Source organism: Triticum urartu, chromosome 7, assembly GCF_003073215.2.
Source record: "Triticum urartu cultivar G1812 chromosome 7, Tu2.1, whole genome shotgun sequence".
Taxonomy (NCBI): Eukaryota; Viridiplantae; Streptophyta; class Magnoliopsida; order Poales; family Poaceae; genus Triticum; species Triticum urartu.
Window position 1 is genome coordinate 542708244 of NC_053028.1, and position 144179 is coordinate 542852422.

Below are 144179 nucleotides of genomic sequence, written 5' to 3' on the forward strand. Positions count from 1 at the left end.
CAACTCCACAATCTTGTCGGAGTCTCCCAAGTGACACCTAGCCAATCTAGGAGACACCACTCTCCAAGAAGTAACAAATGGTGTGTTGATGATGAACTCCTTGCTCTTGTGCTTCAAATGATAGTCTCCCCAGCACTCAACTCTCTCTCATAGGATTTGGATTTTGTGGAAAGAAGATTTGAGTGGAAAGCAACTTGGGGAAGGCTAGAGATCAAGATTCATATGGTAGGAATGGAATATCTTGGTCTCAACACATGAGTAGGTGGTTCTCTCTCAGAACATATGAGTTGGAATTGTGTATGTGTTCTGATGGCTCTCTCCTCGAATGAAGAGGAGCTGGAGGCGTATATATAGCATCCACACAAAATCCAACCGTTACACACAGTTTTCCAATCTCGGTGGGACCGAATCAACAAACTCGGTCGGACCGAAAATGTAAACCTAGTGACCGTTAGAGATTTTCGGTGGGACTGACATGCAACTCGGTAGGACCGATATGGTTAGGGTTTGGGCATAACGTAATCTCGGTGAGACCGATTACACAAACTCGGTGAGACCGAATTTGGTAATTAGCTAACCAGAGAGTTGGTCAGGCAAACTCGGTGGGACCGATTTGCTCTTTCGGTGAGACCGAAAAGTTACAAAAAGGAAACACTGAATTTACATTGCAATCTCGGTGGGACCGATTCGCTCTTTCGGTGAGACCGAAAAGTTACGAAAGGGAAACAGAGAGTTTGCAATCCCATCTCGGTGAGACCGAGATCCCTATCGGTAGAACCGAATTGCTAGGGTTTGGCAGTGGCTTATGAACAAGTGAAACTCGGTGGCGCCGGATAGAAAGAATCGGTAGGACCGAGTTTGGCTTAGGGTTTAGGTCATATGTGGATATGGGAAATTAGTTGAGGGTTTTGGAGCATATCATTAAGCACATGAAGCAAGAGGCTCATTAAGCAACACCTCATCCCTCCTTGATAGTATTGGCTTTTCCTAAAGACTCAATGTGATCTTGGATCACTAAAATATAAAATGAAGAGTCTTGAGCTTTTGAGCTTGAGCCAATCCTTTGTCCTTAGCATTTTGAGGGTTCCACTTTCACATCCATGCCATGCCAATCATTGAGCTTTCCTGAAATAGTCATCTTGGAATAGCATTAGCTCAATGAGCTATATGTTGTTATGAATTACCAAAACCACCTAGGGATAGTTGCACTTTCAATCTCCCCCTTTTTGGTAATTGATGACAACATATAGATCAAAGCTTCGACAAATGATAATAAGCATGAAATATATCGTCGCTTTGAGAAGTATGTGACAAGTAAGAGCTCCCCCTAAATTTGTGCATATTTAAAATTTGCTTTGGACTGCAAATGCACAAAGAGTTAGAGTCATGGGTTACTCTTACATGTCACATACATCTTGGTGGAGCGCTTAAAATGATAAGAATGAAATACATGCACTCATCACCAAGAATAGTGAATGATCACATAAGATAGATAAGATGATAATATTAAGCAAACATTAAGTGTAGCTTATGATCAAACACATGATCATCAATGTCTCACGAGCAATGACATGGTATCTCACACAAAAGCAAACAAAGTTTGAAAAACCACCAAATAAAACAAGAGAGAATAAAAGCAACACTCTCTCTCGAAGCCTATGATCTATACATTTTCTCCCCCTTTGGCAACAAGTTACCAAAAAGTTCCTAGAAAATGCATAGTGCTAAGTCGACACTCAGGCTTGATCTTCAGGTGGTGGTGGAGTCCGGAGCACTCCAAGGACGAAGCCTTCTGTAGACGTGGTCGGAGTCGAGGCTGAAATGGACGCTGGAGCTGGTGGAACTGAGGCTGTAGCTGGTGCAGACGTGGTGGCTCTGGGGTCAGCAACTGGCACTGCAGATGACCTCGGACCTCGTGGCACTCTGGCAAAGGCATCAGTTGTAGTCTTGCCTCTCCTCTCCTGCATGTCATCCTGGAGCTGCTCCACTGCAGTCTGAATCTCTGTCACTTTGACATCCAAGTCATAGAACTTTTGTTCCATGATCCTCTCTAAGCTTGCCTGGTTCTGTGTTAGGGTGGCTAGTCCTTGCTCAATCCGCAGGGTGGATGCAATCAAGTAACCAAGCTGCTCTTGTTTGGTTTTCAGGAAATATTCAGATGCCTCCTCTTGAGTAGGCATCTTGGCAGCTTTCTCCTTCCTCGCCTTCTCCTTCTTGGCTTGTGCTTGGGCAGATGATGGCTCATTCTCAGTCATGACCACTTGATTATCTTCAAAGTCTGGACGGATGGGCAGGTGTTCCTTGTCCAATAAGTATATGCCCGTGCCCATCTTAGAGTTGATGAGCTCCTGAATCTGTGGGGCATATCCACAGCTCCTCTTCTGGTCTACTGCTGTCCTCTTGATTGTTTCAATCATAAGGCTCATGACTTTGAATTTTTGTGGCACGTCAAAGATATGAAGCAAGTTGATCGCGTGGCCCCTGATCATCTTGTGATCTCCAGACTTGGGCAATAGGGTGTGCCTAAGAATCCAGTTGATGGTTGGCAGCCCTGACAGAAGATAGTGTACTGAGCCAAACTTGAACGTATCAAGTGCTTCATTTGGAATCTCCTTGTACATGTTTGACATTGAGTTGTGGTCCATCTTCTTCTTGGCATAAATGTCCAAGTCATCGTCATGCTCTTCTGGGGCATTAATCAGCTGAGCCCATTCAGCAACTGTAGACTGGTACCTCGTACCCTCTGACATCCATACAATCCTGCCATCTGGATAGAAATGGGCTGTGGAGTAGAACTGCATGATGAGTTCCTCGTTCCACTTTGTGAGCTTCTGCCCAACAAAGTCCTCTACTCCACATGCCTTGAAGCTGTCCTGCACTCCAGGGTAGTACTCTTCGTTGTCCTTGATGTATTGCCAATCAACCCATCTCATATCACAGACAATTGGCTTCTTGTCTAGCAGCACTGTCTCATAAAAGTCTTGCTGCTCCTTGGTGTGAAACCTGTAGTCAACTGCAGTCCTTCTCCTTGAAGCATACGGGTCTGCTTCTCTCCACTTCCGGAGCCCTGAATCTCTCCTGAGTTTCATATCCTCAGCCACAGGATGAGCATCGTTGTGGTCTGGGATCTTGGGCTTGAGCTTTCTAAGAACATTCTCTTCTTCTTCTTCTGCAGCTTCAGGCACTGGGGCCTTGTTCTTCTCAGTTATGCTTCTTGTGTTCCTCTTTGGCTTTGGCTTTGGAGCTGGCTTGGCCTTGGAAGCAGCTGCCCCTGTTCTTATGGCATCACCCATCAGCTTGGGTGCCTTAGGTGCTGGTGCAGCTACCTCTTCTTCTTCCTCCTCATCTTCCATGATGGAAGCCTTGCCAAGCACTCTGGCTACAGTTTTCTTCACCCTTTCTTTCCTCTTCTTGCCTTCAGCAGCAACTGGCTCAATGGGAGTGGGCTTCTCAGTTGAAGCTCTGGCCTTTGACATAGGCTGCCTGCCTGCTGGCCTTTTGATCTTCATCCCTGGTTTTATGCCCTGTGCTGGCTCAACTCTCTTGGAAGTTGCTTCCTCTTCTGCCACATAATCCTCATCTTCTGAGTCTGAGGTTCTCTTCTTTCTCTGTCTTGTGGCAGCTTTAGGCAGATTGCTAGGGGTGCTCCTGCTGCCATCATCTGAGGAACTTGAGGGACTAGTGCCCTCACTCATCTGCACTTGCTGCTCTGACAAGTTCTGGCTATCACTTTGGTCTGACATGATGCAAACTCTGACTGCTGACCCTGTGAATAGGTTATAGATGAGATAGAGTGGATAAGCATCACAAAATGCAGAGATTTTTGCAAAAGAATAATTCAAAAACTTAGTTTTAGTTTCCCACTGAAAGCATCTCGGATCTACCGATTTCTAAACTCGGTGATACCGAAGCAGTTTTTGGCACCTAAACTAGTGAACTCGGTCAGACCGAGTCATAGTTCGGTGGCACCGAGACTGCTAGGGTTTCACAGAGTTCCAAAATCGGTCACACCGATAAGTAATTCTCGGTCAGACCGAGTCTCACTTGTGCAATGGCATAAGCCAAATCGGTGGGACCGAGTTTTTTCAACTCGGTGGGTCCGAGATGGTTTCGGCGGAAACCTAACCCTAAAATTTTCGAATTAAACCTAATCTACGAGTTCATTGACTGGATAGAAGGAGTAACGCCCCGAGACCGATGTGCCAGGTGTCGTTCAGTTATTCGTTGTTGTTGCCTTGTCATTGCTTGCATGTCATGCATTGCATATCATGTCATCATGTGCATTTCATTTGCATACGTGTTCGTCTCACGCATCCGAGCATTTTCCCCGTTGTCCGTTTTGCAATCCGGCGTTCCGTTCTTCTCCGGTGGTCCTTTCTACCTTTCTTTCATGTGTGGGGATTAAACATTTCCGGATTGGACCGAGTCTTGCCAAGCGGCCTTGGTTTACTACCGGTAGACCGCCTGTCAAGTTTCGTACCATTTGGACTTCGTTTGATACTCCAACGGTTAACCGAGGGACCGAAAAGGCCTCGTGTGTGTTGCAGCCCAACACCCTTCCCAATTTGGCCCAAAACCCACCTAACTCTGCTCCATCATCTCGGTCGTTCGATCACGATCGCGTGGCCGAAAACCGCACCTCATTTGGACTCTCCTAGCTCCCTCTATGCCTATATATACAACCCCCCCTGAAATTCGGTTCATTCGTCCCCTAACCCTAAAAATTCTCAGATCCGCGCCGCCGGACGAAATCCCCACCTTCACCGGACATGTCCGCCCCCTCCACGCCGCTCCAGCCAACCAGAGGCTGCCACGTCACCTCGCCGCCGCCGCCAGCCTATCCCGAGCGCCACCTCACCTCCCCTGCGCCCACTTCGCCGCACCACGCCGCAGAGCCCGCGAGGCCCGCCGCAGGCCCTCCCGGGCCCGAGGCTCCCCGCCGCGCCTCTCCTTCGACCCCGCCGCCTCGGGCGCTTCGCGCCGCCACCGACCCTCGCCGGAACGCCGCCGCAGTGGCAGCGCCGGACTTGGCTCTCGGTCACAGATCACCGACCCTCGCTGGAGTCCGCCCCCGTCGCCCCTTCGCTTCCCGCCGCCGTCCGGAGCGCGCGGCCTCCATCCGACTCCGCAGGAGATAGGGATGCGGCCTGGCTGCTGCCCGCCCCAAGATCCGCCGCCGCCGACCTCGGTTGGCCCTTTGGCTTGCCTGGCGCTCGGGCTTCGTCGCCTGCCGTCAGGGCCCTGTCGCCGGAGTTCCCAGCGACGGCGCGGACACTTTCCGCGCTGACGGGGGATTTCGTCCCGGCCGGCCGATCTGGAAAATTTTAGGGTTTAGGGACCGATGACCCGGTGAGAATTTCGAACGGGAGGGAAGGGTATCAAAGTATTCACTTAGCATAGAGGATAGGAAGGGAGGAAACGAGCACCAGGATGTTCCGTTCTGCGTTTGACCGCGTCCCCGTCTCTTTGGTCCCGCCGTGGGCCTCTCCAGGGTTGTCCTGCAGTCGTGCTCGTCCCGCTCTTCGGGCCCTCAGATCTTCGTCGGCCAGCATCGCGCGGGCCTGGCTCTCTAGTCGCTCCCGTCGGGGCCTAAGCAATGAGGCCCGGTTCGACGCCACGCCGCGGCCCAGATCGTTCCGAATAGCCGAGATGATGAAGCAGAAGTGGTTAACCCAGCTCCGAAGCGGGTGGGAGTTGTCGGCCCAGCTTCGCCTCGGGCTCCTTCTCGCTCTGCCGGGCCATGAGCCAGGGTGAGCCGCCCCAGTGCCCCCTCCTCTTGTTATATTTTTCCCTGCCGTTGGGCTTGCCCAGTCACGTCAGCCCGCACTGTTCAGATGCGGCCCGTGCCATGTTTTTTTCCCAGTTCTACGAATTTAGCTATTATTCCTGAGACTGCTGTTTTACAGATTAGTCCCCCTAGTTCATGCATTTAATAACTCACTAACCGTGCATCGGATTAAAATGATTTATATATGAAACTTGCTCAGAATTTTGTGTAGATTAATAATATCAAACTTTCATCTATGTTTAAAATATTTAAAATGTTGTTTGCATTAATTTGCTCCTATGCCATGCTAAAATGATTTAATTCATAACTAATTAACCGTAACTCCGATTTTAATAATCTTTATATGTAAATGGGGTAGAATTTTGCCTAGTTTAACATGGTGGCATCATCTTGCATGTTTAACAACTCTAAAATTGTGTTTAGGGCAGAACAGTACCAAATCTATAACATGCTCATGGGGAGTTTCCGGAATTGTTGTTCGTTGTTTCCGGCCTCATTTAAATTTGCCTAGATAGGTAGTTTTCATTTGTTTCACCCCTTGCCATGTTAATCAACATTTAATATTGTTGGGTACATAAACGAGATCGAACTAAATAATTGATGTGGTGTTTTGTCAATATGCATCCCGATGCATATTGAGCTCCACTTAATTTGTAGGATTGCTTGTGCACTTTGCCATGCCATGTTCATTAAACCGGACATGCATCATACTTGATTGTGCATCATGCCATGTTATTGATGGTGGTTGTTTACTATGTTGTTTGCTTCTTTCCGGTGTTGCTTCTTCGGGTTGGTTCCGATAACGTCGCGTTTGTGAGGACCCGTTCGTCTACGTCCGTTTCTTCTTCATGGACTCTTCTTCTTCCTTGCGGGATTTCAGGCAAGATGACCACACCCTTGAAATCACTACTATCTTTGCTATGCTAGTTTGCTCGCTCTTTTGCTATGCCAATGCTACGATGCCTACCATTGCTTGTCAGCCTCCCAAATTGCCATGTCAAACCCTCTAACCCCCCCATTCCTAGCAAACCGTTGATTGGCTATGTTACCGCTTTGCTCAGCCCCTCTTATAGCGTTGTTAGTTGCAGGTGAAGATTGAAGTTGTTCCTTGTGAACATGGAGTTCGTTCCTTGTTGGAACATATTTACTTGTTGGGATATCACTTATTTATTTAATTAATGCATCTATATACTTGGTAAAGGGTGGAAGGCTCGGCCTTATGCCTGGTGTTTTGTTCCACTCTTGCCGCCCTAGTTTCCGTCATATCGGTATGTTCCCGGATTTTGCGTTCCTTACGCGTTGGGTATAATGGGAACCCCTTGACAGTTCGCCTTGAATAAAACTCCTCCAGCAATGCCAACATTGGTTTTACCATTCGCCACCTAGCCTTTTCCCTTGGGGTCGCGAGCCCGAGGGTCATCTTATTTTACCCCCCCCCGCCCGGGCTAGTGCTTGTGCTACGGTGTTGGTCCAAACTAGAGCCACTTGCAGGCCACCTTCTCTCTATCTTCGAGGGCTAATGAGGTTGATTGATTTTTTTTACGTATTGGTTATCCCAGTGTTTTTTGCCCGTGATTTTCAGAGATATGGTTTTCTTTCCTATCAGAAGATGTCGCGCTCGATTCAAGTTTTATATTTTCTGGCTTTTTTTTTTTTTTGATTTGTTCTTTTTTTATGCGTCCGTTCCTTTATTTTTTTTTCGTTATAAGTGTCTTGGATTTTTAGATTTATACATCGTTTGGCTCCGTGATGTGTACTTTCCGTGTTCTTGTATCTTGTTTTCGTGTGTGTGATCTTTTCCTTCGTTGACCGTGAGAGCTTTGTGATTCTAATTGGGACACCCCTGAGGGATTGACTCTTTAGCCGCGAGAAACGTGCCCGCGGTTATGGGCAGATGGGAATTTGTTAACGTCCGGTTGTAGAAAACCTAAACTTGACCTTAATTAAAATGAATCAACAGCGTGTGTAACCGTGATGGTCTCTTTCCGACGGAGTCCGGGAAGTGAACACGGTTGTTGGAGTTATGCTTGACGTAGGTAGTCTCAGGATCACTTCTTGATCATACTTTTATCGACCGTGCTTTGCCTTCTCTTCTCGCTCTCATTTGCGTATGTTAGCCACCATATATGCTAGTCGCTTGCTGCAGCTCCACCTCATACCTTTACCTTACCCATAAGCTTAAATAGTCTTGATCGCGAGGGTGCGAGATTGCTGAGCCAATTGTCCCCGTGGCTCACAGATACTTCCAAAACCAGCTTGCAGGTGCCGATGAGTCCGTGCAGATGACGCAACCAAGCTCAGGAGGAGCTCGATGAAGATCTTGTCCTTTGTGTTTCGTTCTAGTTGATCAGTAGTGGAGCCCAGTTGGGGTCGATCGGGGACCTTTTGTCGCATTTGGGGTTCTTCTTTTATTTTGGCTCCGTAGTCGGGCCTTGAGTGTATCTGATTGATGTAATGCTTTATTCATGTAATTGGTGAAGTGGCGATTGTAAGCCAACTATGTATCTCTTTCCCTTATTATATTACATGGGTTGTGTGAAGATTACCTCACTTGCGACATATGCCTTCAATGCGATTATGCCTCTAAGTCGTGCCTCGACACGTGGGAGATATAGTCGCATCGAGGGTGTTACAAGAGTTTAAGGTAACGTTTTAGGAGCCCCCACTGATTGATCGTTCAGACGGCTAGTCTGTGTCTAGACACCGACCCCTTAGTTCCGTCGCTTACCAACAGACGAGTATGTAGAACAGAGTGTCGAAATCCAGGTATATGAGTTATAAGGGGCAGAGTATAATAAGCCGAATTCGCTGCAGTGCATTCCGGCTTGTAAAGAAAAGGAATGAAGTAATAATTGAAAGTGATAGAACTTGATAGAAAGTGGCAGTCGTCTCATGCACGGTTAATGGAAAAAATGAGCTCTATGAGTATCAAAGCATGTATTTAGGAGATAGATCAAACGAGTAATATGATCTAGAGAGGAGAGTTGTAAGTACCGAATTCTCTTTGTAATATTGGACCTCCAGGAGATCATCATGCATAGTATATCGCATTAGACAAGGATATAGTATATAGAAGGAAAACAGCCACTTCGCTGACGATGAGCTTGAAAAGCTCTTAAGGGAAGGGGATGCCTGACGAGTGAGATGGTTGTGACGTCTTCGACGTGCATGTTTACTGCGAGCCAAACAAACGAAGAAAAATCTGATGTCTTCTACTTTATAGAGGTTTTCGTTTAGTGCCATTATGCGAGGTATGGTTACTCAATAGAATCTGCCCTCACGCTTGAAACGCTATGGTTTATTATGAACCAAAGCCAAGAAAGATATTCGCACCGTAATAGTATAAGAAGACAAATCTGTCTTACGGTCGATTCGACTTAACACCATGGCGCATGTTCGCCATCATTGAAACGGAACGTGTTTAGTTGAATCTTAACCTCCAACGAACCCTGTATACGACATCCCAGAGTGAGTATAGATCTCTGAAACTACCTATATGATCTTTGAATCATTCTGTACCACTGAAACTAATATTTATATCCATATGCTACAAGCTCTCCCATAGATGAAAAATAACCTGAGAATTTAGCCGACCTCGACGGCTCAAGTCGAAGAAATCCATTGTTATCCAGCCGTTTCGTAGAGATGAGGGATCTCAATGAAAATGTTAGAAGCCTCAGACCCATTGCCCTCAGTTACATGTGGGCAGGCGACAGAGCGAATGAAAGATTCGCGGGTCCGTAACGTAATTGCACAGATATTCAAACACAAGGTAAAACTTGTTGGAAAACCACAGGTGTATCCTATATTAATACGTGATGAGCTTATGAACAGTTACTGGGTGAGGATGAATTATGAGATTAAGAATTTCAGCGCCAGGGTTAATCTTGGTATGTTGAGGATGATACAGCTGGCATGTAAGGATTGCTAGTTAAAGTGTGATGAATATTTAATGATGCGCTTCCCCGGTTTGTATCGCCCAACACTCTGCTCTCGGATAACCGTGAAGATTCTGGTATTTCTATAGATGTGGAGATATTCAAGATGAACTAACTACGGATATCTTATGCGACCAGATTTCCTTCACCATTTAAATTTTATGAAAACACGTTCCACTATTGTATCATTTATATGTGAAATTGCTTTCAGAAGCGATTTATCTAGTGGTTCCAGCGACTTATAGCAGTAAAACTCAATGATCTACCCACGTGGTACGGTCGGTGATTTTTAGCAGTGGTTCTATGTTACGTAACCAACCTTAGCGCGTATGCCGACTCCATTGAAGTATGAACGAATGACGGCGTTCACGTATGGTCCTTGTATCAACTGCCTTGCTATACGATGTTGGTGCTTGTACCCGAATAGCGATCAATGCCTCGAGTAGCCCCACACGGATAACGAAAACATATTCGGGGAATGGAATCTCTGTAGGGTGTTCTGAATTGGGGAGTGTTGGGTAGGGTGTGATGTAAGCCGAGGAGGGGCAGAACCTGTTGAGGACTGTGTTGTGAGAATATCATGATGTTGTTACCAGGCCAACTCCGTATTCTTGCGAGCCCATCCTTTTGTTTTGTTTTGCATTTGTGGATATTCGAGTAGTAGTTTCAAATAGTCATGAGGTGATATGGATTCAGACATACCTTTTTTCAAAACGGTTCTCATACTTCGATGTGAATGAACTATTCTGATACTTTGGATCATCGGAGATGTCATTGTTCGATTTGTCTATCCCTGTTTTCAACCGATGATTTTGACCGATGTGCTCCTCCCCTCAATGGATCCAGATCATTTCAACAACCGCAAGATCAAGTATCAGTTCTTCTTAACGGTGTTTGTTTCATCCGTCTCCAAATTGTCTTTGTTTTTCCCACCCTCCCTCCCTTTGTTTTTCTCCAAGGATTCAGATCTCTTAATCGAGTATCCATCGTATTAATGTGAAGTCTCTCCATTCTTCTCCTTCAATATTCTTATCCGGTGATTCTCATCAAGATGCTAACGAAGCTTCAAATTCGTCTCGCGTCACTCATTTTCTTCTCTGGCGGAACCAATTCAAGCTTTCGGTGTTGATCATATCTTTTCCTCGTTTCAAATACCTTCTCATGCCGGTGCACCTCATATTCATTCACTTCTCGTTATTTAATTGATCCGGAGTGCCCAAGATATCTCGAAGATTCGTGTTTCCACTCTGCTTTCGTTCAAGCTCTTTCAAGGATGTTATCTCATTCAAGCCATTTAAATTCAACCGGTGCAATCTCTCTTTGAAATCGTTCTACGGTGTATCTTTTCAGTGGGCCCTAACCCACAGGTCTTTTCCCAGGATCTTACCTGACTCTTCTAATTCTCCCGGAGCTATCCTCAAAAATTCTTTTCGAAGTTTCAACGTAAGAATGAATTGCCATCAGTCAAATGTCCTCCTCTAAAACCTTTCAAATTCTTTTCATCGTTGGCTAAACCTTTCCATTATTCATTCCGGAGTGCCTCAACAATTCACGGTGGTGTTTCTCGTTGTCATTTGAAGACCGAAGAAGAGTTTCTCCTTAATCTTGCTCTTTTCTCTTCAAGATTCGTGGTTCTAGTTCGAGGCCATCCTCTCATAATTGTTCTGATTGTGGGAATTCTTTTCACCCATCTGGAGTAATTCAAGAGTCTTCTCAGTTTGATTATCCGGAGTTTGTCAAATAAGATTTATTCATTCTCAGCTTTCAGCTCTCGTTCTCCAATTTTACCGGTGCTTTGTTCAAGTGATCTTTAATCGGCTCGTGATCTCTTCGTTCTCATGGATCTAAATTCTCTCAAGCATCTTCGTTTATTTTCTAATTCTTCCCGATATTTCTTTATCTTTACTTCGTTCATTTAAATTCTTACGGTGGTTCATTCAAGAGCTCTCGTCATTCGTTATCATATCAATGCATTCTTTTGTTCTTCCAAATCCTACCGGTGGTCCATTGAGTTTATGCTATATCTATCTTAATCCTCTTCAAAGAGAATAAGTAATATGTGGAAGCCGTTGTTTGTCATCAATTTAATTGGTGAAGGATACGCATAATGTAATTCTTATTCTTGTTTCATCCTAATGATTAATTCCCTATTCCGGAGGCTCATCAAAATTCTTGATCTTATTTGTTCATCTTATCTTTTCCCGGAGTTCCTACCTCTCGCAATTATATCACCACGGAGGTTCATCTAAATCATTACAAGGTTTCACCTTGTGTTTTCAACTTCTCTTTCCTTTTGTTTGATCATCCTTTTGTTACCGGAGTTCTTCTTGAAGGCTCTACATGTCGGTTCATCAAAGATTTAATTCCTTCTCCAAATTTTTCATTGAGATTCTCTTCTAAGAAGTTCTAGTATTCTTCTTCTTGCTATCCGGAGTGCAATTCTTTCTTCCATATTATCGGAGGTGGTATTATGTCATTTTGATAATTTGAGTTCATGTTTCATGATTCACAAGTTATCAAGAATGAGGTAGTTTAAATCCATCAATCTCGTCATTGGAGTTGTCTTGGGTTATATTTCACCTAAAGCTTTCCTTTAAGGATTGTCGCTCTCATGGTGTTTATCAATGATCCAATTTCTTCATTTATCCTTTCCGGTGCGATATACTTTCTCGTCTCTTTGTTCATATCAATACAATTCTTTTCCCGCGAGTGGCAGGTTGTCACCTCATAATTTGAGATGTACTCCATAAGACCATATCAAGTTTATTCTTTCGTTGTTGGCTTTCCAATAACTCCGTTCGACCATTCTCCTTAAGATGCCTTTTCAAGCTCTTTTGTAGCAGAAGTTGGCTTTTCTTCTACATTCTTTTGTCTCAATTATCCTTATCCTATTCTTTCTCCTGGAGGTCTATTGATGTTGCTCCTCTCAACCCATCATCTCGTTTGTCTAAGATCATGCTCTTTTCATGATTTCCCATTTAACCGGAGTGTCGTGCCCTCTTTTCAAGTTCTATCACCTTATCAAGTTATTATTCAATTCCTTTTCTTTTCAACCGGAGTGCTGCCCGAATTTTGGTTTTCCTTGATCCCCTTCCTTAACCGGAGCATTTTTTTTCAATATATATCTTGCCCTTCAACCTCAAGGTTTTTCGCAATGTTCTTTATTCCTCTCTTCTAACGGAGTGTTTTCAACTTCGTTCATCTCAGTTGTATTCTTTCTCTCAAAATGGCTTAACCTTTTCAAGGTTCGTGGTTTCACTCGTTTGTCAAAGAAGCAACTTAGTTTTACCTATTCTCTTTCTCCTCCGTTTTCCCTCCGGTGCCATTCTAGATCTCGGGACGAGATCCTCTCGTAGTGGTGGAGTGTTGTAACGCCCCGAGACCGATGTGCCAGGTGTCGTTCAGTTATTCGTTGTTGTTTCCTTGTCATTGCTTGCGTGTCATGCATTGCATATCATGTCATCATGTGCATTTCATTTGCATACGTGTTCGTCTCACGCATCCGAGCATTTTCCCCGTTGTCCGTTTTGCAATCCGGCGTTCCGTTCCTCTCCGGTGGTCCTTTTTACCTTTCTTTCATGTGTGGGGATTAAACATTTCCGGATTGGACCGAGTCTTGCCAAGCGGCCTTGGTTTACTACCGGTAGACCGCCTGTCAAGTTTCGTACCATTTGGACTTCGTTTGATACTCCAACGGTTAACCGAGGGACCGAAAAGGCCTCATGTGTGTTGCAGCCCAACACCCTTCCAATTTGGCCCAAAACCCACCTAACTCTGCTCCATCATCTCGGTCGTTCGATCAAGATCGCGTGGCCGAAAACCGCACCTCATTTGGACTCTCCTAGCTCCCTCTATGCCTATATATACAACCCCCCTCCGAAATTCACGGTTCATTCTTCCCCTAACCCTAAAAATTCTCAGATCCGCGCCGCCGGACGAAATCCCCACCTTCACCGGACATGTCCGCGCCCCTCCACGCCGCTCCAGCCAACCAGAGGCTGCCACGTCACCTCGCCGCCGCCGCTAGCCAACCAGCGCGCGCCATCTGTCCGCTCGGTGCCCACTTCGCCGCACCACGCCGCAGAGCCCGCGAGGCCCGCCGCAGGCCCTCCTGGGCCCGAGGCTCCCCGCCGCGCCTCTCCTTCGTCCCCGCCGCCTCGGCGCTTCGCGCCGCCAACGACCCTCGCCGGAACGCCGCCGCAGTGCAGCGCCGGACTTAGCTCCGGTCATCACCGACCCTCGCTGGAGTCCGCCCCCGTCGCCCCTTCGTTTCCCAGCCGCCGTCCAGCTCGCCTCTGCCTCGATCCGGCCCCGGGGAGCCGAGCCCCGCCGGATCCGGTGCTCCTTGGCCTCCCTACCTCGCCGCACCCTGCCGGAATCCTCCATCGCCGCCATCGCCATGGATCGGGAGGAACTGATCCAGCTGGTTCCTCTCGTCGCCGTCGACCTTCCGCGTGGGCCGCGCCCTCCCGAAGGCCCAGCTCGCCCGCGCCCCCGCATCCAGCCCAGCTCCCTCCATTGACCGCGCCCGCGTGGGCCGGCCCAATCGTCCTCCCCGCGGTCCAGCCTCGCTCGGCCTCCTCCCCAGCTTCCTTCGCCAGATCCGCCGGCCTCTCTCTGTAGATGGGCCAAGGCCCAGGGTGAGCCGACCCCCAGCGCCCCCTCCTCTATTTTTTTTCTCTGTTGGGCTTGCCCAGTTTCAGCCTGATCATGTTTTTTTTCTCGTCCTGCGATTTTGTCTAATATTCCAGAGATTGCTGTTTTACAGATTAGTCCCCCTAGTTCATGCATTTAATAACTCACTAACCGTGCATCGGATTAAAATGATTTATATATGAAACTTGCTCAGAATTTTGTGTAGATTAATAATATCCAACTTTCATCTATGTTTGAAATATTTAAAATGTTGTTTGCATTAATTTGCTCCTATGCCATGCTAAAATGATTTAATTCATAACTAAATAACCGTAGCTCCGTTTTTAGTAATCTTTATATGTAAATGGGGTAGAAAAATGCCTAGTTTAACGTGGTGGCATCTTCTTGCATGTTTAACAACTCTAAAATATTGTTTAGGGCAGAACAGTACCAAACATAATTTATGCTCATGAGGAGTTTCCGGAATTGTTGTTCGTTGCTTCCGGCCTCATTTAAACTTGCCTAGATAGGTAGTTTTGTTGTGCTTCACCTCTTGCCATGTTAATCAACATTTAATATTATTGGGGTTCATAAATGAGAGAGAACTAAATAATGGTTGTGGTGTTCCGTCAATATGCATCCCGATGCATATTGAGCTCCACTTAATTTGTAGGATTGTTTGTGCACTTTGCCATGCCATGCTTCATTAAACCAGACATGCATCATACTCGATTGTGCATCATGCCATGTTGATGTGTTGGTTGTTTACTATGTTGTGTGCTTCTTTTCCGGTGTTGCTTCTTCGGGTTGGTTCCGATAACGTCGTGTTTGTGAGGATCCGTTCAACTTCGTCCGTTTGTCTTCTTCATGGACTCGTTCTTCTTCCTTGCGGGATTTCAGGCAAGATGATCATACCCTCGAAATCACTACTATATTTGCTATGCTAGTTTGCTCGCTCTTTTGCTATGCCAATGCTACGATGCCTACCATTTGCTTGTCAGCCTCCCAAATTGCCATGTCAAACCTCTAACCCACCATGTCCTAGCAAACCGTTGATTGGCTATGTTACCGCTTTGCTCAGCCCTTCTTATAGCGTTGCTAGTTGCAGGTGAAGATTGGAGGTCGTTCCTTGTTGGAACATTTACTTACTTGTTGGGATATCACTATATATCTTATTTAATTAATGCATCTATATACTTGGTAAAGGGTGGAAGGCTCGGCCTTATGCCTGGTGTTTTGTTCCACTCTTGCCACCCTAGTTTCCGTCATATCGGTGTTATGTTCCTGGATTTTGCGTCCCTTACGCGGTTGGGCTATTATGGGAACCCCTTGACAGTTCGCCTTAAGTAAAGCTTTTCCAGCAATGCCCAACATTGGTTTTACCTTTTGCCACCTAGCCTTTTCTTTTCCCTTGGGGGTCGCGCGCCCAAGGGTCATCATTATTTTACCCCCCGGGCCAGTGCTCCTCTGAGTGTTGGTCCAACTGAGCGATGTCCGAGGCTACCAGGGGCAACTCTGGGCTGGCTTACCCGACGTCTTGCTCATCTGAGTGTGCCCTGAGAAAGAGATATGTGTAGCTCCTATCGGGATTTGTCGGCACATTCGGGCGGTGTTGCTGGTCTTGTTTTACCCTGTCGAAATGTCTTGTTGTACCGGGATACCGAGTCTGATCGGAATGTCTCGGGTGGAGGTTTATTCCTTCGTTGACCGTGAGAGCTTGTGATGGGCTAAGTTGGGACACCCTGCAGGGATTTGAACTTTCGAAAGCCGTGCCCGCGGTTATGGGCAGATGGGAATTTGTTAACGTCCGGTTGTAGAAAACCTGAACTTGACCTTATTTTAAAATGAATCAACAGCGTGTGTAACCGTGATGGTCTCTTTCCGGTGGAGTCTGGGAAGTGAACACGGTTGTTGGAGTTATGCTTGACGTAGGTAGTCCAGGATCACTTCTTGATCATACTTTTATCGACCGTGCTTTGCCTTCTCTTCTCGCTCTCTTTTGCGAATAGGTTAGCCACCATATATGCTAGTCGCTTGCTGCAGCTCCACCTCATACCTTTACCTTACCCATAAGCTTAAATAGTCTTGATCGCGAGGGTGCGAGATTGCTGAGTCCCTGTGGCTCACAGATACTTCAAAAACCAGTTTGCAGGTGCCGATGAGTCCGTGCAGATGACGCAACCAAGCTCAGGAGGAGCTCGATGAAGATCGTGTCCTTTGTGTTGTTTCGTTCTAGTTGATCAGTAGTGGAGCCCAGTTGGGGTCGATCGTGGACCTTTGTCGCATTTGGGGTTCTTCTTTTATTTTGGTTCCGTAGTCGGACCATGAGTGTATTTGATTGATGTAATGTTTATTCATGTAATTGTGTGAAGTGGCGATTGTAAGCCAACTATGTATCTCTTTCCCTTATGTATTACATGGGTTGTGTGAAGATTACCTCACTTGCGACATATGCCTTCAATGCGATTATGCCTCTAAGTCGTGCCTCGACACGTGGGAGATATAGTCGCATCGAGGGTGTTACACCCATTGCTTGATCGTTTTAGCAGCCGAGTTGTGTCTAGAAAAATGTTTTGAGTCATTTAGGAATTATATATCGGAGAGTTTAGGAATTCTTTTTACTTCCCAGTCTCCTCATCGCTCTGGTAAGGCATCCTGACGTAGAGTTTTGCCTCTTCTCTTCTCAAATTTCACTAAATTTTTTTTAGGATCACGCTGGTATCTTGGAATCGTTCCGATGGTTTTATGATGAGAACATTGTCTTGGTGCCTCCTGTCAGGGGTTTTGTGGAAGTGTCCCGGGGAGTTGAGCTCTGAGGTGTTGTCGTCATAATTTTATTGTTGCAGTTCTGGAATACCTGAGTTTAGTACGCCGACATCGAAAATCTCTTTTATGCAGTTCGTTGGTGAGATAACCTCGACGCCACCCAGTACTGGGGCGGGAGTTCGGGAGTATCGCCATAACTTGTATAACGGATGCTTTTCGAAGGTTGAGGTAGATGGTTTCCGAAGTTTTTCTCGGTTATGTGTTGAAGGATGGATACAACTGGATGTAGGATTTGCTAGATTTGGGTGAGATATTAATCTTCCCCTATATCCCCAACACCTGATTGCATAACCGGAAAGGTTCGGGAGTTTCATAGGTGGGAATTCTTGTAGCTCTAGTTCTTCTTCCACGGATATTTGGTTTGAGATTGGGATTTCTTACCGAATATTCGTTCTTGATCCGTACCTTGTTGATTTATTTCTCTACCTAAATTCTAAATGGCTTCTCAATTTATGGATATGTGACCATTTCAAGAGGAATGCATTCGTTCATTTTGTTCGGATGTGAAGACTTTATGTTGCAATTTTCATTCCGTTGGATTCAGCTTCAATATTTATCTGTCAATGTGCTAATGGTGGTCAACCTCTTCAGGATGGCTCCCGCTAAGAGCACCAATCAGAATCAGAATCAAGATCCACCACCACCTCCACCTCCTCCGGAGGCATGGCAAGCTAAGATGGCCGCAACCAATGCAAACACACAGTTGATCATGCAAATTCTTCAAGAGCGCAATCAAGGCAACCAAGGGAACCAAGGCAACAATCAGAATCACTTTGCTCCACTCAACCAGTTCCTTGCTAACGGGCCAAAGACTTTCAGCAATTGTGTTGAGGCAACTGATGCTGACGATTGGCTCGTGGATCTGTGCAAGCATTTCGAGTGCAGTAACGTCAGGCCTGAGGACTTTGTCAAGTTCGCTTCCTTCCAACTCAAAGATCAAGCTGCAGAATGGTTCCAGCCGTACAAGGACTCCAGAGGTGGACGTGCGATTACCTGGGATGAATTCCGTCAACACTTCAAAGCTCATCATATTCCCCAGAGTGTGGTTGAAAGCAAGCGTGAGGAATTCCGCAACCTGAAGCAAGGCTCTTTGTCTGTCTATGACTACAACAAGTTGTTCCAGAAGCTCGCCCGCTTTGCCAAGCAGGACGTCCCTGATGAGAAGAGCATGATATACCAGTTCAGGGGTGGTCTTAGAGAAGAAATCCAGCTAGCTCTTGTCCTCTTTGAGCCCTTGAGGTACGATGAGTTCTACAACATGGCACTGAAGCAAGAGGCCGCTCAACTGAGATGTGATGCTTCCAAGAAGCGAGTCAGAGACACTACTCCTTCTTCCTCTACTCAAGTGGCCAAGCAGCAGAAGTATTGGCTTCCTCCTCCTCCGTTCCGTCAGCCGTATCAGCAGAAGAGCAAAGGTGGCAGTGGATCTTCCCACCCACCCAACCCTGGCTTTCAGAACAAGACTTCGTCTCAAGCTCCAAGATCGAGTGCTCCGTATCACCGTCCGCTTTCAGAGGTCACGTGCAACAAGTGCCAACAGAAGGGTCACTATGCCAACAAATGCTTCAATCAGAGGCGCCTTCCTCCTCCTCCTGTCAGATCAGCAAGTACAGCTGTGGTCAAGCATAACCCCAAGCACGCCAAGGTCAACTTGCTGAATACAGCCCAGGCAGAGGACTCATCAGATGTCATCATGGGTAAGCTTCATGTTAACGATATTCCTGCAAGAGTTCTTTTTAACACTGGTGCATCGCATTGTTTCATGTCAAAGCCATTTTTTACCAAGCATGAGTTCGTTTCTTCTCATTTGGGTAAACAAATGGATATCGTTTCTCCTGGCAAACGTTTGAGGGCAAGTCTGGAGGTGCCAGATGTTACTATCACTTTGGGTGACTACAAGTTCCTTTCTTCCCCAATGGTTCTTGGTAACTCGGATATTGATCTTATTCTCGGGATGGATTGGCTTTCTGAGCACAAGGCGCATCTTGATTGTGCTGCAAGGCTAATTCAATTGACTCATTCGTCTGAGGATGTAATTGTCTTTGCCACTCGTGATGATACCATCCGTCTATTTTCTCTCAATGAGAAGGGTGAACTGGATGCTATCTCGCAAATTCCAGTCGTTTGCGAATATCAAGACATCTTTCCAGAAGAGCTTCCAGGAATGCCTCCGCACCGGCCAGTTGAATTCGTCATCGATCTTGAGCCTGGCATGGAATCTGTGTGCAAGCGTCCTTACAAGCTCGGTCCTGAAGAGTTGAAGGAGCTGAAGAAGCAACTCGATATTCAAGAGAGAATGGGTCTCATCCGGCCTAGTTCTTCTTCGTGGGGTTGTGGTGTTCTTTTTGTGAAGAAGAAGGATGGAACGGACCGACTTTGTGGTGATTACCGTCCATTGAACAAGAAGACCATCAATAACAAATACCCACTTCCCAACATCAACGAGCTGTTCGAACAACTCAAAGGTGCCGAAGTATTCTCCAAGCTTGATCTCCGTATGGGTTATCATCAGATTCGAATCCGTGAGCAAGATATTCCCAAGACGGCTTTCAGAACAAGCTATGGGTCATATGAATACACCGTCATGTATTTTGGCCTCGTTAACGCTCCTCCGACTTTCTCTCGCATGATGAACTTCATCTTCAATGCCTACACCAATGACTTCGTTTTGGTCTATCTCGACGACATTCTGGTTTTCTCGAAGAACAAGGAAGATCATGCCAAGCACTTGCGTTTGGTACTCGATAAGCTGAGGGAACACCAGTTCTACGCCAAGTTCTCCAAGTGCGAATTTTGGCTCGATGAGGTTCTTTATCTTGGTCATATCATCTCTACCAAGGGCATTACGGTGAATCCTAAGAAGGTGTCTGCAATTGTGAATTGGGAACCTCCTTAGAACGTGAAGCAACTCCGTAGCTTCCTCGGTCTCACAAGCTATTGCCGAAGATTCGTTGAAAACTTTTCTAAGATCGCGAAGCCTGTCTCAAATCTTCTCCAGAAGCACGTCAAGTACGTTTGGTCTCCGGAGTGTGACATTGCTTTCAACACTTTGAAAGAGAAATTGATCACTGCTCCAGTTCTGACTCCGCCTGATGAATCCAAGCCATTCGAGGTCTTTTGCGATGCCTCTCTCCAAGGTCTTGGCGCAGTGTTGATGCAAGAGAAGAAAGTTGTTGCTTATACCTCTCGCCAGTTGAAGCCCAACGAGAAGAACTACCCCACTCATGACCTCGAGTTGGCGGCAGTTGTGCATGCTCTTTTGACTTGGAGACATCTCTTATTGGGAAGAAAAGTGGACATTTTCACTGATCACAAGAGTCTCAAGTACATCTTCACTCAGCCTAATCTCAACCTCAGGAAAACTCGATGGGTCGAAATGATTCAAGAGTATAATTTGAGTATCGAGTATACTCCAGGCAAGGCCAATGTGATTGCTGATGCACTGAGCAGGAAGGCTTATTGCAACAGTCTGATTCTCAAGCCTTATCAACCCAAGCTATGTGAAGCTTTCCGCAAACTTAATCTGCAAGTTGTTCCTCAAGGTTTCCTCGCCAACCTTCAAGTCTCTCCTACCTTGGAAGACCAGATTCGTCAAGCTCAACTTCTTGATGCTATGGTGAAGAAGGTGAAGATTGGGATTGCCAAGAGTCAACCCAAGTACAAGTGCTACCGCCTTGATGACAAGGATACTCTCTTCTTCGAGGATCGTATTGTTGTACCCAAAGGTGATCTTCGTAAAGTGATCATGAACGAGGCTCACAATTCTCTCCTCTCCATCCACCCTGGGAGCACGAAGATGTATCAGGACCTCAAGCAGGCTTATTGGTGGACTCGAATGAAGTGAGAGATTGCTCAATTCGTGAATGAGTGTGATGTCTGCAGAAGAGTGAAGGCAGAACACCAAAGGCCAGCTGGTCTCCTCCAACCTCTTGCCATTCCAAAATGGAAGTTTGACCACATTGAAATGGACTTCTTGACTGGGTTTCCAAAGTCCAAGCATGGAAATGATGCTATATTTGTTGTCATCGACAAACTCACTAAAGTGGCTCACTTTCTGCCTATCAAAGAGTCAATCACTGCAGCTCAATTGGCGGAACTCTATACCTCTCGAATTGTCTCTTTGCACGGTATTCCACAAGTGATCTCTTCAGACCATGGCAGCATCTTTACCTCCAAATTTTGGGATTCTTTTCAGAAGGCCATGGGCACCAACATCCGTTTTAGTACAGCTTTCCATCCTCAAACTAGCGGTCAAGTCGAGCGTGTCAACCAGATTCTTGAAGATATGCTCAGGGCTTGTGTGATCTCCTTCGGCATGAAGTGGGAGGATTGTCTTCCATATGCTGAATTCTCCTACAACAACAGTTTTCAAGCAAGTTCGGGCAAGGCCCCATTTTAAATTCTGTATGGCAGGAAGTGCCGTACCCCTCTCAACTGGTCTGAAACCGGTGAACGTCAGCTTTTGGGTAATGACTTAATCACAGAGGCAGAGGAAATGTGCAAAGTCATTCAACAGAACCTCAAAGCAGCCCAATCCCGTCAGAAGAGCTACTATGATAGTAAGCACCATGATTTGGCTTTCGAGATCGGAGATCATGTTTACCTCCGCGTCTCTCCTATGAAAGGTACTCGTCGCTTCGGTATCAAAGGGAAGCTTGCCCCTAGATACGTGGGACCTTTCAAGATCGTCAGCAAGAGAGGCGATCTCGCCTATCAACTCGAGCTTCCTTCAAACTTTGCAAATGTTCATGATGTGCTCCATGTCTCTCAGCTTCGAAAGTGCTTCAAGACTCCTGACCGCACCGTCAACTTTGAGGACATTGAGCTCCAAGAAGATCTTTCTTATCGTGAGCACCCAGTGGCTATTCTTGAAGAGACTGAACGCAAGACTCGCAACAAGTCAATCAAATTCCTCAAAGTCAAGTGGTCACACCATTCCGACCATGAAGCTACCTGGGAATGCGAGGATCACCTCCGTTCTGAGTACCCGGCGTTCTTTCAGTCCTAGATCTCGGGACGAGATCCTTTCGTAGTGGTGGAGTGTTGTAACACCCTGGATATAATTTACCCAATTTGTACTCCAACTCTTGCCGTTTCCGGCCTTAAGTTATTTTATTTTCTTGGGTTCGGATTTTTGTCTCCCTGTGTTGTTGTCGTTGTCATGCATCTCATATCATGTCATCATGTGCATTGCATTTGCATACGTGTTCATCTTATGCATTCGAGCATTTTGCCCGTTGTCCGTTTTGCATTCCGGCGCTTCGTTCTCCTCCGGTGGTCATTTCTACCTTTCTTTTGTGTGGGGGGATTAAACATTTCCGGATTGGACCGAGACTTGCCAAGTGGCCTTGGTTTACTACCGGTAGACCGCCTGTCAAGTTTCGTACCATTTGGACTTCGTTTGATGCTCCAACGGTTAACCGAGGGACCAAAAAGGCCTCGTATGTGTTGCAGCCCAACACCCCTCCAAGTTGGCCCAAAACCCACCATAACCTTCTCCATCATCTAGAGCATTCGATCACGATCGCGTGGCCGAAAACCGCACCTGATTTGGACTCTCCTAGCTCCCTCTACCTATATATATGTGACCCCCTTCGAAATTTTCGCGAATGAAACCCTAGCCATCTTCCTCCTCGCGCGAGGACGCACCTCCACGCCGCGCCGGACATGCCCTTCGCCCCGCAGCCACCTCACTCCGGCCAATAGCCGCCCGACACGTCACCCCGCCGCCGATCTCCACCAACCAGGCGCCGCCACCTCATCCGCGTGGCCCTCCTCTCTCCTCCGCTGCCGCGGGCCCGCGCGGCCCAGATCCGGCCCGCGAGGCCCGAACCGCTGCCGCCCCGCGCCGCCGCCTGGGGAGCCACCCCGTCGCCTCGCCTCCCTTCCGCCCGAGGCTAGCGCCTCTCCTCCCCGCATCGGCGAGATTCGCCACCGGCCCGGCGTAGCTCCGGTGACCTGGCCCCGAGCCGCCGCGCGAACCATCGCTGCCTCGCCGCGGCAACCATCGCCGCCCGCCGCCGGTCGGCTCCGGCCCGTGCCTCCTCCCCTCGTCACCGGCCTCCTCCACGCCAACTCCGGCCGCCTCCCTCGCGAACTCCGGTGATCGACGAACTCCGGCGAGCGCATCGGTTTCCGTGCACGATCTGGATCCAGATCTAGATCCAAACGACCCGGTTGACTTTTTTCCTGAACCCTAATTTTTTGCCCATGTTCATCGTGCCGTAACTCCTTATTTGTAGCTCCGTTTTGGGCATATAGCATATCAAAATGTTCATCTCAGAGAGTACATCATTTCATCTCATTGCATCATTTTCATTTGAGTTCATCTTGATGCCCGAAATGCTGTTAGAAGAGGGCTACTTGAGATAATTGTCAGATTTGCTGCTCCATTTAGATATTTATCCTTTTTGCCATGATTATTGTGTGCGTGATATGACCATGAGCTCTACATATGTTTTGTTAAGGGTTTTGCCATCTTTCCAGAGGTGCAATCCATGTATTTTTGTGATGTGTGTGGTGACTAGCACAAGCTTGCAAAGTGAGGCACTTGGTAATGCTGATTTCAGGAACTTAAAATTTCTACCAAGTCCTTGACCTGTGTATCTCATATGGCCATATGTTCATGTTGTTTCCTAGTGATCCGTGCCTCTTTTGACGATGATCAGTAAGGATGTTTTGTTAATCTTGTAGTGCTCTATCCATCCATGTCTTTGTTTGCAATTATGGAGCACCCTAGCTTGAGTCAATCGAGCTCTACTTTTGTCATTTTGTGAATCTGGGCAGATTGTCTACTTGTTAGCGATTTTGCCGATGATGTTGTAGTTGATCCGTGCATGCCATGATATTGTTCTTGTTATGTCTAGCTTGTATTTTGTGTATTCTTGATGGGTGTATGCCTAGTTTGTCATGACTTGCTCTGTAGTGAGTGCATCGAGCTCGTAAACATGCCTACTTGACATCTGTTTCAGCATGCTCCAGTTTTCACTAAGTCTGTGATCTGATTATGTTTTTGCCATGTTCACATGCTTGTAATTGTATTTTCTGATCCCTTTTGGCTCAAGGTCACTAAGGGACTTTTGTTAAGCTCTGTGAGTAGCTCCATGCCATGCTTTACTTTGCCATGTTCAGTTCCTGTAGCATGTAGTTTTGTTGCTCCGAAGTGTGCTATCTGAGCTGAAATTCCAGACAAGTGTTAATTTCACTAAGTCTGAAATCTGTTTGTCAAATGCATTTTTGCCATGCTTGTTTGAACCTGTTAATGTATGATTTGGCCGTAGCTCAGTGCTAGAATTTTGTTAAGCATCTTGAATGGATTCCTGCCATATATTTTGTTGTCATGTTTGAGTGTTGTAGCATGTTCATCTCATTGCATTTAGATGGCTACTTGCTGTAAATCGCAGAACGTGGTCATATTTGAATTGCTTGCCATTTCCAAACCGTAACTCCGATTCCAGCTTTCTTTATATCGTTTTCAAGCGATTTCATCTCATCTTTCCAGTGGCACACTTGGTTTTCCATGTTGAGGACAGGTTCTTGCATCCCTTGTCAAATCTTGCACATGCATCCCGCATCGCATCCCGCATAGCATACCATCCTTGCATCATATTGTTTGAGCTTTGCACGTGGTTGATTGTGTTCCGTTTGCTTGTTTGTCTTGTTTGGGTAGAGCCGGGAGACGAGTTCGCTAACGAGGAGCCCGTTGAGTTTGCTTTCGAGGATCCAGTCAACTCTGACAACTTTGCAGGCAAGATGATCATACCCTCGAAATCACTATTATCTTTGCTTTGCTAGATGCTCGCTATTTTGCTATGCCTATGCTACGATGCCTACCACTTGCTTTCAAGCCTCCCAAATTTCCATGTCAAACCTCTAACCCACCATGTCCTAGCAAACCGTTGATTGGCTATGTTACCGCTTTGCTCAGCCCCTCTTATAGCGTTGCTAGTTGGAGGTGAAGATTGGAGACCGTTCCTTGTTGGAACATTATTTACTTGTTGGGATATCATTATATTATCTTGTTATCTTAATGCATATATATACTTGGTAATGGGTGGAAGGCTCGGCCTCTCGCCTACTGTTTTGTTCCACTCTTGCCGCCCTAGTTTCCGTCATATCGGTGTTATGTTCCCGGATTTTGCGTTCCTTACGCGGTTGGGTTATAATGGGAACCCCTTGATAGTTTGCCTTGATTAAAGCTTTTCCAGCAATGCCCAACCTTGGTTTTGCCATTTGCCACCTAGCCTCTTTTTCCCTTGGGTTTCTAGAGCCCGAGGGTCATCTTATTTAAACCCCCCCCCCCGGGACAGTGCTCCTCTGAGTGTTGGTCCGAACCAGGCAGCCTGCGGGGCCACCTCGGCGAAACTCGAGGGTTGGTTTTACTCGTAGCTTGACCTATCTGAGTGTGCCCTGAGAAAGAGATATGTGCAGCTCCTATCAGGATTTGTCACCTCATTCGGGCGGTGTTGCTGGTCTTGTTTTAACCTGTCGAAGTGTCTTGAAGAACCGAGATACCGAGTCTGATCGGAACGTCTCGGGAGGAGGTCTATTCCTTCGTTGACCATGAGAGCTTGTCATGGGCTAAGTTGGGACTTCCCTGCAGGGATTTGAACTTTCGAAAGCCGTGCCCGCAGTTATGGGCAGATGGGAATTTGTTAATGTCTGGTTGTAGATAACTTGAACTTTAACTTAATTGAAATGAATCAACGGTGTGAGTTACCGTGATGGCCTCTTCTCGGCGGAGTCCGGGAAGTGAACACGGTGTTGGAGTAATGCTTGCGCAGGTTGTTCTCTAGTTTCTTGCTCGCGCTTTGCCTCCTCTTCTCGCTCTATTTTGCGAACAGGATAGCCACCATATATGCTAGTCGCTTGCTGCAGCTCCACATATTTACCTTGCCTTTCCTATTAAGCTTAAATAGTCTTGATCGCGAGGGTGCGAGATTGCTGAGTCCCTATGGCTCACAGATTACTATTAAACCAGATGCAGGGCCTGATGATTCCGCTCCAGGTGACGCGCTTGAGCTCAAGTGGGAGTTCGACGAGGACTCTCAACGATACTACGTGTCTTTCCCTGATGATCAGTAGTGGTGCCCAGTTGGGGGTGATCGGGACCGTGTCGCATGTTGGGTTGTTCTTTCATTTTGGCGCCGTAGTCGGGCCATGAGTGTTTGAATGATGTAATGTTATTTATGTACTTGATTGATGTGGCGAGTGTAAGCCAACTATGTTATCTCCCCTTTTATTATCTATATTACATGGGATGTTGTGAAGATTGCCTAACTTGCGACATTGCTTTCAATGTGGTTATGCCTCTAAGTCGTGCCTCAACACGTGGGAGATATAGCCGCATCGAGGGCGTTACATGATGCTCTCGAAGATTTTCCAGCACAAGACGAAGATGTTCAGCATGTTCTTCTTTGTTCTTGGAAAATACAAGGATATCATCCAGATAAACCACGACGAACTTGTCGAGGTAATCCATGAATATATAGTTCATCAGACAAGAGAAGGTGGCAGGAGCATTCGTTAAGCCGAATGACATGACGGTGTACTCGTATGATCCATATCGAGTCATGAAGGCGGTCTTTGGGATATCCTCTTCACGAACACGGATCTGGTGGTAACCCAACCTCAAGTCGAGCTTGGAGAACACTGATGAACCAGCCAGTTGATCATAAAAATCATTGATCCGAGGGAGGGGATATTTGTTCTAAATAGTGGCTTGCTTAATAGGTCGATAATCTTGGACCAATCGGTTTGTCCCATCCTTCTTCTTAACAAAGAGAGAAGGTGCTCCCCAAGGAGAGCAACTAGAAGCTCCTCCCACCTAGCTCCTCCCACCTAGCGCTGGTGGCCACTCCAGCCCCGGCGGCCACACAACCCCTACCAGTGACCACTCCGGCCCTGGTAGCCACTCCTCCTCAAGATGGTTCCCTTTGCTCTCAACTTTGAGCGTGGGAAGAAGTTCCAAGCGGATATGAAGGCCAAGTTTGGGCACCCTGTGGTTTTCTCTCCGGGTTTTCGTCAAAAGGAATTCACCATGGTGGTTTCATTTAGTCGTGCCTCCTTCAGGCTTGATGTGCACACGGTTAGTGTTTCTCTACTTGCCATGTTTGGGGGTTATGCCCAAGGTTTTCGTGTTCGCTTCTTGAAGGGTAGATCTTACAAGTTCTCTGTTGCTTCAAAAGCAGTTGGTTTTGAGATTTATAATGCGGGTAAAATTGTTGAGAAAGATTTTGAGTTGGTTTTTAGTCTTTGGAATTTTGGTGGTCCGAATTGGCAACGAGAAGAAGCTTTATACTATGCTGAGCTTGACAAGGAATGGACCTTGGTGGGTAGATCTGGCAAGGCCATTGTTCCTCACTCCGGTGATCACCGGAGCTATTCTGCGGTGGTCGGAGATGGTAGATCTATTTTCGAACGATTATCGAGACCCATTCATGACGGCTCCAATCAAGGACTTAATAGCAATTCATTGCATCTTAATCCTGTTCATGTCAGGCCCCAGATGGAGCGCCAGGCCATGCAGCGTTCATTTGCACGTAATCACGTGGTTTCCCATGCATGCCGGGCCAACGGTCACATGGCCCGCTTTTGCACTACTCCTAACCTGCCTGGGCTTTGGCCTTTTATTCATTTTGATTCTTTCCCGAGCCCACCAGAAGAGGCCTGGGCCGAAGGAGAGGTCGAGTCTTGGTTTCGTTGTCTTGGGTCGGCGGCACAGGTTCGGCAGGTCCCATCATTTAAGGAGCTGGTCAAGGATTTTTTTCCCAAACTTCCAGCCGAGACCATCACTTGCCTCCTCGCATTCCACTTCACCTTCCTACTCTGCTGCCACCTCTGCTCCTGCCTCAACAAGCTCGCCGCCGCTGCAATTGTTGTCGGAAAGGGCTCTGGTCGCCGCCACGCCGGGGTCGTCTGCAATGGCCAATATCCCAATAGACCCTCATCCTTTCGTGCCGCATGGTTTTCAGATTCAGGTGATTGAGGGTCAAAATGGGGTTTCTCGCGCGATTGTCCCTCATCGCCTGAGAAGGTACGAAGAGTGGGCGATTGCCAACATCCACCCGCATCCGAATGAGGTATTTTTTTCCCAATGTACGTGAGGTTCTGGAAGAGTTTCTTCAGGGAGTTGAGCAAGTTGGTTTTAGACAAATCCAACCATGCCCTTTTGGAGAAGCATATGTTAAGTTCATGCATGTCAGAGATAGAGATAGGCTCATTCAGCAGGGCCCGCATGCATTTGGTGATGTTTTTATCTCATTTACGAAACACAATGAATGAAGAAATTGGCGTAGGGTTCATTTCAACATAACTTGTTGGCTGCTATTTGTGGGGGTCCCATTTGATTTCTGCAATTCTGAAGATATTGCCTCTGCTATTTCCAAGTGGGGCAAGATCATTAGTTGGGAGAGAGAAGATGCCCTGAAGGGTAAGATCTTGGTCAAGGCTAGAGTTACAGAGCTGGGTGACGTTCCAAAAAGTATAAGGTGGTTTCAAGGGGAAAATTTTGAGGAGGAATCCTGGACCTGCTCGGTTGAAGTTCTTCTTGAAGAAATGCTGGGTGGTGGGCCTGCTGATGAGGACCCCATTCCACCTGATGGTGTGGACCCACACCCTGTGCCCCAGCATGCTAATGATTTCCCAGGATTCCAGCCCCTGCCTAATCACAATATTAATGCTCCTCATGAAGACTGGGATGATTGGGAGGAACCAGCAGAGCAGGAACATCGCTGGGCTTTTCCACAACCAGTACCTGTTCTCCCACAGCAGCCTCAAATTGAAATTCCAGTTTTGCCAAAAGATGGAGCTCCTAACAGTAGCATTACCACAATTGTCTCTCTATCTGATGGCTTGCTTTCTCTGACTCACTCAGCCAGTGAAGAGGTCAACCAGGGTATTCAAGTCCCTCTAATTGGCCAAGGACTTCTTAACATTGCCATGGCATACAATGCATTGGTGGAAGAAGAGGATTTACAGGTGCAGCAACTCAATGCAGATAATCTTCACCCACAGAATGTGACCATAGACCATGCTATGGTGGTTCAGAATGTAGTTGATGAACCTCAACATAATTTACAGACAGTTCCTATATCAGTTATGCCAAATGATGTCAGAGATACTTTAGTTACTGGCACTTCTATGCCCATCTTAGACATACACAAGCAAAATGAGACTGTGATAGAAATCCCACCCACTGGAAATAGTGCAGAACCATTTGCTGTTGCTCACAGTTTTGCTGCTGAAGTAACTGTCCCTACAACTCAAGTTATTATTCCAGATATCAAGGGCAAGGCAGATGTTCCAATTCCTCACATTGGTTCCTCATCAGAAGTGGACACTAAAGGTAACTATGGGTCCTTCTCTTTGCCAGGATCTCCTACTTTGCTTGATTTACATACTTTGGCTAAGGATCATGCTTTGCAAGTTATTGATGGCTCACATTTAATGTCTGAAGAAGGGTTAGACCTGTGGATACAGCATTTTGCACCAGCAACTCAGGGAGCTGCACCCACTTTCAAAATTGAAAATCCAGTAAGTTGGTTTAACTTCATAATCCATTTGCTGTTGACACCTGATAAGTTTGGCTGGACCATGCATTTGCTCAAATCTGATATGGAAACTATTAACTGCTAATTGTAAGCAAGAAGAAACTCTGCTTTTCCACATACCTGATGGATGTGCCACTTCCCAGGCACCCACCTGTAAAGATTTCACCCTAGATCTGGGCAAGGAAAATGAAGGAATAAGTCCAGCTGCTCATTCCTCTACTGGGGCAGGCAGTCCTCTTCAACAAGTGTCTCCAAATAAAGCTCTGCCACTTGGAGAGGCTATCTCAATAAAAAGGAGAGAGAAAGAACCTATGGTGGAAACTGAGGTAAGACGAAGTGACAGGATTAAGAAGGATAATAAGGGCTATAGAAGAAAATCATGTGATGCTAAATCTTGTTTGCCATGTCATGCTATACCTCCACTTATTCAGAATTCAGTGGTTAAAAACCTAACTAAATCTTTCTGTCGGGTTTCTGAGGATGAACTACAGGACTGGCTCTCCAAGAAACCTAAAAGAAGGGACAGGAGGAGGTGGCTAAGGTGTGCAAGGCCACAGGAGATGCAGCCAAGTCAAGGCCTGTGTGATGATGAGTCTGCAACAACAGCCTGAGTTAAACAGCAGAATGGTCTGCTATTCTCTTTTGGGACATAATTGTCATATGTATGCAGTGAACTGTAACTCATGCATTTGCTGCACAATGGATGTTTGCTTTGGGTGGCACCTTTTGTCTGTTACCTTTACTATGTTTAAGTGTCAACTCTGGTACTGATGGAGTGACTACTACTCTGTCTGCTACTGTGAAAGCTCTTGGTTCTCATTACTGGTTGTTTTGGTTTTGTTACTCAACTGTATCTGTGAACTATTGGAATGTAGCCTCATGCTGCATGTCCACTGCTCTTTATGTGGATCCTAATAACTTTGTTCTGTGGGATAATCATCAGGGGGTGGACCCTGCTGATCGAAGATACATAATTTTGGTCTTTAATGAATAACAACAGAACATGGAATATCCTAAACTAGAATGTGAGGGGTACTAACTCTTCAGATAAATGGTTGGCTATTAGGAAAAAAGTGGAAGAAAGTGCTGCTGGGATTGTGTGCTTGCAGAAATAAACCTGGAGGGGATGTTAATGAAATGCTTATGTTTAATGAGGCTATAAGTGAACTTGGTTTGATTGAACTCCCTCTAAAAGGCAGGCAGTTTAGCTGGAGTAATATGCAAGACAGCCCCCTACTAGAGAAGTTAGACTGGTTTTTCACCTCTGCTGCTTGGATAACCAGCTACCCAGATACTTTGGCTCTTCCCATGGCTAAGCCAATTTCTGATCATCTTCCTTGTACGATAAAAATTGGCACAAATATCCCGAAATCTAAGTGTTTAGATTTGAAAATTATTGGTTTAATCACAGCTCCTTTAAACAGGTGGTTGAGGCTGCTTGGACTATTCCAGTAAGTCATACTGATTGTGCAAAGAAGGTCAGTGCAAAATTCAAAAATGTCAGAAGAGCACTTAAGCTGTGGGCTAAAAATCTTGCTTGTCATAAGAAGCAAATTGCAGATCTAAATGAATGTATCTTTCTTTGGAACATGATTGAGGAATACAGGGATCTTACAGTGTTTGAGAATAATTGCAGGAACATGCTAAAGGATTTATTGTTAACTATGCTCAATAACCAGAAGATTTACTGGAAACAGAGAGGTAAAATCAAAGGAGTAAAGTTTGGGGATGAGAACACAAAATTCTTCCATACAAAAGCCTCTATTAATCACATACACAATAACATTGCTATGTTGTTGAACAAAGATCAAGTTGAAGTAACAGATCATGATGGAAAGACTGCAATCCTATGGGAGGCTTTTAAAAATAGATTGGGACAATCCAATGGACACTCCATGCACTTTGACCTAAATGATTTGTATGAAAACATAGTGGATCCACAAATCTTTATTGACCTGGAAAAACCCTTTTCTCAAGAAGAAATTGAAGTTGTGGTAAATAATCTGCCAGCAGATAAATCACCAGGGCCAGATGGATTTAATAATGAGTTTATCAAAAGTTCTTGGGATATTATCAAGACTGATATCTTTGAGCTTATTATGGCATTCCATGTTGGGAATGTAAATCTAGAGAGCATCAACTCCTATTTCATCACTCTAGTGCCAAAAAAAGAAGTGCCACTCTCTCCAAATGACTTTAGGCCAATTTCTTTGCTAAATGGAGTACTGAAAATCATAAAAAATTGTTGGCCAATAGATTACAAAGAGTTATTCTGCAAATGGTGCATATTAATCAATATGGTTTCCTCAAAGATAGAGTGATCCAGGATTGCCTAGGGTGGGCATATGAATACATTCACCAGTGCCACAAGTCTAGGGAGGAAATCTTAGTAATTAAATTGGATTTTGATACAATTGAGCATGCAGCAATCATTGATATTTTTAGAGCTAAAGGTTTTGGAGAGAAATGGATATCATGGATGAAAGCTCTGTTCACAACTGCATCATCTTCTGTATTACTGAATGGTGTACCTGGGAAAAGAATTTACATAAGAAGAGGAGTAAGACAAGGGGACCCTTACTCTCCTTTAATATTTGTGTTGGCTGCTGATCTGTTGCAATCTATTCTTAACAAAGCGATGAGGTTAAACCTGATCACTGCTCCACTTCAAGTCAACACTTGCCCTCACTTCCCAATTGTGCAATATGAAGATGACACCCTAGTAGTTATGCAAGCTGATTCTAGACAGCTGTTCTATTTAAAGGCACTTCTCAATACTTTTGCTGCAGCAACTTGGCTCAAGGTGAATTATAGGAAGTCAATCATGGTACCTCTGAACATTGCTGAAGACAGGGTAGAAATTTATACAAACACACTGCAGTGTGCTAGAGGACATTTTCCTTTTACTTACCTTGGTCTTCCCTTGGGAATATACAAACCAACTGTGGAGCAATGCCTTCCCCTAGTTAACAGGATTGCCAAAAGACTAGCTGGTATTTCTGTCTTCATGACCCAAGCTGGAAAATTACTACTGGTCAAGTCAGTGATGACATCATTGTCAGTTTTCTTCATGTGTTGTCTGGACATACCTATTACAATAAAGAAACAGATTATCAAGTACTTGAGGCACTGTCTATGGAGAGGCCCTGATATGGAGGACAGAAGACCTGCATTGGTGGCATGGCACACTGTGTGTAGACCTAAAGACCAGGGAGGATTAGGAGTGCTAGATATCTTTACACACAACAAAACCCTGCTCATGAAGAACCTCCACAAATTCTTCAACAGACATGACATCCCTTGGGTTAACCTGATTTGGGAAACATACAATAATAATGGTAAATTACCAGGGGGCAGCATGGTAGGATCATTCTGGTGGAAGTCCAACTTAGCCCTCATTGATCAGTACAAAGCTATTGCTAGATGTAATGTGGGAGATGGTGTTTGTGCATTCTTTTGGGATGATCTATGGAACCAAACAATACTTAAACACCAATTCCCCCACCTATTCTTTTTTGTCAAAAATCCTCAGCTAAATATTCAACAAGTGGTGCAGACTGAATACTTGCAGGATCTCTTCCATCTCCCTTTGACAACAGAGGCATATGAGGAATTCTTACAAATGGAAGATATTTGCATTTCTTTGAGACAATCTGAATACCTAGACACATTGGACACATGGAGTTACATTTGGGGGACTGAACACTATTCATCAATCAAAGCATATAAAGTCTTAATTGGCCACAAGCAGACCCCTCCACATTTCAACTGGATATGGTAGAGTTCTTGTCAACCAAAGCATAAAGTTTTCTTCTGGCAACTACTCCATGATCGTGTCAACACAAGAAATCTACTTAGAAGAAAGAACTTTGTGTTGGAGGCTTATAACTGTGCAGTTGGAGGTTGTCAACAAGAAGAAACACTTCATCATCTTTTTTGGGGTTGCCAATTTGTTCAACAATGCTGGGACTTCATATGTCCAACAAGAACACCAAACTTGTCTGTGTTAGAAGCATTTCAAGACCTTAAAGACAAACTAAAGTACCCATTTTACATGGAGATCATCATTCTTGGAGCATGGGCCATCTGGATAACCAGAAATAATAAGATCTTTGAAAACATTGCTCCTTCATTTCAAGGCTGGAAGTCCATATATATGGAGGAACTAAAGCTTTTAAAGTTTAGAATGAAGAAGAAGCATGAGAGGCAATTCTCTGTTTGGCTTGAAGGCCTTTTGTAATTTATCTGTTAGTAGGCTAGTAGGCTTTTTGGTTTTTTCTTTCTTTTTCTTTCTTCTTTCTTCTTTTTTCTTCTTCTAGTTTGTAGTTTCTTTTATCTTCTTTAGGCTTACCTCAAGCCTTTTCAGGCTATTTGTACTTTGCTCTCTTAATTAAAAATTGCAGTGGGGTCTTACCCTACTGTTTATAGTCAAAAAAAGGAGAGCAACTAGAGCGAATGAAACCTTTGCTAAGAGATTTGTCATTTCCTCCTTAAGCTCAATGAGTTCATGTGGCGGCATCTTGTAGGGTCATTTGGCTATAGGAGTGGTGCCTGGTTTCAAGTCGATGATGAATTCGACAGCTCTAGCAGGGGGAATCCCTGGAAGTTCTTTCGGAAAGATGTCTTGGAATTCACAAACGAAGGGAATGTTTTCAATGCCCTCGAGTGGTGCAACGTTCAATGCATTCAAGGCATAAAGTCGTGCCTCGGCATTCTGAACTAGACAAGCATTATAGCTTATTATTTCATCAGAAGGGTGTAGCAGATGGATGGTCTTAGTGGTGGAAACTCTAGAAGCAGTATGCGCTTTCAACCAATCCATTTCCATAATGAGGCCAATGCTACAGGACTTCAATACGATGGGAGAGACAAGGAATTCCAGCCCTTCAATTTCAACGGGAACATTGTGACTAACCATAGAGGTTTGCCATTGGCCCGCAGGAGTGTGTACCAATATCGCAGTGTTCATCTCTTCATATTTAATGCCATGCATGAATGCAAACTCAGCTGATATGAATGAATGTGATGCTCCTGTATCAAATAAAACGGTGCTGGTACAGAATTTACGAGGAGTGTACCCATCACGGTAGCGGGCTGGTCTAGAACTTCAGTCAGGTCAACGTGGTTGGCATGAACACGACCATAATACTTGGCATTGTTGTTGCAAGGCTGGTTGCCTCCACGGCCAGCTGCAGGGAGGGCCAGTTGATTCTGGTTCTGGTTGCATTCACTAGCACAGTGTCCTGGCTGACCACACCTGAAGCACATACCATTATTGGGAGTGGGAACATGAGCTCGAGGTGGTGGAGCTGGAAGTCTTGGCTGCCTAGTTGGTGGGGAGGCAGACGCGGTGCAGCATAGGACCGCCTTGGAGCAGGTGCAGTTGGCTGGTACATGCTGTCGGGAATCCATATCCTACACTTCTACGAGGACGGGCCCGAAGATGAGCTCATGTCACGGTTGCGCCTATGAGAGCTCTGGTGTTCCTGCAGACCAGTTTAGACATTGATGGCCTTGTTCACCAAGGTGGAGAAATCAGCAAAGTCATGCACTAGAAGTGCGAGCTTGATGTCAGCTGAAGGCCATCACGGAACTTCTCCTGTCTGCGTGCATCAGTTGCAATGTCTTCTTCAGCATAGCGGGACAAGTCCAGAAACTCCCGCTGATAAGATTCCATAGTTTTGTTGCCTTGGGTGAGGTTGCGGAACTCGCGCTTCTTCCGGTTCATGACTCCTCGAGGAATGAAGCGGGCACGGAAAGCAGCTTGGAAGTCTGGCCAGGTGATGATTGTTCCAACTGGCAGAGTACGCCTATGGCTGTCCCACCATTGAGCAGCGGGTCCTTTCAGGAAGAAGGAAGAAAAGGTGACATAGTTGGCAGGGGCTACATCAGCAGACTCCATCTCATAGGTGATGTCACGGAGCTAGTCATCAGCATCTAGAGGCTGAGTTGAGATGCGGTACACGGTTGGGTTGAGACGAATGAAATCCTGCAGAGTCACTTGGGCTAGCTGCTGATTCATATTGGGGCGAGGAAACTGAGCCATAATATTCTCCATGAACTGGAGATTCAGCTCAAACTGTTGCATCATCCCAGCCAAGTACTCAGGCAGTGGTGGGGGATGGCCACCACGACCACGACCACCTGGTCTAACCATCCTGCTAAAATATAACAGGGGTAGTTCAGCATTGAGAAATTTGCAAAGACAAGAATCATTCACGATTAGGCATGCATAATGAAAGGAACACGATAGATACTACATAGTAGTTGGCATATCTTACAAAAGAGATCATGCATAGAGTTCGGTACACAGAGTTCAGTACATAGGCTAAGAACATCATAGGCGGCACGCAGGCTCGCGGTGAATGCAACAAACACTAACAAGCAAGCCGACATCAGTCCCAGGAGGAACTGTGGAGGTAGGTGTAGCCTAACAGCTGGTAGTGACGCGAAGGGAAGTCTTCCACGTGAGTAGCCTGGGGTCCGCGGATACTCTGGTGCAGAACCCGACATGCAGGTGGCAGAAGAGGACCAAGTGCGGGAGAGTATCCTCCCACATCTGGCCAGCCGACGCCCTGGGGCATCACGGTCCTGGCAGGGTAGATCACAGAACGCGACAGATCACCAGATCGGACAGAGGGGTGCAACAGCGTCAGAGCACGGTACAGGTGCTGACGGGTGGTGTACAACTCATGGCGAAGAGCTCGGTTAGCTCTATCCAGCCCATTAGCATGCAGAACCAGGTTCTGATGGTAGAAGGGCTCTCGGGTGACACTGGAGTAGGCAGCAGCGTAGTATCCCTCTGCACCAACATCGGATGCGATAGCAATGTGCCTGAAAGGGGAGGTGTCCAACTCCCGATACCCTCCACGAAGACCTGTCAGAGCAGCATAAGCAGCATCATGGACCGGCATGTCGATAGTCACTCCAACACTGTGAGCATTGTGCAGCACGGTAGTGGAGTCATACTCCCGAGAGTAGAGGTGGACGATGGCACGTACTGCTCCTGGTTGAAGTCCTGGTACTCCTCATAGATGATGTACTCAGGGTGCCAGCGATAACCCAGATAGGTCATCATCTCAACGAACACAGCAGGTGATCCTGAGGCACCAATGGCCGTCGTGTGGCGGACGACCTGTCTCATGGGTTCCATCTGAAAACAAAGATGTTTCAAAGGAGTCAAATGACAGTGTGGATAATGTTCAAAATACTACTCTAAAGAACAACTAGGGCTTATCCAACTTTGGGGTGAACGTGGTCACGGGATCCTAATGTTAGAGTTAGTAAATTCCTTTAACCCAAGTAGAAGAGAGTTCAGAGTCCCAGAGTAAGGATCGAGGAGTAAAAGATCCTAATACCACCCAAATGGCGACGTGGGCCTGTAAGGCACACAACCATGTTAGTAATAGTTTTGCAATGTCTAGACTTGACTTCGGCCAAGGAGTGTGGAAGGGGGATGCCTACAGGCAGTCGGCTCTGATACCAACTTGTGACGCCCCCGATTCAATCGTACACTAATCATACACGCAAACGTGTACGATCAAGATCAGGGACTCATGGGAAGATATCACAACACAACTCTACAAATAAAAAAAGCCATACAAGCATCATATTACAAGCCAGGGGCCTCGAGGGCTCAAATACAAGAGCTGGATCATAGACGAGTTAGCGGAAGCAACAATATCTGAGTACATACATAAGTTAAACAAGTCTGCCTTAAGAAGGCTAGCGAAAACTAGGATACAGATCGAAAGGGGCACAGGCCTCCTGCCTGGGATCCTCCTAAACTACTCCTGGTCGTCGTCTGCGGGCTGCACGTAGTAGTAGGCACCGCCAGCGTAGTAGGAGTCGTCGTCAATGGTGGCGTCTAGCTCCTGGACTCCATTGTCTGGTTGCAGCAATCGGGTATAGGAACGGGGAAAAGGGGGAACAAAGCAACCGTGAGTACTCATCCAAAGTACTCGCAAGCAAGGAGCTACACTACATATGTATGCATTGGTATCAAATGGAAAAGGGGTATCATATGTGGACTGAACTGCAGAATGCTGGAATAAGGGGGGATAGCTAGTCCTATCAAAGACTACGCTTCTGGTAACCTCCATCTTGCAGCAGAAGAAGAGAGTAGATGGTAAGTTCACCAAGTAGCATCGCATAGCATAATCCTAACCAATGATCCTCCCCTCGCCGCCCTGTGAGAGAGCGATCACCGGGTTGTATCTGGCAATTGAAAGGGTGTATTTTATTAAGTATCCGGTTCTAGTTGTCATAAGGTCATGGTACAACTCCAAGTCATCCTGTTACTGAAGATCACGGCTATTCGAATAGATTAACTTCCCTGCAGAGGTGCACCACATTTCCCAACACGCTCGATCCCCTTTGTCCGGACACACTTTCCTGGGTCATGCTTGGCCTCGAAAGATCAACACGTCGCAGCCCTACCTAGGCACAACAGAGAGGTCATCACGCCAGTCTAAATCCTATGGCGCAGGGGTCTGGGCCCATCGCCCATTGCACACCTGCAGGTTGCGAACGTGGACGGTGAGCAGACCTAGCCTCCCTTATACAAGAGAAGGCGTTCCAGTCCAACCCGGCGCGCGCCGCTCAGTCGCTGACGTCAAGAAGGCTCCGGTTGATACCATGACGTCGAGTGCCCATAACTGTTCCCGCATAGTTGGTTAGTGCGTATAGGCCAGTAGCCAGACTCAGATCAAATACCCAGATCTCGTTAAGCGTGTTATTTTGAAGTAACCGTGAACGCCGACCAGGGCCAGGCCCACCTCTCACCTTGGTGGTCTCCGCCTGCCCTGTCGCTCCGCCTCAAAGTAACAGTCGGGGGCCATCGAGAACCTAGGCCCACCACTACCTAGGTGGAACCACCTGCCCCTTCAGCCCCCAACATCGGAATCACTTGCGGGTACTCAAAGAGCCGACCCGACTTTAGTCACAACATTTATATGTATAAAGTATATAATATATACCCATGATCACCTCCCGAGTGATCACGGCCCGGTAGTATAGCATGGCAGACAGACAAGAATGTAGGGACACTGATGATAAACTAGCATCCTATACTAAGAATTTAGGATTGCAGGTAAGGTCTCAACAGCTATAGCAACAATGACAGGCTATGAATCATGGTAGGATTAACGGAAAGCAGTAACATGCTACACTACTCTAATGCAAGCAGTATAGAGGAGAGTAGGCGATATCTGGTGATCAAGGGGGGGGGCTTGCCTGGTTGCTCTGGCAAGAGAGAGGGGTCGTCAACACCGTAGTCGTACTGGGTAGCAGCAGCGTCGGTGTCGGTGTCTAGCAAGAGAAGAGGGGGAAGAAAAAAATAAATATTAAGAAAACAGATGCATAGCGATGCATGACATGACAAGTAGCCATGCTAGGGGTGCCCTAACGTGGTATGAGGTGGTACCGGTGAAGGGGGGAAACATCCGGGAAAATATACCCGGTGTTTCACGTTTTCGGACAGATGAACCGGAGGGGGAAAGTTGCATGTTCGCTATGCTAGGGATGCGTGGCGGACGAACGAGCTGCGTATCCGAATTCGTCTCGTCGTTCTGAGCAACTTTCATGTACACAGTTTTCCCATCCGAGCTACGGTTTATTTTATATTGATTTTAAAAGACTTAAATCTTTTTTGCATTTATTTAATTAATTAAATTCAACATTATCAAAAATAGTGCACATGACGTCACCAGTCAACGTTGACCGTTGACCTGGTCAACCCGACAGGTGGGTCCCACCTGTCAGCGACTGTTTGACTAATTAAGAGTAGTTAATTAGGTTAACTAATAATTAGGTTAATTAATCTTAATTAGTTAATTGAAACAGAATAAATTTAGTTAATTATTTAGTTAATTAATTAATGAATATTTGATTTTATTTACTTATTATTTACTTTAATTTTAATTTTATTTTATTTTTAAAAAAACGTTCAGGGGCTGGGGCCCCACCTATCATTTGGCCAAAGGGCCACAGTGGGTCGGGCGGCTTAACAGGCGTGGGCGTCAGGCATCGCCCGATCGGCGAAGCCGTGCGGGGCTGGCCCCGGGCGTGGGCGCGCGGGCAGCAGCACACGGCGAGGGGCAGGAGGCTTGCGGTGGCCGGCGACGAGTAGGATGATGCGGGGGGCGCGGTCGACGACGTAGGCCGGCGAGCAGCGGCAGCGGGTCAGAGCGAGACCAGCGGCGCTGCAGTAGCAGAGCAGAAGCAGGGGCAGCGCGGGGGCAAGGCCGTGGTGGGCAGTGGCAGCAGCGCTGCGGTGCGCGGCGGGCACGAGGCCATCGGAGCGCCGGCGAGGCGGGACAGCGCGCGCGGGCAAGCAGCGGGGCCGCGTGCGGGGCGTCGGTCCAGGCGTGGCACGGGGAGGAGGCCACGGCCTTGAGCGCGTGCTCGTGCGCGTGCGGAGGTGCCGCGGCGGAGTGCGTGAAGTGGCGGGGCTAGGAAACACGCCGGCGGGCGCGGTGCGGCTGCGGGGCACGCAGCGGCGCGTGTGGAGAGGCCACGCATCAGGGGCCTCGAGGCCGAGCTGCTCCGGCAGCGACGGGAGTCAGCCGACGAACACGGCGGGAAGCATGCGGGGCTGGGCTCGGCGGGGGCCGCGGCTGCGGGCGGCGACGCAAGGAGCGGAGGGGCGGCCAGGGCGAGTGAGCGAGGGCGCGGCGACGAGAGCCAGCGCGGGGGTGTGGGCGCGCGCAGGGGCGCGGGGCTCCGGCCATGGCTGTCAGCGGCGGCAGCGCTAGCAAGCAGCGGCGGGAAGGAGGGGAAGAGGGCGCAGCTCACGGGGGTTGGTAGGGATCGGGGCAACGGGGGCGAGGAGGAGGACGGAGACGGTCGGCGCAGGGGAGGAGGCAGGCCGGCGAGGGGGGGTCCGGCGAGGCGATGGACGATCCTGGTCTCCTCCCTCGATCCCGATCCAATCGGGGGAGACGGGCGAGATATTTTGGAGAGGGAGGGAGTGTCGGTGGGGTTCGGGGTACGGGAGGAGTTGGGGGTTATGGAGTGGGGGGGGGGCCTTGGCCCAGTTGGGCAGGCCAGCTGGGCCGGAGCCCAGTGGGGGTGCTTCCTCTTTGCTGTTGTTTTTTATTTTGTATTTTCTTTTCTTTTTATTTATTTATTTTTTTGTTTAAACCATTTTAATTTATTTAGGCATTTTATAAAACGGTGTCTTCTACACCATAATTATCTATGTAATATTTAGTACAAACCAAACATTTTTATTTTAATGTTTGAAAACTTTTATTATTTAACTTTATTTTAAATTTGAATTTGAATCGGTTTTGAACTAACCCGAGATTAACTACAGTGACAGAGGTGGCGTGGCATCGTTAACGTGGGATTACTGTAGCATGATTATCCGGGCGTTACACAAAAAGATTGAGAAGCGACCAACCAAGAAACAAATAATCTCATAAGTAAGCATTAAGCATAATTAACACTGAATAATGCACCACGAGTAGGATATAATTTTAATTACATGATTATTGACTTTCATGCATGCATAGGGAATCACAAACCTTAACACCAATATTCTAACTAAAGCATATTTACTCATCAAGATGACTCACATATCACATCATCATATCTCAAAACTATTACTAAGAATCAAGTTTATTTTGTCCAATGATCTTCATGACATTTTCTTTTCCTCTATACTTCTTGGATATCTATCATTTTGGCACTAATTTTCATGTGTTGCTTTTCATTAGCTCAAACAAATATAAGTGAAGATCATGAGCATAACAAATTTTCTTTCTCTCAAAATAATTTAAGTGAAGCAAGAGAGAATTTCTTCAAAATTTTACTAACTCTCAAATAAATCTAAGTGAAGCAATAGAGCATTTCTTGAAAAATACTAAGCACACAGTGCTCAAAAAGATATAAGTGAAGCACGGGAGCAAGTCCTAGCTCATAAAAGATTTAAGTGAAGCACAGAGAGCAATTCTAACAAGTCATGACATAATTTTGGATCTCTCAAATAGGTTTGTCCAGCAAGGATTGATGACTTAAAACACAAAATAAAACAAGCAAAGACACATATCATACAAGACGATCCAAGCAAAACACATATCATGTGACGAATAAAAATATTCTCGAGTAAAATACTGATAGTTGTTGGAAGAAAGCGGGGATGCCACTCGGGGGCATCCCCAAGCTTAGTTGGTTGCTCATTCTTGGGTAATAGCTTGGGATGTCGGGGCATCCCCAAGCTTAGGCTCTTACATCCTTCCTTCATCCATCGTAAGATAACCCAAAACTTGAAAACTTCAATCACACAAAACTCAACAAAGCCTTCGTGAGATCCGTTAGTATAAGAATAATAAACTACTACTATAAGTGTTGTATCAAACCAACTCATATTTTGTTTTTGCATTATATCTACTATGTTCCAACTTTTCTATGGAAAAAACTCATCAAACAAAACCATAGAGCCATCAAAATAAGCACACAACACAAAGAAAACAGAATGTGTCAAAACAGAACAGTCTGTAGCAATTTGACTACTTCGAATACTTATGTAACTCAAAAAACTCTGAAAAATTAGGAGGGCCTGAGAAATTTTTATATTGATCTAATGCAAGTGGAATGCGAATTTTATCGCTCTCTGGTAAAAAATAAAAATTAGTTTCATGGGCGTAAAAGTTTCTGTTTTTTCAGCAAGATCAAACAACTATTGACCAAGAAGATCCTAAAGGCTTTACTTGGCACAAACACTAATTAAAACTAAAAACACAATTTTAACAGTAGCATAATTGTTCTAACACTCAAGAACATAAAGCAAAAAAGCAAAAAAATATTATTCATTGGGTTCCCTCCCAACAAGCGCTATAGTTTTACGCCCTTAGCTAGGCATAAAACAAGGATCTAAGTTTTGTCATCTTTGGTTCGAGATCCATAAGATGCCCTCATGATTGATTCATAAGGTGGATTAATTCTAGTTCTAGGAAAGTGTTCCATACCCTTCCTCAAAGTAAATTGGAACTTAATATTGCCTTCTTTCATATAAATCATGGCGCCGATAGTGTGTAAAAACGGTCTACCAAGAATAATAGGACAAGATGGATTGCAATCAATATCAATAACAATAAAAATCTATGGGCACATAATTCCAAATTGCAAGAATAAGAACATCATTAATTCTTCCCATAGGCCTTTTAATAGTAGAATCCGCCAAGTGCAAATTCAAGGAACATTCTTCAAGATTGGTAAGACCAAGCACATCACATAAAGATTTCGGAATTGTGGAAACACTAGCACCCAAGTCACACAAACCAAAACACTCATAATTTCTAATATTGACTTCGATAGTAGGTTCCCACTCATCATAGAATTTTCTAGGAATTGAAACTTCTAATTCCATTTTTTCTTCAAAAGCTTTCACCATAGCATCAACAATATGTTTAGTAAAAGCTTTATTTTGTTCATAAGCATGGGGTGAATTTATCATGGATTGCAACAAAGAAAAACAATCAATCAAAGAGCAAGTATCATTATTAAAGTCTTTGTAATCCAAAATAGTGGGTGCATCACTAGCTAAAGTTTTGACCTCTCCAAACCCACTTTCATCAATTTTCTCGACAAGATTTTCACCCTCCAAAATATTGGGACGCCTTCTACCTAAAGTTGACTCTTCTCCAGTCGCTTTTTCAATGTAGCGACCCGACCTCAAACGGTCAAGCCTCTGTGTATGTGTGCCATCCCTGGATCGGTATGCTGGCACACACAGTACATCAATGTATATATCAAAGTGCAATCACATTTATAAATAACGTAAAACTGATATATACCTCATAAGTCTCAGTGGAAACAAACATAAGGGTGTGGAGTCCCATCAACACCAACGGCAAGTTGAGTGTAGACCGTAACCCTACAACGTAACTCTTACTCCTCGTAGAAATTCCTGCAACATAAGACGTTGCAGCCCTGTAGGTTAGTACATTGAATGTACTGGCAAGCGACATCATAAGAATAATGAACCTATTTGTACATGCAATTTGGCTGGTGGAAAGCTTTAAGTTTAGTTTTTGCATAAAGCTAGTTTTTCCCTAGAATAAAAGATTTTATTCTACTACTACAAAATAGCATAGGATGAGTTGGCAAACCCAATTCAATCCATTCCCAAAGTTTCATTTAAAACCCAACTGTTTAATTAAGAGTGATGAAATCTCCCAGCATTTTCACTACTAGATGCTCAAGTTGTCCGTAACCGGGGACACGGCTAATCGATTAGGTTTTCACACTCTGCAGAGGTTTGCGCACTTTTCCCCACAGGACTTGATCGCCTTCCTTGAAGTTCTCGCACTGCCTAGCGTTTGAGAACAGGATGACCGAGACATAGTTTTTAAAAGTATTCCCCCTTAACCCATGGATAGGCCGGTACACCTACTCATTCTACATCTTCTAGCCCATCCCGGAAGGGGTCACACTAACTACTCAACTAAGCCAGAGCCCATATTGGCTTGTGGCAGCACATGTAAGCTTCTAGACATGAGAATACAATTGATCTATTTGAGCCTGGGCGGACGGACCACTAGTGGTGCACCACCATGGATTTCCCATGCATGCTCCCACTATACTTCACCACCATTCAAACCAAACCTCCGCCCAGGTAGTTCATTAAGTTATCTTGGTCCTACTTACTACTTTGTCACTCATCTCTCACAATGAACACTTCCCAATCCACGTCTACATTGGCGAGGCAAAATTAAACTTACGCGGTGGTGACAAAGGTATATGGTTCAAACCTACCTCAATGAACTACTAGGTAAAAACGTAGCCAACCTGCATAAATTTTGCTACCATGCATTCCTACAGCAATGGACTAAGTGCAGATAAAAAAACATAGGTAATTAAAAGTATGGTCAAATGTGAACTTGCCTTGATACTGATAGTTGAATTCTAGAGATCGATAGTACTCGGCTTCGCACTCCGGACAGTCTATCATCAAAGTAAAATAACATACATAAGCAATCACTACAAAGATTCAAAATAATATGCAACAAAAAGTTCGGTAAAACCCAAATGAAAATCCAACACACTTCAATTGCATGCAAAATTCTAGGTGCAAAACACTAAGTAACACAAGGTGCAAAACCATGATGTGATCGATCATGCATATAAAGCATAGTAATAAAACTATCATAGACAAACCATATTTGTGTGGAAAATGTGTGACAATGGTCCAAGTGATAGGGTTTGGCTACGATGACAAAATGCAAAAAGAATCAACTTAATCGGAGCTACGGTTTAGGAGATATGGACGATTCAAGTTTGAATTCAAATCTGAATAAAGTTCAAATTTAAATCTAACAAAAGTTTACAAAAATGATACCACTGGATAGATCTAAACAATACGAAAAATTTGCTGCTAGTTTCATCGAATTTGGAGTTACGGTTAAAAAGTTGTGGCTCATATAATATCAGGGACTAATCTGCTAATTACACGGACCTAACCGTGAAAGAAATAACTGCGAATAGGCCCTGGCCACGTGGCAGCTTGCGGGTGGCTGAGCAGCGTTCGCTGCGGAAGCTTATACAGCGAACAACCGCTATCTAAGTAAAACGGCGGCGTCGGCTAACTAAAACAAAACCCGATCGGATTTTTTTAATAAAACCCGCGGTTTAAGGAAACCCCGGTTAACCAAGTAATAATAAACCAATAAAATAAAAAGGAAAAATAAACGAACGGGGGGGGGGGAACCGACAACGACGACGGAAGACGGCGGCGCTAGCATCGGGCGGTGACAGGGCGGCAGCCTCCGGCGGGTTCCGGCGGCGGCGAAGTGGACGGAGGGGTGCGGCATGGCACGGGCGACCAGATGGTGGTGACGGCTGGTGTCGGCGTGCACTGGACGGGGCGGAGGGAGGCGGCAGAGCTCCGGCACTCCGGCGACAGCGCGGGTCATCTAGGCGGCGGCTCCAGTAACCTAGAGGCAAAACAACCATGTCAAAATGAAGTGCGCGGATGTGGGCATTCGAGTGACGAGGAGAACGGGGTCCGGGGTGCACCACCGACAACGGAATCGACGGCGAGGCGGCTCGGCTTCGGTGGGATCCACTCGGCGATTGCGACGGCGAGGAGCGGCATGGGGAGTAGCCGTGAGGCAGAATGGAGAGAGGGGCTCCTGGGGGTTTTTATAGGCGCGAGAAGGGAGCTCGGGAGCTACGGATAAGCTCTATGCGAGAGCTTCGCCCGGCGGTTGCGGCGTGCACGCACGACACTGCGTGCTTATCCAAGCGGGAGGTTAGGGACGACGGGTCGGGGTGGGCCCCATCTGTCCGTGGGTGCGGGTGAGCGAGCTGGTGAGAGACAGGGGTGGGCGACCGGTGGCTAGGGAGTCGGTCGCGGGGTCTGGCCTTGGGCCGTTTTCGGCCATGTAGGCCGGCTGGCATGCGCGCGCGTGCATGTGTTTTGTTTTGTTTTTTTTAACACAAAGGAAAACTGCAACAGAAGTAAATTAAATAAAAAATATACATAGGCATATCACATATCAAAATGATCAGAAAAATACCAAGAATAAGGTGAACTATTTTTCAAGTTTAAATAAAGTCCAAAATAAATCATAAAAGTCAAACAGTGCTACTGTTGCATTTAAAATAAATAAAAATCATTTTTAAATAGCAAAATGATTTCAAATTTATTTTCTCCTAATTTTCTATTGAAGGGAATCATGTTACCCTTATTTCGCATTTATTTATTTTTAGGAGAAATTAATTTGAATAGATACCCAAATAACTCCCAATTGGATTCAAATTTGGAATTTCAAACAACTTCAAATGGAAAATGAGTTTCAAATAACTTCAAAGTGACTTCCAAATTATTTATTTTAAACTGCCAACTCTCTTTCTTCAAATTTTGAAGAAGTCATTTTATCTTCCCTCATGAACTCATTGAGTTGCTTAAAGTTTCTAAGTTTGAAATATTTCAAAATGGACTTCAAATCATTTTAAAACCCATTTTCATTTCTTTAAATGGAAGAAGTCATATTATCTTCACTCTAGGGTTTTGTGATGAATTAATTTGAATTCATGGTGACCAAAATGCAAGATGGGAGTTTTGGGGAAGTCCTTTTATTCCCTCTCATTCAATTTTAAAAAAAATCAATTTCCAATCATTTTCACACAATCAATCACACAACAAACAAACAATCAATCAAAATTAATTATTTAACATAATCATTCCAAAATTTAGAATTTTGGGATGTTATAAACTACCATCCTTAAAATGAATCTCGTCCTCAAGATTGGGAGAGGCTAGAAAGAAGGTTAGGTTTGGGGGTCCCCTTGAAAATCCATTCAACAACACAAGGTATGGGGTGCTACCACCCTTAGAAGCATAGTTACATTTCCAGCAAAACTCATGTACTCCATCCTTTGCATTGACGGTGTCAGTCTTCTCATATTCTTCCGGATAACTCCTTCACTTGTGCTCTTCCGGTAAGGGCATAACCTTTTCCTCAAAATCTGGAGTCCTTACATCAAAATAAGATCCTTCTGAGACTTGACGGGTCTGGCGCCAATGCTAAACAAATATCGAAAACCTCATGGTGGTCGACAATTTTTGGTTTCTCCCGCAGGGAATGGGTCTGGGTTGAACATCACCGCATAACCGACGATTGGCAACAAGTGCCCATAGAGGGTTTCCACCGTCCTGCCATTCTAAGGCTTTTGGTTTGTTGTTACGACACTCTTCTAGGGTTTTAAGGCTCTCTGATTTTCTATCAACATATGATAGTTCATGATAGAAGTCTCCGGTATGGGTGCCAATCCATCCCGTACTTGAATCATTGCCACATACGCAGAGAGTGCATCACGCATTCTAACACTTGGGCATCCTCACAAGTATTGCAGAACTTCTCGTCTCCACGAACTGGGTTTGGGTAAATCCATTGGTTCTACAAGCCAAACAAAACATCTATCGTTTCTTCACAGCTCTTGGGTTTACGTAACCTCCTATGAAACATCTGCTGATGAAATCACGGCTTCTTCCAGAATTCTTTTCTTCAACAAGATTGTGCTTGTTTCCTCATCAAATCTCGGGTCCTGTGGGTTATGGGCCGCTTCAACTTGTATATCCTTAACTCATCCTTGGAGTTACTTTTGTTCCATTACATCTCCTTATAATCCAATAGTACCTCATTCCTTCATACTCTTGGGGTAACCATCATAACAAAATTCCAACTTATTTTGTCCAAACTCCAACTATATCTGGAACAACCTTTTCCTTTCCATCAGTCATAGGGTATTACCATTAGAATAAAATGTATTGGTTCTCCATAATTCATAGTCTATTCATATAAAATCCTTTGTTACATCCTTAACCATTACTCAAAACTCAAATTTCAAAAGCTGCCATCCACATAGTTTGGTATGGTCAAGCATTACTTCCATCTTTATTCATTTGTCCTTCTTGAAGATGTTTTAGTCCCACTGGAATTGTGCGATGTGAACCTTGAAATCATCGACCTTTTGCTTCATCATGGTGGCCTTGAGTTTCATCTCCATCATCTCTGCATTCACCTCTCTCAGGTGTGCCTGAGTGTGATGGAGTCTTGCTTCAAGTATTTTTCCAATCTGACATATGGCTTCCATAGTAGCTTCACGAACAGAATCAAAGAATGTTGCTCGTGGTACTCGAGAAATGAAATAGTATTGCCCCATAGTCTTTGGGCAAACTCCCTTCACATGGTGGAGGTGTACCTCCACGTACCAAAGTTCAACTCCCTTCTCCATGAAAGGATAACCCTTGTAGACTGCATCTCCTTCAAGATGAATATGTGATACGTCTCCAACGTATCTATAATTTTTGATTGCTCCATGCTATATTATCTACTGTTTTGGACTATATTGGGCTTCATTTTCCACTTTTATATTATTTTTGGGACTAACCTATTAACCGGAGGCCCAGCCCAGAATTGATGTTTTTTTGCCTATTTCAGTGTTTCGAAGAAACAGAATATCAAACGGAGTCCAATCGGAATAAAATCTTTGGGAACGTGATTTTCTCACCGAACGTGATCCAGGAGAATTGGACCCTACGCCAAGGAACAAAAGAGGAGGTCACGACGGTGGGGGGCGCCCCCCCCTAGGGTGCGCCCCTGCCTCGTGGGCCCCTCGGTGCTCCACCGACGCACCCCTTCCTCCTACATATACCTACGTACCCCCAAACGATCAGAACAAGAGCCAAAAACCTAATTCCACCACCGCAACTTTCTGTATCCACGAGATCCCATCTTGGGGCCTGTTCCGGAGCTCCGCCGGAAGAGGGTCGTCATCATGGAGGGCTTCTACATCATCATAGCATCTCCGATGAAGTGTGAGTAGTTTACCTCAGACCTTCGGGTCCATAGTTACTAGCTAGATGGCTTCTTCTCTCTCTTTGAATCTCAATACAAAGTTCTCCCCCTCTCTTGTGGAGATCTATTCGATGTAATCTTCTTTTTGCGGTGTGTTTGTTGAGACCGATAAATTGTAGGTTTATGATCAAGTCTATCTATGAACAATATTTGAATCTTCTCTGAATTCTTTTATGTATGATTGGTTATCTTTGCAAGTCTCTTCGAATTATCGGTTTGGTTTGGCCAACTAGATTGGTAGTTCTTGCCATGGGAGAAGTGCTTAGCTTTGGGTTCGATCTTGCGGTGTCCTTTCCCAGTGACAGAAGGGGCATCAAGGCACGTATTACATCGTTACCATCGAGGATAACAAGATGGGGTTTATTTCATATTGCATGAATTTATCTCTCTACATCATGTCATCTTGCTTAAGGCGTTACTCTGTTTTTAACTTAATACTCTAGATGCATGCTGGATAGCGGTCGATGAGTGGAGTAATAGTAGTAGATGCAGAATCGTTTCGATCTACTTGTCACGGACGTGATGCCTATATACATGATCATGCCTAGATATTCTCATAACTATGCTCAATTCTGTCAATTGCTCAATAGTAATTTGTTCACCCACCGTAGAATACTTATGCTCTTGAGAGAAGCCACTAGTGAAACCTATGGCCCCCGGGTCTATTCTCATCATATCAATCTCCATCACTTTAATCTTTCTTTGCTTTTTTACTTTTCCTTTACTTTTTACTTGCATCTTTATACCAAAAATATTATATCTATCAGATCTCACTCTCGTAAGTGACCGTGAAGGGATTGACAACCCCTAATCGCGTTAGTTGCGAGTAGCTATCGTTTTGTGCAAGTACGAGGGACTTGAGCGTGGCCTCATACTGGATTGATACCTTGGTTCTCAAAAACTGAGGGAAACACTTACGCTACTCTGCTACATCATCCCTTCCTCTTCCGGGAAAACCAACGCAAGCTCAAGACGTAGCAAGAAGGATTTCCGGCGCTGTTGCCGGGGAGTCTACGCAAAAAGTCAACATACCAAGTACCCATCACAATCCCTATCTCTCGCATTACATTATTTGCCATTTGCCTCTCGTTTTCCTCTCCCCCACTTCACCCTTGCCGTTTTATTAGCCCTCTCTCTCTATCCTCCCTCTCTATTTGCCTCTTTTCCCTCGCTATGTCAGAACCAAAAAGAGTTGGGGGTTCTCTCCCAAGTTCTAGTGCTTTAGACAATCCTGCTATCTTATCTAAACTCATAAATCGGAATGCTATAGAAAAACTTGCCGGAGTTATCAATGAGAACCTTAGTAATTTTGATGAAGATGATTCTGGAATTTTTCGTTATTTACTTGATGAATCTTTGAAAGATGCTTGGGATAGGCTGTTAAGGATCCGGGCTAGCTATGTACCCCAATATCAAATTGAGGTTTACTTAAAAAGCTTTTATGTTGGGATACCCACTTCATTCAAACAAGTTTTAGATTCTATTTTCGAAGGGGGTTTCCTTGAAGGGGACTGAGGGAGTCCTGGATTGGGGGGTCTCCAGACAGCTGAACTATCTCCATTGGCCGGACTGTTAGACTATGAAGATACAAGATTGAAGACTTCGTCTCGTGTCCGGATGGGACTCTACTTGGCGTGGAAGGCAAGCTAGGCAATACGTATATGGATATCTCCTCCTTTGTAACCGACGTGTAACATAACCCTCTCCGGTGTCTATATAAACCGAAGGGTTTTAGTCCATAGGACAACAATCACAACATACAATCATACCATAGGCTAGCTTCTAGGGTTTAGCCTCTCTAATCTCGTGGAAGATCTACTCTTGTAACACCCATATCATCAATATTAATCAAGCAGGACATAGGGTTTTACCTCCATCAAGAGGGCCCGAACCTGGGTAAAACTTCGTGTCCCTTGCCTCCTGTTACCATCTGGCCTAGACGCACAGTTCGGGACCCCCTACCCGAGATCCGCCGGTTTTGACACCGACATTGGTGCTTTCATTGAGAGTTCCTCTGTGTCATCGCTGTTAGGCTTGATGGCTCCTTATCATCAATGGCGATGCGGTCCAGGGTGAGACTTTTCTCCCCGGACAGATCTTCGTATTCGTCTGCTTTGCACTGCGGGCTAATTCGCTTGGCCATCTGGAGCAGATTGAAAGCTACGCCCCTGGCCATCAGGTCAGACTTGGAAGTTTGAACTACACGGCCGACATCCGCGGAGACTTGATCTTCGACGGATTCGAGCCACAGCTGGGCGCGCCCCACTGTCGCGATGGGTATGACCTAGCTCTGCCGCCAAACGTTACCCCAGAGGCCGCGCCCGCATCTACTCCGACCCTTAGCTTGGAGCAAACTGTGCCAATCGAGGATGGGTGGCTAGAGACCACCTCAGGGGCTGCAGTCTCGACGGCGATCGAGCCAAACACCAGCATAAACCTCTGCGCAGCTCGTGACTCCAAGGTGCCGGACTCTTTCCCGGACTCTGAACCGTCCGCGCCCCTGCCAATCGAATCCGATTGGGCGCCGATCATGGAATTCACCGCCGCAGATATCTTTCAGCACTCGCCCCTCGGCGACATTCTGAATTCACTAAGGACTCTCTCTTTGTCGGGAGAGCCCTGGCCGTATTATGGCCAACAGGATTGGGATGCGGAAGACGAAGAAATTCGACGCCCACCCACCACCCACTTCGTAGCCACTTTTGATGATTTAACCGACATGCTCGACTTCGACTCCGAAGACATCGACGGTATGGACGACGATGTAGGAGACGAACACGAACCAGCGCCTATAGGGCACTGGAAAGCCACCTCGTCATATGACATATACATGGTGGATACACCCAACGAGGGCAATGGCGATGAGATAGCGGAGGATGACCCCTCCAAGAAGCAACCCAAGCACCAACGTCAGCGGCGCCGCTCTAAGTCCCGCCAAAGCAAAAGTGGTGATACCGGCACAGGAGATAATAACACTCCGGATAGCGCCGAAGACAACAACAATCCCCTCCAGCAAGATTTAGAGCAGGAGGATGAAGGAGCCAGCTCTCCTGAGAGAGCGGCTGGCAGAGAGGAGGAGGATGACAATTACATGCCCCCCTCCGAAGATGAGGCAAGCCTCGGCGACGATGAATTCGCCATCCCAGAGGATCCCATCGAACAAGAGCGCTTCAAGCGCCGGCTTATGGCCACGGCAAATAGCCTGAAGAAAAAGCAGCAGCAGCTTCAACCTGATCAAGATCTGCTAGCTGACAAATGGACTGAAGTCCTCGTAGCCGAGAACTATAAACTCGAGCGCCCCTCCAAGAGTTACCCAAGGCGTAGGTTACTACCCCGACTGGAGGAAGAAGCGTATGATATGGCTGATCGGCCACCTCGTGGCCGCGATAGAGAGACATTCCAGCCAAAAGCTCAGCCTTCACTCCAACGCCATTCAAATAAAAAGGCATGGGGAGATACGCCAGACCTGCGAGACATATTGGAGGACAAAGCAAAGCATTCAAGATCGATCTACGGATCACGAGGGCGCACCACTCCGCGAAACGATAAACGTCACGCCGGATACAGTAAAAGCAAATCCGGCCGGGCCAAACACAGTGGGCAAGACCCATTCGAGCTGTGTCGAGATATAGCCCAATACAGAGGCGCCGCACACCCCTTATGCTTCACAGACGAAGTAATGGAACATCAATTACCAGAAGGTTTCATACCTGTAAACATTGAATCATATGACGGCACAACAGATCCCGCGGTATGGATTGAGGACTTCCTCCTCCACATCCACATGGCCCGCGATGATGACTTACATGCCATCAAATACCTCCCACTAAAGCTCAAAGGACCAGCGTGGCATTGGCTTAATAGCTTGCCAGCAGACTCCATTAGATGTTGGGAAGATCTGGAAGCCACATTCCTCGACAACTTTCAGGGCACTTATGTGCGACCACCAGACGCCGATGACTTGAGCCACATAATTCAGCAGCCAGAAGAATCGGCCAGGCAATTCTGGACTCGATTCCTCACAAAGAAAAATCAAATCGTCGACTGTCCGGATGCGGAGGCCTTAGTAGCTTTCAAGCACAACATCCGAGACGAGTGGCTAGCCCGGCACCTTGGTCAGGAAAAGCCGAAATCTATGGCAGCCCTCACGACGCTCATGACCCGCTTTTGTGTGGGAGAAGACAGTTGGCTGGCTCGCAGTAATAACATATCAAAGAACCATGGTACCTCAGATACCAAGGATGACAATAACAGGTCACGTCACAACAACCATAAGCATCGCATTAACAGCGAAAATACTGAGGATATGGCAGTTAATGCCGGATTCAAAGGCTCTAAACCCGGTCAGCGGAAAAGGCCATTTAAACAAAGTATGCCGGGTCCGTCCAGCTTGGACCGTATACTCGATCGCTCGTGTCAAATACACGGCACCCCAGACAAGCCAGCCAATCACACCAACAGGGATTGTTGGGTGTTCAAGCAGGCCGGCAAGTTAATTGCCGAAAACAAGGACAAGGGGCCGCATAGCGATGACGAGGAGGAGCCCCGGCAGCCGCACACTGGAGGACAAAAGAGGTTTCCCCCACAAGTGCGGACGGTGAACATGATATACGCAACCCACATCCCCAAGAGGGAGCTAAAGCGTGCGCTCAGGGACGTATATGTGTTGGAGCCAGTCACCCCAAAGTTCAACCCTTGGTCCTCCTGTCCGATCACCTTCGATCGCAGGGACCACCCCGCTAGTATCCGTCATGGCGGATTCGCCGCACTGGTCCTAGACCCAATAATCGACGGATTTCACCTCACTCGAGTCCTTATGGATGGCGACAGCAGCCTGAACCTGCTTTATCAGGACGTAGTGCGCAAAATGGGTATAGACCCCTCAAGGATCAAACCCACAAAACGACCTTCAAGGGCGTCATTCCAGGCGTAGAGGCCCATTGCACAGGCTCAATTACACTGGAAGTGGTCTTCGGATCCCCAGATAACTTCCGAAGCGAAGAGTTAATCTTCGATATAGTCCCGTTCCGCAGTGGTTATCACGCGCTGCTCAGACGAACCGCATTTGCTAGATTCAATGCGGTACCACATTATGCATACCTCAAGCTCAAGATGCCAGGACCTCGCGGAGTTATTACAGTCAATGGAAACACAGAGCGCTCTCTCTGAACAGAGGAGCACACCGCGGCCCTTGCAGCAGAGGCGCAAAGCAGCCTCTCAAGGCAACCTACCAGTTCGGCGTTTCAAAGCCCAGACACCTTCAAGCGCCTTCAGGGCAATCGGCAAATAGACCGCCTGACGCGATCTGATCTCGCATAGCAATATGGCGGCCACCCCAATCCCATCCCAACGGCGATATTCGTGTCGCGCGTACATAATTACGCATTACAAACACCATGGGCACAGGTGGGGAGGGGGGGCACAACTGCGGCACGCCCCAAAACGCGGCCTAAACCGCACTAGGGGCTTCCCGTTTGGTTATTTTTCTTTTCTTCTTTCAGGACTTTAATTTCTAGAAACACTTTCCGGCAGCTCTATTACCGAACACATGATACATCAACCAAGGAGGCAGGCAGCTACGTTATACAACAGAATTCCCAGGTTGATTACAGATTTCATATCATTCCTCAGCTCGCCCTTGGAAGGGACATAGTCCTACTCTTTTGCCTATCGCACTATCTGTATCACTCTGCTTTCACTACAGGAATCAGCTATTTTACCGTCTGCCACGGCGGACGGCAAAGGCATGAACGGCGGACGGCAAAGGCCTTTGCCGTCAGCCGCGGACGGCAAAAGGCTCCGGCAAAGTAGGCTACGGTAAACAGCTACTTTGCCGTCAGCTTCCTGGCGGCTGACGGCAAAGGCCCTTTGCCGTCTGCGGCGGACGGCAATAATTGTGTTGTCAGTCCGTTAAGTGGCTAACGGCAGGCCTTTGACGTCCGCTGCTGACGGCAAAATTTCTAGTGTCTTTGCCGTCCGCCGTATGATGTCATCTACACGTCACTACATGGCAGGTTCTTTGTCGTCTGCCACTTATGGCAAAGTGCAGGTTCTTTGCCGTCTGCCACTGATGGCAAAGTCTTTGCCGTCTGCCACTGTAGGCAAACTGACCAAATGTGTCAGCTCCCAGGAAGCACAGCTGGATGCCACGTGTCTTCTTTGCCGTCCGCGGCAGACGGCAAAGAGCCCGTTGCCGTCGGTGGCAGACGGCAAAGAGCCTGCATATTGGCTCTTTTATCTGTTTTTTATTAAATCCAACAATTTTCATCACAAATATATATGACATATATAGATATATTTCAAAAGGCCATTACAGAGCAAACATATAAGATATCCAACACATAACTTCATCATCCAAACATATATATTACATGCATAGTTCCATCATACATAACAAGTTCAACATAGAGGCATCCAACCATATATATTACAATAGTTTGAGTGAAGTGCATCAAAGGTCCTTGAACTATTTCAGAGACGGCAAAGAGCCGTTGCCGTCGGTGGCAGCGGCAAAAGCTGGCATATTGGCTCTTTTATCTGTTTTTTATTAAATCCAACAATTTTCATCACAAATATATATGACATATATAGATATATTTCAAAAGGCCATTACAGAGCAAACATATAAGATATCCAACACATAACTTCATCATCCAACCATATATATTACATGCATAGTTCCATCATACATAACAAGTTCAACATAGCATCCAACCATATATATTACAATAGTTTCATCCAACGATACATGCATAGTTCAACGATACAAAAGAAACAGAGAAAGGGATAAGGAGCACTCCATCTATGCAAGCTTTCGTCAGTGAATGAAATCTGCAAATGAAAAATAAGAAAGTTAGAACAAGAAGAGTAGAACAAGAAGAAGAGTAGAACAAGAAAAAGACTAGAACAAGAAGAGTAGAACAATAAGAAGACTAGAACAAGAAGAGTATGTCATTTATGAGCTAACTTATGTGAAATGGATCATATATGAGCTAACTAAGTTGAAATGGGTCGTTTATGAGCTAGCTAAGGTGAAATGGATCATTTATGAGCTAACGCTAACTAAGGTCAAATGGATCGTTTTTGAGGTAACTAAGGTGAAATGGATCATTTTTTAGCTAACTTAGGTGAAATGGATCATTTATGAGCTAACTTAGTTGAAATGGATCGTTTTTGAGCTAACTTAGGTGAAATGGATCATTTATGAGCTAATTTAGTTGAAATGGATCTTTTTGAGCTAACTTAGGTGAAATGGATCATTTAAGAGCTAATTTAGGTGAAATGGATCGTTTTTTAGCTAACTTGGTGAAATGGATCGTTTATGAGCTAAATTAGTTGAAATGGATCGTTTATGAGATAACCTAGGTAAGATGGGTCATTTTGGAGTTAACCTAGGTGAAATGGGTCATTTTAAAGCTAACGTAGGTAAAATGGATCATTTAGGAGCTAATCTAGGTAAAATGGGTCATTTTTTTAGCTAACTTGGATGAACTGGATCATTCATAAGCTAACCTAGGTAAAATGGGTCATTTTAGAGCTAACTTAGGTAAAATGGATCGTCTATGAGCTAACTAAGCTAATTATGCAATTTTTGACATAAGTAAGCTAAGTACAGATCGTTTTAGAGCTAACTTAGGTAAAATGGATGGTTTTGGAGGTCAGTAAGCTTATTAAGTCATTTTGGAGGAGAAGAAGCTAAGTCTAGGTCATTATGGTAAGCATTGGAGGAAATAAAGCTAAGTCTAGGTCTTTATGCATGTGTTAAGCAAAACACTAGATAAACTTACCAAGATCCAGGAGGTGTAGGAGCGGGGTGGCTCGTGTCGGTAGCTGGAGAAGGATCGTGCGATGCTTGTCTGGAGTTACGCTGCACCAAAGATCATTTCCAATGTCTTGTTAGCATGATGACACTCAAATGTTAAGACTAGCAAGTAATGTCCATTCAAATAAAACTCACCATGGTCCCAGGAGCAATCACTGGCATCGGCGGAGCGGTCTGACCTGTCTTCTCGCACACAGACTGCACATTTGGTTTTGACGACTCAGTCATACTAGTTAGTAATGAGACAAACACTACATGAATGTTTTGGCTAATCTGCAGAAGAAACTTACCACAAGGAGCTCGTACATGGCCCTTGCCTGCATGTCATTCCGTGCCCTCTCCTCCTCCATCATCTTTGTCGTCCTCTCCTCCAACTCCCGCTGCCTCTCCGCCGCCTCCGCCAGAAGTTTCTCCGTTCTATCTCTCTCACTCTGTATAGCAGCCTGCAACACCACTCACATGACCATTTGTAATCATTGATGGAAGCGCACACATTGTAATGGAGAAAGATAACTGAGTACGTATCACTAACCTTGATGGCGAGTTGCACTGGCCATTCATGAGGCCTTATCTCAGGAGCGGAGCTCGACTGGCGCGCCTTGATCTCCGGGAGAGTGCTAGGACAACGGATAAGTCCATCTCCAATGGCTATGGAGCCATGGGACCTCCCGCCACCAGATATCATCACCAGCTCTGGATCAATGGGACCCTGGCTCGGGTTAAAGTCCTCCCCTTTCCTCGCCTTCCCCTCATCTCTATATCTCACGAGCTTGTTGTGGGAGGAGATGTTGGTGAAGTTGTTTGCATCATCGAGGTTAGACTGAGAGAAAGCCTTGACTTTCTTGAAAGAGGCAGTGTGGGCCATGGCATACAGGTCGTACACCTCTGGCACCTTATCTGCCTTATTGTAGCGTGCCTGAAAGAGAGAAACAATGAAAATTAGTAATTAAAGGGCTCAAGCTAGCATGATGAATGAATTGCATGAATCATGAAGCAAACCACATACCCAGTTGCGCCCGAACTGATATAAGTTGGAGCTGCCTTGATGGTGTGGCACACCTTCCATTTGGGCACATTTGTCCTTGGCCTCATTGTGGAGGGCTAGCCATTGTTTTGAGCACCACTCATCGACCAACACCTCCCAACAATCCATCCGATCCGCACACCATCTCGGAGGCGCCTAAGTTAGCAAATAGAAACTTGAGCGCTACGGCTAAGAATTACTAAATGAAGGAACTTAAGTAGAGAAGGCCTTAAGAATTACCTTCATGTACTGCTCCTTACTCAGGAACTTATCGCGGCACGCTGGCTTGGTCTTCTTGATACCACGCAAGGCGTAGTAGTCTCGAACAGCCTGCACCCGAGCCTCGTGCCGTAAGTTCTGGAGTAGGCGCTTGCAGACGTTCTCAATAACATGTGCCGTGTCCTCCTCGTATCCCTCCTCACACCTGTAGAATGTCTGCAATCAAATGAGACAATATTGATTAGTACAATTAATAACTAGCTAGTTGAAGATTTTTAAATGTGTAAAAGAGAAATTACCCAGAACTTTCTGATCACCATGTCTGCCCTCGTGTCGCACACGACACCGTCGATAATCTCATCCGGCGGGGCCGGGGCAGCCACGTAGTGCTCCCAGCTCAATCCAAGCTCTGGAAGCCGACCCTCACCAGGCAATGTGACAAACCCCGGGAAGTTTTGCCGGCAAAGAACTCCAAGGACGGAGTTGGGCCGGCGGACACTATGATGGTGGTCCCAACCCCTGCAGCATGACAAGGCCAACGCATTAGTTATTTGAAGAAACGTGAATGCAGAAGGTACAAAAATATTAAATGCACTTACGTACCTCTCCCCATCAGGGAAAATCAACCACCTCTGCTCGCGGGTCACCGGCACGGACGGGAGCCGTGTAGCACCATGCTGGTAGACGTTGCCCCCCTCCTCCCCCTCCTCATCAGTCGGCTCCCCACCATCATCAGCATGGCCACTCGGCTCCCCGCCATGCTCAGGCTGACCCGACCAGGTACCCCATCCAGACGTGTGCTCCTCCGGGGTCTCGTGGGCCCAAGTCTCGTGGGCCGAAGGCCCGTCGACCCGAGGCTCATGGGCCGAAGACTCGTGGACCGGAGGCTCGTGGACCGGAGTCCGTGCAGCCTCCTCCTCAGACGAGTCCACCCTAGCAGTCACGTGCTCGGGTGAAACAGCTGAGGGCGGTAGCGAGGAAGGCGCGGTAAGAGTCACCCTACCTCCTCTCCCGCGACCACGTGCTCCACCTCCTCTCTTCTTCTTACCTCGTCCCCTGCTGGGCACCGCGGTCGACGAAGAAGGGCCCGGCGGTGTCGCCATACTGTCCAGCAACGCTCGGCGGAGAGGTGCGTGTGGAATGGAAGACCTCGCACCACGCGCCGACGAAGAAGGGGCCTCGGCGCGCTCCCGACCAGCGCCCACCATCTTTCAACACCTTCCATGACAAAGAATAAACGAAATTAGTACAACATAAAAAAAGTACCGACATGAATAATAATATGTATATCACTTAACTGTATCATCATCAAGTACAACATAAAAAAATTGAATACCTGACACTACTAATAATCTCGATCAGTATCATCAATAAATGCATAATCATCATCATCACTATAATCAATGATGGGCTCATAGGGTTCATTGGCATCAACATGTGCAAGGCCACCTTGACGTAATCGGTCAAGCATTGACAGGTCATCCGCAGCAGTAACCTCTTCTTGTTCCGGCTCTTCTTGTTCCTCCTCTGGGGTGATGTTGGATTCATTGTCGCTGTCTACTTCAATGTTTTGGGGTGAAGTATAGCGGTTCTTGAAATGCTTTTTGGAAAGACGTGTCTCTTGGAAGAAGTCTCCTTCATATGTGTCTGGGTTAATGTGAGGTTCATAATCCTCTTCCTTTGGGGGAGAAAGTGTAGCACGTGGCGGCACTTCATAAACGACATCCCAACCTTTCAGATTTGGATTAGTTTGGCAGGCCCACGGTAGATAGAATACTTGGGTCGCCTGTTGAGCCATAATATAGACATCAAGAACATCTAAATGAGTGCTTTGGTTGATTTCAACTAGACCTATATGTTCATGAGTCCTTCTAGTCTCCTTCGGCTGAAACCAATAACATTTGAAGACTACGACATTCGGTGGGTTTTCACCATAGAACAGAAGTTCATAAATTGCTTCAACTCTCCCATAATACTCGGTACCTCCTTCGCCGATAGCAGATACACAACAATTTGTAGACTTTCGGTCGGCCATAGATAGCTCTTTGCCATAGGTACGAAAGCGATACCCATTGATGTCGTACTTGTCAAACGAACGGACCTTATAGTCAAAACCATTAGCGACTTGTCTCAATTCGGCGTCCATAGACTCTGAATTAGCCTACAAGTTTAATATGAAAGGATTGTTGCATTATGCACAAATTAGCGAATGAAATGAAATTGTCTAATAGAAATTACCGTTTGTTTGAACCAAGAGATGAAACCGGGATAGCCACCTCCTTGCTTTGCGAGAAGCTCATACTCTTCGACGGAATCCTTTTGGATCTCCGCTCCATACGAGAATATGGCGACGTATCGACTATATGACATATCCAGGAATAAGAGTAGTTCAAAGGAAATAGAAGTTGTGAAACAATGTACCGAGAACTTACTCGATGTAGGGCCGCACTTCTATCAGGTTATTGAAGATATACAACGAAATGGTCCGCCATTCTTCGTTATCCAAAGATACTGGATGTGAAACACTAGCTGGTGCGAGATTCCCTTTGAATAGGCTGAGGTTGGATCCACCCTTTTTAGGCTCGTCAGCATTGTACTGAGGCTTCGGTTATGCAAATGACGATTTTTGGCTTCGTAGTGCGCTGTTATGAAGTTTGCCGCCTCCTCTGTGATGAATGCCTCAGCCGTCGATGCTTCAATTCTACGTTTATTTTTACATTTTTCTCGAAGCGTCTTCTGCATCCTCTCAGTTGGGTAGCACCAAAGATTTTGCACGGGCCCCCCCAATCTTGCCTCGGTCGGGAGATGCAAAATCAAATGCTGCATTGGATTAAAGAAGCCCGGTGGAAAGATCTTCTCTAACTTGCAGATCAACTCCGGCGCCAACTCTTCCATTTCTTCTAGCACGCCAGGCGATAGTTCTTTCGTACAAAGAACACAGAAGAAATAGCTGAGTTCTGCCAGTACTAGCCATTCATCCTCAGGGATGAAGCCACGCAACATCACCGGCATTACCCGCTCAATCTATATGTGCCAATCATGACTCTTGAGACCAAATATCTTCAGTTTATCAAGATTCGCTCCCCTCTTTAGATTCGCTGCATACCCATCGGGGAACATCAACTGCTGTTGCACCCACAAGAGAATTTCCCTCATAGCTGGCCTTCCAAGATTGAACCATGCCTTTGGCTTCGTCCAGTTCTGCTTTCCTTTCGGTTCTTTCATGTTTTGTAACGGCCTATCACATAGCGCCTCCAATCGACTCTAGCCTTAGTATTATTCTTTGACTTCCCATCTATGCCGAACAATGTACCAAAAAGTGCCTCGGCAATATTCTTCTCAGTGTGCATCACGTCGATGTTGTGTGGGCAAAGGAGGTCTTTGAAGTAAGGCAGATCCCATAAGCATGTTTTGTGAGTCCACGCGTGCTTAGTATTATACCCCTTGAAGTACCCTGGACGTTGTGGATCTGGCTCGAGAGCGTTTAACTGATCCAGGGTCTGTTGGCCTGTCAATGCAGGTGGTGCAGAGTTTTTGACAACTCTACCCCTGATGAAGTTCTTCTTGTCTTTCCTGAACTTATGGCGAGGATCCAGGAACTATCTATGCATGTCGAAGCAAGAAAACTTGCGACCGGCCTGAAGCCAATGAAACTCAAGAGCTCTCTTGCATGTGGGGCACGGGAACCTTCCATGCACACACCAGCCAACGAATAGCGCATACGCCGGCAAGTCATGCGTCGAGTACATGTACCAGACACGCATTATGAAGTTCCGTTTGCTAAAGGCGTCGTATGTCTTGAACCCATTATCCCAGGCTTCTTGCAATTCGTCCTTAAGCGGCTGCATGTACACATTCATATTTTTGCCCGGATAGTTGGGTCCTGGAATTATCAACGTCAGGAAAATGTTCTTTCTTTGCATAATCTGTCCGGGGGGGAGATTGAGTGGAAAGACAAATATGGGCCAACAACTGTATTGGGCTGCCGTCATACCAAACACACTGAACCCATCCGTGCTGATGCCGACTCGAGGATGCCTCGGATCTGCCGCTTTGTCAGCATGTAATTCATCAAACTTTTTCCACGCAACACCATCCGATGTGTGTACCATCATCAGATTCCCATCTTCATCTAGTTCGGTTCTTTTGCCTGTTTTGTGCCATGTCATCTGTCTGGCCGTCTCTTCGACCATGAAAAGACGTTGAAGTCTTGGTACGATTGGCATATACCGAAGAACACTAACGGGGATTTTGGTCTGTGTCTTCTCACCCATACCGTTGTCTACCACAATATACCTGGAAGACTTGCAAATGGGACAATAGTTCAAGTCCGCATAGTCAAGCCTAAATAAGGCACATCCTTTCTCACAGGCATGTATCTTCTCATAGGGCATCTTCAGTGCACGGAGGATTTTGTCCGACTGGTACAGGTTTGCAGGCATTACATGGCCTTTGGGTAGAAAGCGTCCAAATACTGTCATAATTGCGTCATAGCATTCTCTGCCCAAGTTGAACTGAGCCTTTAGAGCCATTACTTGTGAGATGGCATCCAACTGACAAAGCTCAGTGTGCTCGTGGAGCGGACGTTTCGAAGACTCCAACATTTCATTGAAGGCCTTTGAAGATTCCTCCATCTCCTCGTCCGAATCCCGAGCATCATCATAGCCTTGCACCATGTTTTCCATCCCGATACCATGCTCGTCGGTGCGACGATGATCCACCTCAGCTCGGTCACGTTGGGCAGACTCACCATGAAATGTCGACACCGTATAATCGGGCATAAAACCACTCTTCTGCAGGTGTTTTCCCATTTCAGCCTCTGTCTTCTTTTCCCAATTGCCGCACCAGAAACAGGGGCACCAGGTTTTCTTTTGTCCATTTGCAAATGCGGCTTGCACAAACCCCTTAGTTTTTGTGAACCATTTAGCGCTCCATTTGTTCTGACCAGTGTGACTGATATACATCCAAGCACGGTCACTCATCTTGACTTTCAGAGCTACTGGGCACACAACAATTATATATGTAATTCACCATGTATATATTCATCAGTTGATCTACTTTGTCAATTTTATTACGTCCATGAAACCTACACTCTAATAGGTAATGACAGGTCCTAATCCCACCCATGTATGTGTAGATTGGGTTCATTTTCCCATGCTATGCTCCGGATCCAACACAAAATTTCGGCAGCACCTCCCCGCTGTTCTCCTGATACACGTCCCTGCAATAAACAGAGAGGATGTGTACCCGGAGAACAACAGGGGAGGCACTGACGAAATATGCGTCAGATCCGGAGCAAAGCATATGGGAAAACGAACCCAATCTACACATACTCGGGCTGTCCATGGATAGCGTTGGACAATTCGAAAGAATCAAGGTTATAAATGTGCAAATGCATGCATATTTATAACTATGACGCTTTCGAACGGGAGACACATATTGGTTACGCATACTGATGATTCAAGACACATATATAGCTAGCTATCAAGTTTCATCGGAATAGATCAAATAATTAATGGGGGAGGAGGACTTGTCATTTGTGCTCACCCACGAACGAAGGGGCAGAGCTCGTCAAACGCACAGCGAGGTCGTCGAACACCAAACCTCGCAGCGATGAAACAACTGCACATTTAAAACTACACGATCAACACAATTATATATGATGTTTTTCATAACAAAATCGAAAAATATATGACCTAACTAATAATTCACAAATATATGACCCCGTCGGCCTCTGGAAGGCCAAAGAACACCTTTTCGGGAGGTGTCGGTGGTCGGGGTGTCCTGTCGGTGTCGGGGTGCCGTGTCGGGGTCGGGGTGCTGTTTCGGGGTCGGGGGGTCGGGGTGTCGTGTCGATGTCGGGGTAGTGCCGTGTCGGTGTCGGAGTGTTGTTTTGGGGTCGGGGTGTGGTGTCGGGGTCACGGTGTCGGGTCAGGCTCGGGGTCGGGGTGTCGGGTCATCGGGGTCGGGGTCTCGGGGTCGGGGTGTCGTGTCGGGGTGCCGGGTCGGGGTCTGGGTACCGTGTCGGGTCGGGTTTTTTTCCTTTTCTTCTTCTTCCTCTTCTTCCTTTTCTTCCTTTTTTTTCCTTCTTCTTTTTCTTCTTCTTCTTCTTCCTCCTTTCCTTTTTCCTCTTCTTCTTCTCCTCCTCTCCTCTTTCTTCTTCTTCTTCTTCTTCTTCTTCCTCTTCTTCTTTTTTCTTCTCCTCCTCCTCTTCTTCTTCTTCTCCTCTCCTCTTTTTCTCTTCTTCTTCTTTCCTAAAACTAAACTAAACCTAAACCTAAAACTAAAAAAACAGAAAAAGGAAAAAACTAAATCTAAACCTAAAACTAAACTTAAACTAAAACTAAAACCAATCCTAAAACTAAAACTAAATCTAAACTAAACATAAACCTAAAACTAAAAAAACAGAAAAAAGGAAAAAAAAAGGAAGCAGAGACTCACCTGGGTGGAGGAGGGGGGCGGTGCGGCCTTGGGGCGGCGGAGGAGCGGGGCGGGGCGGCGGAGGAGGGGGGGGGGGGGGGGGGGGGGGGGGGGGCGGCCGGGGGCGGCGGCGCCGGGCCCGGCCGGGGCGGCGGCGCGCGGAGGTGCCGGGGCGCCGGGGCGTGGCGGCGCCCAGACGGCAGGGCGACGGGGGCGACGGGGCGGGGGGCGCCGGGGCGGCGGCGGGGTGGTGGGGCGACGGGGCGGGGGGCGCTGGGGCGGCGGCGGGGTGGTGGCGACGGGGCGGTGGCGAGGATGGGAGAGAAAGAGAGAGGGGGGGTGTGGGGCGCGGCCGTTACATGGGGCCCTCCCTCTTTGCCGTCCGCCACCCTTTGCCGTCCGCCTTCTTGCTCTTTGTCGTCCGCTAGCGGACGGCAAAGAGGGGGGCCGTTAGGTTTTTTTTTGTAGCTCGTCAGTGGGGCCCCTCCCTCTTTGCCGTCCGCTAGCCGACGGCAAAGAATCTTTGCCGTCCGCTAGCAGACGGCAAAGAACTGGCTGATGGCAAATTTGGTCTTTGCCATCAGCCAGTTCTTTGCCGTCTGCTTTTTGGAAGCTGATGGCAAAGAGCTTCTTTGCCGTCTGCTAGCGGACGGCAAAGAACTGGCAGATGGCAAAGTAGCTGATTCCAGTAGTGTTTAATGCAATTTTTTAATAAACAATGCATGACATTACAACTATTATTGCATTCCTGTTATATATATATCTATGTGTTCATTAATGACGCCTTGCAACCGTACACTCTGGTACGGCCAATACACCAGGGGCTTACGTACCCCACAATTCGGTGTGAAAAGTCCGAACACTTTCACAAGTGTGGCACCCCGAACTTATAGCATTATATGCATCAGCTCCGAATCATGTCTTTGGTCAAATGTTGGGTTTGCCCGGCTCCTATGTTTTGGTACCTTATGTTTCGCTCTATCGGCTAAGGTAGCGCTAGGAGAACTACTGCGATTGTGCCCCGGTTTTGCCTGGCTGAGCACCTCAGTAGAGAAAGCTAAAACTGACTGTCATGATAAGGCGAGAGACTGTTCGCTTTTGAGCGAGGTTTTTCGAGTCCCTAAAGACTTATGCCACTTAGGGCGAGGGGCCGCCTCTGTCCGACTTACAGGCGTGTATCGCACCCCGAATTCGGCCTTCCGAATACCAGGGGCTTCGCCGAAATTTAAAATTATAGAATTCTATGGCTAAGTGAGAGTTATAAAGCATTATTAGTCCAGTTGCCTTGTTCGTTGTGCTCAGCACCTCCCTCGAAGGACCCAAACATGGGAATAAGAGTGCTTAGGTTTATCCCGAACACCCCAGCACTCGTGTCATGGGGGCAGAAGCCGAGGAGTAGCCATCTCTCAGATTGGATAAACAACCAAACAGAAGGTAATATTTTAAATTCTAACAAGCGTTGCATAGCGAATATGATACAAGTTTTCATACATATAGGACAAAACGAGCAAGTCTCATTCAAATATTACATTTTGTGAACACTCATCCGCGATAAGACGGGCACCCGGCAGAACACCCTCATAGTACATCTCGGGGTGGCGGTGCTCCTTGCCCTCCGGCGGCCCCTCCTTGATCAGCTTCACGGTGTCTAGCTTGACCCACTGCATTTTTACACGGGCGAAAGCCCGGCGTGCACCTTCAATGCAGACGGATCGCTTGACGACCTCCAGCCGTGGGCAGGCATCCACAAGCTGCTTCACCAGGCCGAAGAAGCTGTTCGGAAGGGCGTCGCCAGGCCACAACCGGACTATGAAGCCCTTCATGGCCTGATCGGCCGCCTTATGTAGCTCGACCATCTGCTTCAACTGGTCGCTCATTGGCACCGGATGTTCGGCCTCAGCATACTGAGACCAGAACAGCTTCTCCGTCGATCTTCCATCCTCGGCCTGGTAAAATTGTGCGACATCAGACACACTGCGGGGCAAATCTGCGAATGCTCCTGAAGAGCTCCGGATTCGGGTAAGTAATCAGTAGTTCACTTTTACATGCTTGCTTTACATATAGAAAGCCTTACCCGCCGCTATCTTCTTCATCGCGTCGATCTCCTGAAGGGCCTTCTGGGCCTCGGCCTTGGCACTCTTCGCGCTCTCATGGGCCGCGGAAAGCACAGACTCTCGCGTCTTCAAGTCAAGCTCCAACGCCTCGTGCTTCGTCACGAGATCCTGGAGCTCTTGCTGCACCTCGCCCACCCGAGCCTTGTGCCTCTCTCGCTCGGTGTGCTCCTTGGCCGCTGTATCTTCGGCCTTGGTCAGCGCTTGCTTCAGGGTCGCCACCTCAGTCGTGGCCCCTGGCAAAACATACAATGATCCTGTCATTTTGCAATCGTGTCCTTTTTTATATATACATACATCTATAGACGGGGTATTACTTACCCTCGTTCGCCTCGAGCTGCCTCTTGACATGGTCGAGCTCTTTCTTGGACCCATTGAGGTCCTGCTTCAGTACGGCGACCTCCACAGTTAGTGCGGCGGACGCCAGCAGAGAATCCTGCAAATGCATATTGACATACTTATATTAGACTCCTGCGATATTATTTGATCCTCTGTTCGGCTTTTCTTTGTGAACACCGAACAAAGCATCAGGGGCTACTGTCTATGCGGTAATACTTCTACTACATTTTAAGACACTTACCTCGAAGCCTGTTAGAAGGCTGGCACAGGCTTCAGTCAATCCGCTCTTGGCGGACTGAACCTTCTGGATCACCGCACTCATGAGGGTGCGGTGCTCCTCGTCGATGGAAGCGCTGCGAAGCGCTTCCAGCAGGTTGTCTGGTGCCTCTGGATGGGCAGAGGTCACCGGCACAGGCGTTTTGCCCCTCTTAGAAGGGGACCGCCTGCTCGAACTCGGAACCGTTGGAGGGTCCGGCGCGGTGTTCGGCTGAGGGCCGAACTCGGAGCTCTCGGGGACCCCATCCCCTCGGCTCCCGGAGTCCGGAAGGTCGCCTTGAGGCGCCTCCTGGACTGTCCCCCCTCGATCCGGTGCCTCTTGAGACAACACCTCGGCGTCGTCGGCCGGATGAGGGGAGATTGCGGTCGGGACTGGATCGCTATCCATGTCCGACGAGCCCAGGGAGCCGTCCGATGATACATCGATATTGGCTCGGGGCGGCCTGCACAATTGAGTTCGGCGTTAGGAAAAGTAGTGCGACAAAGGAATCCTATGGGTAACTTTGGTATCCTAATACTTACGATCTCCCCGGGGGCTTGGCCCTAGGCAACCACTCGTCTTCACTTTCATCGGCGGCGGTGGAGCTGTCAGAAAGGAGAGCCCTTCCCTTCTTGGACCCTCCGGCCTCCCCAATTGGGGCGACCTTCCTTTTCTTGTCTCCCCCAGTCGGTGGGGGAGCCTCTTCTTCCTCTTCCTCGTCTTCGGGGGAAGAGTGTGCCGCAGAGTCATCGGACGGTGAGTCCGGCGACGCCTGGCATCGGGAACTCTTTCGAGCTCCCTTGGCCTTCTTGGTCTTCTCCGGCACCTTATAAGGGGCCGGAGTCAACATCTTCGCCAGAAGGGCGTCTGCGGGGCCTTCGGGCAAAGGAGCCGGACAGTCGATCTGTCCAGCCATCTTCTGCCAGTCCTGTCAAAGGCACGGGAGTTTAGATCCCGCATAGAGTCAATCTATATAAAAAACGAGTATCCTGTGAATGGTAAAACAACTTACCGTACTGGCTTGGCGCTTCGCGCTGAATCCGCGATCCTCAGTAATGGGGGGGGGGACCTCGGCGCTCTTGAACAGCACCCTCCAGGCATCTTCATGAGTCGTGTCGAAGAGCCTGTTCAGAGTTCGGTGCTGCGCCGGGTTGAACTCCCACAAGGTGAACTCCCGTCGTTGGCACGGGAGTATCCGGCGGATGAGCATAACCTGGACTATGTTGACAAGCTTGAGCTTCTTGTCCACCATGTTTTGAATACATATCTGGAGTCCGGTCAGCTCTTTTGAATTACCCCAGGACAGGCCCTTCTATTTCCAGGAGCTGAGCCGCATGGGGATGCCATATCGGAACTTGGGGGCCGCTACCCATGCGGGGTCGCGCGGCTCGGTGATATAGAACCACCCCGATTGCCACCCCTTTATGGTTTCCACAAAGGAGCCCTCGAGCCATGTTATGTTGGGCATCTTTCCCACCATGGCGCCTCCGCACTCCACCTGGCGGCCGCCCACCACCTTCGGCTTGACATTGAAGGTCTTCAGCCATAAGCCGAAGTGGGGCTTGATGCGGAGGAAGGCCTCGCACACGATGATAAACGCTGAGATGTTGAGGATGAAGTTCAGGGCCAGATCGTGGAAATCCAGGCCGTAGTAAAACATGAGCCCCCAAACGAAGGGATGGAGAGGGAATCACAGTCCGCGGAAGAAATGGGTGAGGAATACCACCCTCTCATGGGGCCTGGGGGTGGGGACGAGTTGCCCCTCATCTAGGAGCCGGTGCGTGATGTCGTCGGGCAGGTATCCGGCTCTCCTCAGTTTCTTGACGTCTCCCTCCGTGACGGAGGAGACCATCCACTTGCCTCCCGCTCCGGACATGGTTGGAGAAGGTTGAGATGGAAGTGAGGACTTCGGCGCTAGAGCTCGAGTGTGCGGGAGCGGATGAGCAGAGGAGGTAGAAGGCGTGGATAGAAAGGTGAATCCTTATCCCTTTATATGGGCGGACAAAACTAAGCATCCCCACTTGCCTGGTAAAACCCGCTTATCCCCCAAGCGCCGCAATTGATGGCGCGGTTGGGTTACCCACGCCCGTATTGATAAGAATCCCGTAATAAGGGGACACGATCTCTGCTTTGACAAGACATGTCGAAAAACTGCCTCGTGTTATGTGCGGGGCTGGTTAAAAGAAATGGTTCGAATAATCACCGGGCCATGACGTAACGTCGTGTTGCCAAAACAAGCCAGCAAAATAAATCTACGAAAATATCATTCTCTCTACGGTAGAATGTGGAACTTATTTTGCGGGGTCGGAGACTGTCCTCGTATTCAAATTCTTCTGTGATGTATTCGGAGAAGGAACCCGCCTTGCAATGCTGAAGACAACTGCGCGCCGGACTCATCATCATTGAAGCCTGGTTCAGGGGCTACTGAGGGAGTCCTGGATTGGGGGGTCTCCGGACAGCCGGACTATCTCCATTGGCCGGACTGTTAGACTATGAAGATACAAGATTGAAGACTTCGTCTCGTGTCCGGATGGGACTCTACTTGGCGGTGAAGGCAAGCTAGGCAATACGTATATGGATATCTCCTCCTTTGTAACCGACCTTGTGTAACCCTAACCCTCTCCAGTGTCTATATAAACCGAAGGGTTTTAGTCCGTAGGACAACAATCACAACATACAATCATACCATAGGCTAGCTTCTAGGGTTTAGCCTCTCTGATCTCGTGGTAGATCTACTCTTGTAACACCCATATCATCAATATTAATCAATCAGGACGTAGGGTTTTACCTCCATCAAGAGGGCCCGAACCTGGGTAAAACTTTGTGTCCCTTGCCTCCTGTTACCATCCGGCCTAGACGCACAGTTCGGGACCCCCTACCCGAGATCCGCCGGTTTTGACACCGACAGGGACCCCATAGATACCTATGAGAGGATGAAAACTATATTTGGGCATCCCATTAATGAGAAAGCTAAAATCAAATCTCTCTTGCTTTCTTACCAAAACGAGTCTATTAAAGAGATAAAAGCTAGCCTAGATGCCAATTTCCGCAACATTCTTAATCTTTCTTCTACCATTAATGGACATGTACTTTGTCAAAATAGAAAAAATTAATTCCATAGATAAAAAGTTTGCTCTCTTTCTCTCTAAAACCAAAGATGGCAATACTTAGATCTATCCTCGCTTTTATGCCTAGCTAGGGGCGTTAAACGATAGCGCTTGTTGGGAGGCAACCCAATTTTATTTTTATTCCTTGCTTTTTGCTCCTGCTTAGTAATAAATAAATTATTTAGCCTCTGTTTTGGTTGTGTTTTTTGTGTTTAATTAGTGTTTGTGCCAAGTAGAACCGTTGGGAATACTTGGGGAAAGTCTTGTTGAACTTGCTGTAAAAAAACAGAAACTTTAGCGCTCATGAGAACTGCTGTCATTTTTATTAGAAGAATGATATTTAGTTAATTCTTTTTTAAGATGATTAATATATAAATTCCTCACGTCAAGAAATTTATTTTAGATTTTTTGTGGTTTCAGATCTTGCGCTAGCTACAGATTACTACAGACTGTTCTGTTTTTCGACAGATTCTGTTTTTCGTGTGTTGTTTGCTTATTTTGCTGAATCTATGGCTAGTAATATATTTTATAATCCATATAGAAGTTGGAATACAGTAGGTTTAACACCAATATAAATAAAGAATGATTTCATTACAGTACCTTGAAGTGGTCTTTTGTTTTCTTTCGCTAACGGAGCTCACGAGTTTTCTATTTTGAGTTTTGTGTTGTGAAGTTTTCAAGTTTTGGGTGAATTCTTTTGATGGATTATGGAACAAGGATTGGCAAGAGTCTAAGCTTGGGGATTACCATGGCACCCCCAATATAATCCAAGGACACCAAGAAGTCAAAGCATGGGGATGCCCCGGAGGCATCCCCTCTTTCGTCCATTTCCATCGGTAATTTACTTGGAGCTATGTTTTTATTCACCAACATGATATGTGTTTTGCTTGGAGCATCTTGTATTATTTGTGTCTTTGTGTCTTAGTATGCCACAATCATCCTTGCTGTACACACCTTTTGAGAGAGCCATACATGAATAAAATTTGATAGAATACTCTATGTGCTTCACTTATATCTTTTGAGCTAAGTAGTTTTGCTCTATGTGCTTCACTTATATCTTTTGAGCGTTATAATTTTGCTCTATGTGCTTCACTTAGATCTTTTAGAGAATGGTGGTGGATTTGTTTTAAAGAAACTATTGATCTCTCATGCTTCACTTAAATTATTTTGAGAGTCTCTTAATAGCATGGTAATTTGCTTAATAATAATATGCTTGGTATTCAAGATTTGTGAAACTTTCTTTTGAGTGTGTTGAATATTAAGAAAAGATTGAAGCATGATAATTGTTTTGAGATATGGAGGTGATAATATTAAAGTCATGCTAGTTGAGTAGTTGCGAATTTAAAGAATACTTGTGTTAAAGTTTGTGATTCCCGTAGCATGCACGTATGGTGAACCGTTATGTGATGAAGTCGGAGCATGATTTATTTATTGATTGTCTTCCTTATGAGTGGCGGTCGGGGACGAGCGATGGTCTTTTACTACCAATCTATCCCCCTAGGAGCATGTGCGTAATACTTTGCTTTAATAACTTCTAGATTTTTGAAATAAGTATATGAGTTCTTTATAACTAATGTTGAGTCCATGGATTATACGCACTCTTACCCTTCCACCTTTGCTAGCCTCTCTAATACCGCGCACTTTTTGCCGGTATCATACACCTACCATATACCTTCCTCAAAACAGCCACCATACCTACCTATTATGGCATTTCCATAGCCATTCCGAGATATATTGCCATGCAACTTTCCACCGATCCGTTCATGACACATTCCATCATTGTCATATTGCATATCCTGGTACACCGCCGGATGCATTCACATAGAGTCATATTTTGTTCTAAGTATCGAGTTGTAATTGTTGAGTTGTAAGAAAAATAAAAGTGTGATGATCATCATTATTAGAGCATTGTCACAGTGAGGAAAGGATGATGGAGACTATGATTCCCCCATAAGTCGGGGAGACTCCGGACGAAAAATAAATAAAAGAGGCCAAAGAAGCCCAAATAAAAAAAGAAAGAAAAGAGGCCAAAAAAAGGCCCAAAAATATATATAAAAAATGAGAGAAAAAGAGAGAAGGGACAGTGTTACTATCCTTTTACCACACTTGTGCTTCAAAGTAGCACCATGATTTTCATAGTAGAGAGTCTCTCATGTTATCACTTTCATATACTAGAGGGAATTTTACATTATAGAACTTGGCTTGTATATTCCAATGATGGGCTTCCTCAAATTTCCCTAGGTCTTCATGAGCAAGCAAGTTGGATGCACACCCACTTAGTTTCTTTTTGAGCTTTCATATACTTATAGCTCTAGTGCATCCGTTGCATGGCAATCCCTACTCACTCACATTGATATCTATTGATGGGCATCTCCATAGCCCGTTGATACGCCTAGTTGATGTGAGACTATCTTCTCCTTTTTGTCTTCTCCACAACCACAATTCTATTCCACCTATAGTGCTATATCCATGGCTCACGCTCATATATTGCGTGAAGATTGAAAAAGTTTTGAAAAAGTTAGAGTATGAAACAATTTCTTGGCTTGTCATCGGGGTTGTGCATGATTTAAATATTTTGTGTGGTGAAGATAGAGCATAGCCAGACTATATGATTTTGTAGGGATAACTTTCTTTGGCCATGTTATTTTGAGAATACATAATTGCTTTGTTAGTATGCTTGACGTATTGTTAGTTTTTATGGCAATATAAACTTTTGTTTTGAATCTTTCTAATCTGAATATTCATACCACAATTAAGAAGATTTGCATTGAAATTATGCCAAGTAGCACTCCGCATCAAAAATTCTCTTTTTATCATTTACCTACTAGAGGACGAGCAGGAATTAAGCTTGGGGATGCCTGATACGTCTCCAACGTATCTATAATTTTTGATTGCTCCATGCTATATTATCTACTGTTTTGGACTATATTGGGCTTTATTTTCCACTTTTATATTATTTTTGGGACTAACCTATTAACCGGAGGCCCAGCCCAGAATTGCTGTTTTTTTGCCTATTTCAATGTTTCGGAGAAACAGAATATCAAACAGAGTCCAAACGGAATAAAATCTTCGGGAACGTGATTTTCTCACCGAGCGTGATACAGGAGACTTGGACCCTATGCCAAGGAACAAAAGAGGAGGTCATGATGGTGGGGGGTGCCCCCCCTAGGGCGCACCCCCCTGCCTCGTGGGCCCCCCGGTGCTCCACCGACGTACGCCTTCCTCCTATATATACCTACGTACCCCCAAACGATCAGAACAGGAGCCAAAAACCTAATTCCACCGCCGCAACTTTCTGTATCCACGAGATCCCATCTTGGGGCCTGTTCCGGAGCTCCGCCGAAAGAGGGCCGTCATCACGGAGGGCTTCTACATCATCATAGCCTCTCCGATGAAGTGTGAGTAGTTTACCTCAGACCTTCGGGTCCATAGTTAGTAGCTAGATGGCTTCTTCTCTCTCTTTGAATCTCAATACAAAGTTCTCCCCCTCTCTTGTGGAGATCTATTCGATGTAATCTTATTTTTGCGGTGTGTTTGTTGAGACCGATGAATTGTGGGTTTATGATCAAGTCTATCTATGAATAATATTTGAATCTTCTCTGAATTATTTTATGTATGATTGGTTATCTTTGCAAGTCTCTTCGAATTATCGGTTTGGTTTGGCCAACTAGATTGGTAGTTCTTGCCATGGGAGAAGTGCTTAGCTTTGGGTTCGATCTTGCGGTGTCCTTTCCCAGTGACAGAAGGGGCAGCAAGGCACGTATTGCATCGTTGCCATCGAGGATAACAAGATTGGGTTCATTTCATATTGCATGAATTTATCTCTCTACATCATGTCATCTTGCTTAAGGCGCTACTCTGTTTTTAACTTAATACTCTAGATGCTTGCTGGATAGCGGTCGATGAGTGGAGTAATAGTAGTATATGCAGAATTGTTTCGATCTACTTGTCACGGACGTGATGCCTATATACATGATCATGCCTAGATATTCTCATAACTATGCTCAATTCTGTCAATTGCTCAACAGTAATTTTTTCACCCACCGTAGAATACTTATGCTCTTGAGAGAAGCCACTAGTGAAACCTATGGCCCCCGGGTCTATTCTCATCATATCAATCTCCATCACTTTAATCTTGCTTTGCTTTTTACTTTGCCTTTACTTTTTACTTTGCATCTTTATACCAAAAATACCAAAAATATTATATCTATCAGATCTCACTCTCGTAAGTGACCGTGAAGGGATTGACAACCCCTAATCGCGTTGGTTGCGAGTAGCTATTATTTTGTGCAGGTACGAGGGAAATACTTAGGGAAATACTTACGCTACTCTGCTGCATCATCCCTTCCTCTTCGGGGAAAACCAACGCAAGCTCAAGACGTAGCAATATGCTTCATCATGTCCTTCAGGATTTTGGGGTAATCCTAATCACTAGTCAGGGTCATGATCGTTTCCGGGCCCTTGAGAAAGGACTCGTAAAGGGTTGTCATCTGCAGGTATAAGATAGAAGGGGTACTCAGGATAATGCATGTGTTTCCTTGGGTGAAATGTGTTTTTTAGGAAAGGGTTTGGGGTCATCTTATCCATGGGTTCATGGTTTAAGTCTGGGTGACATAGTGAGAGAGGCACTCGCAATCAACGAACAACTCATAACATTTCATATGAGATTCCAAACAACTTAACTTTTATTGCTTCACGAACTATTACAATTCCCATTTCATAACACAACTCAACATCCCTAACGAAAATACAAGTGTATTCCACAATTATACATGCTTTATTCCAATATCAAGATCTCAACTACTCTGCTCAAGCTTTCCTTAGGTCTGAACATTCTCTGGCAAAATGTCCTACTCCTTTGCAGCGTAAAAAAATGATGTCAGACAAACCCAGGGGCTTCCTGGTGATTATCTTGGCTCCTTGGGTTCTTGGTTTCCTTTCTGGGCATTTGCTAGCGTAATGACCACTATGCTTGCACTTGAAACATGTGATATGACTCCGGTCCTTCTTTGCAGAACCTGGGTTGTTAAGAGGATACATGCTCTTTCTCTTCCTGGACTTCTTCGTTCTAGTCAATTCTTCTATCTCTTGTGGATCAAACTCCACTTCTTCTGTCAGGAAGTCTCCCAGATACTCTTGGCTTTGCTTTGGGTAATACAGTGAAAAATGTCCTTCTTCTCCACATGAATAGTAGGCATTGGAGTAAAATCTGTTTAGGCCTTCTCCATTAGGTCGTCAACATCTTCCTTCATCACAGGTTCTTTTAAACTTTCCCTAAGGGCTTCTTTCATTCCTCCCTTTTGCTGCTTGGTAATTTCTTGTACCTTGGGGTAAATATGACACTGGGTAGGGTAGTGTGTATTTCCTTCACAAAAGAAACAAGTAACCTGCCTAGTTGGGCATTCATCCGCTGGGTGATTTCCTTCACAATGATGGCATCCATCCTTGTGTTCTTAATGGGTGTGTCCTATTTCTCTGCATATCCTGCAGGCACAAGGTTTCTTCTTCGGGTTATCACCGTGCTTTCGAATAAGACGGGATCCCAACAACGTCTTCTTCAATTCCTCCCAAGTTTTTGCTCCATTACATCCTTGTATGGCCTGATGCATTTTCCACTAGGTCGCAGCACTTTTTGTAAAGTACTGAAGAGCGTATTGAACCTCATACTTCCTTGCAACCAACTTGCTCCTGAAGTGATTCTCTATGTTTTGAATCCATAACTTTGCCTCCAACTGAGTGATCGGTTCAGAGAATACAAGTCCATCTTCATTCATCATCTATTGGGTCCATGGGTTTTGGGATGAGATACGAGAGAGGGATAGAGAGAGATACACACAATACAAACAATAAAGTTTTGAAAATAAGTTTTATTTGTTGTTGTCGGAAAACACACACAAAATATGATATCTCACAAATCATCTCATCTAACGTGAGTATTCAACAAGGGTTTGGTCTTTTAAAGGTCATATAAATCATGGAATTCTTCAGTGTCTTCAAATTCTTCGAGTCTTCGACTCTTGTAGCTTCAATTCTTCTAGGGTATGGTGAAGTCTGATATATTGTCCATCTCGGAGTGGTCTCAGCAATTGATCCTCCATGTGGTTAAAGGGAAAAGGGGTATTGTCTAACTATTTGAGGTAAAAGGAAAGATTTTATAAAGCTCAGAAAAGAAGATAGGTAAAGGATCTTTTTGAAAATAAATTTTTAGAGAAATCCTTTCCTAAGGGCTTTCCAGTTTCTAGGGTCACGTCCTACAGTCGACCTGGCTCTGATACCATCTCTGTAGCGACCCGACCTCAAACAGTCAAGTCTCTGTGTATCTGTGCCATCCCTGGATCGGTATGCTGGCATACATAGTACATCAATGTATATGACAAAGTGAAATCACATGTATAAATAACGTAAAAGTGATATATACCTCATAAGTCTTAACGGAAACAAACATAAGGGTGTGGAGTCCCATCAACGCCAACGGCAAGTTGAGTGTAGACCGTAACCCTACAACGTAACTCTTACTCATCATAGAAATTCCTGCAACATAAGACGTTGCAGCCCTGTAGGTCAGTACATTGAATGTACTGGCAAGCCACATCATAAGAATAATGAACCTATTTGTACATGCAATTTGGCTGGTGGAAAGCTCTAAGTTTAGTTTTTGCATAAAGCTTGTTTTTCCCTAGAATAAAAGATTTTATTCTACTACTACAAAATAGCAAAGGATGAGTTGGCAAATGCAATTCAATCCATTCCCAAAGTTTCATTTAAAACCCAAGTGTTTAATTAAGAGTGATGAGATATCCCAGCATTTCCACTACTAGATGCTCAAGTTGTCCGCAACCGGGGACACGGCTAATCGATTAGGTTTTAACACTCTGCAGAGGTTTGCGCACTTTTCCCCACAAGACTCGATCGCCTCCCTTGAAGTTCTCGCACTGCCTGGCGTTTGAGAACAGGATGACCAAGACATAGTTTTTCAAAAGTATTCCCCCTTAACCCACGGATAGGCCGGTACACCTACTCATTCTACATCTGCTAGCCCATCCCGGAAGGGGTCACACTAACTACTCAACTAAGCCAGAGCCCATATTGGCTTGTGGCTGCACATGTAAGCTTCTAGACATGAGAATACGATTGATCTCTTTGAGCCTGGGCGGACGGACCACTAGTGGTGCACCACCATGGATTTCCCATGCATGCTCCCACTGTACTTTGCCACCATTCAAACCAAACCTCCGCCCAGGTAGTTCATTAAGTTATCTTGGTCCTACTTACTACTTTGTCACTCATCTCTCACACTGAAAACTTCCCAATCCACGTCTACATTGGCGGGGCAAAATTAAACTTACGCGGTGGTGACAAAGGTATATGGTTCAAACCTACCTCAATGAACTAGTAGGTAAAAACGTAGCCAACCTGCATAGATTTTCCTACCATGCATTCCTACTACAATGGACTAAGTGCAGATAAAAACATAGGTAATTAAAAGTATGGTCAAATGTGAACTTGCCTTGATACTGATAGTTGAATTCTAGAGATCGATAGTACTCGGCTTCGCACTCCGGACAGTCTATCGTCAAAGTAAAATAACATACATAAGAAATCACTATAGAGATTCAAAATAATATGCAACAAAAAGTTCGGTAAAACCCAAATGAAAATCCAACACACTTCAATTGCATGCAACATTCTAGGTGCAAAACACTAAGTAACACAGGGTACAAAACCGTGATGTGATCGATCGTGCATATAAATCATAGTAATAAAACTATCATAGACAAACCATATTTGTGTGGAAAATGTGTGACAATGGTCCAAGTGATAGGGTTTGGCTACGGCTACAAAATGCAAAAAGAATCGACTTAATCGGAGCTACGGTTTAGGAGATATGGCCGATTGAAGTTTGAATTCAAATCTGAATAAAGTTCAAATTTAAATCTGACAAAAGTTTACAAAAATGATACCACTGGATAGATCTAAACAATACGAAGAATTTGCCGCCGGTTTCATCGAATTTGGAGTTACAGTTAAAAAGTTGTGGCTAATCTAATATCAGGGACTAATCTGCTAATTACATGGACCTAACTGTGAAAGAAATAACTGCGAACAGGCCCTGGCCACGTGGCGGCTTGCGGGTGGCTGAGCAGCGTTCGCTACGGAAGCTTATACGACGAAGCACCGCTATCTAAGTAAAACGGGGGCGGCTAACTAAAACAAAACCCGATCGGGTTTTTGAATAAAACCCGCGGTTTAAGGAAACCCTGATTTACCAACTAATAATAGAACAATAAAATAATAAAAGAAAACTAAACGAACAGGGGGAAGCGGGCGGCTCACAGCGAGCGACGACAATGACGGAAGACGGAGGCACTAGCGTCGGGCGGGGATAGGGCGGCAGCCTCCGGCGGGTTCCGGCGGCGACGAAGTGGACAAAGGGGTGCGGCATGGCACGGGCGAGCATATGGTGGTGACGGCTGGCGTCGGCGTGCACCGGACGGTGCGGAGGGAGGTGGCGGAGCTCCGGCGCTCCGGCGACAGCGCGGGTCGTCCATGCAGCGGCTCCAGTGACCTAGAGGCAAAACCTCCATGTCAAAACGGACTGCGCGGATGTGGGCATTCTAGTGACGAGGAGAACGGGGTCCGGGGTGCCCCACCGGCAACGGTATCGACGACGAGGCGGCTCGGCTCCGGCGGGATCCACTCGGCGATTGCGACGGCGAGGAGCAGCATGGGGAGTAGCGGTGAGGCAGAATTGAGAGAGGGGCTCCTAGGGGTTTTATAGGCGTGAGGAGGGAGCTCGGGAGCTGCGGATAAGCTCTATGCGAGAGCTCCGGCCGGCGGTTGCGGCATGCACGCACGATACTGTGTGCTTATCCAAGCGGGAGGTTAGGGGCGACGGGTCGGGGTGGGCCCCATCTGTCTGTGGGTGCGGGTGAGCAAGCTGGTGAGAGACAGGGGTGGGCGACCGGTGGCTAGGGAGTCGGTCGCGGGGTCTGGCCTTGGGCCATTTTCAGCCAAGTAGGTCGGCTGGCATGCGCGTGCGTGCGTGTGTTTTGTTTTTTTAACACAAAGGAAAACTTTAGCAGAAGTAAATTAAATAAAAATATACATAGGCATATCACATATCAAAATGATCAGAAAAATTCCAAGAATAAGGTGAACTATTTTTCAAGTTTAAATAAAGTCCAAAATAAATCATAAAAGTCAAATAGTGCTACTGTTGCATTTAAAATAAATATAAATCATTTTTAAAATAGCAAAATGATTTCAAATTTATTTTCTCCTAATTTTCTATTGAAGGGAATCATTTTACCCTTATTTCGCATTTATTTATTTTTAGGAGAAATTAATTTGAATAGAAACCCAAATAACTCCCGATTGGATGCAAATTTGGAATTTCAAACAACTTCAAATGGAAAATGAGTTTCAAATAACTTCAAAGTGACTTCCAAATTATTTATTTTAAACTCCCAACTCTCTTTCTTCAAATTTGAAGAAGTCATTTTATCTTCCCTCATGAACTCATTGAGTTGCTTAAAGTTTCTAAGTTTGAAATATTTCAAAATGGAATTCAAATCATTTTCAAACCCATTTTCATTTCTTTAAATGGAAGAAGTCATATTATCTTCACTCTAGGGTTTTGTGATGAATGAATTTGAATTCATGGTGATCAAAATGCAAGATGGAAGTTTTGGGAAAGTCCTTTTATTCCCTCTCATTCAACTTTCAAAAAGTTTTCAATTTCCAATCATTTTCACACAATCAATCACACAACAAACAAACAATCATAATTAATTATTTAACATAATCATTCCAAAATTTAGAATTTTGAGATGTTACATTCAACATTCTTAACTTTACTAAATAAGGAATCAATAGAAGAAACACCAATCATTTTTTGGATCTTCATCACTTTTGCAAGAATAATCGCTAGAAAAAGCTTTTTCCAAAAGTTCTCTTTTAGATCTAAGCATAGCAATTCTTTTCTTACTGTCATCCATAGAAACATAAAGAGCTTTAATTGATTCATCTACTTTAGGCACAAAAAATTCATCTTGAGATTTTCCACATCATGAGCAATTCTATCAACGCTTCTAGACAAATCATCAATCTTATTCAACTTTTTTTCTATGGAAGTGTTGAAAGATTTTTGAGTATTGATAAATTCTTTAATATTATTCTCAAGATCATAGGTGTTCCTATTATTATTATAGGGTTGATTTCCATAGGAATTACCATAATTGTTAGAGGAATTACTAGGAAAAGGCCTAGGATTAAAATTTCCTCTATAGGCATTGTTGTTGAAATTATTGCCAGAAATAAAATTCACATCAATGTCATCACTATTTTGCTCAATCAAAGTAGACAAAGGCATATCATTAAAATCAATAGGACCACTTTTACTAGCAACCAATTTCACAAGAGCATCAACTTTATCACTCAAAGAACAAATTTCTTCAACCGGATTAACTTTTTTACTAGTAGGAGCTCTTTCGGTATGCCATTGAGAATAATTCGCCATAATATTATCAAGCAATTTGGTGGCTTCACCCAAAGTAATTTCCATAAAAGTACCACCCGCAGCGGAATCTAAAAGATTATGAGAAACAAAATTCAATCCCGCATAAAAATTTTGTATGATCATCTAGAGATTTAACCCATGAGTTGGGCAATTCCTTAGCATCATTTTCATCCTTTCCCAAGATTGCACAACATGCTCATGTTCAAGTTGCTTGAAATTCATGATCTGGGTTCTAAGGGAAATAATTTTGCGGGAGGAAAATACTTAGTGATAAAAGCATCTTTGCACTTTATTCCAAGAATCAATACTATTGCGAGGCAAAGAAGAGAACCAAATTTTTGCAGAATCACACAAGGAAAATGGAAATAATTTCATCTTGACCACATCAGTGTCCACATCTTTTTTCTTTTGCATATCGCATAATTCCACAAAGGTATTTAGATGGGACGCGGCATCCTCATTAGGAGTACCGGAAAATTGGTCTTTCATAACAAGATTCAGCAAAGCAGTATTAATATCACAAGTCTCCGCACTAGTGGTGGGAGGAGCAACAAGAGTGCCAATAAAATCATTGCTGTTGGTATTTGAGAAATCACATAACTTGGTGTTGTCTTGAGTCATGATGACCACACAACAAGATTGCACTAAAAACAGATCTGGCAAGAAAATGGCGAACGGAGGAAGAGAGGCGAATAAAACGGCAAATTTTTGTGAAGTGGGGAGATGAAAACAAGAGAAAAATGGCAAATAATGTAAATTGCGAGGAGATGAGATTTGTGATTAGGAACCTGGTTATGTTGAAGATCTTCCCCGGCAACGGCGCTAGAAATTCTCCTTGATGGTAGCTGGAACTACGTCGGTATTTCCCTGGAGAGCGAGGGATGATGTAGCACATCGACGGTAGGTATTTCCGTCAGTTATGAAACCAAGGTTATCGAACCAGCAGGAGAACCAAGCGACGGAATGTAAACAGCCCCTGCACACAAGTAACAACACCTCGCAACCCGACGTGTTAAAGGGGTTGTCAATCCCTTTCGGGTAACGGCGCCAGAAACGACGAGTGACGGGAGATAAAGTTGTAAAATTGATAGATCGAATGCCAAATAAAATAAATTGCAGCAAGGTATTTTTGGATTTTTGGTTTAATAGATCTGAATAAAAATGCAAAGGAAAAGTAGATCGCAAGGCAAATATATGAGAAGGAAGACCTGGGGGCCGTAGGTTTCACTAGTGGCTTCTCTCGAGAAAAATAGCAAACGGTGGGTAAACAAATTACTGTTGGGCAATTGATAGAACTTCAAATAATTATGATGATATCCAAGCAATGATCATTACATAGGCATCACGTCCAAGATTAGTAAACCAACTCCTGCCTGCATCTACTACTATTACTCCACACATCGACCGCTATCCAGCATGCATCTAAAGTATTAAGTTCATGGAAAAACGGAGTAATGCAATAAGAATGATGACATGATGTAGACAAGATCCATTTATCTATATGGTGGTAGATATAGATCTTGTCTTTTTATCCTTGGTAGCAACGATACATACGTGTTGGTTCCCTTTCTGTCACTGGGATCAAGCACTGTAAGATCGAACCCACTACCGGGCACCTCTTCCCATTTCAAGATAAATAGATCAAGTTGGGAAAATAAAACCCAAATATCGGAGAAGAAATACGATGCCATAAGAGATCATGCCTAAAAGAGATCAAAGAAACTCAAATACTTTCATGGATATAAAAACATAGATCTGATTATAAACTCGAAGTTCATCGATCCCAACAAACACACCGCAAACGAGTTACATCATATGGATCTCCAAGAGACCATTGTATTGAGAATCAAGAGAGAGATGAAGCCATCCAGCTACTAACTACGGACCCGAAGGTCTACAAAGAACTACTCACGCATCATCGGAGAGGCACCAATGGAGGTGGTGAACCCCATCCGAGATGGTGACTAGATTGGATCTAGTGGTTCTGGACTCTACGGCGGCTGGATGAATATTTCGTCGACTCCCATAGGGTTCTAGTATTTTTGGGGTATTTATAGAGTGAAGAGGCGGTCTGAGGGGCACCCGAGGTGGGCACAACCCACCAGGGCGCGCCAGGGCCTCCTGGCGCACCCTGGTGGGTTGTGCCCCCCTCGGGGCACCCCCTAGGTGCAACCAGGGCCCATTGTCTTCCTTTTGGCTCATAAAAAATCTCTGTAAAGTTTCGTGGCATTTAGACTCCGTTTCATATTGATTTTCTGTGATGTAAAAAACATGGAAAAAACATCAACTGTCACTTGGAACTATGTCAATAGGTTAGTACCAAAAAAATATAAAATGATTATAAAACTTCCAAGATTGATAATAAAACAGCATGGAACAATAAAAAAGTATAGATACGTTGGAGATGTATCAACGATCCAGGCACACAAAACGGATAATTTTTTAGAAGTTTTTAGAGGTGGCACATGCAAATTTACTTTTGACGGTAGGGTAATACCGTATATCGGTACGTATGGTGGACTCATCTGGAATAACTTTGGGTTCAAGGTTTTGATGTACAAGTAGAATCCCCACTTAGTACAGGCGAAGGCTAGCAATTTAGATTGAGAAGCGTCCAGCTAGAGAGCAACAACGATCATAACCATGTATTATGTGTAAGTAACATTGGACACTAGCATGAGTAGGATATGAACACCATGAACATAAACACTATAGAGGCTATGTTGGTTTTGATTCAACTACGTGCGTGAACATGTACCAAGTCAAGCCACTTGACATTTAGAGGAGGATACCATATCATCATACTACATCACAATCATCTTAAATCTATGTTGATACCAAGATAAATCATTATTAACTCCCAGCTACTTATGCATGGCATGAGAAACTATAATCTCTAATTGTCATTGCAAACATGTTTAATCATAACGGGCTGAATCATGGACGCTAGGTTAAACATATTTACATAGACAAGACAAGTCGAGTTCATACCACTTTCTCTTTGACACGGCCAGTTCATCGAATGTCGTCATTATTGCCTTTGACTTGCACGAACGAATGATATGAAAATAATAATAGTGCAAGAGTGCCATGGACTAAGTTGGAATCTGCAAACATTTTATTCAACAGGAGAAGACAAGGTAAAATGGGCTTTTTATTAGTTCAACAATTATTCATATGAGAGCCACTCAACATTTTCATCGTGGTCTTCCCCTCGGTACAACTCGAGTAAAAGAAAAGAATTTCAAAGAAACACACTGAAATATTTTTGGAGTTTTTGGTTTTCTTTAGCAAGCAAATAAAGGAAAAACAAAAACGAGAAAAACTATTTACACGAGAAAGCTCCCAATAAGCAAAAGAAGAACAGGGAAATCTTTTTGGATTTTCTTTTTAGTACAACTACTAAGCATGCATAGAAAGTAAATTAACTACGACTAATTTTTTTGGTTTTTCTAAAGTTTTTCAAACACACAATAAGAAAGCAAGAAAATAAATCTAAGCATGGATGATACAATGAAAAAGTGTGAACACCGACAAATGGAATAGATAGGCATGAATGTAATGTCGGTGAAAACACATACTCCCCCAAGCTTAGGCTTTTGGCTTAACTTGGTAGTCGATCAGTAGCCTGCAGGGTAGTATGGACCCTGAGGAGCGGGCATCCACTCATCCCACTGCTGAGGAGCGGGCATCCACTGATCCCACTGTGGAGGTGCCTCCGCAACCTCTGCAGCAGTGTGAGCGTCCCAGTAAGCAATGATGTTTGCAGCCATAATCCGGTATCTGCCCCTGGCAACAAAATCAAACAAAGCAAGAGCAGGCAAAGGAATAACATCACGAGCTTCAACACTATAGTCCAAGTTGTAGGGAATGGCAATGTCAGGACGATCATGTGCAAGAAAGTGATGGTGTTCCATGGCTGCACGATCTAGGTAAACCTTAGTCAAAGGGTAATCATGAGGGCGTATCGCTACCTCGAAATGAGCTGTCAAACGAGTGGCAAAAATCCCACCATGTATTTTGCCCTTAGATTTATTAAGATGGAGGCGACGAACCACAATAGCTCCCAAACTATAAGTGATGTCGCCCTCTAATGCACGACGTAAAACAAAAAGGTCTGGTGAACTAAGTGCACCCACCTTCTCCCTACCAAGCAAGCATTTAGCAATAAAAAGTGCAAAGTAACGAACATCGGGAAAATGTAAGCCAGTGGCGGTGATGGTTGATACTCCTCTCTCATCACCCACTTTCAGAGTACGGTAGAAGTCCTCAAACTCGGTCGGCCTAGGCTCATCCAAGCTCCCATCAGACGGGATCAAGCATATGTCACAAAACTCAGTAAGTGGTATCTGATGGTTTTCAGCATATAAATCAAAACTCACTTCACGGGGGTTATTTCTATGCAAGAAAGTAAAGCTCTGAACAAAGTTGTTTGTGAGGATTTGGTGCTGGTCACACACATCTGCGATGAAGTCGGTGAGGCCGGCATTAGCAATATATTGCATGGACTCCTCAAGAATTCCAGCCTCTTCCAGGAATGGGCTATGCGGCCATTTGCACGGCCGTACTTCTGTCAACCTCCGAGGGTGGAGATCATTGTCGGAAGACTCCCCAATAACACCCTTGGAGTTCTTAGAGCCAAACTTCCTGAAGATATTCATGTCCGCGTACAATTTTCTGAAAATAAAAAATTTTGAGTGACAAAAATTTGTCAACAAAGCTTTGTAATATTGATAGCAACTACTCATAGTGATACATAGAGGCCATAACAAGCATTCAAAATACTTGGAACACTAAGAATTCAACATGCAAGCACATCTACAGCAGCACCAAGAGTAGCTAATTATTCAAAGTATAAACCACTAAAACAAAAACTAATTGGACAAATGGTGGAGCAACAATCCCGCTAAACAGCTTCGGAAACGGAGCTTCGAGCAAAGAGATCGAAATCCGCGGGTTTGAGCTCAAGAACACGGGAGAAAGAGCAATGGGGATTTTTTTTCTGGAGGTAAGTGATGATGTGGTATGAAGAGGTAAGTGAGGGGGCCCACGTAGAGACCACAACCCACCAGGGCACGCATGGGGGTGCTGGCGCGCCCAAGTGGGTTGTGCCCACCTGGTGCACCTCCCTCTGATGTTATTTGCACCACAAATTCTCAAATATTCAGAAAAAATCGTATTAATTTTCAGGGCATTCTGAGAAATTTTATTTTTGCGTCATTTTTTATTGCCTGGGAATTTCAGAAAACAGACAAAACATGGCATTTTATTTTATTTAACTAATAAAAACAGAGAATAAAATGTAGGGATAGAAGGTAGTGTTTACTAAATTCATCAACTTCATATCGTTCAAAAATGATCCATTAATAAGGTTGATCAAGTCTTATTAACAACCACATTCGATTAGCATGAAACCGAAGAACTTCGTAAATCACTAAATTACCTCAATGGGGATTTGCATTTCCCCAACAATAAGTATTTCATATTTCCTTTTAACAATAGGTAGAGGTATTTGAAAACTTCCAATAGTGATTGTCGGAGATTTTTCAATAACATTAATACCATTCACTTGGAATTGTTTCTTCGGAAAGTGCACCGTATGCTCATTGCCATTAATATGAAAAGTGATCTTGCTTTTATTGCAATCAATAATAGCCCCTGCAGTATTCAAGAAGGGTCTACCAAGGATAATCGACATGTTGTCGTCCTCGGGCATCTCAAGTATGACAAAGTCAATCAAAATAGTAACATTGGCAACAACAACGGGCACATCCTCACAGATACCGATGGGTATGGCAGTTGATTTGTCAGCCATTTGCAAAGATATTTCAGTAGGTGTGAGTTTATTCAAGTCAAGTCTTTTATATAAAGAGAAAGGCATAACACTAACACCAGCTCCTAAATCACACAAAGCAGTTTTAACATAATTCTTTTTGATAGAGCAAGGTATAGTTGGTATTCCCGGATCTCCAAGTTTTTTAGGTACTCCATCTTTAAAAGTGTAATTAGCAAGCATAGTGGAGATTTCAGCTTCCGGTATTTTTCTCTTATTTGTGATGATGTCTTTCATATATTTTGCATAAGGAGGCATTTTCAAGATATCAGTCAAGCGAGTACGCAAAAAGACTGGCCTCGGCATTTCAGCAAAGCGTTCAAATTCTTCATCATCATTCTTTTTAGTTGACATTGGTGGAAAAGGAATAGGTTTTTTAACCCACGGTTCTCTTCCTTTACCGTGTTTTCTAGCAACAAAGTCTCTTTTGCCATATCTTTTATTTTTAGCTTGTGGGTTATCAAGATCAACAGGTGGTTCTATCTCAACATCATTATCTGGTTCTTTTTCATTGGTTGGTTGAGAGTCTTCATGAACCTCATCATTATCTTTTTCATTATCATTAGGTGAGTGTTCATTACCACATTGAGTTTCAGCATTAGAGATAGAAATCTCATTATCATTATCAAGAAGTTTCTCTATTTCAGATTCACTAGAGGCATGCAAAGTCCTATCATTTTTCTTTTTCTTCTTCTTTTTAGAAAGACTAGGTGCACTAGTGTTAGCTCTTTGTGAATCTTGTTCAATTCTTTTAGGTTTCCCTCAGGATAAAGTGGTTCCTGGGTCATTTTACCTCCTCTAGTTGCAACTCTAACAGCAAAGTCATGTATATTATGAGTCATTTCATCAAGTAATTCTCTTTGACATTTAGCAACTTGTTCTAACTAAGCTTGAACCATAGAAGCATGATTTGCAACACCTTTAACATCATTTGATATTCTAAATAACAAGTCACTCGAGCGAGCAATCATATCAGAATTATATTTTAATTGTTTCATAACATTTGCATTGAAGTGATCTTGTTTTATAATGTAGTTTTCAAACTCATAAAGGCAATGACTAGGATGCATATTGTGAGGATTATCATTATTATTAAACTTCATAAGAGAATTTACCTCTACCACCTTAGGCAGTGGTGGTGTATTAAGCCCATGTATTTCTTCAATAGGAGGTAAATTTTTAACATCCTCAGCTTCAGTACCTTTTTCCTTCATAGATTTATTTGCCTCTTGCATATCTTCAGGACTGAGCTATAATATATCCCTCTTCTTCGGAGTGGGTTTAGGCGCTGGTTCAGGAATAGTCCAATCATCATAATTTTTCAATATGTTATTCAGTAATTCTTTCGCTTGAGCAATAGTTCGTTCCCTGAAAACACAACCAGCACAACTATCTAGGAAGTCCCTAGAAGCATCGGTTAGTCCATTATAGAAGATATCAAGTATTTCATTTTTCTTAAGAGGATGATCAGGCAAAGGATTAAGTAACTGGAAAAGCCTCCCCCAAGCTTGTGGGAGACCCTCTTCTTTAGGTTGAGAAAATTTAAATATTTCCTGTAAGGTAGCTTGTTTCATATGAGTAGGAAAATATTTTTCAGAGAAGTAATAAGTCATATCGTGGGGACTACGCACACAACCAGGAGCAAGAGTATTGTACCAAGATTTAGCATCACCCTTTAATGAGAAAGGAAATAATTTGAGAATAAAGTAATAGCGAGTTTTCTCATCATGAGTAAAAAGGATGGCTATGTCATTCAACTTAGTAAGATGTGCCACAACAGTTTTAGTTTCATAACCATGGAAAGGAGGAGATTCAAATAAATTAATCAACTCTGGGTCGACAGAGAATTCATAATCCTTATCATCAATAAAGATAGGTGAAGTAGCAAACTTAGGATCACATTTCATTCTAGCATTCAGAGATTTTTCTTTATACTTGTGTAGTAATTTCTCTAGATCATCTCTATCATTGCAAGCAAGAATATCTCCAGTTGCTTCTTCACTCATAACATAACCTTCCGGTACCTTAGACAATTCATATCTAGGAAGGCTAGTTCTAGTAGGTGTTTTAGGAGATTCAGTTTCAAGCTCATCATCAGATTCAACAACATCATGTTGTATAACTCTAGCAATTTGTTTATCAAGAAATTCACCAAGTGGCACATCATCATTATCAAGAAAGGTACTAGAATCATCATAAGCATCATTCATAGTAGAAGTAGCATCATTAATAACTTGCAACATATCAGAATTAATAGCATGTGGTGGTGTTGCAAGTTTACTCATAACAGAAGGTGAATCTAAAGCAGAACTGGATGGTAGTTCCTTACCTCCCCTCGTCTTTGAGGGAAATATCTTAGTCTTAGTATCCATCATATTCTTCATAGTGATAATATGATAATAATCCCAAGTGACTCAACAAATATAGCTATGCTCCCCGGCAACGGCGCCAGAAAAAGTTCTTGATAACCCACAAGTATAGGGGATCGCAATAGTTTTCAAGGGTAGAGTGTTCAACCCAAATTTATAGATTTGACACAAGGGGAGCCAAAGAATATTTGAAGGTATTAGCAGCTGAGTTGTCAATTCAACCACACCTAGAGATTAATTATATGCAGCAAAGTGATCAGTAGCATAGTAATATGCTAGTTTTGATAGTAGTGTGATAGCAGCAACGGTAACAGTAATAGTGATAGCAATAATTTGTAGCAAGTGTAACAATGATGATAGCAATAGTAACGCAGCAAGATCAATAAGGATAAATTCGTAGGCATTGGATCGGTGACTTGTTGGATGATATTCATCATGAGACAGTTATAACCTAGGGCGATACGACACTAGCCAGTCCATCAATATAATGTAGGCATGTATTCCGTAAATAATCGTATGTGCTTTATTAAAAGAACTTGCATGACATCTTTTGTCCTACCCTCCCGTGGCAGCGGGGTCCATATTGGAAACTAAGGGATATTAAGGCCTCCTTTTAATAGAGAACCAGAACAAAGCATTAACACATAGTGGATACATGAACTCCTCAAACTATGGTCATCACCGGGAGTGGTCCTGGTTGTTGTCACTCCGGGGTTGTGGAATCATAACCGTTGTAGGTGACTATAACTTGCAAGATCGGATCTAGAACATGGATATAATGATGATAACATAAACGGTTCAGATCTGAAACCATGGCACCCAGGCCCAAAGTGACAGGCATTAAGCATGGCAAAGTCATAGCAACATCAATCTAAGAACATAGTGGATACTAGGGACAAGGACCTAAAAAAACTAACTTGATTACATGATGAATCTCATCCAACTCCTCACCGACCAGCGAGCCTACAAAGGAATTACTCACTCCCGGTGGGGAGCATCATGGAATTGACGATGGAGAAGGGTTGGTGATGACGAAGAACGAAGATCCCCCTCTCCGGAGCCCCAGACGGACTCCAGATCTGCCCTCCCGAGGAAGAACAAGGCTTGGCGGCGGCTCTGTCTCGTGGAACATGATAATTCTTTCTCACTGATTTTTTTCTGGAAATATGTGATTTTATAGTAATAGGGGGGTCGTCAGCGGGGCCACCGGGTGGGTACAACCCACCTGGGCGCGCCAGGAGAGGGGGGCGTGCCTTGGTGGGTTGTGCCCACCCAGGGGCCCCTCTCTGGTGGGTCTTGGCTCCAGTAATTCTTATTATTGATATAAAAAATCCTCAAAAAGTTCAGTTCCATTCCGATAACTTTTATTTCTACACAAAAACAACACCATGGTAGTTCTATTGAAAACAGCTTTAGGCCAAATCATGCAAATTAGAGTCCAAAACAAGAGGAAAAGCATGAGAAAAAGTAGATACGTTGGAGATGTATCAAAGCTGCTTATATATTGGGCATCAAGATCTATAGAGATAGATCAAGACGCTTGATAGGACTTTCACAAAGCACATACCTTGATAAAGTTTTGAAGCAGTTCAAAATGGATCAGTCAAATAAAGGGTTCTTGCCTATGCTACAAGGTGTGAAGTTGAGTAAGACTAAAAACCCGACCACGGCAGAATATATAGAGAGAATGATAGTCATTCCCTATGCCTCAGTCATAGGTTCTATAAAGTATGCCATGTTGTGTACCAAACCTATTGTGTACCTTGCCATAAGTCTGGCAGGGAGGTAGCAATAGTGATCCAGGAGTAGATCACTAGAAAGCGGTCGAAATTATCCTTAGAGGATTAAGGAAATATTTCTTGGTTATGGAGGTGATAAAGAGTTCATCGTAGAGAGTTACGTCGATGCAAGCTTTTACACCGATCCAGATGACTCTGAGTCTCAATCTGGATACGTATTGAAAGTGGGAGAAATTAGCTAGAGTAGCTCCATGCAGAGCATTGTAGACATAGAAATTTACAAAATACATACGGATCTGAATGTGACAGACCCATTGACTAAACTTCTCTCACAAGCAAAACATGATCACACCTTAGTACTCTTTGGGTGTTAATCACATAGCGACATGAACTAGATTATTGACTCTAGTAAACCCTTTGGGTGTTGGTCACATGGCGATGTGAACTATGGGTGTTAATCACATAAAGATGTGAACTATTGGCGTTAAATCACATGGCGATGTGAACTAGATTATTGACTCTAGTGCAAGTGGGAGACTGAAGGAAATATGCCCTAGAGGCAATAATAAAGTTGTTATTTTGTATTTCCTTATATCAGGATAAATGTTTATTATTCATGCTAGAATTGTATTAACCGAAAACTTGATACATGTGTGGATACATAGACAAAACACTGTGTCCCTAGTAAGCCTCTACTAGGCTAGCTCGTTAATCAAAGATGGTTAAGTTTCCTAACCATAGACATGTGTTGTCATTTGATGAACGGGATCACATCATTAGCAGAATGATGTGATGGACAAGACCCATCCTTTAGCTTAGCATTATGATCGTTCAGTTTTATTGCTATTGTTTTCTTCATGACTTATACATATTCCTTTGACTATGAGATTATGCTACTCCTAGATACTGGAGGAATACCGTGTGCCATCAAACGTCACAACATAACTGGGTGATTATAAAGATGCTCTACAGGTATCTCCGAAGGTGTTTGTTGGGTTGGCATAGATTGAGATTAGGACTTGTCACTCCGAATATCGGAGAGGTATCTCTGGGCCCTCTCGGTAATGCACGTCATGATAAGCCTTGCAAGAAATGTGACTAATGAGTTAGTTGCGGGATGATGCATTACGAAACGAGTAAAGGGACTTGCCGGTAACGAGATCGAACTAGGTATGAAGATACCGACGACCAAATCTCAGGCAAGTAACATACCGATGACAAAGGGAATGATGTATGTTGCCATTACAGTTTGACCGATAAAGATCTTCGTAGAATATGTAGGGACCAATATGAGCATCCAGGTTCCGCTATTGGTTATTTACCAGAGATGTCTCTCGGTCATGTCTACATAGTTCTTGAACCCGTAGGGTCCGCACGGTTAACATTTGATGACGATTTGTATTATGAGTTATGCGTTTTGGTGACCGAAGATTGTTCGGAGTCCTGGATGAGATCACGGACATGACGAGGAGTCTCTAAGTGGTCGAGAGGTAAAGATTGATATATTGGAAGATGGTATTCGAACACCGGGATGGTTTCGGTGTGGTTCAGGTATTTTTCGAAGCATCGAGGGGTTACTGGAACCCCCGGGGAAGTAATGGGCCTACATGGGCCATAGGGGAGAGAGAGGCAGCCCACAAGGGGTGGCCGCATCCCCCTCCCATGGGGAGTCTGAATTGGACTAGGGGAGGGGGCGCGCCTGAGGGAGTCCTGGACTAAGGGGTCCTCGGATGTCCGGCCTGTTGGACATGGGTCGGAATAATGGGCTACGAAGGTACAAGACCGAAGACTCTCACCCGTGTCCGGATGGGACTCTCCTTCGCGTGGATGGAAAGCTTGGCGTTCGGATATGAAGATTCCTTTCTCTGTAACCGACTTTGTATAACCGTAGTCCCCTCCGGTGTCTATATAAACCGGAGGGCTTAGTCCGTAGGGACAATCATAATCACATAGGCTAGACTTTTAGGGTTTTAGCCATTACGATCTCGAGGTAGATCAACTCTTGTAATACTCATATTCATCAAGCTCAATCAAGCGGGAAGTAGGGTATTACCTCCATAGAGAGGGCCCGAACCTGGGTAAACATCGTGTCCCCTGTCTCCTGTTACCATCAACCTTAGACGCACAGTTCGGGACCCCCTACCCTAGATCCGCCGGTTTTGACACCGACATTGGTGCTTTCATTGAGAGTTCTGTTGTGTCGTCATCAGAAGGTTCGATGGCGTCATCCATCATATACAACAATGCTGCTCGGGGGATGTCTTTCTCCCTAGCCAGATCTTCGTATTCGGCGGCTTCGCACTGCGGGCCAACTCGCTTGGCCATCTAGAGCAGATCGGCATCTATGCCCCTGGCCGTCAGGTCAGGTTTGGAAGCTTGAACTACGTCGCTGATATCCGCGGAGACTTGACCTTTGACGGATTTGAGCCCATGGCAGCCGCTCCCTTCCACCACGATGAACATGACCTAAATCTGTCATCAGACCATACACAGGAGATTGCGCCTGTAAGCGCTCTGGCCCTAGATTCGGAGCATCTTGCGCCATCCGAAGACGGGAAGCTTAACCCCGCCACGGAAGCCGCAGACTTAGCGGCGTTGGAGCCGCACACAGACCCAACTTCGAGCGAGGTCTACGTCACCTGACCCTGATGACCCACAAGTGTAAGGGATCTATCGTAGCCTTTTCGACAAGTAAGAGTGTCGAACCCAACAAGGAGCAGAAGGAAATGATAAGCAGTTTTCAGTAAGGTATTCTCTGCAAGCACTGAAATTATCGGTAACAGATAGTTTTGTGATAAGGTAATTTGTAACGAGTAGCAAGTAATAAAAGTAAATAAGGTGCAGCAAGATGGCCCAATCCTTTTTGTAGCAAAGGACAAGCCTGGACAAACTGTTATATAAAGGAAAGAGCTCCCGAGGACACATGGGAATTATCGTCAAGCTAGTTTTCATCATGTTCATATGATTTGCGTTCGGTACTTTGATAATTTGATATGTGGGTGAACCGGTGCTTGGGTAGTGTCCTTACTTGGACAAGCATCCCACTTATGATTAACCCCCATTGCAAGCATGCGCAACTACAACAGAAGTATTAAGGTAAACCTAACCATAGCATGAAACATATGGATCCAAATCAGCCCCTTACGAAGCAACGCATAAACTAGGGTTTAAGCTTCTGTGACTCTAGCAACCCATCATCTACTTATTACTTCCCAATGCCTCCCTCTAGGACCGAACAATGGTGAGGTGTCATGTAGTCGACGTTCACATGACAGCACTAGAGGGATGACAACATACATCTCATCAAAATATCGAACGAATACCAAATTCACATGACTACTTATAGCAAGACTTCTCCCATGTCCTTAGGGACAAACATAACTACTCACAAAGCATATTCATGGTCATAATCAGAGGGGTATTAATATGCATAATGGATCTGAACATATGATCTTCCACCAAGTAAACCAACTAGCATCAACTACAAGGAGTAATCAACACTACTAGCAACCCACAGGTACCAATCTGAGGTTTGGATACAAGAGATGAACTAGGGTTTGAGATGAGATGGTGCTAGTGAAGATGTTGATGGAGATTGACTCCTCCCGATGAGAGGATCGTTGATGATGACGATGGTGATGATTTCCCCCTCCCAGAGGGAGGTTTCCCCGGCAGAACAGCTCCGCCGGAGCCCTAGATTGCTTCCGCCAAGGTTCCGCCTCGTGGCGGCGGAGTTTCGTCCCATGAGCTAGCTTATGATTTTTCCTAGACGAAAGACTCCATATAGCCAAAGATGGGCATCAGAGGGCCACCAGGGGGCCCACAAGGCAGGGGCGTTCCCCCACCCTCGTGGACAGTGGGTGGCCCCCCTCTGGTACTTCTTTTGCCCAATATTTTTTATATATTATAAAAATAATTCCCGTGGAATTTCAAGACTTTTGGAGATGTGCAGAATAGGTCTCTAATATTTGCTCCTTTTCCAGCCCATAATTCTAGCTGCCGGCATTCCCCCACTTCATGTAAACCTTGTAAAATAAGAGAGAATAGGCATAAGTATTGTGACATAATGTGTAATAACAGACCATAATGCAATAAATATCGATATAAAAGCATGATGCAAAATGGACGTATCAACTCCCCCAAGCTTAGACCTCGCTTGTCCTCAAGCGAAAGCCAAAATCGAAAAATATGTCCACATGTTTAGAGATAGAGGTGTCGATAAAATAAAATATGGACATGAGGGCATCATGATCGTTCTTAGAACGGCAACATATATATGTATTGTCATATGATCTCCCATGCTAAAGTAACAATTCATTCACATACTCAAGTATGAATTAGAAACTTCATTGAAAACTAACAAACTATAATTTTAGTCATTGAAGCAATTGCAATTTCTCATAACATAGGTAAGAGTCAATATAAGAGCTTCTCAACAAGTCCACATACTCAACCATATTTTAGTCTTTCACAATTGCTAACACTCATGCGGTATTTATGGTTATGAAGTTTTAATCGAACACGGAGAAACACAGGGGCTTATAGTTTTGCCTCCCAATGTTTTACCTCAACGGTAATGTCAACAATTATAGTTCATGAAAACCCACATCCAATTAGCCATATATATCAGGATCTTTCCAACACATTGTGCTTGCCAAGGGATAAAATGTAAAAAGGAAAGGTGAAGATCACCATGACTCTTTACATGAAGTATAAGACAGGAATAAAAGATAGGCCCTTCGCAGAGGGAATTAGAGGTTGTCATGTGCTTTTATGGTTGGATGCACGGAATCTTAATGCAAAAGAATGTCACTTTATATTGGCACTTGTGATATGGACCTTTATTCTGCAGTCTGTCGCTTTTATTTCTTCCACATCACAAGATCATATAAAGCTTATTTTCTCCACACTAATAAGTCATACATATTTAGAGAGCAATTCTTGTTGCTTGCAACAATGAAAACTTACTTGATGGGTCTTACTCAATCCATATGTAGATATGGTGGACTCTCATGGCAAAACTGGGTTTAGGGATATTTGAAAGCACAAGTAGTATCTCTACTTGGTGCAAAGAAATTGGCTAGCGAGAGAGGGAAAGGCAAGCTTAACATGTTGGATGATCCATGACAATATAATTTATCTCAGATGTAAGAAAACATAACCCATTATGTTGTCTTGCTTGTCCGACGTCAACTCTTTAGCATATCATACTTTAATGAGTGCTCACAATTATAAAAGATGTCCAAGATAGTATATTTATATGTGAAAACCTCTCTTTCTTTATCACTTCTTATTAATTGCAACAATGACCAAAACTATGTTTGTCAACTCTCAACAATCTTTATTCATCATACTCTTTATATGTGAAGTCATTACTCTCCATAAGATCCATATGATCTCTTTATTTCTATTTATTCTTTCTCTTTTATTTTATTCCCTCAAGATCATAGCAAAATAATCAAGCCCTTGACTCAACACTAATCTTTATTATATATAGCTCACGGACTCGATTATATAGGAAGATCATAAAGCAAAACTCACAACTAGATCATATTAAAACATTATTCTACTAGATCAAGATATTACCAAAAGGGTCGAACTAAGAAAAATGGTAAAGATAAAAGTGATGGTGATACGATACCGGGGCACTCCCCCAAGCTTGGCAGTTGCCAAGGGGAGTGCCCATACCCATGTGTTTATGTCTCCTTCGGAGGTGGTGAGGAAGGAGTTGTTGATGATGTAGGCTTGTCGTCCATCTTCCAAGGCATAGGATCACCATGATAGAAAGATGATCGAGTCTCCGGGATCCTCAAATCTGCAGCCAAACTCATCCTCTTGAATCTATATTCATACTCACAGTTTTGGTTTTGCAAATCATAGATCTGGGCTTGGAGGCGCTCGATTTTCTCGTGAAGCTTGAAGATGGCCTCCCCAATGTTCTTGTCATCCAGCTTGTGGTTGTTGGTGAACTCCATGATCATTATATGATTGGAGTCGAGTCCATGTTCCACCATCTCCTGACACTTGAAAACTTGTTGCTCCAATGCCTCGAGCCTTGTCTCCATGTTTCTCGTCCTCCTTGGTCCCTCAACATCGCGGATATGCAGCAACCCCTCACGCATCTCAATGGTTTGAGGGTGTTGCAGCACCTCCGCGAGGTAGGGGTTGATGACCTTCTTGAAGAACTTGTCCTTGGGGGCACTTGAAGACGCCATGGCAATCTAGATCTGTCAGAAAAACAGCTTGAAAGAAAGACAGGGGATATTTGCATGATAGGGTGGTCAAAACCTTCGGGAGATTATATAATGAACTTTTACCGACCAAAAGAAGTATCATGCAAGAAAACGGAGTCCTGGGAGCACACGAGGTGCCCACGAGGAAGGGGGCTTGCCCAGGGGGTATGGCGCGCCGTCCACCCTCGTGGAAGCCTCGTGTCCTTTCCGGTCTTCTTGTTTTCCTATTTTTTTAAATATTCCAAAACGGAGAAAAATTGCCATTAGAATTGTTTTGGAGTTGGTTTACTTACCATACCACGTATCTATTCCTTTTCGGAGTCTGAAACGTTCTGGAAAGTGTCCCTTATGTATTCCTCTGGGGTTACGGTTTCAATAACATTAGTTTCAATATTTATAGGATTACCTAAGATATAATGTTTGATTCTTTGACCGTTCAGCACCCTTGGGTTTGTGCCTTCGAAGTTGTTGATTTTTATGGCACCGGAACGGTAGACCTCCTTGATGATGTAAGGACCTTCCCATTTAGAGAGGAGTTTTCCTGGAAAAAATCTTAAACGACAGTTGTATAACAATACATAATCACCTACATTAAACTCACGTTTTTGTATCCTTTTGTCATGCTATCTTTTAACTTTTTCTTTAAACAGTTTGGCATTCTCATAAGCCTGGTTTCTCCATTCATCAAGTGAGCTAATGTCAAAAAGCCTCTTCTCACCGGCCAGTTTGAAGTCATAGTTGAGCTCTTTAATAGCCCAATATACCTTATGTTCTAATTCAAGAGGTAAGTGACATGCTTTACCATAAACCATTTTATATGGAGACATACCCATAGGATTTTTGTATGCAGTTCTGTAGGCCCATAATGCATCATCAAGTTTCTTGGACCAATTCTTTCTAGATCTATTGACAGTCTTCTGCAAAATTAAGTTAAGCTCTCTATTGCTAAGTTCTACTTGACCACTAGACTGTGGATGATATGGAGATGCAATTCTATGATTAACATCATACTTAGCAAGCATTTTACGAAAGGCACCATGAATGAAATGTGAACCACCATCAGTCATTAAATATCTAGGGACTCCAAACCTCGGAAAAATAACTTCTTTAAGCACCTTAATAGAGGTGTTATGATCAACACTACTAGTTGGAATAGCTTCTACCCACTTAGTAACGTAATCAACAGCAACTAAAATATGTGTATACCCATTAGAGGAAGGAAACAGTCCCATATAATCAAAACCCCAAACATGAAATGGTTCAATAACAAGTGAATAATTCATAGGCATTTCTTGACGTCTACTAATATTACCAATTCTTTGACATTCATCACAAGACAAGACAAACTTACGGGCATCCTTAAAGAGAGTAGGACAATAAAAACCGAATTGCAATACCTTATGTGCAGTCCTGTCTCCAACATGGTGTCTCCATAAGCTTCGGAGTGGCACTTGCATAGGATCTGTTCCTGTTCATGCTCAGGTACACAACGTCTAATAACACCATCTACTCCTTCTTTATAAAGATGTGGGTCATCCCAGAAGTAATGTCTTAAATCATAGAAGAACTTTTTCTTTTGCTGGTATGTGAAACTAGGTGGTATAAATTTAGCAACAATGTAATTAGCATAATCAGCATACCATGGAGCAGTACGAGAAGCATTTATGATAGCTAGTTGTTCATCAGGAAAGCTATCATCAATAGTTAGTGGGTCATCAAGAATATTTTCTAACCTAGACAAGTTGTCTGCAACGGGGTTCTCCGCTCCCTTTCTATTAATAATATGCAAATCAAATTCTTGTAGCAAGAGAACCCATCCAATAAGTCTAGGTTTAGCATCTTTCTCTTCCATAAGGTATTTAATAGTAGCATGATCACTATGAACAGTTACTTTAGAATCAACAATATAAGGTCTGAACTTATCACAAGCAAATGCAATTGCTAAAAATTCTTTTTCAGTAGTAGCATAATTTCTTTGGGCCCTGTCTAGAGTTTTACTAGCATATTGAATAACATTTAATTTCTTATCAACTCTTTGTCCTAGAACAGACCCTACAGCATAATCACTAGCGTCACACATAATTTCAAATGGTAAATTCCAATAAGGAGGTTGAACAATAGGTGCAGAAACCAAAGCTTTCTTAAGTATTTCAAATGCTTCTACACACTCATCATCAAAGACAAAAGGGACATATTTTTGTAGGAGATTAGTCAGAGGCCGGGAGATTTTAGAGAAGTCATTAATGAACCTCCTATAAAAACCGGCATAACCAAGGAAACTTCTTATACCTTTAATGTCCTAGGACACAGCATCTTTTCAATAGCATCAACTTTAGCTTTATCAACTTCAATACCTCTTTCAGAAATTTTATGCCCCAAGACAATACCTTCATTAACCATAAAGTGGCACTTCTCCCAATTCAAGACAAGATTAGTTTCTTCACATCTCTGCAAAACTCGATCAAGGTTGCTTAAGCAATCATCAAAAGAAGTCCCATAAATAGAGAAATCATCCATGAATACCTCAACAATCTTTTCACAAAAGTCAGAGAATATAGTAGTCATACATCTTTGAAAGGTAGCCGGTGCATTGCATAAACCAAAAGGCATACGTCTATAAGCAAAGGTACCGAAAGGGCAAGTAAAAGTTGTCTTTTCTTGATCCTCTTTTGACACAGGTATTTGAGAGAAACCAGAATAACCATCTAGAAAGCCAAAAATGTGTATGTTTGGATAATCTTTCTAGCATTTAGTTAATAAAAGGTAAAGGGTAATGATCCTTTTTAGTAGCTTTATTTAATTTGCGGAAATCAATTACCATTCTATAACCTATAGCAATTCTTTGTGGGATCAATTCATCTTTATCATTAGGAACAACAGTAATACCTCCCTTCTTAGGGACACAATGGACATGACTTACCCACTGACTATCAGGAACAGGATAAATTATACCTGCCTCCATAAGCTTTAGTATTTCTTTTCTTACCAATTCTTTCATCTTAGGATTTAACCATCGTTGGTGATCAACAACCGGTTTAGCATCTTTCTCCAATTTTATTTTGTGCTGGCATAAAGTGGGCCTAATGCCCTTAAGATCATCGAGAGTATATCCAATAGCAGCACGATGCTTCTTCAGAGTTTTCAATAATTTCTTTTCTTCATGCTCTGAAAGGTTAGCACAAATAATAACAGGATATATCTCTTTCTCATCAAGATAAGCATATTTGAGAGTATCAGGTAAAGGTTTAAGCTCAAACACGGGATCACCCTTAGATGGAGGAGGATCCCCTAGGATTTCAATAGGCAAGTTGTGTTTAAAAATAGCTCCCTGTTTAAAGAATATTTCATCTATTTCCCTTCTTTCATTCATAAACATATTGTTTTCCTGGTCTAGCAAATATTGTTCTAAAGGATCAGTAGGAGGCACGCCAATAGAAGCAAGACCAATAATTTCATCTTTACTAGGCAATTCTTTATCGTGGGGTTGTCTATGAAATTTAGCAAATTTAAACTCATGAAACATATCCCCTAAACTAACAGAAACAATATCCTTATTGCAGTCTATCATAGCATTAACAGTATTCAGGAAGGGTCTACCAAATATAATGGGAAAAAAGTCATCTTGTGGGGAACCAAGAACAAGAAAATCAGCAGGATATTTAACTTTCCCACACAAGACTTCAACATCTCTAACAATCCCAACTGGTGAAATAGTATCTCTATTGGCAAGCTTAATTGTAACATCAATCTCTTCTATCTCAGTAGGTGCAATATCATGCATAATTTCTTTGTATAAGGAATGAGGTATTGCACTTGCACTAGCACCCATATCACATAATCCATGATAGCAATGATCTCCTATTTTAACAGAAATAACAAGCATGCCTACAACAGGTCTATGTTTATTTTTAGTATCAGGTCTAGCAATTCTAGCAGATTCATTGCAGAAGTAAATAACATGCCCATCAATATTATCGGCCAAGAGATCTTTAACTATAGCAACGCTAGGTTCAACTTTAATTTTCTCAGGGGGTTTGGGTGTTTTAATATTACTTCTGTTAACCACGGTTGAAGCTTTAGCATGATCCTTTATTCTAACAGGGAAAGGTGGTTTCTCAATATAAGTAGTAGGAACAACAGGATCATTATAAGTGATAGTCTTTTCTTCAACTTTAATAGGTGTTACTACTTTTACTTCAATGGGAGGATTATATTTAAACCACTTCTACTTAGGGAGATCAACATGAGTAGCAAAGGATTCGTGGAAAGAAGCTACTATCTCAGAGTCAAGTCCATATTTAGTGCTAAATTCACGGAAAGCATCGGTATCCATAAAAGATTTAACACAATCAAACTTAGGTGTTATACCTGACTCCTTACCTTCATCGAGGTCCCAATCTTCAGAGTTGCGTTTAATTCTTTCCAATAAATCCCATTTGAATTCAATAGTCTTCATCATAAAAGATCCAGTACAAGAAGTATCGAGCATGGAGCGATTACTGAGAGAAAGCCGAGCATAAATTTTTTGAATAATCATTTCTTTTTAGAGCTCATGATTGGGGCATGAATATAACATTGACTTAAGCCTCCCGCAAGCTTGAGCGATGCTTTATCCTTCACGAGGCCAAAAATTATATATATAATTACGATCACGATGAACAAGATGCATAGGATAAAACTTCTGGTGAAATTCCAATTTCAATCGTTGGTAGTTCCATGATCCAATATCATCACATAGCCTCAACCATGTCTACGCATCTCCCTTAAAATATAAAGGGAAGACCTTCTTCTTGATAACATCCTCGGACATACCTGCAAGCTTAAATAATCCACAAACTTCATCCACATAGATTAGGTGCAAATCGGGATGTAATGTTCCATCACCTGTGAAAGGATTAGCTAGCAGTTTCTCTATCATACCCGAAGGAATCTCAAAGTAAACATTTTCAGCAGGTTCAGTAGGTTGAGGAGAAACTCTTTGCTCTACTGGTCGGGGTGAAGATACCCCGAATAAGCCCCTCAAAGGATTATGTTCCATAGTAACAAGTGACAGTAAACACTACAAAAAAATACACTTCCGTGATGATACGTGTTTGTCACAGTAGGTCGCGTTTTCTGTCATGCATGTACATCCATGACGATTTTATGACTGAATCAAGATAGTCATACCTGTGCTGTCGTAGAAGTGTTCCACGACATTACCAATATTATCATCACGGAAGTGTCCACTTCCATGACGATAAATCGCGCGTCACAGAAGTGCTTTTGTCAAGGGTGACCGACACGTGGCATCCACCATAACGGAACACCGTTAAGCTATCGGGTCGGGTTTTGGATCCGATAACCCATTAACAGCCCCGACCAATGGGGATTTTCCACATGTAAAATCATCATTGGCTGGAGGAAACACGTGTCGGCTCATCGCTGGGACAGATGTCATCCACTCATTGGACAGAAGGCGCCTATGATACGTCGACACGTGGCACGGCCCAATAGAGGCCCATTCCTGTGAAAAGGCCGGCCCGTTTGACTTGGTCAAAAGGTGGCGGGCCGGCCCATGGAAAGCCTGTTAACGGCATGTTTGCATAAAGCCCATTTACAGCCCGCTAACCCAAGGCCTGTTATGCCCTATTCGAATTAGGCCCAGTACCTTCATCTGGGCCATCCAATATGATTCCAGTCCATTTTCACTTCTGGCCCATGACGTCTTTCGGCCCATATGAGGCCCTATGTAACTCTTGGCCTATTAACGGCCCGTGGTGAAACTAGCTCGTAATGAACAGTGTATCACTTTACACCCATTAACGGCCCGTGGTGAAACTGGCTCGTAAAGAACAGTGTATCACTTTATACCCATTAACGGCCCGTTATTCCGTTGGGCCGTTTCCAGCCCATGTTATCTTTCGGCCTTCTCAGAGCCCATTTATTCTTGGGCTATTTTCCAGCATTCGTTTACTTACGTCCCGTTACTGTCATTTTCTGCTTGTGGGCCAAATTCAGCCCATGGTTACAATCGGCCCGTTTGTGGCCCGTTAATACGTTGGGTCGTTTTCATAGCATCATCAAATACGGCCTATTAACGATGGCACGTTATGGTCGGCCCATGAACGGACGATTCCAACTCTAGCCCGTTTACGGCCAAAATGCGGTCTGTTTGGCCCATGTTTGGCCAATCGATCATACGGCCATATAAGGCCCATTGATGATATGGCCCATAGAAGGCCCATTGTTTCTACGGCCCGTAGAAGGCCCATTGTTTCTACAGCCCGTAGAAGGCCCATTGTTTCTACGGCCCATAGAAGGCCCACTGTTTATACGGCCCGTAGAAGGCCCACTGTTTCTATGGCCCGTAGGAGGCCTAGTGTCACTACAGTAAATATTAGCCCATGGTTATTGTGGCCTAGTTTTAAAAAATAGGTTATTGCAGCCACTAGCAAACCACAGAAAAAGAACTGCACTGACTACAAGCAAATAAATAAACAAGATAACAAGGAAATAAATAATCAAGCAACTTACACTAGGCTATCACGACTATTACACATATTACATCCACTGGGCATCAAAGTTCGCCACCAGTGCAAATATAAGGAACACAGCAGCATATAAACACCGCAGCAAAACAAGTCCAGAACTAAAACCACTTCAGAAGAGCTCAAGAAACAATGTCCTGGGTACCCATAATGCTGGAAAGATGCTTAGCAAGCTTATTAACTTTCTCTTGTTTGGCGCTTAAGTCCTCCAGCGCTTGCTGTTGCACCAGAAAGTATGCATCTGAATTCTGCAGGGACTTCCTCAGTCCTTCGGCTTCCTGTCACATAACATCTGATCGATGTCTTTCAACTTGAAGTTGAGACTCAAGAAGCCGAACTGATTTAGGCAACGAGTTCGAAGAGCTGGTGCCAGCAGTGGTAGCCAGTAACTCGAACACTACATCAAGACAGGACTTTGGGGTTGTCTCAGTGTCTTCAATATAGTTTTTATCAGCTTTCTTGGAGACCAACAGGGATGTCTCACTATCTTGAACCTTATCTGCATTACTTCCTTTACCATTGCATAACAGGGTACTATTCTCCAATATTTTATCTGTGTTCTAAAAGAGAAACAAACAAACACATCTTAGGTTTACAATGTAGTATATGAAACTCATTTTGGTAAACCAGTTCAGTAGTAAGGTGGACGGGATAACAGCATGAAACAAACATATATCTATGTAGTATGGTCACTGTGTGGTCTATATCATTCTAGTTTATATTCCCAAATCAAGATAGATACAGTTTGAATCATATCTATTTAAGACAAAGCAGCATAGACAGAATATAAGTGTGGGAAACTACAGAGCAATAACAACACTTGTAATATGCATGGCATGAGAACATAACTGTTTATTCAATTGAAACTGAAATCAACATAGAGCAAGTTACAACAGCAAACAGCCAAACACGTTGAAGAAACAGGTTTAAAACATACCTGTTGCGCCATTGGAGTTTCAATTGCATCCTTCAAATTTGAAATTAGTTGGTATTAGTAAATACAGTGATGCAAGAGCAAAGTAGTATGAACCATAGCTACGGAACCTGACCTGAGAACAATTCTTCTTCTGCTTTAAGCGTTGACTTCAGGTTCGGAGTGGTGGTCCTCATGATTTGGGCAAGTACAACTGTGGTTCTATCTGCATCGACAGGTAGCACGATCTTTTCTGAAGACCGTGTTTCTACTCCCACAGATATTGCCATCACTCCCTCCAATTGAAATGGCTGATAAACAAGAAAAGTAATTGAATGTACAGACATTGTAAGATAGACATGTGCAATGGATAGTAGGGAAGAAAACAGGGCATGAAATAATTCACATTTATGTTGTCTAAGCAAACAGAATAGCAGGACATAATTTCACATATATGATGGCTAATTAAACAGGATAGCATGACACAATTTCACATGTATGATGGCTAACTAAACAGGATAGAATGACATACTTCAAAATATGATGACTATGTAAATAGGATGGCATGATATAACTATACGATGTGTCTATTAAAGTGCTTGGCATGCCATAAATCACAAACATGTTGTCGATAGAAACATGATGGCATGATATAATTCACAGATAGAATGACATAATTTAAAATATGATGACTATGTAAACAGGATGAGATGATATAACTATATTATGTCTTTAGAAAATGGGTTGGCATGCCATAATTCAGATACATGTTGTCTATGTAAACATCATGGCATGACATAATTCAAATATATGATTTATATACTAAGGAAGTGAGCAGAGGGCAATCGCATATATGATGTGTCAACTAAGGAGATGGCATTCAATATTGTGTATATGATGTAAAAACTAAGCATTGCAATACAACATATGCATTATATGAGTAATATAACCCTGCCAAGTTTGAGCATACACCTCAGGGGGATAATAGGACTGGTCATCTGCCTCTGAATCCTCCTCTGAAGAGCTATCTGTAACCAGCAAGATATCTGCTTCAGCAGGTAGCATTGTCTACTCTGAAGACCTTGTTTTCACTCCAGATTTCTCCATCACCAATTCAAATGGCTGATGCACAGGAAGAGCAGTTGAATATACAAACATTGTCGACAAAAGCAATGAGAAATACAAAAAAGGACGGCATGATATAATTCACATATATGACGCTTGCCTAAACAGCATGGCATTGCATAATTCACATACATAATGCCTTGCAACAAGATAACATTGCATAATTCACATATATAATGTCTTGCAACAAGATGGCATTGCATAATTCACATATATGGTAATTAGACACTAAACAGGTGGCATTCACACAAAGCATGTCTAAACTAAGCAAATGACATAGCAATGCAAGATACCATACGCATGATATGAGCAACATAACCCTGCCAAGTTAGGGCATGCACCTCGGGGGGGGGGGGAATATGACTGGTCATATGTCTCTGAATCCTCCTCTGAGGAGCTATCGGTAACCAGCAAGACATGCGCTTCGTCAGATAGCATTGTCTACTCTAAAGACCTTGTTTCCACTCCAGATTTTTTCCATGACCGTGCCGAATGGCTAATGCACAGGAAGAGTAATTGAATGTACTAAAATTGTTGACAAATTTAACACGTAATAAAAAATGATGGCATGATATAATTCACGTATAAGATGACTGGCTAACCAGGGTGGCATTGCAAAATTCACATATATGATGCCTGGCTAGACAAGATGGCATTGCATGATTCACATATACGATAAAGAAACTAAACAGATGGCATTGACACAAAGCATGTCTAAACTAAGCAGATGGCATCTTTAATGTATACAGTAAGCAATGCAAGGCACCATATGCATGATATTACCAACATCACCATGCCAAGTTAGAGTGAAGACCTCATGGGGTAAATAGGAGTGGTCTTCTCCTTCTGAATCCACCTCAGAACAGTTATCTTCCTCTTGATTACGATCCGAAATGGGTGGAGGGGGGTTGCCTTTGCGCCCATCATGGAACGACGTCTGCATGAAATTTTATTGCCATGCAAGGCTCGTCTCTTTTGATCTACATGATCAGTTCCATTGTGTACAATAACTGGCATGCATAGGAATAAAACATAGTGAGATTATGTAAGGAGTGCATGCACAAATCCAGAGTGATGGTAGCAAAGTGTGGATAGACCCAAAACCAATGATAGCAGGCAGATAATAGCTTTAGTTAAAAAATACAAATAATGGCTCCTTTAATGTTTGTTTGCACCCAACATGAAACTCATAGTTAACACCAGAGATTAACCAGATAGTAGACAGATAGTACTAATTGCTGCCCCAATATGTACCCCACAACCATTTAAAAACTCAAGTTTCAGCATTAGTTTGGACCTGACTCGGAGTCTAATAGGTGAACATGGTGATAATGTAGCATGTCATCATATTAAGCGACGCATAACGTAAGCAGACACAGAAGAGTGCGACCTCTCTTGCAGACCCGTGTAGTCCTCAAGGTCATCTGCTTAGTTGATGATGGTAATGCAGTTGTCGTGGCTGTCGACGGCGGGGAAGAAGATCTGAGGCGGCGAAAGACAGTCTGGAGAGCGGATCCCTGCTGTGGTGAACCCTTCCGTCGTTGGAGCAGCTGAGTTGGGGTGGAACACAGCGCCGCAGGAGCAGGACAAACCACACAAGGTTTTCTTTGACACATATCTGTAACAGAAGTAATTGAGTAAGGGCTTGTTTGAATTTGAGGATTCTAACAATGCAGGGATAGGAAATAGACAGGAATAGGATAGGAATGCATGTGCAAAATAGAGAATTTAAAAACACAGGATTTCTGCCAATCTGGGTGTTTGATTCACAACAATTGGAAGATCACGGGATGTAAAAAAGCATGGTGAGATTAAGTCAAACCACAAGAAAATGTACGGTTATAATGCTATTATGCTACTATCTCTTAGTCTTGTGCTTGATGAATAGGAATATGAAAAGGAGGAGAAGTGGAAATTAGAATTCCTATGGTTTTTCTTTCAAGGAGACACTAAAGGAACAAATCCTACAGTTTTCCTTTGCTCCATTCCTTTGCACCAAATTCATGAAAAGTAGTACCATAGGAAACTTTCCAATTCCGATGTTTTTCATTCACTTTTCCTTTCAAGCACTGGCGATTCTAGTAGGCAGGCTTGAGCAAGGAAAATCCTACACTAAAAAAATGTTTTTGTGCTACTTCTATTACTTTGGACCCAGGCCACTGCCATACTAGCTCAACTCCCAGGCCCATCAACAAATGCACAGCTCAAACACGCAGAGATAAATAATGATGGCATTCAAGAGAGTCCATCACGGATAGCTAAGTTGCCTGGTACCTCACTGCTTGTCATATAGTAGGATAAAATAATCAAATTTCCCGTTACTACGAGTGCTCAGTGGACAATATATATAACATGTAGAGTAAAAAGAGATGCAACAAGTGTACAACCTCTTTGGCGAAGCCATGTCGATCTCGGCGTGATTGGGTTGGCCGGTGAGGATGCTCCGTCTGACTTGGCTGTCGGAGGAGGGGAAGAAGATCTTAGGCGTCTGGAGATGGAGCCCGAGGTACTGCTCCACTGTGATGGAGGGTTCGTCGTTGGAGCAGCTCCGGTGAGTTGTACGACGCCGAGGCTGAAGCAGGACAAGAGAGACAACGAACAACGTTAACCTGAGTGGAATTCTAATAGCATCTCCAATACATGACGTAAAATACATAACCACAAAGTGCTAGATGTAAAATACATCAGCCGCTCATCTCTGAACTTAACTGTCGAAACTGAATTTAACTGTCGAAACTGAACTTAACTGTCAAAACTGAACTTAACTGTCGAAACTGAATTTTGCTGTCGAAACTGAACGCACTAGCAAGGTGAGGCTACACGTCGGTCGACTGACTTTTTCATCTCTGGTCAGTCGATTTTGCAGCCGTTGGATACGAAATCAAGGGCCTGCGGTTCATCTTCCACCTCCACCCCCTGAGCCGCCAGCCACCACCGGCCAAACAGCAGCCCCCTGCCGCCCGCGGCCTGCGGTGCGCCGCCCCGCCCGCCCCGAAAACACTCCCCACCGCCGGTACGTCGCCGCCCCGGCCATCCCTCTAGGCCCCCCCGTGCCGAGCTTTTTCTTCGGCGGTCCCCACGCCACCGCCCCGCCAACGCCCCGCCACCGCCGGCGACCACCGCCCCCATCCTGAACCCTAAGATAGATAGTGGGGTACCTCTCCGGCGAGCCCCCCTCCCCGCTGCGGTTGGTTCTTCCTTCAGCCCGGTGAGCCCCCCCCCCACCCCCTGAAAATCGACTGACCCAAAAGTCGATTCAGTCGACTAAAGTGTAGCTAAATCGGAGCAGCATCGCAAGAAAGAGCAAGAGCGAGAGCAGCAGCGCGAGCAAGAGCAATAGCAAGAGTAGACCAGGTAGGGGACCGAGAGCAAGAGCAGAGCAGCAGCGCGAGCGAGAGCTAAAGCAGCAGCAGCTCCTACTGATGTGGACGTTGCCGCCGAGGGAGCGACGCCATGGAGGAAGTGGCCGGCGACGCCGCCGTGGATGGAGTCGCGTCGTGTCGGCTCGGGACCGAGCGCCGGCAGCACCGTGAGATCAAATCAAGAAGAGAAAATGCGGCGATTAGTGTACAACCTCTTTGGTGGCACCCATTAGGCATAGCTTCATCCGAGGAAACGGTGATGATGATGCTCTTCCGGTGGTGCAGGTGAAGACGGTAGTGTGGGAATGGAGGTGGCGCGAAAGACGAGGGGAACATCGGGGAAGCTCCTTGGAGGTGGAGGACGGGGTGGCTGAACCGGCAGGACAATGAGATCGACGACGGATCCTCATCCGGTACGGTGGATGAGGGACGTCGAGGTGTTGCTGTGGACGACGTCGTTGGGGAAGAGGCTCCGGCTGGGTGGCGGACGGAGCAGGGTGTGGGGTTTCGTCGCGGGTTTTCGCGGCCTCGGTGTACGAATGGGTTGGCGGATGGGATGGCAGTGGGGAACCATGGCTTAGAGACGCACTTGTCCGAAATGTGGGGTAAGTTACGAAAGTACCCCCACCGATTTGAGGCAGTTCTTTCGGTTCAGGGGTACCACAGGCATTTCGCATGTCGGGATTTCACAGGAGGTGGGAGTTTTCGCGCGCGTTGTAATTTCGGAATAGCAAGGCGCGGGTTGAGATGGAGGGAGTTGTCGGAGCACAACGAGACAAAGATATATCTTAAATATTTCGGGCTAACAACGCGCGGGTTGAAGAGGCAGGAGTTTCGCAGCACGATAGACAGAGACGCTAGCTTGAATTTTCGGCATAACAAGGCGCGGCTTGAAATTTTGGAAGAACAAGCTTAACGTGTACCCCAAAAAAGGACAATTTGCACCTCAACACGCACAACACACACACAAACACCATTTAGAGTAGAGTAAGGTACACATGCATTGCACGCATGAGATTTGGCAACCAAATTATGAATAAATACCACATTAGCATGCAAGCTTTGAGTCATATATGCATGATGTAGATGTTCATTTAATTCTTATAGTTCATTTCATTCAAAATCATCTAGTTTTTATAAGAAAGCTAATCTATTTTAAGATTCATGGAATTGTGTGTCGTAAGACATAAAGTAAAAACAAATAATGGCAAATCATGTAGAAAAAAATTTGGGCAATTCTGATATGGAAGATTCTAGAACAAATAAGAAGTGCTTGTGTTTTGATGTTTGTGCATTATGCTTAAGTTCAACCATGGAGTCTTCTAGATTATACATGTGGCGAAATCTGGTGGAATCTAGATGATATCCAACGGCCAGTAGTGCTCAAATTTGCCATCTTTGGACCATCGGATTCGCCTCATCCAACGACCATCTTTCAAAGTTAAAGTTACCCGCACACAATATAGAAAAATATAAAATATAATATATATAGGGGTATAGATATAGATATGTGATGCGAAAGCCGTCCATCATCTCCAATTAGAATAGTGTGTCCATGCACGGATGCGACGTGGCAAAATGATGTCTGCCATCGGTATCTCAAATTCAAATCAGTCTGACCTTGTTCAATGTGTATACATTACAACATGCTCATTTCCAAACCACACCGCGCAGATCTCCGTTATATTCATGCATGCATGGGTTTCAAACATCAGGATCTCTTATTCAAATATTTGAATTCAACTTTACATTGATTATGACCTCACCTATTCTTTTACACCCACACAGTAGTCTTCTCTTTATAATTGAACCACTAAATTTCTCTCGTGCATGCATGCACACACACTACCAGTCGGCATTATCCATCGCACGCACACAATCTTTTTCTTCAGGTCGGTCTCCCATGAAGGCACACACCCACACACATCCCCCTCTCCATCATATCAGGTATTCTTTATCTCTCACGTGTGCATGCACAACGATCGATGTTCCTCTATGTATGTGTGTATATAGCAACGTCTTTCATAGTTCTCCACACAAACCGATCAATTGATATATCCAGTGAGGTCTCACCCTCTTTCCCACGTCCACATCGATCAATCTATACCTCTCTATATAGGATTAACATATATAGCTATTACACCCACATTAATTATATATACAACGTCCCCCTCTCATCATCCATGCCTTCTGCTTCATCTCTCAGATGCCTGCACAATGGCGAAGACAGGGGCAGTAAGGGCCCTGCCCCCCTCCCCCCTAACATCACTATATATCGAGGCTAATATGAATGGGATCATTAGAAAATTGCTGCTAAAAATGGTTTAAGTTCATGAATTGACCCTCCTCGTAAAGGATTAGCAATGCTTTGCCCCCTAGCTCATTTATTTTTCATGGCTCCGCCACTGCGCGCAACAGCGCACGTGTTCGCCCCCTCTCTCTAAATATCGATCTCGCACTTGTGCATTCCTTCATAGTCTCCCTCCACTCGGCCCCTCGCACCATCTTCTAGCCCCCACCGGATTTTGCCACATGTACAATCTAGCAGACTCCATGGTTGAACTTAAGCATAATGCAAAAACCTCAAAACAACAGTGGTTCTCTTTTGTTCTAGAATCTTCCGTATCATAACTGCCCAAACTTTTTTTCTAGTTGAATTGCCATTATTTGTTTTTACTTTATGCTTTACAACGCACAATTCCATGAATCATAAAATAGATTAAGGGCTTCTTTCATTCAAAGGATTCTCAAAGAAATTTTGGAGGATTCTAATCATTAGGAATTTTTCCTATCTTGGTTGTTTGATTCGTAGGATTGTAAACCATAGGAATTTTTCCATATGATTCATTTGCACTAGATTTCATAGGAAACATCCCATCCACTCAAACCTCTTTGAAAGAATTATGTGTTTTTTCTATGCACAATCAAACACTCGTACAATCCTGTAGGATTCAAGACGACATTCCACTATAATCCCATGTTTTTTCTATTCCCGCGTTCTTAGCTTTTTATAAAAACTAATTGATTTTGAATGAGATGAACTATAAGAATTAAACGAAGGGCTACATCAGGCATATATGACTCAGAGCTTACATGCTATAGTGTGGTATTTATTCATAATTTGGTTGCAAAATCTGATGCGTGCAATGCACGTGTACCTTACTAGTACTTCGAATATGTGCAAAACACGTAAATTAGAATACCAATGGCACGCTACACAGTGTCTCTCTTATAGTTCATGAAGCCACGTGGCACATGTGGAGGCGTTGTCGCGACCTCCTTGCGTGGATTGATCACATTGACGTGTTGCTGGTTCCAGAAGAATGTACTCGTCCTCCCTGAGCCATACTGGCGGTACATGCACGAAGCGAAGATGTTCACGCACGCCACGCACGCACTCATTCCCTCGCACGCACACGGGTACACGGGCGGATGCAATTTTGTATCAAGATCCACCCCATGTGATAATTTGACGTGTGTAAAGTCGTTCACTTCATTGATGGTCAATTAATACAGGGCATGCAAATTGAGTGGACGTGAGGGCGGAAGAAAGACATTATTACTCCACTGCACGCATGCGAGTAGTTAAATCATGGGTTGCTAGTAGTACTTCCATTAGTCTCCTTCGTATTTTGTGCCAATTTTTGACAGTAACATAATATTTACGCATTTGAGCAGTGTAGTACTTGAAATTTATGTTTCGCTAAACTCATCGGGAGCCGTTTCGGGCCTCGAAACCAAAACCATCAATTAATCTTTACCTTGTTCCCATCACATTCAAAAGCCTGCTCACACCTACTAGTACGTACCAAACCTGAACGTGTTCCCACTATGCAGGTATTAGTACTAGTGCTAGTACTTAGGTTATAAAAAGGGGAACTACCTAACCGAAAATTACTCTACCTTTCCTCCTCATAAGTGCTTCTTCTTCGTCCGTCGTTGCCATGGCCGGTGAGTAGAGCTCTAGGTCGAGAACTACTCGTTGCAAGGAAGCGGCAACCAAGGCTGCGGAAAAAAAAGAGGGCTCGCCGCCATGCAGAGACCTCGAAAGATCTCTCACGGGTAGGCGATGGCTCCCAGGAGCGCCCTAGCCGCGGAGGCGAACATGCCGAGCCGGCGGAGCTGGAGTCGTTATCCCTCGACGGCATGCCCGATCAGCTCAATAAGCACCTCAATAAGCAGAAGGAGTTCATCCAAGGCTTGATGGAGTTGCTGAAGGAGAGCCTTGATGACATGCCCGCTGAGCTCAATCAGCAGGGGGAGTTGACCGCCGGCTTGGTGATGCTGCTGAAGAAGAGCATTGCCTCGGAGAAGAAGGCGACCGGCGAAATCCTGCGACTTTAGGAGGACAAGGCGAAGCTCTGCCATGAGATCGACCTATTGAAGGAGAAGAACGCCGGCTGGAAGAAGCTGCATGAGAATAGTAGTTCCTCGATGAAGATGCTGCAGGCCCTCGTCATGGAACAGAAGGAGGAGTTGGCGAAGCTCCGCATCGAGCACCCGGCTGCTGTCAAGGTTCGTAATGCGGCCGTGGAACAGATGATGAAGGCTCGCGTCGAGAAATCCCGCGTCATGGACAGAATGGAGAAGATGGCGGAGGAGATGCGCAAGGAGATGGAGGTCATGGAGGCGATGAAGAAGCAGTTACGACTCCGCGGCGAATTAGATCATTTGGGGTGATAATCTTCCTTCTTCTTTTGCTCATGTGTTTCATCTTTTGCTTCGGGTGTTTCATCGCACGTGTCACATTCTCTACGAGGCATGAATAGAACAATGGTTTTTTTAGGGAATGAATAGAACAATGCTAACAATGAGATGACTAGCAAATTAGATCATTTTTTATCGCCATATGGCACTGGGATGCTGTGTTTCGTGCTCCTCCCTCGCAGTACTACTCCAGTGGAAAACTTGAGTATACCGCATGGTTCTTTGCTCCTCCTCGATCAGGTCGTCGGCGCATTTATACGAGCAGACAAATCACAAGGCCCCGCCTTCCAGCAGTAATGAGCTGTCAAATCACAAAGTCCCTCGCCTCTTGTGAAACCAACCAAGCTAGACTGCCCCACCCTCTAGCCTTTTAAAAAATGTATACTTTTGTACAGCAGAGAGGAGGTGGTTTTGCAATGGAGAAGAGGGAGAGGAGCGTGCGGCAGCGATTTAGGATTGGACGAGAGGGCCGGCGCGCTGTGACTGGATCAAAATCAAAATCAATTTACCCTTCAATTAAGAAAGCGACCCCACATTAACTAGTCTCCCTTTTATTCTGGGTCATAATTGACCATGATTTTCGCACATAAAATATATGTTATACGTTGCAAAAATAATATAATTTGAGAGTACATTCAGATACGAACCAAACGATACAATTTTTGTGACATGCATTCACATTTTGCTTGTCCAATACAGTACGTGGTCAAACTTTGACCCAAAATACGCAAAACAACAAAAAAATACTTCCAAGACCAGCGCCGCTCTTCCGCTCTTCTCCTCTTAAACCACCGCCGCTCCTCTCCTCTTCCAATCTAAATGCAGCGCCGCTCCTCTCCTCTTCCATTTCAAAACCACCGCCCCTCCTCTCCTTTCCAGTACAAAACTAGAGTCGCTCCTCTCCCGTTATAATCCAAAACCAGCGCTGCTCCTCTCCTCTTCCATTCAAAAACCACCGCCGGCGAGTGAAGGTGTTGTGGGGAAGTAGATCGATGGAGGAGTATAACCGATACATGAGGATCGCAGACGGCGACCCTGTGAAGCTAGCTAGGATGTTGGAGATACAGTCTTGGTTTGACAACAAGGACCAACTAGCGGCGACGGCGACATCCGTGGCCAAATTTCTGCAACAGAGCGAAAAGGTGGAGATACTCCCAGAGGGAGTCACGCCGGAGTAAATAGAGCTGCTCCTCCGGGCCATGGAGCAAACAGATTCACCGAATCCGATCGTGAGGGAGCGGCGGTGGGAGTATCGATCCCAGATGGAGCATCCACCAGAGATTGAAGGATCGAGCATCTACAGGGTGCCGTTTGTGAGGGTGTCCTGCCAGAGCGAGCCGGTGGAGTCTTCGTCGACTGAACCCAACTGCAAGAGGAGAAAAGAAGTTGGTCCGACGACGCTTCCCCGCCATTGTCTCCCTCGTCGTTCACATCGTCTCACGGGGTGGCTGTCTGCCGCCGAGGAATAGGAGGGGGCTGCCCCCCAGCCCAATAGTCGAGAAGGTTGTGAATTGTCAGGAGGAGCTTAGGGTTGTCAGTATTTGCAGGTTGTGAATTGTGTTTTGTGTTGTGTATTTTGAGAGTACTTTCAGATATGAATGTCTTTTGAATTTCAGATTTGTAGTATTGAGCATATGAAGTATTTTATGAATTCTAGAGATCTATTTTTAGCACTTAAAAAATGTAGTTTCATAGGAGTATAAAAGTGCAGACAATGTGATTCTCAGAGAAGAAACTGGAAGTTTCGGTTTTAGATAAGAAACTGCAAGTTCAGTTTCAGATAAGAAACTGCAACTTTCAAAGGCAGAGCATTTATATTAACACAGCCTTTTCAAACAGGGTTAACATCATGTTGGAAGTTTTATTCATGGTCGAAAATGGAACTACCAGCCAGTTAACATCATGCATAGCACATTCATGCATAGCACATCTTCATATGATGCACAGTCAAAATGCCCACACAATGTCGAGTGTGAGAAACACAGAGAAAACGAGAGACGAAGTTTTGACAAGTGTTGGACGTGGTTTTGGGCTGCCCCGTCTAGGCTTTCATTTTTAACATGCGCAGCCCACGACCTCGGATGGGAGGTCCATAGGCCTGTTGACCGGCCTATGGACCTCCCATCCGAGGTTTTATTTTTGGTAGCCCAATTTATGTATTTTTTTGAAGAAAACGCAGAGGTCTGTTCTATTTTTCTATATAAGAATAGGAACGCCAGGTCCAACTTATGTTTCCCTTCTAACTATATTATATATATTTAAATTATTTTATATGTTATTATATATTATTTTTATTGTCATCATATATTTAACAGATACTTACATATGTAAGAAAACAATATCCCACATCTTATTAACTTATAAAAATAATTTCTTAACAAATAAAATCCTGGATTGTTTTGGCACGAAAATCCTAGTGATTGTGTACAAAAGCTTGGTAAGATTTAAGGACGAATGTAATAATATCACTTATTATTTAAATATATTTATAACAAAATGCTCAGCCCCTTTTTATTTTTTGATAACATTGTTGGCCCAATCCAACATTATAATTAGAATCAGCCCAGCAAAATCGTGTATTTCGAGAAAGTGCAAATGGCCTGTAATTTTTTAGGAAATAAAATAAATGGGCCGCATGGACGCTACATTATTTGTTCACCGAGCCCAGCTAATGGTTGTAATTCAAAAAAAATATCAACTTGACTGTAAATTCTACCGCGCAAAAAAAGACTATAAATTCTAAAAAATGGGTTGAATACATGCCACATTTTTGGAGCCTGAAATGTGGGCCAATAGATCGAAGCCAACGCAAGTCGTTGTCAATTTAGTCAACAAATGATTCTGACATGTTAGCCATTGGATTTACATCCAACGGCCGGCATCCATCTTCAATCTCTCGTCTTCTTCCTCTAGTGCCGCCGGGACCACCTCCCGCCTCCTGCTGCTAGCAGCTCTGCTTAGCACGCTTTGCTATGAAGTGCTACTCCACCGTTGGCCAGGCCATCCCTCCACCCCTCCACACCTCCTGTTCTTCTCCACCAACTGCCGAACCACACCGCACTAGAACCAGTTAACCCTCGTACACCTCTCCGTCTGTGACCCTACTCCTGCGTCTTCCCATCTCCGGCTCGTTGTTGTCCGGGGCCTCAACGTCGTCCACCACCTTAGATGCGCTCGGCGCGGCGTGGTCAACGTGGTCAATGAACGACACCATCAGAAGTAGACTGTGCGTGGAGAGGGTGACAGCTGGGTCCACGGCCGCACACAAGGAAATGCCTCCTTATTACGTGCAAAATAATGATTCCTCCACCTGACATCTGGGACCCACCGAAAGGGCCTCTGTATTTCGTGAAAATAACGTGCCCCCCGCTGACATGTCGGACCCACCAGCTATCTTCGTACGCAAGGAAGTGCCTCCTTATTACGCACAAAAAAATGAATATTCCCCCTGCCAGCTGGAACCCAGCATAGTGGGAGGCTGACTTGTGGGCCTACCAAGTTGACGGGGACGGAGGGCTTTGTCAACTTAGTCAATATGAACGATTTTAGCTCCTGTTACCATACAATGTTCATCCAACAGCCGTAGTGCTTCTTCAACCTCTAGTCTTCTTGCTCCAGCCGCCCAAACCAGCACCGGTCGTGCCACGTGCTCCTGCCTCCCGTGGCCGGCTGTGATGTCGCGGAGGCCTCACCGCCCCCTACTACTCCCAGCGCTGGCCAGGCCATCCCTCTACTCACCCACACCCCCTGTTATTCTGCGGCGACAGCTGCCTCACACCGCAGCCGAACAAGTGAACCCTCGTACTCCTCTTCACGTGGGCATCCACTGTTGCGTCTTCCCCGGCTCTGAGTCGTCCCCTTCCTAGTCCTCACCGTCGCCCACCGTCGTGGTGCTCTCGGCGCGGCGTGGTCAACATGGTCAAGGAACGACTTCCATCGGACGTGGACTGTACGTGGAGAGGATGACAGCTGGGTCCACGGCTGTAGTAAGGAAGTGCCTCCTTATTACGCGCAAAATAATGATTCCTCCACCTGACAGTGGGGACCCACCAGACGGGCCACCGTATTTCGCAAAAAAACGTTTCCCCCTGACTGATGGGACCCACCAGCTACATCTTCGCATGCAAGGAAGTGCGTCCGGGCAACAAAAAAATGATTCGCCCCCTGACTGCTGGGACCCACCAGCTACATCTTCGCACGCAACGAAGTGCGTCCGGGCAAAAAAAATGATTCGCCCCCCTTACTGCTGGGAACCACCAGCTACATCTTCACACGCAAGGAAGTGCCTGACAGTCGGGACCCACCTGGTCGAAGTGTACGTAGCATTGTCATTCTGGTCGCGAACGTGTACGTACATATATACTGGTGGATGTAGAGGCGTGCATGTGTCGTAGTAGAGGCGCGTACGTGTCGTAGTAGAGGCGTGCACGTAGCATGTACACGTATGTATAGCGGCCAGGGTGCAAGAAAGAAAATACGGCCACGTATGTGTACATACGGGCGGGGTATCGAACGCCTACTCGCGCATACGTACGGCCAGGGCTCGTGTACATGGCTGGGTCGGAACGGAGAAATAGCGTCGTCGTCGTGTTCATGGGGAGGCAACGGAATGCGTCGTGTTCATGGGGAGGCAACGGAATGCGCCGTATTCATGCGGAGGCAACGAAATGCGTCGTGTTCATCGGGAGGCAACGGAACGCGTGGGAGCCAACCGGCTAGGTCGGAACGGAATGCGTGGTCGTGTTCATCGGGAGGGCTTGGACGGAACAGGCGATGGAAACGAGGCCTGGTGTACCGCAAAACGGAGGAAACGGACCTCCTACGTTCGAAACGGGGTCCTGTTGATCGGGAGGGGTGTGGCATACCGCAAAATGAAGGAAACGGACCTCCTACGGTCGAAACGGGGGTCCTGTTGATCGGGAGGGGTGTGGCGTACCGCAAAACGGACAAAACGGACCTCCTACGGTCGAAACGGGGGTCCTGTTGATCGGGAGGGGTGTGGCGTACCGCAAAACGGACGAAACGGGCCTCCTACGGTCGAAACGGGGGTCCTGTTCATCAGGAGGGGTGTGGCGTACCGCAAAACGGGACTCCACGGGATAATGTTCATCTCCACCGTCGACCTCCTCCAGCCTCCACGGGCTACCGTTGACCTCCTCCAGCCTCCACAGGCTCCTGTTCATCCAGCCTCCACCGCGTGCTACTCCACCGGCTACTGTTCAACCACCCCTCCACGGGCACCCCTCCATCGTCTACTGTTCATCCAACCCTCCACACCACGGGTTCATGTTTAGCCACCCCTCCACGGGCACCCCTCCACTGTCTACTGTTCATCCAGCCCTCCACACCACGGGGTCCTGTTCATCCAGAGGCAACACCACCGCTCACTGTTCATCCAAGGCTTCAGTTAGCAGCAGTAGCGAAGGAATCGCTCGATTGGGTTCAGATAACAGCCATCGATCGATCGCTCGGCTTCAGTAACGCGTAGCCTGCAGTGCAATCGCTCGGGTTCACTTAGAGCCCAACGTCTCGCTCGGGTTCAGTTAGAGCCAACACCTCGCACACACGCGCGTACGTGTACGAGAGAAACGTGCATCGCTCGGCCCCCGACCTCCCACCGTAACTGGGAACTCCCCGAAATTTTCCTCCCCCTCGCTTCTACCACGGCTTTTTCCGTCATGGACGGCCCAAATAATGTCATGCAGCTGCGTCTCCGGCCCGCCCAGGGCGAAAAGCCCATTTTCTGTCATGATTTTTTGTCATAGAAGTAGGAGCCCACCACATCTATGATGATACCGGGTTTTGTCACAATTATCATCATAGAAGTGACATATGTATGACAGAAAAAATTTCGTTCGGCCCAAAATGTCACGGATGTGTCTTTTTTTGTAGTGAAATTTCAGCACACTATATAAATTTTTCCTTACCAAATTCCACCTACCAAAGGTGCTTCACTCCCCGACAACGGCGCCAGAAAAGAGTCTTTATGACCTACAAGTGTAAGGGATCTATCGTAGCCTTTTCGATAAGTAAGAGTGTCGAACCCAACGAGGAGCAGAAGGAAATGATAATCAGTTTTCAGTAAGGTATTCTCAGCAAGCACTGAAATTATCGGTAACAAATAGTTTTGTGATAAGGTAATTTGTAACGAGTAGCAAGTAATAAAAGTAAATAAGGTGCGGCAAGATGTCCCAATCCTTTTTGTAGAAAAGGACAAGCCTGGACAAACTGTTATATAAGGGAAAGCACTCCCGAGGACACATGGGAATTATCGTCAAGCTAGTTTTCATCATGTTCATATGATTCATGTTCGGTACTTTGATAATTTGATATGTGGGTGGACCGGTGCTTGGGTACTGTCCTTACTTGGACAAGCATCCCACTTATGATTAACCCCTATTGCAAGCATCCGCAACTACAACAGAAGTATTAAGGTAAACCTAACCATAGCATGAAACATATGGATCCAAATCAGCCCCTTACGAAGCAACGCATAAACTAGGGTTTAAGCTTCTGTCACTCTAGCAACCCATCATCTACTTATTACTTCCCAATGCCTCCCTCTAGGCCCAAACAATGGTGAAGTGTCATGTAGTCGACGTTCACATGACACCACTAGAGGGATGACAACATACATCTCATCAAAATATCGAACGAACACCAAATTCACATGACTACTTATAGCAAGACTTCTCCCATGTCCTTGGGAACAAACATAACTACTCACAAAGCATATTCATGTTCATAATCAGAGGGGTATTAATATGCATAATGGATCTGAACATATGATTTTCCACCAAGTAAACCAACTAGCATCAACAACAAAGAGTAATAAACACTACTAGCAACCCACAGGTACCAATCTGAGGTTTGGATACAAAGATTGGATACAAGAGATGAACTAGGGTTTGAGATGAGATGGTGTTGTGAAGATGTTGATGGAGATTGACCCCCTCCCGATGATAGGATCATTGATGATGACGATGGTGATGATTTCCCCCTCCCGGAGGGAAGTTTCCCCGGCAGAATAGCTCCGCTGGAGCCCTTGATTGGTTCAGCCAATGTTCCGCCTCGTGGCGGCGGAGTTTTGTCCCATGAGCTAGCTTATGATTTTTTCCTCGACAAAAGATTCCATATAGTCAAAGATGGGAATCAAAGGGCCACCAAGGGGCCCACGAGGCAGGGTCGTGCCCAGGGGGGTAGGGCGCGCCCCCCACCCTCATGGACGGTGGGTGGACCCCCTCCGGTACTTCTCTCGCCCAATATTTTTATATATTCTGAAAATAATCCCCGTGGAGTTTTAGGACTTTTGGAGATGTGCATAATAGGTCTCTAATATTTGCTCCTTTTCCAGCCCAGAATTCCAGCTGTCGGCATTCTCCCTCTTCATGTAAACCTTGTAAAATAAGAGAGAATAGGCATAAGTATTGTGACATAATGTGTAATAACAGCCCATAATGCAATAAATATCGATATAAAAGCATGATGCAAAATGGACGTATCAGACCCCCGGACTCATCTCCGGTCACTAGTTCCGAACTACGTGCATCCGCATCCGCCGAGCCTTACCAGGCGCCGGTTGTCGAATTCAGTTCCACGGACATCTTCCAGCACTCACCTTTAGGCGATGTGCTAAACTCATTAAAAACCCTCTCTTTAGCAGGGGACTCATAGCCGAATTATATCCGGTTTGAACTGGGGGCTGATGACGGGGAATTTCACTTCCCACCCACCTCCGACTTAATAGCCAATGTCGAAGATATAACCGACATGCTCGACTACGACTCCGGAGACATCAACGGTATGGACGATGAAGCCGAAGAGGAGCAGGCCCAAAACCCACCATTTACTGAGCGCTGGACGGCCACCTCCTCCTACAATGTATACATGGTGGACACACCCAAAGAAATCAACGGCGATGACAAAGAAGACCCGCTGGAAGACAAACGTCTTGAGATACAGCCAAAGCGCCGATGACAGCGGCGCCGCTCTAAATCACGCTGTGAAAAAGACAGCAATACTAGCACAAGAGAAAACAATACTCTAGACGATGCCGGAGACAATGAAGACCCCGTTCAGCCAACCTCCGAACAGGACGAGCGGGAAGATGGGCGAGTCATCCTTGATGAACAGGCCGTACTCGAAGACTCGGAGGACAGTAATTATCTTCCACTCTCCGAGGATGAGGTGAGCCTCGGCAATGAGGATTTTATCGTGCCTGAGGAACCTCTCGAGCAGGAGCGCTTTAAGCGTCGGCTAATAGCCACGGCCAGGAGCCTGAAAAAGAAGCAGCAACAGCTTCAGGCTGATCAAGATCTTCTTAATGATAGATGGACTAACGTCCTGGCAGCCGAGGAATACGGCCTTGAGCGACCACCCAAAAGTTACCCCAAGCGCAAATTACTGCCTCAATTCGATGATGAGGTGCTAGAGCCCGTGCCATCAGCGCACATGCGGCTGACCGACCACCACGTGGCCAGGACAAAGCGGCAACCCAGGCCGAACACTAGCCCGTACTACCTCGCTGTAAAGGCAGGGATAAAACAGCTCGGGCATATACATATGACTTGCGACAGGACCTGAAGAATAAAGCAGGTCCGGGCAGATCGATCGACGGATCGTGGGGGCGCGCCCCAACGTGCGACGACGGCTATCAAGCCAAACATGGAAAGCACAATTACGTCCGAGCCGAAAACCGCAGACGGACTCCATCCGAACTACGTCATGATCTGGCCCGATATAGAGGCGCCGCACACCACCTCTGCTTCACGGATGAAGTAATGGAGCATGAATTCCTAGAAGGGTTCAAACCCGTGAATATCGAATCACATGATGGAACCACAGACCCCGCGGTATGGATTGAAGACTTTATCCTCCATATTCATATGGCCCGCGGCGATGATCTTCATGCCATCAAATACCTCCCCCTAAAACCCAAGGGGCCAGCCCGGTACTGGCTGAACAGCCTGCCCAAAAACTCCATTGGCAGCTAGGAGGACTTGGCAGAAGCCTTCCTTGACAACTTCCAAGGTACATATGTTTGACCTTCGGATGCCGACGACTTAAGTCACATCATTCAACAGCCCAGAGAGTCAGCCAGGAAATTCTGGACTAGGTTCCTAACCAAAAAGAACCAGACCGTCGACTGTCCGGATGGCGAAGCCCTAGCGGCCTTTAAACATAGCATCCGGGACGAATGGCTCGACCGACACCTCGGCCAAGAAAAAGCCAAAGTCCATGGCAGCCCTCACGGCGCTTATGAACTGCTTTTGCGCGGGCGAAGATAGCTGGCTAGCCCGTAGCAATAACAATGCAAGCGAACCTAGCACTTCGGAAGCCAGAAATAGCAACGCCAAGCCCCGACGCAACAGGCACAAGCGTCGAAACTACGGTGATAATACCGATGACACGGCGGTCAACGCCGGATTCAGTGGCTCCAAGTCCGGACAGCGGAAGAAGCCATATAAATGGAATAATCAAGGCCCTTCCAGCCTGGACCGCATACTCGATCGTCCATGTCAGATCCATGGCACCCCTGATAAACCAGCCAATCATACTCACCGGAGTTGTTGGGTCTTCAAACAGGCTGGCAAGTTAAATGTCGAAGAGAAGGAGAAGGGTTCGCAAAGCGAGAATGACGACGAGGAGCCCCGTCCACCGAACATAGGGGGACAGAAGAAGTTCCCCCTCAAATCAAAACGGTGAATATGATATACGCTACCCATATCCCCAAGAGGGAGCGCAAGCGCGCACTCAGGGACATCTATGCGATAGAGCCAGTCGCCCCAAAATTCAACCCATGGTCGTCATGCCCGATCACCTTTGATCGCAAGGACCATCCGACCAGTATCCATCATGGCGGTTCAATCGCACTGGTCCTCGACCTAATAATTGATGGATTCCACCTGACACGAGTCCTCATGGATGGTGGCACCAGCCTAAACCTGCTCTATCAGGATATAGTGCGCAAAATGGCCATCAATCCATCAAGGATCAAGCCCACCAAAACTACCTTTAAAGGAGTTACACCAGGTGTAGAGGCCCGCTGCTCGGGCTCAATCACATTGGAGGTCGTCTTCGGATCTCCGGACAACTTCCGAAGCGAAGAGTTAATCTTCGATATCGTCCCCTTCCGCAGCAGCTACCACGCACTGCTCGGACGAACCACGTTTGCCCAATTCAACGCGGTGCTGCATTATTCTTATCTCAAGCTCAAGATGTCCGGACCACGCAGTGTCATAACAATCAATGGAAACACGGAGCGCTCCCTCCGTACCGAGGAGTACAACGCTGCCCTGGCAGCCGAGGTACAGAGCAGCCTTCACAAGCAGAACCTTAATTCGGCGGACATGCTCCCGGACACTGTCAAACGAGTCCGGACTACTCTGCGGCAGGACGGTCCAGCTCGTCAGGAGCTCGATTAGCAATTTGACCTCCGTCTCAGTCCCGACCAAGTGGCGGCATACGTACCGCACGTACATAATTACGCACTAAAAATTCCATGGGCAGAGACGGAGGCATAATCATACTGTGATCCACAATATGGCTCGATCTTCCCAAGACACACACATACGCTTACTTTTCTTTTTATCCTTTTTTAGGTTTCTTTTCACAGGCCCCTCTCAAAAGCCTGATAAATTGGTCCTTTCGAAGGACGGATACACCAAGGTGGCAAGTATCACAGACGTATGGGGGAATCTCTAGATGTCCTTGGCGATTGTCAGTGTCAAAACCGGCAGATCTCGGGTAGGGGGTCCCGAACTGTGCGTCTAGGCCGGATGGTAACAGGAGGCAGGGGACATGATGTTTTACCCAGGTTCGGGCCCTCTTGATGGAGGTAAAACCCTACGTCCTGCTTGATTAATATTGATGATATGGATAGTACAAGAGTAGATATACCACGAGATCAAAGAGGCTAAACCCTAGAAGCTAGCCTATGGTATGATTGTATGTATATGATCTATCGACTAGCCTAGCCTCGGTTTACATAATGCACAAGAGTCCTAGCCGAATACGCCGGTGGGGAGGAGTCCTTGTCTTGATCACCAAGTCTTGTGGAATCTTCCATGTATGCAGCAGTTGTCCGGACTGGCCCATGAGTATACGGCCAAGGGGGTCCTCGGCCCAATCTAACAGGTCGGGAAACGACGTGGTGAGTACCCCCTAGTCCAGGACACCGTTAGTAGCCCCCTGAACCGGTCTTCAAGTTAGGGACGCTCCTCGATTCTTCCGAACTATTCTTCATCTTCGGTTGTCGGTCTTGAAAACTGGTTCAACAAATCTTCTCATCTTCGATCTTGAGGATCGCCGAAACGCATTCAACGAGTTTATACGTCGGGTATCCGAGGAGCCCCTTTAAGTTTCCAGCCTTTATCAATGCCTTGTTATTTTTATGCCACACCTCGGGTTTGAAGTTGTTTCCGGGGGGCAGTGTCGTCTTGCGTCCGAGCTCCAACGCCGGGCTACATTCGAGGTATCTTTTGCAGCCGAGCACCAATGTCTGACTGCTTTCGAGCTCCAACGCCGAAATGTATCCGAGCTCCAACGCCGGACTGTGTCCAAGCTCCAACGCCGGACTATATCCAAGATATCATAGATCATCTTGGTCCAAAAAAGTTGAAGGAGTATGGCCGAGCTTAATGTCGGAAATGCCCTCTATGGAGCTAGCCACTAGCGCCTGAGCTTTATGCCGGACTGCTTCCGAGGTGGTGCACCACCCCGACTGTGGGCCGATTTTTTGTCAATATTTTTGATTGGTGCAATTTATTCTCTGCCAAGATATATAGTCAGTAGCCCTCAAGGTGTGTATCGGTCTAAAACCCGAGATGCACCTGAAGGATGACGTAAGACCGCTGATCCCAGTAGCCGCTGAGACTCAGGTTGATTTGCAAAATCGGCCTGGGGATCAAGTCCTAGCTCGGCAGAATACTTCGGGACACAAAAAGCGGCGTGCTCAGTCCTTGAGACTCAGGTTGGGTGTGGCCGACCAACCTGAGGATCAAAATCTCCTTGAAAACTGTATTGCACTTAAAATTTTATGCATTGGACAGGCAATGCAGTAGCCCCCGAGACACTGGTCGGGTAGCAACACCAGATCAGGGGATCGATGTACCCCTTTAATATTTGTAAATAATAAGCTCGAAGCCCAGTAGCCCCCGAGCCTTAATGCGGTCACGGGAGGCCGAATTAAGGATCGATATCCATAGTAAAATCACAAATTAGGTGTAATGACTCTATGTATCCAAGTACTTTACGTCACTTAATGCTCGGATCCGCATTGTACAAAACTTTGTTGACTGACCATCGGCTTCCACCTCCTCAGCTAGTAGCCTAGGAGTGTTTGTCCTACTTTATAAAGCCCTTATGAGGGCAAAGATTTACGACAAACAAGGCAATCTGGCCATACGGTTTTATAAACAAAGGTACGCAGAGAGATATGTTATACTACTGTTTAACATAAGAAATGTCTTCCAAAGAAAATAGTTCCGCTATCAGTTCCTTTCTTTGGGTTGTCATGCTAAGCATGATCATGAAACCTCAGCTCTAATGTAAGAGCAAAATATCGAGGATTTAGTTTGGGAGGCCAGTTAATAGTCCCCGGTAGTGTTCGGCGAGAGTCGAGGTCAAGCCGTAAACACTTGGCCATTGTTATGAATGGCCCATCATTTAATATAGTCATTGGATCGCTGACCAGTTTACGCTTATTGTGACAGTCAGTTTTCGGCTTTCTCCACTGAGGTGCTTAACCAAGTGAGCTGGAAGCACAATCGTAGTGGTTCTCCCTTTGCACACCTAGCCGAACAGAACGGGACGTAGGAGGCATGCGCAGGAGCCGGGCAACCCAACTATTGACCGAAGACACAATTCGACACCGATGCATATATAGCAATATCCGAGAATGTTTTTGCCGAATCTCCAAAGGTGTCCGGCGTTGCACTGCGAGATTTGTGTTGAAAACACACAAACAGTTTAAAAGTGCCATAAGCTTGAAAAAACAAAAAATGCCAGTAAAAACTTGACGTCCGAACAAGATCAAGTGTTCGGTGCCAATCTGAAAATTGGCCTTAGAAAAAAAGGTGCTTCTGTCGTGCTTTAACATGACACATCCTATCTCAAGACTTCAAGCGGGTCAGCCTGCGGCTTCAACCTCCTGTCCCGAGGGCGGAGTACTTCTCATTAGGCAAGTTTAGCAAACTAAACTCTAGCGGCTTTGAGAGAGAAATTAGGCTCCCCGGCTAGTGATCACACGCTTGTGTCGAAAAAAGGAGTGATAAATAATAATAGTAATAAAAACTTTGCAACGACTAAGAAGAAGAACACTTATTATAAAACGGCTCATATAAATTTTAAGAGCCCCCAAGTGACTTGGGTAAAAAGATTTTATGTATAATGATTGTATGTACCGAAGTACTTATATCATATCTTTGTTCAACCGAACTTTAAACGCGTCTTAACCGACCATCGGCTTCTCCCTCTTCGGTCAAGGACCGAAAAGTGTTATGTACTCCACCTGTCGAGAATATCGACAGTGTTTCCGATAACCAGGCAACCGGGCCATAAGGTTGTAACAGACAAAGCACGCTCAGGGAACTTATGCTATATTACAGACGAAGTGTAAGAAGCATCTTCGAAGAAAATAGTACCCCCACCGATACCTTTCTTCGGTGCTCATTATTACTATGAGACTTGTGCAATAGATTTTTTGTACTCATGAGTTCCGTTGTGTGCCAACCATGATTGAAAACAATAAGAGCGCTAGCTTTCAGCTTCACCCAGTCTGAGGTCAGAGCTCGGAGGACTCGGTCATGACAATCGCAGAGGTGCTCCCTTTACTCCCTAGCCGAACAATCGGGAATGTAGGGGTAAGCACAGGAGCCAGGCAACCCAGCTTGCAAATCGCTTAAGTCAATATGGTGCATATTGTGGCGTAATACACGAACAAGGAACGAAGCCGTACAAGTATAATCATATGCAAGAGGAAAAGCTTCATAAAGGAAGCCCCAAAATAAACCGGGTATTTGAATTTGTGCGTCACAAACAAAGTTTGGACAAAAAAAATTTACAAGCAACTTTTTCCAAAAAAGTATAATGCTTGGTCGAACCGAACACAAGTTAAAAATTAAAACTTTGAGCATGAAAGTGACTTAGCTGGTTAATGTGTTCGGCATTGATGACGCGGTCCGAGCTTGATGCGGGATAAGGTTCCATCCCCCAAGTCGGTCCCGAGGTGGCGGAGCGGAGAGCTTGACACGCCGAAGTGGTGACATAGCACGGTCAATGTAGACCGGCAGAGTGACGACGAAGTCCCCGGATCATTTTCCTGTGCACAAAAAATAGTGCAAACCAGAGATAATAGTAATAATAAAAAAAATCATTGCATAATAAATAATTTATTCAAAGTGAGTAATAAAAGAAATATGGCCTGGCGCCGAAGTCAATGTCGATGCAGGGCGTCGGCGTGATGCGGTAAAGGCGTGGCAAAGCCTGAATTCACAGGTCGGTCCGAGTTCTGGATGCGGCGTTCGCCGGACTATGTACGGAAACTGACCGAACTGCCACGCGACCGTCATTAATGCGGCCATCATTTGATAGACCTGTGTACAGATGATGGACGAACCAGAGTAATAATTCCTTGAGAAAAATAAACCCAAACAAGCAAAAATACTAGGATTAATAGCACCTGGTTTATTTGTTGTAGCAATCGAAGAAAGGTGATTCCGAAAATTGGGACTCGATCTGCACACCCATTGCCTGATGGGCGATAAAGCGGCGGTATGGCGATGCTGGCAAAGATTGGCTCGCCGAGGCAAAGCTCTCAGTCCAGCTAACATGACGGAGCTGGTCGGCTAGAGACGCCGAAGTCTCCGGAGTAGGTTGATGAAGAGATGGCGAAGCCCCCGGTCCAGCCGAGATGTCGAAGCCTCGATGTCAACCGATGAGTCGAAGTAGGTCGGTGTGACGGACACCAGCGTGAAGAAGCAATAGTGCGGCCTTGCCGATGCAGGCCGTGACGTGGTCGATGCCGGCTTGATGAAGTGACCGTGCGGCGATGCCCGTATGCCCGCTCCATGTAATCCGTGGGGCGGCGATGTTGGTGATGATTTATCCTTCGCGATGCCGGACTCTTGTTCGGCTTGCCGAGATGATGATCCGAAGAAGTTGAGCTCGGCTCAACAAAGTGACGACGTGTGTAGCGCAGGTCGGTAGCCTTGGATCAATATTGTCGGATTGGTTAGACACCAGCATGATGATGGAGATGACCTCAGGGAAGGCTTAAAAATTTACGGGCACGTGTTTAAAAATAACGCACAATACCCTAGAAGAGAATTCCTTTAAAAAGGTTGTCCAATATCACGTTCATAAAGAAACATGAATTCGGGTTGAATCCGTATTCGCGCAGAAAATGGATCCGAAATTTGGTCCACTCATTGGAAGGTTCCCGGAGTTTGAACCGTCGGATCGAGCTGAGATTTTGAGGGGTGGTAGATATGGGAATTCCGCAGTAGATGAACGGTTGGATCTTCCAAAGGACGTCCGAGCTAGAAGCTGGACACCACGCCCTAAACTCATCCAGATTCCCGTCCAGATTTGACAGGGCTCCGGTATATCGTAGATTGTTGGAGATTCCTTTATCGGAACTCGACGAAATTTTGCATGGCTGTTGTAGACTCAATTCCGCACTATTCCACCAAAGGGATCGTCAAAGAGATGCTCTAAGAGGTGGTGACAGCGGATACAAGTTTGCTGTTCGGAAAAACAGCACGGTCGCCCGAGGGCAATGTTGACGTTGAGCCCCCGAGCTCCAGGGATGATTCCTCCATGATCTTGATAGAGATCAGAGTTGATGTTGATGAAGACCCTCATCTGAACATGACGATCGGAGGTTGGGCGCAGTCCTTGGGCCAGCCAAGGTAACCGGTCGAGCTGGTGACGAAGATGTCGACGTCGCAGTTAATATGCAGACGAGCCATCGATCCTTTTGCCGATCACACAGCGGAACTCTCAATGAAAGCACCAATGTCGGTGTCAAAACCGGAGGATCTCAGGTAGGGGGTCCCGAAACTGTGCGTCTAGGCCGGATGGTAACAGGAGGCAGGGGACACGATGTTTTACCCAGGTTCGGGCCCTCTTGATGGAGGTAAAACCCTACATCCTGTTTGGTTAATATTGATGATATGGGTAGTACAAGAGTAGATCTACCACGAGATCAAAGAGGCTAAACCCTAGAAGCTAGCCTATGGTATGATTGTATGTATATGATCTATCGACTAGCCTGGCCTCGGTTTATATAATGCACCAGAGGCCTAGGATAACAAGAGTCCTAGCCGAATACGCCGGTGGGGAGGAGTCCTTGTCTTAATCACCAAGTCTTGTGGAATCTTCCATGTATGCGGCAGTTGTCCGGACTGGCCCATGAGCATACGGCCATGGGGGTCCTCGGCCCAATCTAACAGATCGGGAGATGACGTGGTGAGTACCTCCTAGTCCAGGACACCGTCAGCGATCATTCTACCTGTTTTCAGGACCCGTACGCAGCTCCCCCTTGGTCTTGGCATGTTAAATAGACACTGTTGCTTATCACACTATTTGTTCAAGTACGCTTTGATGTATTAATCAAAATTATAATGGAAACAGTTTGCGGCCCAACATATGTGGCACTAGCTTACTACTTTATTTTTTATTTCACTATTTTAATTTGCATCCGTACACCTTGGTACGGCGTAATTCACCACGGGCTTTATTGCGCCCCACACTATGGCAACAAGTCCGAACACTTTTACAGTATAGTTTGGCACCCCGAATTTAGCATTATATGCATTGGCTCCGACTCATGTCTTTGGTCAATAGTTGGGTTGCCCGGCTCCTGTGCTTACTACCTTACGTTCCGCTATATCGGCTAGGGTAGTAAAGGGAGAAGTACTGTGATTGTGTCCTGGTTTATCCAGATGAGCACCTCAGTAGAGAAAACCGAAAACTAACTGTCATGATGCGGCGTGAGCCGGTCAGCTCTTCGGAGGTTTTAAATCTTTAGTGTTTTTTTCCGCATTATGCGATGAATCGGTTCTTATCCGATCAGGTGTTTACAACACCCTAGTTCGGATACTAGGGGCTGCACCTAAATTTTTATTGTCAAACTCCTATGGCTAAGTGAGGGTGATAAAAGCCAGATAGTTCGATTGCCTGGTTCTTTGCGCTAAACACCTCCTTCAAGGACCAAATTCTTGGATAAAGAGTGTTTAGATTCATCCCGAACACCCCCTTACTACCTATGTGGGGGCGGAAGTCGATGACTGGCCAACTCTTAGACTTGATAAAACGGCCGCACAGGAGGTAAAACTTTAAATAAACAGCAAAGCATTATATTACATATCAGATTGTTTTCATCATACAGGACAGGATAACATGAATGTATTCATTCAAAAATGATGTCGTTAGCACATTGCTCCGTGATAACCCACAAGTATAGGGGATCGCAACAGTTTTCGAGGGTAGAGTATTCAACCCAAATTTATTGATTCAACACAAGGGGAGCCAGAGAATATTCTCAAGTATTAGCAGCTGAGTTGTCAATTCAACCACACCTGGAAACATAATATCTGCAGCAAAGTGTTTAGTAGCAAATTAATATGATTGTAGTGGTAACAGTGGTAAAAGTAACGGTAGCAGTTTTGGTTTTATAGTGATTGTAACAGTAGCAACGGAAAAGTAAATAAGCGAAGAACAATATATGAAAAGCTCGTAGGCAATGGATCAATGATGGATAATTATGTCGTATGCAATCAATCATGCAACAGTTATAACCTAGGGTAACACAGAACTAGCTATAGTTCATCAATGTAATGTAGGCATGTATTCTGAATATAGTCATACGTGCTTGTGGAAAAGAACTTGCATGACATCTTTTGTCCTACCCTCCCGTGGCAGCGGGGTCCTATTGGAAACTAAGGGATATTAAGGCCTCCTTTTAATAGAGTACCGGACCAAAGCATTAACACATAGTGAATACATGAACTCGTCAAACTATGGTCATCACCGGTAAGTATCCCGATTATTGTCACTTCAGGGTTAACGGATCATAACACATAATAGGTGACTATAGACTTGCAAGATAGGATCAAGAACTCACATATATTCATGAAAACATAATAGGTTCAGATCTGAAATCATGGCACTCAGGCCCTAGTGACAAGCATTAAGCATAGCAAAGTCATAGCAACATCAATCTCAGAACATAGTGGATACTAGGGATCAAACCCTAACAAAACTAACTCGATTACATGATAGATCTCATCCAACCCATCACCGTCCAGCAAGCCTACGATGGAATTACTCACGCACGGCGGTAAGCATCATGAAATTGGTGATGGAGGAAGGTTGTTGTTGATGATGATGATGATGGCAACGGATTCCCCTCTCAGGAGCCCCGAACGGATTCCAGATCAGCCCTCCCGAGAGAGTTTAGGGCTTGGCGGCGGCTCCGTATCATAAAACATGATGAATCCTTCTCTCTTATTTTTTTCTCCCCGAACACGAATATATCGAGTTGGAGTTGAGGTCGGTGGAGCACCAGGGGGCCCACGAGGCAGGGGGCGCACCCCCACCCTCGTGGACAGGGTGTGGGCCCCCTGGCCTTGATTCTTTCGCCAATATTTTTTATATATTCCAAAAATAATCTCGATTGATTTTCATGTCATTCCAAGAACTTTTATTTCTGCACAAAAATAACACCATGGCAATTCTGCTGAAAACAGCGTCAGTCCGGGTTAGTTCCATTCAAATCATGCAAGTTAGAGTCCAAAACAAGGGCAAAAGTGTTTGGAAAAGTAGATACGATGGAGACGTATCAACTACCCCAAGCTTAAACCTTTGCTTGTCCTCAAGCAATTCAGTTGATAAACTGAAAGTGATAAAGGAAAAACTTTTACAAACTCTGTTTGCTCTTGTTGTTGTAAATATGTAAAGCCAGCATTCAAGTTTTTAGCAAAGATTATGAACTAACCATATTTACAATAACATTTAGGTCTCATGTTTACTCATATAAATGGCATAAGCAACTAGCGAGCAATAATAATAAATCTCGGATGACAACACTTTCTCAAAACAATCATAATATGATATAACAAGATGGTATCTCGCTAGCCCTTTCTGAGACCGCAAAACATAAATGCAGAGCACCTTTAAAGATCAAGGACTGACTAGACATTGTAATTCATGGTAAAAGAGATCCAGTCAAGTCATACTCAATGTAAACTAATGATAATACATGCAAATGACAACGGTGCTCTCCAACTGGTGCTTTTTAATAAGAGGATGATGACTCAACATAAAAGTAAATATATAGGCCCTTCGCAGAGGGAAGCAGGGATTTATAGAGGTGCCAGAGCATGATTTTGAAATAGAGATGAATAATATTTTGAGTAGTACACTTTCATTGTCAACATAACAACCGAGAGATCTCAATATCTTCCATGCTACACACATTATAGGAGGTTCCCAAGAAGAATGGTAAAGTTTATACTCCCCCACCACCAACAAGCATCAATCCATGGCTTGCCCGAAACAACGGGTGCCTCCAACTAACAAAAATCCTGGGGGAGTTTTGTTTACAATTTTTTTGATTTGATTTGAGCATGGGATTGGGCATCCCGGTGACGAGCCATTTTCTCGTGAGTGAGGAGCAGAGTCCACTCCTCTTGAGAATAACCCATCTAGCATGGAAGATACAGACAGCCCTAGTTGATACATGAGCTATTCGAGCATACAAAATAGAATGTTTATTTGAAGGTTAAGAGTTTGGCACATACAAATTTACTTGGAACGGTAGGTAGATACCATATATAGGAAGGTATGGTGGACTCATATGGAATAACTTTGGGGTTTATGGAATTGGATGCACAAGCAGTATGCCCGGTTAGTACAAGTGAAGGCTAGAAAGAGACTGGGAAGCGACCAACTAGAGAGCGACAACAGTCATGAACATGCATTAAAATTAATCAACACCGAATGCAAGCATGAGTAGGATATAATTCACCATGAACATAAATATCATAGAGGCTATGTTGATTTTGTTTCAACTACATGTGTGAATATCTGCCAAGTCAAGCCACTCGAATCGTTCAAAGGAGGATACTACCCTATCATACCACATCACAACCATTTTAATAGCATGTTGCTACGCAAGGTAAACCATTATAAACTCCTAGCAAATTAAGCATGGCATAAGAAACTATAATCTCTAATTGTCATTGCAAACATGTTTAATTCATAATAGACTGAATCAGGAACGATGGACTAATCATATTTACAAAAATAAGAGAGGTCGAGTTCATACCATCTTTTCTCATCTCAATCAGTTCATCATATATCATCATTATTGCCTTTCACTTGCATGACCGAATAGTGTGGATAATAATAATAGTGCACGTGCATTGGACTAAGATGGAATCTGCAAGCATTCAATTCAAGAGAGAAGACAAGGTAATATGGGCTCTTTGTTAGATCAACAGTAATGCATATGAGAGCCACTCAACATTTTCATTAAGGTCTTCTCCTCTCGACACCCAAAGAAAAGAAATAAAACTATTTACACGGGAAAGCTCCCAACAAGCAAAAGAAGGACGAGAAATCTTTTTGGTTTTTCTTTTAATTACTACCACTACAGGCATGGAAAGTAAACTAGTTAAAAGCTACAACTAATTTTTTGGTTTTTCTTAAGGTTTTTCAAACACACAAGAAGAAAGCTTAAAAAGAAATTAAACTAGCATGGATGATACAATGAAAAAGTATGAGCACCTTCAACTGGCATGAGTGTGTGAACATGAATGTAATGTCGGTGAGAAATACATACTCCCCCAAGCTTAGGCTTTTGGCCTAAGTTGGTCTATGCCCAAGGATCAAAGTGTCCCTCTACGATGTATGGAGGAGTGTCCTCTGGGTGCCACTGGTTGGCGATCTCCTCCGGATTCCACTGATAAACAGACTGATGGTGAGGATCAAGTGGTGGCTCCAGCTCAGGCTCTGCAGCTGACATCTGGCCCCGGTACGCATGAATGGCCTCAGGCAAAATGAGGTGCGTGCCTGAAGATATGTTTAACAAAGAGGGCGCAGGCAAGGTAATAATCTCACAATAACTTTTACCAAATATTAATTTGTACTTAAGTATCCTATTCTTATCCTTAACAATAAACTCATGTGCTACCATACTCTTATAATCTAGAACAATAGGAGGCAGCAACTTTTCCTCTTTCTCAAAGTGCCTGATAGGTATGTTAAAGTGTGCAGCAAGGCACGAGGCAAAGATACCTCCGAGGACGGGCCCCTTTGTACGGTTCAAATTTAACCGTTTAGCAACAATAGCGCCTAAACTGAAAGTAGTATCACGAAACATGGCATGGCGCAAAATAACAATATCACGGGCACTAAGGTTTCCGCAGTTCCCACGACCAATTAAACACCTGCTAGCAAATATTGCGAAGTAATGCAGAGCAGGAAAATGTATGCTAGTGATTCTTGCATCGGAAACCTTTCTAGTTTCCCCTACAGCAATCATATCAATAAACCCTTCCACATCGTTACGATGCGGTTCCTCTATGCTGCCCGCAAAGGGTATCAAATAGACCCGACAAGAATCATAAAGTGACATCTCCTTGCTCATCATATAAATAAAGTTCCACCGAAGGTGGCGATCTCCTAGCATGGAAATGAAAATTTTGCACAAAAATATTGGTGAGTAAGAGATACTGTTCACGCTGGTCATGGAGGAAGTCGGTGAGGCTTGCACTCTCAACCAAATAATAAAAATCTTCATAAATCCTGGCTTCTCTCAAGAACTCATCACAAGGCCATTCACACGGCCGAACCTCTGCAGTACGAGGGAGATTATACTTGGGCTTCTTATTCTCTTCAGTTTGCTTATCCTTCGAGCTTCGGCTCGATGAGCCCCTCAAAACTCTCTTTATCTTTTTATGAAAAATTCTGAAATTTTTAGTAACTTAAAATAAAAGTGAACCAAACTCAACAAAATTGATAGCAACTACTCCTACAAGTGCCTAAAGGTTATATCATGCATTAAAACTACTTTTGACCACATAAATTTGACATGCAAGCTCAAGAACAGGGTCACCTAAGCAGCAAAAATTTGCAATAAATAAAACACTAGAACAAAAACTTATTGGACCATTGGAGGAGTCACATACCAAAGAACAATCCCCCAAATCGGTTTTGTGAATGGAGCTTTGAGCAAGGAGATTGAAAATGGCAGCAAGATGAGCTAGAACTCGGGTTTGAGATGGCTAGTGATTTTTTCTGGATGAAGAAGGAGTGTGTGGGTGTTGGAATAAGTGGAGGGGACCCACGTGGGATCCACGAGGCAGGGGGCGTGCCCAGGGGGTAGGGCGCGCCCTCCACCCTCATTGGCACATGGTGGGTCCCCTTGGCGTGTTCTCAGTGCCAATAATTCTTAAATATTCTAGAAAAAATCATATTTCATTTTCAAGGCATTTGGAGAACTTTTATTTTCGGGATATTTTTTATTGCAAGGATAATTCAGAAAATAGACAAAAATACTATTTTTGCTTTATTTAATAGAAATACCAGAAAGTAAAAAAGAGGGTACAGAGAGTTGTGTTTTCCAAATTCATCCATCTCATGCTCATCAAAAGGAATCCACTAACAAGGTTGATTAAGTCTTGTTAACAAACTCATTCCGAATCGCATGAAACTGGAGAAATTTCGAATAGCACTATGTTACCTCAACGAGGATATGCACATCCCCAACAATAAGAGTATCATATTTCTTCTTGGCAGTAGGAAGAGGAAATTCAAAACCTCCAATAATAATCGTTGAAATCTTTCCAATAGAATTGATACTATGGACTTGAGGTTGTTTCCTCGGAAAGTGTACCGTATGCTCATTACCATCAACATGAAAAGTGACATTTCCTTTGTTGCAATCAATAACAGCCCCTGCAGTATTCAAAAAGGGTCTTCCAAGGATAATCGACATACTATCGTCCTCGGGAATATCAAGAATAACAAAGTCCGTTAAAATAGTAACGTTTGCAACCATAACAAGCACGTCCTCACAAATACCGACAGGTATAACAGTTGATTTATCAGCCATTTGCAAAGATATTTCAGTAGCTGTCAACTTATTCAAATCAAGTCTACGATATAAAGAGAGAGGCATAACACTAACACCAGCTCCAAGATCACATAAAGCAGTTTTAACATAGTTTCTTTTAATGGAGCATGGTATTGTTGGTACTCCTGGATCTCCAAGTTTCTTTGGTATTCCACCCTTAAAAGTGTAATTAGCAAGCATGGTGGAAATTTCAGCTTCCAGTATCTTTCTTTGATTTGTAACAATATCCTTCATGTACTTAGCATAAGGATTCATTTTAAGCATATCAGTTAAACGCATACGCAAAAAGGTAGGTCTGATCATTTCAGCAAAGCGCTCAAAATCCTCATCATCCTTTTTTCTTGGATGGTTTAGGAGGAAAAGGCATGGGTTTCTAAACCCATGTTCTCTTTCTTTACCGTGCTTCGTAGCAACAAAGTCTCTCTTATCATAACATTGATTCTTTGATTGTGGGTTATCAAGATCAAAAGAAGGTTCAATCTCTACATCATTATCATTGCTAGGTTGAGCATCAACATGAACATCATCATTAACATTATCACTGGGTTCATGTTCATTACCAGATTGTGTTCCAGCATCAGAAATAGAAATATCATTGGGATTCTCAGCTGTGTCAACAACAGGTTCACTAGAAGCATGTAAAGTCCTATCATTTTTCTTCTTCTTTTTAGAAGAACTAGGTGTATCAATACTAGTTCTTTGAGAATCTTGCTCAATTCTCTTAGGGTGGCCCTCAGGATACAAAGGTTCCTGAGTCATTTTACCCCCTCTAGTCATAACTCTAACAGCATTATCATTTTTCTTATTGTTTAATTCATTGAGCAAATCATTCTGAGCTTTAAGTACTTGTTCTACTTGAGTGGTAACCATAGAAGCATGTTTACTAATAAGTTTAAGTTCACCTTTAACTCTAGACATATAATCACTCAAGTGTTCAAGCATATCAGCATTGTGTTTCAATTGTCTACCAACATAAGCATTGAAGTTTTCTTGTTTAACAATAAAATCATCAAACTCATCCAAGCATTGGCTAGCGGACTTATTACGAGGAATATCACCTTCATCAAATCTATAGAGAGAATTTACCTTTACTACTTGTGTCGGGTTATCAAGACCATGTATTTCTTCAATAGGTGGTAAATTCGTAATATCTTCAACTTTAATACCTTTTTCTTTCATAGATTTCTTTGCCTCTTGCATATCTTCAGGACAGAGAAATAGAATACCCCTTTTCTTCGGAGTTAGCTTAGGAGTTGGTTCAGGAAGTGTCCAATCATTTTCATTACTCAACATATTATTCAATAGCAATTCAACTTGATCAACAGTTCTTTCCCTGAAAACACAACCAACACAACTATCCAGGTAGTCTCTGGAAGCATCGGTTAGTCCATTATAAAAGATATCAAGTATTTCATTTTTCTTAAGAGGATGATCAGGCAAAGCATTAAGTAATCGGAGAAGCCTCCCCCAAGCTTGTGGGAGACTCTCTTCTTCAATTTGCACAAAATTATATATTTCCCTTAAGGCAGCTTGTTTCTTATGAGCGGGGAAATATTTAGCAGAGAAGTAATAAATCATATCCTGGGGACTACGCACACAACCAGGATCAAGAGAATTAAACCATGTTTTAGCATCACCTTTTAATGAGAACGGAAACAACTTAAGGATAAAGTAATAGCGATTTTTCTCATCATGGGTAAACAGGGTGGCTATATCATTTAATTTAGTAAGATCTGCCACAACAGTTTCAAATTCATAGCCATAAAAAGGATCAGATTCAACCAAAGTAATTAACTCAGGATCGACAGAGAAATCATAATCCTTATAAGTAATAAAGATAGGTGAAGTAGCAAAAGCAGGGTCATATTTCATTCTAGCATTCAAGGATTTTTCTTTAAGCTTAGCTAATAATTTCTTAAGATCAGATCTATCATTGCAAGCTAAGAAGTCTCTTCATCCATAACATAACCCTCAGGCACAACAGGCAATTCATATCTAGGGGGAGAATCTTCATTATCACTTTCATCAACCTTATCAATTTCAATAATTTCATTCTCTCTAACCCTAGAAAGTTGTTCATCAAGAAATTCACCTAGTGGCACAGTAGTATCAAGCATAGAAGTAGTTTCATCATAAGCATCATGCATAGCAGAAGTGGCATCATCAATAACATGCGACCTATCAGAATCAATAGCATGTGTAGGTGTCGCAAGTTTACTCAAAACAGAAAGTGAATCACGTGCAGAGCTAGATGGCAGTTCCTTACCCCCCCCCCCCTCGTAGTTGAGGAAAAAATCTTGGTCCTTTGATCTTTCAAGTTCTTCATAGTGACCAGAAGATATAAATCCCAAGTGACTCAAAGAATAGAGTTATGCTCCCCGGCAACGGCGCCAGAAAATAGTCTTGATAACCCACAAGTATAGGGGATCGCAACAGTTTTCAAGGGTAGAGTATTCAACCCAAATTTATTGATTCGAGACAAGGGGAGCCAAAGAATATTCTGAACTATTAGTAGCTAAGTTCTCAATTCAACCACACCTGGAAACTTAATATCTGCAGCAAAGTGTTTAGTAGCAAAGTAATATGATAGTAGTGGTAACAGTGGTAAAAGTAACGGTAGCAGTTTTGGTTTTATAGTGATTGTAACAGTAGCAACAAAAAAGTAAATAAGTGAAGAACAACATATGAAAAGCTCGTAGGCAATGGATCAATGATGGATAATTATGTTGGATGTGATCAATCATGCAACAGTTATAACCTAGGGTGACACAGAACTAGCTCCAGTTCATCAATGTAATGTAGGCATGTATTCCGGATATAGTCATACGTACTTATGGAAAAGAACTTGCATGACATCTTTTGTCCTACCCTCCCGTGGCAGCGGAGTCCTATTGGAAACTAAGGGATATTAAGGCCTCCTTTTAATAGAGTACCAGACCAAAGCATTAACACATAGTGAATACATGAACTCCTCAAACTACGGTCATCACCGGCAAGTATCCCGATTATTGTCACTTCGGGGTTAACGGATCATAACACATAATAGGTGACTATAGACTTGCAAGATAGGATCAAGAACTCACATATATTCATGAAAACATAATAGGTTCAGATCTGAAATCATGGCACTCGGGCCCTAGTGACAAGCATTAAGCATAGCAAAGTCATAGCAACATCAATCTCAGAACATAGTGGATACTAGGGATCAAACCCTAACAAAACTAACTCGATTACATGATAAATCTCGTCCAACCCATCACCGTCCAGCAAGCCTACGATGGAATTACTCACACATGGCGGTGAGCATCATGAAATTGGTGATGGAGGAAGGTTGATGATGATGATGGCGACGGATTGCCCTCTATGGAGCCCCGAACGGACTCCAGATCAGCCCTCCCAAGAGAGTTTAGGGCTTGGCGGCGGCTCCGTATTGTAAAATGCGATGAATCCTTCTCTCTTATTTTTTCTCCCCGAACACGAATATATGGAGTTGGAGTTGAGGTCGTGGAGCACCAGGGGGCCCACGAGGCAAGGGGCGCACCCAGGGGGTAGGCGCGCCCCCACCCTCATGGACAGGGTGTGGGGCCCCTAGCCTTGATTCTTTCGCCAGTATTTTTTATATATTCCAAAAATAATCTCCGTTGATTTTCAGGTCATTCCAAAAACTTTTATTTCTGCACAAAAATAACACCATGGCAATTCTGCTGAAAACAGCGTCAGTCCGGGTTAGTTCCATTCAAATCATGCAAGTTAGAGTCCAAAACAAGGGAAAAAGTGTTTGGAAAAGTAGATACGACGGAGACGTATCACTCCGCTACAATGCGGGATCCCTTCAGAACATCTTCAAAATACCGCTCGGGCGTGCGGTGCTCCTTGCCCGCGGGCGGTCCTTCGGTCGCGAGCTTGACGGCGTCCATCTTCGCCCACTGTATCTTGACACGGGCGAAGGCCATCCGTGCACCTTCTATGCAGACCGACCAATTGATGGCGTCAAGCCGAGGGCAGGCATTGACCAGCCGCTTCACGAGTCTGAAGTAGCTGCCGGGTATAGATTCCGCAGGCCACAGCCGGATTATTAAATCCTTCATGGCTAGTTCGGCCACCCTATGCAGCTCGACCAGCTATTTCAGCTGGTCGCTAAAGGGCACCAGATGTTCTGGTGCAAGGTATTGCGACCAGAACAGCTTCTCCGTTGAGCTCCCCTCTTTGGCTCAGAAGAATTCCGCAGCGTCAGAAACACTGTGTAGCAGATCCACAAATGCCCCTGGAGAACTCCAAATCCGGGTCAGTAAGAGGTACCTCTTCTTCACATACTTGCTTTCCATAATGAAAGCCTCACCCGCCGCGATTTTCTTGGCCTCTTGGATTTCTTGGAGGGCGCCTTGGGCTTTGTTCCGAGCCTCTTGTGTGCATTGGCGGGCCTTAGCGAGTTCGGACTCTTGGTCCACATTCTGGCGCTCCAAGGACTCACATTTCTGCACAGCATCCTGGAGCTCCTGCTGGACCTTGCTAACCCTGGCCTCGTGTTTTTCACGAGCGGCTTGTTCCTTTTCCGCTCTCTCCTTGGCCTCTACCAACGCCTTCTCGAGGGCCTCCACTTTGGCCGCCGCCCCTAATAAATATCATGGCACTATGATCAACTCACATCATACATCCCTTCCGGACATACACAAGGTCATTGCATACCTTGGGTGTCCTCCAGCTGCTTTTTCGCATGGCCGAGCTCTTCCTCGGTCTGTTCCAGCCTCTGCTTCAGTCCAGAGACTTCGGCACCATGAGAAGTCATGGCCAGCAGCGACGCCTGCTTAATCACAAAGACATATATGATTAGTCTCCTGCGAAAAACTATTTCATCCTTTGTTCGGCTTTTCTTTCCGAACACCGGACAGGGTCTCAGGGGCTACTGTCTATACTGTAACTTTATTTTCACATAAATGTGGCGCTTACCTCAAAGCCTGTTAGAAGGCTTGCGTAGGCTTCGGTCAGTCCTCTCTTCGCGGACTGAGTCTTCTCAATCACCGCACCCATGAGGGTACGGTGTTCCTTGATAATGGAAGCACTTTGCAGCGCTTCCAGTAGAGTATCCAGTGCCTCTGGTTGGACAGAGGTCACCGGCGGAATAGGCATACCCCCTTCTTTCAAAGGAGGCTGCTTGCCGGATTCCGGAGCCGTATAGATCTCCGGGGATGTATCCGGCTAGGGGCCGAATTGGACATGGCCCCTGAGGAAGTCTTGGATTAGGGGGTATTCGGACAGCCGGACTATATCCTTTGGCCGAACTGTTGGACTATGAAGATACAAGATTGAAGACTTCGTCTCGTGTCCGGATGGGACTCTCCTTGGCGTGGAAGGCAAGCTTGGCAATACGGATATGTAGATCTCCTTCCTTGTAACCGACTCTGTGTAACCCTAGCCCCCTCCGGTGTCTATATAAACCAGAGGGTTTAGTCCGTAGGACCAACAACAACAATCATACCATAGGCTAGCTTCTAGGGTTCTCTGATCTCGTGGTAGATCAACTCTTGTACTACTCATATCATCAAGAACAATCAAGCAGGATGTAGGGTTTTACCTCCATCAAGAGGGCCCGAACCTGGGTAAACATCGTGTCCCCTGCCTCCTGTTACCATCCGCCTTAGACGCACGGTTCGGGACCCCCTACCTGAGATCCGCCGGTTTTGACACCAACATTGGTGCTTTCATTGAGAGTTCCTCTGTGTCGTCATCGTTAGGCTGGATGGCTCCTTCAATCATCGATAGCGATGCAGTCCAGGGTGAGACTTTTCTCCCCGGACAGATCTTTGTATTCGGCGGCTTCGCACTACGGGCCACCTCACTTGGCCATCTAGAGCAGATCGAGAGTTATGCCCCTGGCCACCAGGTCAGGTTTGGAAGCTTAAACTACACGGCCGACATCCGCGGAGACTTGATCTTTGACGTATTCGAGCCCCTGCCGAGTGCGCCGCACGATCATGATGAGCATGATTTAGCTCTGCCATCGGACAGTGTTCAGGAGACCGCACCGGCAACCGCTCCGACCCTCAATTCGGAGCCAATTGCGCCATCCATCGACGGGTGGATAGACCCCACCACGGAGGCCGCATCCTCAGCGGCGATCGAGCCGAGTATCGACCTTACCCTTCACAGGAGCCGTGACGCCGAACTGCCGGATTCTTCCCCGGCCATGGACTCCGAACCGCCTGCGCCCGTGCCTATCGAATCCGACTGGGCGCCGATCATGGAGTTCACCTCTGCGGATATCTTTCAGCACTCGCCCTTTGGCGACATACTGAACTCATTAAGGTCTCTCTCCTTGTCTGGAGAGTCCTAGCCGAACTATGTCCGGTAGGATTGGGATGCGGATGACGAAGAAATTCGCCGCCCACCCACCACCCACTTAGTAGCCACTGTCAACAATTTGACCGACATGCTCAACTTCGACTCCGAAGACATCGACGGTATGGACGATGATGCAGGAGACGAACAAGAACAGCTGCCCATAGGGCACTGGATGCCCACTTCATCATATGATGTATACATGGTGGACACACCGAAAGAAAACGACGACGAGGAACGGAAGGATGCAGTGGAGGATCGTTCCCTCGAGAAGCAGTCAAAGCGGCGGCGTGAGCGCCGCTCCAAATCCCGCCTCGGCAGAAACAGCGATCATATAGACCCAGCGATAGAGCAAGGTGAGCCAGCGGACGGCAAACACGGCATTGAACCACCGTCCGACCACGGCAACACGGAGAATCAAACCGAACAACCCGACTCCGGTGAAGATAACAGTCCAGATGACATCACACCGGACAGGCACCCAGAGCAAAAGAATACCCATCAAAGGCTTGTTGCCACTGCGAGGAGTCTGAAAAAGCAGAAGCAAAGGCTCAGGGCTACACAAGACACACTCAGAATTAGATGGAGTAAAGTACTCAACACTGCAGCAAAATACGGCGGTAGTCGCCACACAAAGAGCTACCCGAAGCAAAATCTGCTACCTAAATTTGATGAGGAGGCCTTAGATCCCCCGCAATCAAAAAACAAAACAGCCATCCGGTCGGATAGACGACCTCGTGGACAACTTAGAGCGGTAGATGACGCCGCACACAAGCCAGTATGCGATCCATGTGAGGGCTCGCATCAAAAGGACAGTGCAACCAGATCCATCTACGGGCCAAGCAAGCGCGCTCCAGCACACAATGCAACACAACAAAAATCCGAACACCACGGTACACCCAAATACAGGGGTGCCGCACACCCCCTATGTTTCACCGATGAGGTGCTGGACCATGAATTTCCAGAG